At 43.5% G+C, this 144,179-nt stretch overlaps 1 protein-coding gene across 1 annotated transcript; it reads right to left on the reverse strand.

Annotated features, from left to right (window-relative positions):
• Nucleotides 1–1,812: 1,812 nt before the first annotated feature.
• LOC309548514 (arylsulfatase D-like) lies at nucleotides 1,813–53,184 on the reverse strand. Its single transcript, XM_082248471.1, has 10 exons — nucleotides 53,114–53,184; nucleotides 48,195–48,341; nucleotides 47,245–47,366; nucleotides 36,969–37,091; nucleotides 33,359–33,779; nucleotides 28,060–28,196; nucleotides 20,331–20,465; nucleotides 6,917–7,079; nucleotides 3,786–3,907; nucleotides 1,813–2,320 (listed from the first exon to the last, which is right to left on the reverse strand). Exons 2-10 carry the CDS (start codon nucleotides 48,332–48,334, stop codon nucleotides 1,971–1,973), a joined length of 1,713 nt encoding a protein of 570 aa, XP_082104597.1. The 5' UTR covers nucleotides 48,335–48,341; nucleotides 53,114–53,184; the 3' UTR covers nucleotides 1,813–1,970.
• Between the last annotated feature and the right edge of the window lie 90,995 nt (nucleotides 53,185–144,179).

Raw genomic sequence — 144,179 nt, forward strand, 5'->3', positions numbered from 1 at the left:
CAAATACTGTAGCTGCTGACTTTTAATGAATAGACACTTATCTGTCCAGGAAGCCCACAATGTTGGCACCCCAGCTTATTTTCGGATTGTCTGCCGGGTGCTACCACCGCCTTTCGTTGTAAGGGAAACCAGCAATGAAGCCTTTCGGCTTCACAGCCGGTTCTCTACTGTGCATGTGCGAAGCGCTCTGCGCTTTCTAATTGGTCCGGCGGCGGGGGAAGGAGGAGGTTGACCAAACTTCTGAGGGACGGCGCTGCGGCCCCGTCTTCAGAAGTGGGGAAGGGTACTTGTCAAAGACAGGTGGAACCGGAGGGGGGGGGGGGAGGAAGCAGATCAGCAGACGTTCCACTTTTGGGTGGAAATCTGCTTTTAAAAAGAAGCTTAGTGCCCTAGCTGGATAAAACCCATCACTTTATCATACAACTAGTAAAACAAAACAACATTGCTCATTATTGTTGCTACTCATTTTTTGACAATTTTTTTCAAGCAATGCCAAAACTGAAATGTCCCTTAAGTGGATCTTGCATTCGAATGCTAGGACCCCTTTGCTGACTGTCCTTCACCCCCCACGATAAAAATCAATTATTGACAGCTTAAAAAAAACAAACACTTTTTGAAAAAAATAAAATAAAAACCCTCTTACCTTGGACCTTAATTTCTAATTACTTCCCAGAGACATTGGTTGACATCCTATATGAATGCGTTCCAGCACAGTGTAGGAGAGCATTCTTGCAGAGTTTTAAATACCCAGCTTTCTCAGGTGGCAGTGGAGAGGCACAACTATGTGACATAAATAAATGAAGCAAACTTGTATCCAATAAACTCCAGAGTAGACCATAAAAATGCAAAATGTACTAAGGCCTCTTTCACACGGTCCGCCTCCGTAGGCGGATCCGTGTTGCTCAGCGGGGATCGATCCGCGATCCCCACTGAGGCGGCGGATGACAGCTCCGTCTCCGCTTGCAGAGCGGAGAGGGAGGTGTCTCAGCCCCCGCTGCCCTCTATGGGGGATCGGATGAGAGTGGCCTTTCCGCTCTCATCAGATCCGATCCGATTACTGAACGGATGGAAAAATAGGGTTTCCATCTGTCCAGATTTCACGGACAGGATCGGATACGGATGGCAGCGGGTGTCAGCGGAGGTGTCTCCGCTGACACCCGCTGCCCCATAGAGCTGCATGGAGGATCCGATCAGATCCGCCTAAAAAACTGACAGGCGGATCTGATCGGACCGCCCGTGTGAAAGAGCCCAAATAGTTTTGGAATGTTAGTGTTAACAAGTTTCTTGATGTGCAAAAAGTAAAGTTGCAATTCAGAGCTTACACAGGATGCTCTAATGGGTGAAGGCAAGTATAGGAGAGAATGCCCACTGGCCTAGAGGCAGGGTGTGTTTTAGAAAGGTTGATGAAGGAGAGGAATTCCCTGAAACACGCCAAACCCAGGGACACATGCAGAAGTAGGAGGTACTGTCTGAAGCGCAGCATGCACTGCACTCTGGACTGTTACTCCAGAACATCTCTGGATGCTAGTGTTTGGTTAGTGCCATATTATAACGCAAAACACATTTTAAACTAATTCTAAGAAATTTGTGAATGTGTGAAACACTGCCTAATTAGTATTTAAAAAATATTTTTGGAAGGCTAAAAATAAAGAAAAAAATTTAAATTTTATTTTCCCAAGTGGTAAACATTTTAATATAAAATTTAGTTTACAGTATTTAAACTTTTTATCACCAATTTGATAATAAATGGATCAATTTTTAAAAACGTTTTTGCTAGTGTGGTAAGACTACCATTTCTTGATGGGATTCTCCAGCACAGCAGAATTTGAAATAACAGCATGTGATAGTAAACAGAAAATACAAAAACAGGTACAGTATACATCAAAGTTTTGGTTATCAATATACAGGTTCTGAAACTTTCAAAGAGTAGATTATTGTCATAGCAGATAAAATAATGATTATTGCTAGATTTAGCTACTGCTTTCTTTGTTGCACCAACAGAGTGGAAAGGATCCACAGCATGGTTGAAGTCTGGGGTCCCACATGTTTTTTAGCCCATAGAGCTGTTGAGGCACTGGATGCAGTGTTGAGTTATGATGTGCTACAGCCAGTTGCGTTTTCTGAAGCACTTCTCTATAGAACACTGAGTCATTGGGCAGAGGATTCGCCTCAAAAGGATCATTGGAAAGGTTAAAAAGTAATGGGGAAATGTGGTATATAACATTTTGTCCAGTGCAAGAACAAAACTTTGAACCATAGCATGCGTTTGCTCCTTCTGGGAATCTTGGTGAAATATAATGGACTTTCCAAGTAGTATTACCTATTGACAAATACAAAGAAACATTAGATTGCACCATTAATCCAAAATCACCAAATTAGTTTTATTCTCTCTTAAAGCTTTCCAAGTTAAGAGTAGAGTTGGGTGAACAGTTTGAGCCAAGCAAAAGTTCGGCCCGAACATTGCCTGTTTGCTCGTTTGGCGAACGCCTAAATTTGCAGGGTGCTCGGTGGGATGTTTTCCCACCGAGCACTATACAATGCACTGCACTCTGCACAGTGCATTCTAAGCCCTGATTGGCTAAAGCTTTTCCCAATCAGGGCACAGTGAATAGCTGCTTAAGGAACAGGCCAGGAAGCCGACCGCTGCGTTCTTAACAAGGGACGAGTCATCAGCTGTCAATGGGCTTCCCCATTTCCTAGGGCAATGATGGCCAACCTTGGCACCCCAGATGTTTTGGAACTACATTTCCCATGATGTCTAACTACACTGCAGAAAGCTTGAGCATCATGGCAAATGTAGTTCCAAAACATCTGGGGTGCCAAGTTTCGCCATCACTGTCCTAGGGCAATAGATCATCTCCAAACAGTTACTACATTTGTTTAATAAACAGTTTTGATCTTGCTATTGACACCTATACCCTTTCCAGTGAACCTACTGACAGGCAGCACTCAATGGTCTGTTATTGAAATGTTTAGTCCTCCTCCCTAATAGGGACAGATTACTGCCTGGAATGAGGCCTTCAATACACATGCTTTCCATAATTGACCATTTCTCATACCATGCCCAAGTGCACACCTCATGAAAAAGAATTAGAGAATTTCATCTTGCCAGATGCGGAAATGTGATGTATTCCAGCTCCTTAAATCGGGAAGTTCCACTTCTTACATTCTTCCACACCATAATCCCCCCCACCAGCACCATTTGTAATAAAAAAAATTTTTTGGGGGGGGGGCGGTTACCTGGTTTTGAACGGTACCCGCTCCCACTTCTGGCCAGATTACTGCAGCGTATCCAACGAAGGTTCCCCCCTCGCCTACAACCTTTTGGGACAGATTACAGGTCCCAGAAGTTTGCGGTACCATTCACAAAGTGCAGCACGGCTTGTTCATGTGCAGTAGGAAGCAGGCTGTGACGCCAAAATGAGCCTCAGTTGGCTGCTTACAGTTAACATGTTGGCACTGGGAACCCGAAGCCCGCTGAAGAACCTGCTCGGGTGAGGACAGCTCTGAATCCTTGGGCAGGTGAGGGCCGATTTATTAAAATTCAGCAGCTACAGTTTTTGTAGCTGCCAACTTTTAATTTTAGCAGAATTGATTGACGCTACTAACTTTCAAAGCTGATCCTGCATGAATTTACACGACCTAATCATAGAGTGGATGGAGCTTTCAGCACCCTTTACCTGATATATAAGGAAGGGGCAAAAAGAAAAATCTTCAGTGTGTGAAGATGGATAAATAGAGACGATTTTCATTTTCTTGAAAATTATATATTGCATTTTACTTACTGCTTGTGTCGTGCCATCGTACTGCATGCAAGTACTCATCACAATAATGAAACATGAATTCATGTTCAGAATCAGGTACAGTTCCTTGCACAAGAGGCATTAGATCCTTTCCATCAATGATCCTAGAACCAAGGAAACAATAACCCACTACATAAACAAGAAAAGGATAAAACATTGCATGCCCTGCCATAAACGAGAGCATGCAAATCTTCACTGCATCTGAGCACCACAAACCAAAAACACCATTTAATTATTTTTTAATATTCTAAGCAAACTCCCCCATCCATCCATGTCTCCATACTTTATTTCAGTGAGAAATCACTTTGAAAAACAGCCCCTAGCATTTCTAGCCGTGTCCATCTTGAGTAAGAGCAAATGTTCATGTAGCATTTACTTCCTGCCCTTAGCTCAAGTATGCATGCAGGAGAGTGTGCTGAGCTGTAAAAACCCCCCCTCCCCTACTGAAGACTCATGGGATGTTGGACATCATTTGCCTAGGCCTGAAACCAGGAAGTAAGTGAAGAAATGTAAAGAAAAAGTTTAAAACATGTAAATAGGATATGCTTTCCTATGTATTTAGTAATAATAACAGGATGGGGATTAAAGGTTGATTGGTAAAGTGAAGTTCCACTTTAAATGCTTCTAAGGTAACAACAGTTGCAGAATTGCAGAAGCCTTGTGTTATCCACACACACCTGTGTTAAGTCTCCCAGCTAAAGCTGGCCATACGTTATACAATTTTCTGGTACAATTTCCCTTTAGATTTACTAAAAACCATATAATTTGATGTCAAATCAAAACACTTAATTTGTGTGCAATCATGCAGGCCCTTGCACTAAATAGTTGAAGGTAAATCTAAAGGAAATTGAATAAGAAAATTGTATATTGTATGGCCAGCCTAATCCATGTGTTTCTGTGGAACCTTTTAGGACAGGGATCCTCAAACTACGGCTCTCCAGCTGTTGCGGAACTACACATCCCATGCACTGGTGTATTTAGGTTTTGTGCTGCCCTAGGCCTGACTAAACTTGTGCACCCCCTAATTTAAATATAACCCACCCCTTCCTGTAAAGGCCACACCCCCTTCATGTTTATGACCCGCCCTGTCATCTGTAAACGACAGACCACAGCCACAGTCTATCAGTGCCCATCAGTGCAGCCTCATCAGTGCCCATCAGTACAGCATTTCAGTGATGCCTTATTAGTGATTTGCCTCCTGGACCCTGCCCTCCAGCCCAATTTGCCCCATAAGACTGGCACTATACTAAAAGTGTAGCTCAAGTCGGCGGGGACCCCTTTTGTGTGGGAGCTGGGAGTAGGCTGTTTTTTTTTTTCGTGCGGGGTGCAGCTTTTTTGCTGCCCCCTGCAAAGTGCCACCCTAGGCCTGGGCCTTGTAGGCCTAGGCCAAGATACAGCACTGATCCCATGAGGCATTGTAAAACTCTGACATTCACAGACATGGCTAGGCATGGTGGGAATTGTAGTTCCTTAACAACTGGAGGGCCATAGTTTGAAGAACCCTGATTTAGGATCTTAGGCTGAGGCTGCACACACAACCTCAACGTCTGTGTAAACTAAGAGTGTGCCTGCCCCCTCCAAGGCTAAACTTCACCTCATCAGTCACCTGAGTGAGCAGTACAGACTCTGAAATTTGACAGTTGAATGACAGGGATGAGGTATAGGGAGCTTTAAAAGGATAAAGGGATTTATTTAAAGAATAACATGGGTACTTGCACATTTTACAACATGCACTTGCACTTCAGCAGTATTTTCACCTTAGAAATATTTTTAGCAGGTCAGGTTCATTTTAATGATTTCTGGTGCAAACTAAATTTGTCTCTCTTTTAACAGGACTAATAGTTCAGCAGAGGAGCAATTTGTTTTTTAGGTCTGGTCAGGTATATCCCTAAATTTACGGATAGATATGTACTGCCTGCCTGGAAGAGCTTTCCAGAAATAGTGTAGGAAGATGAATATTTGGGCCCTGAATATTTATCTGACCTCAGTCAATCCTTGCTCCGAGGTTTTGGTTGGGGAGAAGATAAATGTTTGGTAAGGCCTGCTTAGAGCTCTCTTCTCCTGGGACCTCTGCCCTGGGAGGCAGCCTGTGCTATTGAAGATCAGTTACTGTTAGACCTCAGCATGTGCATAGCCAAGAGCCTGAATCTGCTGGAGGACACTACCTAAGGCAGCTGAGCTAGAGAAGGACCCCTTTCACTAAGAGTGTTGGAAGATGGTTGGGGAGCTGTCTGTGGACTATATGAGCAAGATCATTTTGCCTAGGGCTCTAGGTGTGCCTGGGGGATTGAATGCCAGAGGTTGCTGCCAGGACTGGGACTGCTCATACAGAGTCTCAGAGAAGCTGGCTGTTCCCTCTAGCTCCAGCATTACTTAAGGCTGCTACTGAAGGACTTTTCCTGATAATTTGTCTTCTAATGCCCGAATGTGTTTTGAAGTATCCTGCACCCCCATGCCTCTAGTCACCTGTGTTCAAGTACTGCAATAAATCTTCAAAAATACACTCCTAGACTGAGCCTGTGTTTGTCAGTGTACTTGGAACTGGTGTTGGGGCCTGGCAGCCTCTGAACAGGTAAGGGAAACCTGAGTAATTTCCAGTGGCCCCTCAGGGGGTAAGTGCTACATAATTATTATTAATTCAAGCATCACATGAACAGTCCTGCAACTGGATTGGATGAATATCTATAAAATCCATATAAATCTAAACAAATTTAAAAGAAAAAAGTGCAAGGTATTCTGAAAGTAACAACAGTTGATTAGAGATAGAAATCTTGATGTTTCAGCCCCTGTTCCAAGTGTTTATCAACTCATAAGTCCTGACTGGCTGCTGGACTGGTATGGTCCACAGTAACCAACCTGATTTGTAATCCACATTTACTTGTCTTAATGCTAGTTTCAGATGTTGCAGTGAAAGTGCAAAAAAAGTGCGCTACAAACAAAAGATTGTTCATCAAAATTGTAGCATTTTCCATCTTATCCAAACTGATCTTTGATATGTGTTACCACTTGGACAACGTATTTATTGTACACAATTTTTGAAAGCGTTCCAAACTAATTACATATGCATTAATCTTAGTGTAATAGCAGGAAAATAGTTTATTAAAATATCATACCTGTCTTGGGGCAGAATGCCTCCTCCAAGCTTAGTTACAGTGGTGAATATATCCATTAGACTTGTTGGTTTATCAACAGAGGTATTTGCAGGAAGAATACCTGGCCAGCGAAGTATTCCTGGTACTCGTATTCCACCTTCCAACCCACCCATACCTTTGCCACCTGAAATGTACAGGTCGGAACAACAAGTTTAAATTATACAGGGCCAATAAAAAATAGCTGTTAACAAAGTTATCTTGTAAAAAAAAATACTTAAGATGATTTGTAGCCGTACTACTGCACTTGCATCAAAAACAATTGAGCATTATCGGTGATACTTTTTTAGGGTGTACCTCCTTCTTCAAGGTCCAAGCAGTGCTAATATGAAAAATTTTAGCATAATATTAAAGTGGTTCTAAATATTTAAGGATTTTTATCTTAACCACGTACCGCCCGTGCACTGTAGTTTTACTGCTACAGTGCAGACTGGCTGCGCAGAATCACTTATATATACGTGATCTTATACAATGGATTCCCAGGGAGGAAATGCTTCTTGGCATGTGGCAAGTGTAAAGGTTGCTATTATGCAAGAAATAATGCTAGAAGACATACATAATTTCAGGCACCATCTACTGGTTGGGAATACGAAATAAATCACCTTATCACATGTGATACCATACATGTGGTGTATGCACTTTCATGCCCATGTGACTTTATGTACATTGGGCAGACCAAACTTACTTTGAAAAAGGGAGTTGGTGAGCACATATAGAATTTTATTAAAGAATACAAGGACCACAGTGTGTCAGAACATTTTAGACGTTATCATCATAGGGACTCTACATGCCTTCAATTTTGAGGAGTGGAAAGATTTTCTGCATCGTGGGAAGGGCTCCAACTGGGTTAGGGACCTCTCCAGATGTGAAACTAAATGGATTTATTTGCTACATACTTTGGAACTTGCAGGCTTAAACATCTTATTAGACTTACATTTTTTTTTTAGTGATTTTTAAAAAAAAAAAATTATTACAGTCTATTGGGGTCATTATCATGGTTTGATCTTGATTGATTCAAGTTTGTTAGTTAGGTTTTTGATTATACTTATGTCTATGAATACATTTTCCTCTGATAAGAATTGTAACCAATTTATAATATTTATATGTGTAGCACCCTCCTAGATAGGTGCTAGGAAGGAGAGTAGTTTGCTCAGCCTGCTTAACAGGGGAGTAGCAGGTAAAATATAGCCTGCTCCATCTGCTTAACAGGGGAGCCTGATCAATAGTTATGCCTGTTGCATGTGTCCATGTGTGATTTATCTGGGCTGAGGGAGTGTTCCCACTGTATCCAATAGGGGAACCTGTTGGACAGTGGATGAAACCCAGCCAGTGACACACAGGCTTTGTAACTATCCCAGTGGGTTGGCACAAACAGTGGTGCATCGTGGGATATGTTATAAAAGCCAAGGGCACATGTGACAGGGTATCTTTGGGCAGGAAGCCAGGTCCCAGGAGGAGGGTGATGGCTGTCTCTCCTCCTGTCTGTATGCCAGGTGTTCACAGGCGGTCAGCCTAGTGAGCCAGAAGTGTGATGCTGAGCCCGGAGGTCCAGTGGATGCTGACAAGTGGAGTTGGAGGCAGAGCAACCTTGGTAAAAACAGTGTCTGCGTACCAGGAAGCTTGCCAGGGGTCTGCCCAGGAAGGGGACCACTCCAGTGGAGAGTCAGTGGAAAAGGGCTAGCACGCACAGCATGTGAGAAAGTGGGTGCCAAGTTAGGACCGTGAAGAGAAACTATAACAGGATCATATTCTTTATCTTCACTTCAGTGATAAGGTGAAGCAGCAGCCTTGCCGCACACTACAGCTAGTTGTCCTCAAGATTTGTGCATAGCTCATAGTTGGAGTATTCCACTCATCCCTTCTCCTATCCCAGTTCCAAATAAAACACAAAAACCAAATCCCCTGGACTGTTCATTGTCTGAGCTAAGCATCTAAAGTGATAAGTTTCTACAGACTGTTGCTACAGGTAACCCAGGGGAATCCAGAAAGTGCAATTCTCACCAGTCCTCTAGGGGGCAGTGCTACATATGGGTTTTATCGCTTTGTATATTGCTTTTTACTAGTATTGTTTTAATATTTTAGTATTATTATTTATTAGCAATTGGGTACTGTTATTCTGTCATATAGGTTGACTGTAACCCTTACCAACGTTGTAGGACATTGACAGATCGCTGGTAGTTACTAGCCCCTGCATATGACTTTCTTTACACCTTTAGTCATACATTTTAGTTTTCTATCATGGATATATGGGGTTAATTGCACAAAGGGCATGCTGGTGTTTCTGTTGCATGTGTTGGTGTGTCCCTCCAGGAGGGGCACTGCACGGTGGATTGAGCACAGCACATCCTTAGAAATCGTTCATCTTGAAAAGGGTTAACAGTTTAGAGGCGGAGTAGTGATAAGCCAGGTTGCTGGGCGGCACAGTGTCCCCCTGTGACGAAGCCGGAAGTGACGAAACGTGTTGGGGGGGTGACTGTACGGCATCCGGAATAATCACATTAAGATTATGAGAGTGACTGGTCTCCCCGAATGGTCGTTAGCCAGAGTGGAGGTGGTGAGACTAATGGGGGATCGCCCTACAATGTTTGATACAAGCTTTTAACATGTGAGTGGATTGGAAATTGTTTTAAATAAACATGATTTGGTGAGTAGATGGGAGTGGGTCCGAAATGACACACAGCGGCGGTGGAGTTTTTTGGTGATCTATCTTAATTGGATATCACTGGGGTCTATCCTTTTCATTTGGAACTATTATTTCTCAAGAGAACAGCTATGGGTCTTCTGCTTTTTGTTTTTTCACTATATATTTTTTTTACTATTATTCACATATAGATCAGTGATTTCATTTGGTGATACCATTGTGCTACTGTGGAATCACATATGAGATTATTTTATATGTTTGTATCCCACTTATTTTGACATATATGTGATCTTGCATTTCCAGGTAGGGGTCGCGAGTGGGCGCATCTGCCCGGCTGTACTGCCACTTGCTCCAGCACATGCCGATTACCGATTCATAGCCAATGATTTTAATAACACAAAGCTCTCTGACAGCAGCGATGTGCCGTTTTTGTTTTCCTACAAAGCAGGAAATAAAAACCGACTCATCCTTTAGTTAAAGTACCACACAGTACACACAGTAAACATAGTTAGGTACACATTTAACCCTTGCCACAGATGTTAACCCCTTCCCAGCCAGTGTCATTAGTACAGTGTCAGTGTATATTTTTAGCACGGATCACTTTATTATTGTCACTGGTTCTCGCAAAGTCTCAGTGTCAGAATCTCTGCTGCAATATTGCAGTCCCGCTATAAGTCGCTGATCGCCGCTATTACTAGTGTTCTAAAAAAAAAGAAAAAGATAATAATAAAAATTCCATAAATATATCCCATAGTTTGTAGACTCTATAATGTTTGCGTAAACCAATCAATATACGCTTATTGGGATTTTTGTTTTTACCAAAAACATGAAGCAGAATACATATTGGCCTACATTTATGAAAAAAAAAATGTTTTTTTTCAATTTTTTTTTGTTTGTCACATTTCATGGTTGTTTGTGGTATATATCTATCAACCAAGCCACTTCTTTGAACACCTGCCTATTTGGGCACAAGACGGTGAGGCTGCTTTCTCCAGCTCTCTATAGGCACTGTCCTTCTGGCTGCATCCTGCTCTCTACACGCAATTTTAACTGTGAGTGTTCCTGGTTGGGCTTCCTTCCCATAGGGCTATTTGTGAACTGTCTCTGCATTATTTCAATACAAGTCTTTCATTGCATTGGGACTGAGTCAGGGCTTGAGTCCTGCAGGAACCTATGGGAACGCCGTTCCCATTAGCAGCCGCATCCTGCAGGCAGGGCCGCTGTCAAGGGGGACCACAATCCCCCGCTGTGCAGCTATTTTAAAAAAATGTCTCCGGGCCCCATGTTACATAGTTATTTAGGTTGAAAAAAGACACAAGCCATTTGGCTCAACCAAAAAAAAAAAACAAAAAAAAACACCAGTATTGAAAACCCAACCAGGGTATGTCTCTATGTCAAGAACAATATAAAGGTGATAGAAAGGAGTGACATTACGGATGGGATGAGCATGGAGTTAGAATCTGTGTGGGTTGAACTCCATAGGGAAGGAGAAAAGGGGAAAGTAATTGTGGGGGTTTGCTATAGGCCACCTAACCAAGGGGAGGAGGTAGAGCTGGAATCCTTAGCACTAATGAGTAAAGTGGCAAAATTGGGATCAGTCATCGTATTGGGGGACTTCAATTATCCTGACATTGACTGGGAAGAGGGGACTGCACACTCACAGAAGGCCCGTCTATTCACAGAAACCTTACTGGATAATTACATGTCACAGTTGGTGGATTCTCCGACTAGAGAAAATGCAGTCCTGGATCTATTGATCACTAATGACCCAGACATAATCTCGGAGGTAGTAGTTCAGGACAACCTGGGCTCTAGCGATCACAGGATGATCACATTTAGTATAAATAACAATATAACAAGGCAGGTGGGGAACATAAGAACCCTAAACTTCAGAAGGGCAAACTTTCCAAAATTGTACTCATTGATGGAAAGGGTAAACTGGGACCAAACCCTGGGATCCCTGACCACAGAGGAAAAATGGGAATGCTTTAGGAACATATTAGGCAAAGGCATCTTGCAGTGAATTCCTATGGGAAATAAATTTAGAAGAGACAAAGCCAAACCTGGCTGGCTAAACCGTAACGTTAAAAAACGTATTAGGGAAAAAAAAATGGCCTTCAAGAAATATAAATCAGAGGGCACTGTATTGGCTTTCGAGCAATACAAGGAGGCAAATAAGAAAAGTAAACACGAAATCAAAATGGCTAAAATCAACTTTGAGAGACAAATAGCGGAGGATAGTAAAAAAAACCCAAAGAAATTCTTTAAATATATCAACAGCAAAAAAACTAGGGCAGAGCATATTGCACACATAATTAGCGATGATGGGGGGATGGTTACAGAGGACACTGAAAAAGCAACCGTGCTGAATGCTTTTTTCTCGTCAGTCTTTACACAGGAAACGGAGGGGTACACTGACCATGACTGTATGGTTAGTAGTAATACACAGGATTTGCCACTATGGCTAACAGAGGGTGAAATCAGGGAAAGGCTGGATAAACTTAACACAAACAAATCACCAGGCCCGGATGGCGTACATCCGAGAGTACTCAAGGAACTCAGTAAGGTTATATCCAGACCACTGTTCCTGATCTTTGCTGACAGTATTAGGACAGGAGATGTACCAGGGGATTGGAAGAAAGCTAACGTGATTCCGATATTCAAAAAGGGCCAGAGGCATATCCCGGGAAATTATAGGCCTGTCAGTTTGACATCAATAGTATGTAAACTTCTGGAGGGGATGATAAGGGACTATATCGTAGAGTTTGCTAAAGACAACAACATCATCAGCAGTAATCAGCACGGGTTTACAAATGGGCGTTCTTGTCAAACCAATCTCTTAGCATTCTACGAGGAGGTAAGCTGTGAGCTAGATAGGGGGAGACCAGTGGATGTGGTGTACTTGGATTTCGCTAAGGCGTTTGATACAGTTCCCCACAAGCGCTTAATTTATAAAATAAGGTCTGCAGGTATCGAAAGCAGGGTTTGCTCTTGGATACGGAATTGGCTTAAAGGGCGTGTCCAAAGGGTGGTAATAAACAGCGCATACTCAGACTGGTCTGAGGTTGTAAGCGGGGTGCCCCAGGGCTCAGTCCTGGGACCAACCTTGTTCAATTTATTCATAAACAGCATTGAGGACGGGATCAGTAGTGCGTTATCAGTTTTTGCAGATGACACAAAATTGGCCAGGGCAATAACTGCACAGCATGAAGCAGATATCCTACAGAATGACCTGGACAAAATTACAGAGTGGGCAACGACATGGCAAATGAGGTTTAACGTGGAGAAGTGTAAGGTTTTGCACTTGGGGACTAAAAACATAAAAACACAATACACGTTAGGAGGGGAACCCTTGGGGGAATCAAAAATGGAGAAGGATCTGGGAGTCTTGGTTGATGATAGATTAGGCAACAGCATGCAATGTCAAGCGGCAGCTGCCAAAGCCAGCAGAATATTAGCATGCATAAAGAAAGGGATGTATTCCAGAGATAAGACTATAATCCTTCCACTTTATAAAACTCTGGTCCGACCGCATCTGGAGTATTCTGTCCAGTTCTGGTCGCCAGTCCTCAGGAGGGATGTGTTGGAGCTGGAGAGAGTCCAGAGAAGGGCAACTAAACTAATTAGGGGATTGGAGGACCTTGACTATGAAGAGCGTCTACAATCGCTTGATTTATTCTCCCTGGAGAAGAGACGTCTGAGGGGGGACATGATAGCAATTTATAAATATCTTAATGGGGATCCCAGCTTAGAAAAAAAGCTGTTCATTCGAAGGGATTGCATGAGGACTCGAGGGCATACAATGCGATTAGAGGAGAAGCGTTTTAACCACAGGCAACGTGGAGGGTTCTTTACTGTTAGGGCTACAAGATTGTGGAATTCTCTACCACAAGAGGTGGTTTCTGCGGGTAGTATGGTGGCTTTCAAAAGACTCTTAGACTTACATCTCAAGGATCAGAACATTCAGGGGTATGTGAGATGAGTACAGCCACACACACCTACACAGGTTGAACTGGATGGACTATTGTCTTTATTCAACCTCACCTACTATGTAACTATGTAACTATGTAACCATGCAATCCCATATACACAATCCTATACCCGCAGTTGATCCAGAGGAAGGCGAAAAAACACAGCAAAGCATGATCCAATTTGCTACAGCAGGGGAATAAAATTCCTTCCTGATCCCCAGAGAGGCAAATCGGATATTCCCTGGATCAACTTTACCTAAAAAAAAAAAAAATTTTAGTACCCACTTACTGTATATTAAGTACACCCTATTTGTTCGGTGGGAGCGCCCTCCGGCCCTAGCTGCCCAGGATGAAGGGAGAGGACCAGATGTACCAGCAGTGCTCAGCTGGTCTCTGGGCTCCCAGCTCCAGGAGGAACCACCTGCAGGACAAGCAATGCACCCAGGCCCCAAGTAGAAGACAGCGTCCAGACCAGGTACTGGGGGGACTAACAGTGCTGCATTTGAATTCTTGTCTTAGCGCCGGTTCATATATGTGCAATGACAGACATCGCATGTGATGCACAGTGTACTGCTCTGCAAATCACATGTGATGTCTGTGCGATGTGAATTCAGCCATAAAGATCGTATGCCTGAATTCACATCGCATTCGGACACAACTCGCACAGGACCCTTTTTTGGGTCTGCACCAAAATTGGATCGCATGGGTGTTCAAACCTATGCGATCCGATTCTTGTTGTAACTTCCAGTTCATACTGCGATATGCAAACTGATCTGGGGGTGTCATTAACTCTCTATTGACACCCCCAGCGATTCACATATGGCAGTGTGAACTGCCTGGCAGTTGAATGCAATGCGGGAATCCGCAGTGGATTTGCAGGGTTCCCGCATCGCATATGTGTGAACCGGGACTAATACCAAGCACGTTTGGAGTAACATCTGAGGGGCATTGCTGTAAATTAGAGTACACTAGTGTTGCCCTCTGAAGAGTTAACCACAATGGATCACTTTTCAGAGGGTGTTTGCCAGGCGGCAAGGAAGCATTACAATGCCTCTTCACCATCTAATTTAATCCCTTAAAAACCTATACCACCTCGCTGCAACTGCGTTTGTTGTACATGGTTGTGAGGCGTCCCCATTCAGTGAAGTGGGATGCATTTGGCCACTGAACATGATGGAGGGATATTTTTATATACCCTCATGTGTTGCCTTTGCCATTACCCCCTCCTAGCCACTGCATTCTGTACATTACATATCCTAGACCCCTGCATTCTATGCCTTACCCACTCCTAACCTCTGCACTCTGTATATTAAACACTCCTGACCCCTGCACTAAATACTTACCCCTGACTCCTGCAAACTATACAGTACATACTCCTAAAACTACACTATGTAAGTTATAGTCCTGACCCCTGCACTCTGTAAATTACATAGTCCTGACCCCTGCACTCTGTAAATTACATAGTCCTGACACCCGCATTTTGTAAACTTTATACATACGCCTGATACCTACCCTCCCACTGTTAGTGCAGTTTTCCCACATCCTTAGTTCTCCAAGGCACACATTCCATGCTGCCTCCTTTTTCTCTGTTTGCTGCCTGCAGGCTAGGTGGAGCGGTGATTGGGCTCAGGCCCCAGGCCGATTAGATTGGGGGGGGGTCCTGTCAAGCAGGCTGTACGGGGCCCCATGATTTCTAACAGCAGCCCTGCCTGTATCATGTCCACAGCCTCTGACCACCTCCTGTATCATGTCCAACAGCCTCTGACCATCTCCTGTACCATGTCCACAGCCTCTGACTACCTCCTGTACAATGTCCGCAGTCTCTAATCATCTCTTGTATCATGTCCATAATCTCAGACTCTGACCATCTCTTGTCTTTTATCATGTCTGCAGTCTCTGAGGTGGTGTCTGGAGAGGAGTCAAGAGTGGGAGCGCCGTCGGGATGGGGATCACAGGAGAAGTCAGACATATGTGGACTGTGGAGAGGAGACTATAGGACAAAACCAGAGCGTGGTGCACCTAAGGAGGAGGTCAGTGACAGTGCTGCCAGGCCAGTCTGGGGGGGGGGGAATCACTGATATAAGGGGGAGTGAATACAGTAATGTAAGAGGGCACTGATATAAAAGGTTCCGCCTTATATCAGGACCTCCCCTTCCTTAGTGCATTCACTCTGCGGAAGGTGGTCTCTGGTCACCAGAGTCCTCCCTACATCAGAGTTCCCGGCATTCCCCTTTACATCAGTTTGCAGGATTCCCCCTTACAGTGCAAGGGGGAACTCTGTGGAAGCTGATGTGAAGGGGAGCGCTGATGTAAAGGGCAAAGCTACAGACATGATCATGATCTGCAGAATTCCCCTTTTTGTCAGAGTTCCCTTGCACTGTAAGGAGGAATCCTGCAGACTCTGATGTAAGGAGGAACTCTTTGCTGGCTGGGTTATAATAACCTGACCTTTGTGTAAATGGAGAAATATGGTCTATGACTTTTGTTTAACGTAAACACATTACTAATAGCACTATCTACATGTTTATAGTTTAAATATTGATATTTGCACTGTTTAGGAACTTGGGTGAGTTCCCACACTTTTTTTCCAAAGACTTAAACCCCTGGACTGAGTGTGTTATTCCCGCTGTACCCCACCTACATATGGTTAGGAGTACCTGATGTTTAGCCGATCCTGAAAATGCCATCTACTATTTTTGATTATTGTTATGCTGATGCATTAAAAGAGTTCCACTCAAAAGTTTATTGCACTCAGACATGAAAGTATGGGCAACAGCACTACCAGCAAAGAAGTTAAGCTCTGAGAGATTTTGAGAGCAGTGTTTGGGGACAGTTTGTGCTGGCAGAAAATGGTGAAGTGTGGAAAAACCACATAACAGTGGCCACACGAAGAAAGGCTGATGCATCTTACTGCACCTGGTTCTGCCATGAGGTTACAGGGGTCTGAAGGGATTGAACTCCTAGGGAAAGGTGTGTATGATCTCCCAGATGGAGCCCTGAGACTGTGCAAGAAAATGGTAGGTTAATATAAAAGCGAGAAATAGAATAGCAACCAAAAAATCCAGAAAAACGCATTTAAAAAAAAGTTATAAAATGATTTGCATTTTAACCACTTAAGCCCCGGAGGATTTGGCTGCTAAAGGACCAGGGGTTTTTTTGCGATTTTTTTACTGCGTGACTTTAACGGACAATTGCGCGGTCGTGCGACGCTGTACCTAAATGAATTTGACGTCCTTTTTTTCCCACAAACAGAGCTTTCTTTTGGTGGTATTTGATCACCTGTGCGATTTTTTGATCACGCGCTATAAACAAAAAAAGAGCGTAAATTTTGCAAAAATAATAATATTTTTCACATTTTTTTATATGAAATTCCCCAAAAAAAAAGTAAAAATCAAAATTTTTTAACATTTTTCGGCCAATTTGTTTTATGCTACCTATGTTTGGTAAAAAAAATCGCAAAAAGCGTATTTTGATTGGTTTGCGCAAAAGTTATCGCGTTTACTAACAAAGGGAAAGGTTTTTGTCATTTTTGGTGTTTTTTTTTTAACGCGTAATGGCGGCGATCTGCGATTTTTTTTTCGGTACTGCGACATTGCGGCGGACAGATCGGACCCTTGACTGACATTTTTGACACTTTTGGGGGTACCAGTGACATTACTGCAGTAATCAGTGCTATACATATGCACTGTTACTGCAAAAATGACACTGGCAGGGAAGGGGTTAACTTTATTGGACAGGGAGGGGTTAAGTGTGTCCTAGGGGCGTGATTCTAACTGTGCAGGGACATTCCTATTGGTGTAAAAGCAAAGATCAACCGTTCTACATAGTAGAACGGACAGATCTCCACTTTTACACAGGGAGAACTGACAGGCAGCTTGTTTACACAAGCCGCTCTGTCTTTCTCCCTTCACAGGAGCGATCGCAGTGTGACTGGCGGACATCGAGTCCGCCGGTCACACGCACTGACTTGTCTGTGAACGAGCCGCGGCGGGCGCGCGCCTGCCCGCGATAGGCCCGCAAGTCAGTGACAGGCGAGTGACGTACCGATACGTCACTCTGCCTGGCCGGGGCTGACCGCCGCAGTATATAGTCGTGCGGCGGTCGGCAACCGGTTAATGAGTGAAATAAGTATTTGACCCCTTTGCAAAACATTACTTAGTACTAAACCCTTGTTGGCAATCACAGAGGTCAGACATTTCTTGTAGTTGGCCACCAGGTTTGCACACATCTCAGGAGGCATTTTGTCCCACTCCTCTTTGCAGATCCTCTCCAAGTCATTAGGGTTTAAAGGCTGACGTTTGGCAATTCGAACCTTCAGCTCCATCCACATATTTTCTATGGGATTAAGGTCTGGGGACTGGCTAGACCACTCCAGGATCTTAATGTGCTTGTTTTTGAGCCACTATTTTGTTGCCTTGGCTGTGCATTTTGGTTCATTGTCATGCTGGAATACCCATCCATAACCCATTTTCAATGCCCTGCCTGAGAGAAGGAGTTTCTGACCCAAGATTTGACGGTACATTCCTCCTCCAAACAAAATGAGTTGAGTTGATGCCAAAGAGCTTTTGGCTCTCATTTTGGTCTCATCTTAACACAACACTTTCACCCAGTTCTCCTCTGAAACATTCAGATGTTCATTACTTCCGACAGGGTCTGTACATCTGCTTTTTTGAGCAGGGGGACCTTGCAGGTGCCGCAGGTTTTCAGTCCTTCACAGCGTAGTGTGTTACCAATTGTTTTCTTGGAGACTATAGTCCCAGCTGCCTTGACATCATTGACAAGATTCTCCCTTGCAGTTCTGGGCTGATTCCTTACCATTCTCATGATCATTAAAACTCCACGAGGTGAGATTTTGCATGGAGCCCCAGACCGAGAGAGATTGACAGTTATTTTGTGGTTCTTCCATTTGTCAATAATCTTACTAACTGTTATCACCCTCTCACCAAGCTGCTTAGCGATGGTCTTGTAGGCTATTCCAGCCTTGTGTAGGTCTACAATCTTTTCCCTGACATCCCTGGAAGACTCTTTGATCTTGGCCTGATCAGAGCCGTGCAGAGATTGGAATCTGATTGATTGCTTCTGTGGACACTGGACAGGTATCTTTTATACAGGTAACAAGCTGAGATTAGGAGCACTTCCTTTAAGACCCGGTTCACACTGGGGCAACTTATCAAGCGACAAGCCGCGCTCCATTCAGTGCAATGGAACCGTTCTAATCGAAGCAACTCAAGTCGCTCCGAATAAACCACACAATAGTGTATTCAAAAGCACATATTAACCTGATAAGTGGAACTGATAGGCAATATGAATAGGAGGCACTGATGGGCAGCACTGATGGGCACTACTGATGAGCAAGCACTGAAAGGCATCACTGACTGGCATCACTAATGGGCATTGATTGGTGTCACTGATGGGCACTGATTGGTGTCACTAATGGATGTCGCTGATGGGCACTGCTGGGGCTGTTCTTTTCTGTAATCAGGGCACTGATGATCAGTGCCCCGATTTCCTGTACAGGTCTCCCCTGCAAGGAGATGCCGCTGATTGACCGAGGAGAGCAGATAAATGGCACTTTCTTGTTTACATGTGACCAGCTGTGATTGGACACAGTTGATCACATGGGTAAAGAGTCGCATCATCAGCTCTTCACCGAGCTCTTTAACGAGATTTGCTATGTGTCCTAGGAACACAGTGCGGCCACAATTGCCTTGCTGCACTCTCCCAAGAGCGTGCAAAAGCGGCAGTTTTGGGGTGTCATCATATGACGTCATCCCTGAACGAGAGTGCATCCCGTCCGCCATCATTTTACGATACAGAGGGTGGGAAGTGGTTAAAGAATAAGTTCCTCTTTTAAGAAAAAATAATAAATGCACATATTTTTGCAGAAAAAAATGTGCATTTATTATTTTTCCTGCAGGTGCTTGGAAAGCATTGCACCCATGATCAGTAAATCAGGGATGTGATGTCTGGCTTCTGCAGACAATTCCTGCATCTTTCAGCCCATTCCTCTGATATAAGCTGACTGTTTACAAGCTTGTGAATGAACTATGAGAGCGTTCATCAGTGCCCTTACAGTCCGTTCAAAACTACAAGCCATCAGCAGTGGTGGCTGACAATAGTTGTAGTCTATCCATTCACAGGAAATTGTCATAGCCATGTGAGTGAAGCCCTGTGTGGCCACGCTGTTTTTAAATTTGACATCGGGTGCGGGGAGAAGATCCCCCACCTGTTGTCACACTGAGGAAGGGAGAGGGGGTAGAGGCTGCAGAAGCTGGAACATGTTACATCCTCAACCCTAAATATGGGTAGAACATGTAACATGTTCCAAAAGGTGAACTTATACTTTAAAAATTTGTAACAAGTACCATGCCATGAACTATCAAACGTTTTATAATCTTTAAACAGGAACATAATACATTGTACAGTCCTCAAAGCATGTTTCAGTGAGGGAATATTACATTAACGTACAGTCTGTGCCCCATGAAAAGAGATCCACATCCCTCCATCTTCCTCTCCATGTGCTCTCCCAAAAGGCTTACCCAATAATATTTTGCAATAGGCAAACTTGATGACCTCATCACAAAGGACAAAGGGCACAGCGGCCATAATTGAAAAGGGCAAAACAAACACACTTTACAAGTCAATGAATACACATTTTAAATATAAGACAGGAATTATCACATCACTACAGTGGCTTCAGTACAGCGCATCTTTTCAATAAAAAGAGAATGAAAATAAGGATTTGTGATGGCAGATGAGTCATTACCTCTGTAAATTCCATTGTGGCCTTTCAGATGAGGACTTCCTTCCATTCCTTCCAAATATGCCCCATGGTCTGACGTAAAGTAGGTAAACGTATTATTCACTAAGCCTTCTTTATCAATGGCTTCTAGGATTTCCCCTAAATGACAAAAGTTAATGACATTTGTTTCAATATTTACCTATTAAAGCCGCAAAATTAAAATGCCATATAGCTTACCAGTCCTTACCAGATGTAGTGGCTGCATTAGGCTGGGTACAGACAGATTGACATTTGGCTGTCTCAGTGTGGACTTGACAAATCTCAATCTGTGTATAGCCCTCCCTGTTCAACAGAAATTGATAATCAGATCTACTTCTGTGGAACAAACATGTTGGAAAACTTTCACTGACCAATGGGCTGCAGCTGCTAATCAGTGCATACTGAAGGCAGAGAGTCTTACTATCAGAAAAAAATGTCCTGGTTGATGGGATTCCTCCATTCACCTTGCTTATGTTGGAGGAACCAACTGTCTATACCCAGCCTAAAGCCCCATACACACGTACTGATCGTCGGCCGAACGATCAGCCGTCTTTTGTCCAGGGCTGTCGTGTCTGCTGAAAACTGCAAAAGACTGCACACGGATTTTGTCAGCCAACAACAGCCGACTGCAGAAGTGATGTCATGTGATGGTTAACTTTCCTTGTCTATTTTATTTTCTGAGCATGCCCAGTCTTGCTAATCTGCTGTCTGTCGGCCGAAATCTGTACTGACTGGCGAACAATCGGCCGTTCTGGTGACGGCGAACAAAAATTTTAAAGTCTGCACGACAGATTCTGTTCGGCCGAAAATGCGCTGTCGGAAGCATCATACTAACAAGCCTACAATCGGCCGAACGGTCGTCGGCCGAATATTTACGGCCGACAATCGGTACGTGTGTACGGGGCTTTAGTTTCTAGCTTGTTCGCTTTATTTTCACCTAGTGATTCTGCCCCACTTTTTTTCTCAGGATTACAAAGCTTACTCATCGTACTGAAAGGAAACGTGTCAGGACTATAAGACACCTTAATTTCTCCATATCATAGGAAAAGGTGTTCTGCAGTCCACAGAGAGAACTGGAAACATTGCTAACAGTGCAGCAGATACAGAGTGTAGATGAAGTTATCAGCTAATTGGTTTTCTGGCAAGATCAATGGGCATTTTTTTTTTGCAGATTTTAGAAAAATTATTCTAATAGTTACATAGTTCACATTTAGCCAGGTTGAAAAAAGACACATGTCCATCTAGTTCAACCAATAAAAGGGGAAAAAATTATACAATCCCACAATCCTATACCCACAGTTGATCCAGAGGAAGACAAAAAACCCCCAGAAAATTATCCAATTTGCTCCAGTGGGGGAAAATTCCTTCCAGATCTCCCGAGAGGCAAACCGATATTCCCTGGACCAACTTTACCTATAAATGTTAATATTCGGTTATATTTTGTACATTTAGGAAATAATCCAGTCCTTTTTTAAAGCAATCTACTGAGCTGGCCAGAACCACCTCTGGAGGTAGACTATTCCACATTTTCACAGCTTTTACGGTGAAGAAACCTTTTCGTATTTGGAGATGAAATCTCTTTTCCTCTAGACATAAAGAGTGTCCTCTGTGTTGACCTTAAAGTGAATAACTCAACACCAAGTTCACTATACGGACCAATTATGAATTTATACATGTTGATAATATCTCCCCTTTTCAAGAGAGAATTCAGTTCCTCTAATATTTCCTCATAGCTGAGCTCCTCCATGCCTCTTATCAGTTTGGTTGCCCTTCTCTGCACTTTCTCCAGTTCACAGATATCCTTTTGTGAACTGGTGCCCAAAACGGAACTAAATATTTTAGATGAGGTCTTACTAATGATTTGTACAGGGGCAAAATTATATCTCTCTCTCTGCAGTCCATGCCTCTCTCAATACAAGAAAGGATATTGCTAGCTTTGGAAACCGCAGCCAGGCATTGCATGCTATTATTAAAGTGATTGTAAAGGCAGAATGTTTTTTTTATCTTAATGCTTTAAAATAAAAAGCCTTCTATGTACAGCAGCCCCCCTAATACTTACCTGAGGTCCCCTTTGATTCAGCAATGTTGCAGGAGTTTCCTGGCTGCCTGGGACTCCCCTCCTCATTGGCTGAGACAGCAGCGGGAGCCAATGGCTAAGTCAGTCAGCCAATGATGACAGAAAGGGGGCGGGGCCGGGCCGTAGCTCTGTGTCTGAATGGACACACAGAACAGTGGCTCCGCACAGGTGCCCCATAACAAGCGGCTTGCTGTGGGGTGACTCAACAGGAGGGAGGGGCCAGGATAACCAAAGAGGGACCCCAGAAGAGGAGGATCTTTGTGCCTCCAGGCAAAACCACTGCACAGGCAAAACCACTGCACAGAGCTGGTGTGTATAACATGTTTGTTATTTTAAACTATTTTTGTACTCCTCCTAGTATGTAAGATGCATGCATATTCTTAGCCCCCAATTGTGTATTTCAAATATCAAAAGTGAACAAAAAAGGGAAGTTCATTGTTAAGGTGTACACGTACAATAAAGGGTAACTCCACATACAAAAGAAAAAATATAGCAAATTAAAACAAAAATAATATAGCATATCTAATTGCAACACAAGCCATACTGTCATTTAAGTTATTAAATAGGATGTTGCCTTTTCAATCCTCAGTGCTGTAATTCTCTGTAAAATTCAATGCAATATGGCAACCTGCTGGAGGCATTCTGTACACATTTGGTGTACTGATTGCCCCCAGAAAAGCAAATTCCTGCTTGTGCGATTGGCTCACAGATTTTCCCTGAAGTCTGCAATAATTTTAGGCAGCCCTGTAACAAAAATGTCAGTTTTGGTCAGATGCTCCTATAGGGTTAATCACCGTAAGAAATGCAGACCCTACCACTCTCTTTATTAGAACACTGGAAGTGCACCAGCTGATTCGTAATAAAAAAAGTCACTCCTATTCAGAATCAGTATTAAAAGGACATATAAGTACAAACCAATATTTATTCAGAACAGAAACAGGTAGGTATGTTAAATATCCTGAAATGTACAGTTGTTCTCAAAAGTTTACATACCCTGGCAGAATTTATGATTTCTTGGCCATCTTTCTGAGAATATGAATGATAACACAAAAACTCTTTCACTCATGGTTAGTGTTTGGCTGAAGCCATTTGTTATCAACCAACTGTGTTTACTCTTTTTGAATCATAATGACAACAGAAAACTACCCAAATGACCCTGTTTAACCACTTAACGACTGCCCACCGCAGATTTACTGCAGCAGGCAGTCGCTCTTGGGCAAACCAACGTAGTACTTTGTCACTCGCTCAGGAGACTCTAGGGGGCGAGCGTGCGCCACTAGCGACGCGCTCCTGCCCCCGCTCGTCAGCCGGGGAGCCAGTGCTTGTGATCGGCGGCTCCGATGGCCGCAGGCCACTTGCGATCTCCCGCAGCTGAGAGAGAAGGACAGACGGCTGATGTAAACACAGCCGTCTGTCATTCTCCCTGAAGTGATCACAGAGGCTATGTGATCCTGCTATATAGGATCGCATGTCTCTGTGATGACTTCACTTCACTTCACAAGCCACGCCCCCAGTTAGAATCACGCCCCTAGGGACACATTTAACCCCTTTATCACCCATACTGTTAACCCCTTCCCTGCCAATGGCATTATTACAGTAACAGTGCATATTTTAGCACTGATTACTGTTGTAATGTCACTGGTTCCCCCAAAAGTGTCAAAAATGTCAGTTAGGGGTCCAATCTGTCCGCCACAGATGTCGAAATCCAGCAAAAAAAAAAAAATATTTGCAGATCGCCGCCATTACTAGAAAAAAAAAACAAAAAAAAAACACCCAACAATAAAAATGACATAAATCTTTGCCGTAGTTAGTAAACACAATAACTTTTGTGCAAACCAATCAAAATATGATTCCAGCGTGCCCCTACGTCGGTTTGTGCAGGAGAGCCACCCTGCCTCAGTAAATATGCGGCAGGTGGTCGGGAAGTGGTTAAAAGTTTACATACTCTGGTGATTTTGGCCTGGTAACATGCACACAAGTTGACACAAAGGGGTTTGAATGGCTATTAAAGGCAACCATCCTCACCTGTGATCTGTTTGCTTGTAATTCGCATGTGTATAAAAGGTCAATGAGTTTCTGGACTTCTGACAGACCCTTGCATCTTTCATCCAGTGCTGCACTGACATTTCTGGATTCTCAGTCATGGGGAAAGCAAAAGAATTGTCAAAGGCTCTGCGGGAAAAGGTAGTTGGACTGTATAAAACAGGAAAGGGATATAGAAAGATATCCTAGGAATGGAGAATGCCAATCAGCAGTGTTCAAACTCTAATCAAGAAGTGGAAATGAGGGGTTCTGTTGAAACCAAACCACGGTCAGGTAAACCAACTGAAATTTCAGACACAACTGCCAGGAAAATTGTTCTGGATGCAAAGAAAAACCCACAAATAACTTCAGGTGAAATACAGGACTCTCTGAAAACATGTGGTGTGGCTGTTTCAAGATGCACAATAAGGAGGCACGTGAGGAAAGATGGACCCCATGCTCGAGTCACCAGAAGAAAGCCATTACTACTAATGTCACAAAGTATCGCACTTACAATACGCCAAACAGCATAGAGACCAGCCTCAAACCATCTGGCACAAAGTCATTTGAAGTGATTAGACCAAAATTTAGCTTTTTTGCCACAACTATAAACGCTACATTTGGAGAGGAGTCAACAAGGCCTATGATGAAAAGGTTCCTACTGTGAAACACGGACAATAGACAATTTAACACTGCAAGAGTACACTGCCTAATTACTAGAGATCAGCATTAAAGGCTTTGCTCACATTCACATGTTTTAATGTCGTTGTTTTAACTAAGTAGTAGTGTAGTTATTTGCCTTGTGTCATTTGTTTGCCTTACCTGTAATTGACACACACATTGCAGCTTCAATTTGCAGTGTCAAGGCTGATCTTTTCCCCTTGACCAGGTATTCATTCACCTAGCTTGTCCCTCAATCATCACTGACTGTGGAAACTTCTCACTGTACCTCATGTAACTTGGATTCTGTGCCTCTCCACTCTTCCTCCAGACTCTGGTAGCTTGATTTCCAAATGAAATGCACAGTCAGTGATGATTTGGGGAGCCATATCATCTGCTGGTGTTGGTCCGCTATGTTTTATCAAGTACAAAGTCAGCACAGCCTTCTACCAGGAAATTCTAGAGCAAGGACTTCATGCTTCCCTCTGCTGACCAACTTTATGGAGATGCTGATTTCATTTATTTCAGCAGGACTTGGCACCTGCCCACACTGCCAAAAGTGCCAATACCTAGTTTAATGATCATGGTATCACTGTGCTTGATTGGCCAGCAAACTTGCCTGACCTAAGCCCCATAGAGAATCTGTGGGGTATTGTCAAGAGGAAGATGAGAGATATCAGACCTAACCATGCAGATGAGCTGAAAGTCACATTCAAAGCAACCTTTCAAAGCCCCCCCCCCGAACCATACCAGGCCACATGCCCTTAACATTTGGGGGGGGGGGGTGGATGCTTGGGAGCCACCCCAAAGCACCTTGCCCCATGTAACCACTGTCCTTAAGTGGTTAAGATTGAACTAGACAATATTGTCAGTACTAAAGGGGCAGCACTTTTTTTTCATAAATAATGGCATCCATACCTGACTGTATTCTGTGATTTTAGACAATCATTTATTATTGTACTATCTTTTATAGTTCATACTTTGGTGCTCTAGTGGGGGGAGGGGCTCCCCTGGAGGAGCAATAGAGATGAGCAGGCAGCGTCACACAGATGCTTCATGCCTTCATCTTGTATTCACGCTGCGCTGGAGCCTGTAGAAGATGGAGGGAGGAGGTGGGTGGACCTAACACTCACACTAGGCGTACGGCAGAGGAGGAATAAGGCTCTTCTCTGAATGCTGGGGCCTCACACTCCTTGGCTCAGATCGTCAGACGCTGTGATGTCACTGGTTGCTACCAGTTTAGCGAGAAGTAGAGGCCAGTGGCAAGGCGATACAACAACAACAGGGTCTCTCTCTGCGCCGCTGTTGGCCTGCTGCCGATTCTGGATATGGAAGAGACTCGGGAGTTGGAAATATTTGGGGAGGGGGGGGGGGAATTGCCCCGATGGATCCGCCCCTGCTCTGTGAATGGATATTGTGAGCAAGGATCTAAGCGTAGGTCCCACTAATGCTAGAATAGGTGTTGGAAAACTTATAGTACATGACTTGTGGCAGATTCAGGTCATGCTGGAAGGCTTTACAGAACAGGCCCTTATCGACCCCCTCCAGGTCTGGAGGTTTCATGGTAAATTCTAGAAGCTAGTGGGTGAGGGTATAGAGACAAGGATCTGAATATTTATGGCAGTCTGACCAATCTCGAGGCTGGAGGCTTGGCAGGGCGGTCAGACACACCCATAAATATTGTGGAGCCTGGCCAGTAGGGGAGTTGGGAGGAAGATGGATTGAGGAAGCTGTGTTGTGTAGCCCTAGAGGGGACCCTGGATAAGCCGGTCTGCCTTCAGGCTGCAAGCTGGAGGTTGGAAGAAGGATCTCCACTGCCCTAAAATCTACCAGGGAAGGACAGACTTTATATCCAGGAAAGAAACTAGCCCAGCGAAAGACCTTAAAGCAGTTTCACCTACAGCTGCAAGACCAGGACAGTGTGGTTACCTCTACACCCCTGGGGCCTACAAGGGAGAGGGCTGCTAGTTGCTATACCCAACCAGTTCTCCCTGGGACAGTGCTGCAAGTCTGTTCTGGAATCCCTTGCCTTGGGGTACTCTTCGAGACAGCCAGGTGGATGGGCAATTTCTAGCTGGGGTCTGAAGAGGTTCATTTATAGAGAATGAAGTGCTCCTTACAGAGACTGTTACTGATCTGTTAAGAGACAGAAGCCACTCCAGAGGGAGTGGAAAGTCCAGGATCCAATATGTGTGCTTTTTGTACAGAAATAGGAAGTTTTGACCTCCAAGTTGTGTTGTGTCAAGCTGGGCATCCCATATACCCCTAGACCCTATCCAAGACGTTTACCCTAAATGAAACAATAAAAAAAACATGCCCATTGACTGGTTCCTGACTTTGAAAGCAAGTTGGAAAATGTGTGTTGCCTGGTTGTACAGCTATGGGGACACAAAATCCAGTGGCTCTCAAGAGGGTAGCACTCCAAAAGAGCCCCCTTATCTTGTCTTCTGGGTTTAAGAGACTAAGGCCAGCCATACACGGGTTGCAGGAAAGAAATTCTCTCTCTTTTCCCCATCAACTCGGACAGCGTTTTATGATAAAAGAATCCCTTCTGCCAGGCCATTGTCTTTTCCCGGCAGGGTAGGGTAGGGGGGGGGGGGAGTCATCCTGGCTGGGAGAAGACTGATAATCACAAGAGAATGTGACAGGCTGGTTGTTCCCAAGTTGATCGATTGATGCACATGCTCCTGCTGAACCGGCAGTAACTGAACCATGTATGGTCGGCCTAAGAGCCACCAATCCAACTTATCTTATTAGTACTGTTCCTCCACTCTAGTCCATCTCCTGATTTCAGTTGATTTTTGTGCATTGTAAGATGGAACAGTAAAGCACCGCCAGTGCCAAAGCACAAATGTAGCAGAAACTGCATTTGTAAGGAGAAAATGTGACTACTCTCATGTACATATAAAAATTACAAATATACATTCCTTTTAAACAGGGAAGGAATTAACTTACCAACCATCCAGTCCATCTCCTCTATATTGTCTCCATACAAATCATGTTTACTTCTTCCTCTGAACCTCTTAGTGGTGTAATGAGGAGTGTGGATATGCAGGAAAGATACAAACAGCAGAAAGGGCCCATTTTTACTCCTACAAGGCAGACAATTAGTCTATTTTACTTTTTGGACTTAAAGTGCATATAAAGTCAATACTTTTTTTTTTTTTTTTTTTGGTTATAGTGAGTAAGGAGGGGTGGGCAGAGGCAAATGGGGGAAATTGAGGTGTAAAGGGGAGTGGAGGGGGGCATGTAAAAGTTAGTTAAAAAGGCAGGGTCGGGTACTGAAATGAGCAGCAGGGAGTTTTGAATGCAGACATTAGCAGGGGGGGGGGGGGGGATTTGGAATGCAAAGATGGTCTGAAAGGGGGTGGATATGGATATAGAGATAAGCAAAGAAGGGGAGGGGGGGTCATTGTAAATACCCCTGGTAAATCGCTGGTCAGTATAATGTGCCAGTTATATCAATGTAAATACCCCTGTTATGTCGGGGTTCATTGCAAATTTTCCCAGTATAAATGTCCATGTTAAATTGGTGATCCATGTAAATACTCCTGTTCCATTGGTGGCCAGTGTAGAATTCCCCCTTACATTGGTAAACTCCCCCCATTACATTGGTGGTTAGTGTAGCTTCCCCCTTATATTGGTGGTCAGGGTAGACATTTCCCTGCTGCATTGGTGGTCAGCGTAGAAATCTCCTTGTTACATTGATGGTCAGTGTAAATTCCCAGTTACATTGGTGGTCAGGTTAGTGTAGTAACCCCCCCCCCCTTTTCATTGGTTGGTCAGTATGAAATCCTATTACAGTGGTGGTCAGTGCTAATCCCCCTTACATTGAAGATCAGTGTAGAAATGTCCCCGTTACATTAGGGGTCAATATAAATTCCCTATTACCATGGTGGTCAGTTTGGAAATCCTTCCATACCCTGGTGGCCAGTGTAAAATTTCCCTTACATTGGTGGTCAGTATAGAAATCCTTGAATACATTTGTGATCAGTGTAAATTCCTTAGTACATTGGTGATCAGTGTAGGAATCCTCCCTTACAGTGGTGGTCAGTGTTACCCCCCACCTTCCCCCTTACATTGGTGGTCAGTGTGAAATCCTGTTACATTGTTGGTCACGTGTTAATCCCCCTTTCATTGAAGATCAGTATAGAAATGGCCCCGTTATATTGGTGGTCAATATAAATTCCCTATTACCATGGTGGCCAATTTAGAAATCATTCCTTAATCAGTGTAGCATTTTCCCTTTCAATGCTGGTCAGTGTAGAATTCCCATTACATTGTTCATCAGTGTACAATCTCCTGGACCGGAAGGATTTGCCCCCTTAATGACCAGGCCATTTTTTGTGATTTGACACTGCATTACTTTAACGGAAAATTGCACGGCCACGCGATGCTATACTTAAATAAAATTTATGTCCTTTTTTGGCCCACAAATAGAGCTTTCCTTTGGTGGTATTTGACCACCTGTGCAATTTTTATTTTTTGCGCCATAAACAAAAAAAGAGTGACAATTCTGAAATATATATATATATATTCCACTTTCTGCTATAGAACATTGCCCCTCAAAAAAAAATAATTTTAAAATCTATTTTTTTTCATCCTTGTAAGGCAAATTTGTACTCTGCTACATATTGTTTGCGCAAAAGTCATCGAGTCTACAAACTAAGATTTTTGTCATTTTTAATTTTTATTTATTTTTTTACTAATAATGTCGGCAATCTGCAATTTTTAGTGGGACTGCGATATTGCGGCAAACAGATCAAACCCCTAACTGACATTTTTGACACTTTTGGGGTAGACCAGTGACATTACTACAGTAATCAGTGCTAAAAATATACACTGTTACTGTAATAATGACACTGGCAGGGAAGGGGTTAACACAGTGGTGATCAAAGGGTTAAGTGTGAGCCTAGGGGAGTGTTTTCTAACTGTATAGGGAAGGGACTTGTGAAATGAACATAGAGACCTGTGATCCTATATAGGAGGATCACAGGCGCTCTGATCATTTCAGAGAGAACAACGGTCTGCTGTGTTTACAACAGCAGACTGTCGTTCTCTCTCAGCGGGTAGCGATCGTGGGTGCCCAGGAGCTCTCCCATGAACCGCCGTACAAGTACGGCAATTCACGCAGCCGAGCTAGCCTGCCACAGTATATAAGTGGCGGGCAGTCAGCAAGTGGTTAATGGTCATTGTACATCTCCCCTTACATTGATGGTCATTGTAAATCCCCTCTTACATTGGTGGTCAGTGTAGAATTCTCCGTTACATTGATTGTCAGTATAAATTCCCTATTACGTTAGTGGTTAGTATAGAAATCCCCTGTTACAATGGTGGTCAGTGTAGAAATTCCCCACTTCAAACATGCAAAAGTTTTCAAGGCTCTGTTCTATGCAATTCATTTTGTCATTTCAATGCCTCCCAACTAATTTTGTTACACAGGATTTTTGCAACCTACTGCTCAACTGTTGGGTTGCTGCACCTATTTGTTATTTATTACAGGTACTTATATAGCACTGTACATTTTTATGCAGCACTTTACATATATAGTATATTGTACATTCACACAAGTTCCTGCCCCCAAGGAGCTTACAATCTAAGGTCTCATTCTCTTCCACTCTCCCTCATGGAAGGAGGTGGATATGTATATCATATACCCTGTCTGAACTGACGAATTGGGAGTGAATCTATGGCATCTCGTGAAGGCAATTGCTGCACTCGACAGTCCAGGATACAAGTATACTTTTTGTCGCAATTTTTGGGGTCCCTTTAACCCCATACCCCATGGTCCTACTGGGATTAGGAGCTCATCCATCATACTTGGTGTGGATCGGCATTTGGCCTCTCCCTCCCCTCTCCCTGTTTGAGTCTACTACGGTATTTGGATTTTGATATTTCTTTGGAAGAAATCATGGATGAATCATGTTAAGACAAGAAGCCTGAAAGGGGATTACAACATACACACATCCCTGATGAAGATTTGAACCTAAAGTTTGCAAATTATTTCGAAACGCGTTGGATTCACTATCCTCCCCCCCTTGGGGGTCTTCTCCCTATGGTGGGAGTCATGTATTCCCCTTTTTTCTTTTTTGTCATTACCTTTTGATTCAATATTATATGTGGTTCTACCTGCTCATGGTCAACCGTGGTTTTCTCCAGTTTGACCATATGATCAGGACTAGGCAATGTGGTTATTCAATGCTTGTATCATTATCATTTTAACCAGTTCTTAATAAACTATTATATTTTATTAATTTTTGTTTTTTTCTTTTTCCTTTGATTGCCTTAAAAATCCCCCATTAAGAGGAGAACAACCAATGTGTATTTAAAACAATCTAAGGTCCCTAACTCACATTCATACATACACATACTAGGGCCAATTTAGACAGGAGCCAATTAACCTACCAGCATGTCTTTTTGGAGTGTGGGTGAAAACCGGACTACCCAGAGGAAATCCACGCAGGCACAGGATTGTACAGACTAAGGAAGGCCATAAATTATGCATTATTTTCCTTTAACCAGCAGGTTGAAGGAAAAAAAAATGTTTTGATTACCCCATCAATACACCCGGTGTTAATGGGGTATTCTCTCCCACAGAGCAATTGTACTCTGAGAGCAGGAAGAGTTCCCTGCTGTCACAAAAAAAAAAAAAAAAAGTTCAGTATTGCAGGCTCTAGCAGGTGACACTGATCAAGCAAAAAAAAAAAAAAACCAACAGGCTGGTTGTAGACATCAACTTCTGTACAACCAGCCTGCCCATAGATGGATCGAAATTCGGCTGGTTCAGCAGGGATTTTGATCCATCTATGGCCGACTTAAAGAGGAAGTAAACCCTCCTCTGTAACTTGTACCTATAGGTAAGCCTATGATAAGGCTTACCTATAGGTAGTGTAAATATCTCCTAAACATGTACCGTTTAGGAGATATTTACCTTACATGCAGCCAGTGACGTCACTGGCGCATGCGCTCTGAAGGAACGGCCGCTCGTGCCGTTCCTTCAGAGCTTCGTGCCGTGACAGTGCGCGGGATCCCGGAAGATGGGTGACTGGACATGTCGCCTGTCATAGAGGTAAGCGGGCGGCATGGCGGGGGCTCATTCTAAGGTAAGTATTTCATAATGAGCTAGTATGCGATGCATACTAGATCATTATGTGTTTCTCTTGCAGGTTGCAAAAGGAAAAAAAAAATTTTTGGGGGTTTACAACCTCTTTAAGACTACACATGTAAATTTCCCTTGTTCACACCCAAACAGTGACTGCATCTGATTGGATGCAGTCACTGTTTGGCCCATAATTTCCCATCTGGCTCCATCAATTTTAAAGCTGTTTTTTGTTGAACCAGGTGGTGCTGACATGGTCACCCATGACTTAGATTTCAGCTAATTCAGCAGGAGTTGTGTATGCCTAGTTTAAAAATTCTAGTTATCTAAACAAATTCATCCATTTTTTTTTTTTTTACTACTGAAACAATACCTTCTTAGTTAGATTTCTATATATATTATGATAAATCTTTCTGTATATACAATATTCTACAAATAAATTGTTCAGTAGGTTAATGATATGTGTCTTGCAGTACCAATCCCATTTAAATGGATGCCCTTGCCCTGTCCCTAATTAAAGTACATTAATCGCCTACAATGGCCTGCTGCATGTACAACAATAAAAAGAGTTCCTGGAAATGTTTTTCAAATGTTGGCAACTATGTTGATTCCTCTTCTTTTAATTGCAATCTTGCTCCATTCCCATAATTGTATGTTGCGGTGGGGGTTTTTAGAACTAAGGGGCTGTTACGGGCTCTCATCAAAAAGCTGAATTCTGTCCGCCCTGTCTGCCTAGCTGTCCCATTCATACAATTCATGTTACAGCTTCTATGAATGAAATAGGATGTTGGATGAAAGGGCCGTAGCAATCAATAATCTGCCTGTCTTCCATTCAGAGATTGTTTCATTGATAGAAGTTGTAGTACAGCTTCGAGATTGGCACAGCTACGTGGAAAAAGTGGGCATAGAGGAAGATTTGATCTAAAATAAGAGGAATCAGCACAAGGGATACATTCTACTAAATAAGTTATGCCCCTTGCTGTTTTTTCTGTTTTTAATTTTAGGTTAATTTTGGCTTTACAGGGCCACCATTATAGGGAAGCTGTTGCTTTGCCCTGCATGGAAAACGCACAGTTTCACTTTAGATATTCACATCTAAAACCTACAAACTTTTACTGATGCTATATTGAAAAAAAATAATATGTTTATTCTTACCTGGTAATAAATGTTTTGGCCTCCTCAACTATCTGACTAACTTTGAACTCCATATCCATTGGTTGTTCGACGATGTCAAAGTTTCTCATTAATATGCAGTTCCAGTGCGGTAGAAATGCAAGGGCTACATACCAATATAGGAAAAAAAATGAGCCAAAAAATGCAAAAATAAAAAGCTTCCAGGGAATAATGATTAGATGTAAAAGTTTGATAACTAGCAGTGTAAGCACAGTGATAACGAACATCTGTGCATAAAACTTCATTTTTTTCCTGAATATTAAATGCACTTCACTTGGTCTTGAGGCTTCACAATCGTTAAAAAGAGTAAAAGGAGTACCAAAAAAATAATCAAAGCCGTGGTTTAATGGATGGTGGCAAAAGTCAGTCCTTGATTCACAATTTACACCTAAGTGCCACTTTCCTGTTTAAAGCAAAAATAAAATATAAAAGGCATTTTCAATTTTATTTAGACACAATAAAATAAAAAGCTTATTAAAAATGAGAACAGAAGACAGAGATCTCAGATATCAGTGTGCCATAAAATACTGCTGTAAACGAACATTTCAAAACAATATTATTTCAGGTCATGTTAAAAGCAAGAGAATAGTATGTTGTGATTTGGAATGAGAAGTGTGATTTTGTTCAAACTTTTCACAACAACTTTTCACAACAAAATTAACAAATTTTTGCCATGGGTAACATTTTGTGGAAGTAAAAAACTGATTTTTTACTCAATGAGCTGCTTAGACTAAATATGCTTTGAAAAAAGAAGACCTGATTTTTGACACAACAGAACTGGGGTACTGGAAAGGAGCACCCATAACCCTCTGGAGTCATTTATTCTTTTCATTGCCACTGACGTAACTATTAGGGCTCATTGACACAGGCATTGCCCCAAAGAGTGATCAGCTGTACTTTTCAGAGAGCATTTGACTGGTGACAAGGAGGCGTTCTGTTGTCCCCCTCACTACCTGTTTTGACCTCAAAGTCCCCACTAACTTGAATGGGTCACAATAAGTAGGCAGTACTTCCTTCCAAACATAACAGAAGGGGGGGGGGGGAGGAGTGCCCACAGTATGTGTATACCCCATATGGCTGCCTTTGCAGTTGGGGGATAGTAAAAACGGGGCTCAAGTGACTGTTTTTGCTGCAAGTGTACACTGCTATCGCTGCTGGAAGTTTGTTTTTATTTTTCTCCCAGCTGTTCTTATGGACAGCTGCACTCATGCCCTTATATACTGCTGGTAAGGTGCCCTCCCACCTGACCCCCTCCATTTAACCGGGGCTTACCTGTCCCTCCTAGGTGTCCAAGATCTCCTTGGAAAATGTCAGGATGAAGAGCTGTGGGAGATCAGTGAACATCTATTTGCTGATCTCTCATGTAAAATATATCAATTTTAGAGTGGTTAAATCTCAGCAACTCTATGAATAGAGGAGCTGGATGGAAAGAACGGTCATAGTTGGGCTCTCTTGATGAGAGCCCATGACAGCCCCTTAGTTGTTTTAAAGTGGTTCTAAAGGCTAAAGGTTTTTTTACCTTTATGCATTCTATAGATGTAATTACCACTGCTTCTGAAACCACCACTTGCGGGAGCCCATTTAGGGTTCCGGTGACATTGACTTATGCTACTAAAGGACTACAAAAGGACTCAAAAAGACTTTCACTTGTTTAAGGTATGACTACCTTATGGGCCAGGGGCACCAGGAGAACATTTAATGGGCACAAAGAAGCCCTTCTGTGCTTTTAAATTTGTTGTATTTATCAAGTTTTAGTAAAGATTTTTTATTGCTATTTAACTTTAATTGATCTGAAGTCACCTGAGGACAATCCTAAAGGGGTGAATGCATAATTGGCATATCACAGAACTGGGTTCACACCTGGGGACATAAAGAGATAGAAAGGATGCAGTACATACTGGATGTCGAACATGCAGTAGAGCTATTTAAAGGAGGCTATATTGCCATTGTCAATGACAACAATAGTGTTGAATGCATTTGCAGCAAGCCAGTCAGGAAGTGGACATGACTTGGCATAGGTAATGGAAGGCCCCGTTAGTAAAGGAGCTTGTGGGCCTAGGCTCCTTCCCTAGTGAACGGTACCCAAATACTGGGTATGACTCGTGGCACAGGGCATCCTAGGGACCCAGCCCTAAAGTCTCAGAAGATGGAGTGAGGTCTTAGAGAGAATAAGCAGGGTTGATGTAGAGAATCAAACTTTGCAGTATTCAAGTGTAATATACGGATCAAAATCACTAGAGTGAGGCGACTGGTTACTGGGCTGGTGGGGACTGGTGCAAGCTCTGTGGCACTGGTTAAGAAATGCTGCACAAAAGTAAGAAAAGATCTATTAAGTGTAATGAGAAACCGTTGTCCATTATCTACAGTATAATGTAAAGAGTCACAGAAGTTGGGCCATGGATTACAAGGAGTTAGTTATATGTTTGTGAAGAAATGGTGGAGGGCTTTCCTAAATGCCATACTTGCATTATGTAATAGCCTCAGCCTGCCTCTGGAGTCACTAGCAAGTGCTCTCTTCTTGCCCCATGTACAAGCATCACCCACAACTCTGGGATTTTTTTTGTCATCTGTGTCCCATTGGTGAGATTTCTTTTCACTTTCTGTCCCTTAGCCAAAATAGAAAACATGAGAGAAAATCCCTCTAAAATGAGGGAATCCCTAAACATTTTTAGAAGCCCCCATGCACCCATGTATACTTACGTACGAAAGGAAACACATGTTGGGTGCGCACGCAAACGAAAATCAATGAAAAATAAATATTAGGTATTACCGTGCATACCGGAGTGAGAGCAATAATTCTAGGGTCGTCATTTATGGTTCACTCTAAAATGACGAGTTGTAATGGTTTTAGGACATCCCTGTTGGTCAATTTTGTGTACCATAGTTTTTCACCACGCACAGAATTTTGAGACTTTACATATTTGGTATCCATTTACTAAACCGTTTGGTAGATTTACCTTTACTTTCTTTGGGGACAGAAAGTAATGAGAAATCAACCCAGCAAGGACACAGACTGCACTAAAACATTTATTTTCAGTAAATTAGGGAAAGGATAGAAGAATCTCTGTCAGGGTATTAGAATTGGCTGTGTCTTCCTATCCCGGATACCACTGCTTTCCTCATTTGTCATCCTGCTGACACAGGGATAGTAAATGAGAAAACAGACAGCGATAAATACTTGAACAAATTCATTATTCTCCCATGTCTACCCAAATTCTTAAAAACGTTTTGGCCAGAGTTTAGGTTAAATAAGTCCTTGTTCTTATCTACTCATACAATCTGATAAGTACTCTCTGCAGTTTAACATGACAATTTTTTTTTATTTCTGCATTTAAAGGATTTTTTTAGGGTGAAACATGATTCTGGTGGAATGGTTCTCAAGCAAGGACCATGAGAAATATATAATATAAATCCAACCTGCTAACATATTAAGAACTAAAATTTTATTTTTATGTGGACTGACACTTTTGAAAAGGATGACAATGCCTTCACCCCAATATTTAATTTTATCCGCAAACAAAGGTTGAATTAAGCAAGGTGGACACTGAAATATTACATACGCCAAATATGGATACTTCTCTGCAATACTCACCAATAATTCCTGTGGAATAGCCTTGTTGCTTTAATATCTTTGCAAATGTTGTTTCATTACTGGGAAGACCACCAGATGCAGCATTCCACAACAAAACCTCATACCCACTGTGTCCTGTCATGCCTAAAGACAGGAAAATGGAACAAGGAAGAGAAGCATCAGTAGTTATACTACAATTAATATACAACTCTAATTTATTAAACAAATAGATAGAGGACAAAATAGAGAGATAGATAATATATTTTATGGGAATGCAATGCAACATCCATAGAGGAAAAAAAAATCTCCTGAATTAAAATTTCCTCTTTGTCATCAGAGAAGGAGTTAGGGAGAAAAGGTCTCAAAAACTATTCTAAAGAGCACTGTATTTTCTCAAAATACATGTAAAATGCTTTTATTTTAATAGCGTAATAATGCTATTCTAATAGATATTAATTGCAAATTCACAAAAACTAAGCTTTTTTTGGCATTCCGGACATGTCAGGAGCTGCACTTTAACAAGTTGACCACCATTGCATCCACAGCAAGGTCTTTAGTCACAATGTCCCAGGAGCTGTGTTCTACCCAGAATTCACAGGTAGATCCTCAGCGAGGAAGATAAAAGATCTCAAGACCAAGCCTCCAGACCAGTGCTTTCTAGAATATAATCCATTAGCAAATTACCCTAGGCCCTTAGCTCAGCTCCTGCTGAGGCCCAGACTGCATATAGCTCTGTCTCATTAGCTATCTCCAAGAGGCAGCAGCCCCAGAATACCTGGAACCCTCATAGGAACAAACGCTAGCAAGTAGGGTTGAGCGAACACGGACTGTATTATTCGTGTTCGTACCGAATAATTGGATTTTTGTTACCCGAACACGGACCCGAAAACTTTACTGTATGTTCGGGTAAAAATCCGTGTTCGGTCATTTTATTTCCGGGTTTTGTATGCATTGGCGCGCTTTTCATGGCGGGCTTTCAACAGCCAATCAACAAGCGTTTAACTGGTGTGCCTTAAGCCATCCCAGCCATGCCTACAAATGTATTAGTAGCTGTGATTGGCCATCTGAAGCATGTGACCAAGTCTTTATAAGTTCGAGACCCAGCGCCGCTGCGTCATCATGCTGTAGTTCAGGGACAGAGCACACATCGTGCTGGCTGCTGATTAGGGACAGACAGGCAAAAATCATTTGTGTCCGGATAGAATTGAGGGACAGGTCGGGGTGTTTTAGGCAGGGCGAGTTGTAGGGCATTTTAGGGCGAGGCTGCTGATTTTTAGGGTCAGTGTTCTACAATCGATTTTGCTGTGTGGGGGGGGTTTGCAGTGACCGATCTTATCAATCCTTTTAGGGAGAGGCTGGAGATAGGCAGGTGTCAGTGGTCCACATCGATTTTGCTGTGTGTGGGGTGCAGTGAACACAATCTTTTTGCCCACTGAGGAGGAGGGAGAAAAGTCTTTTCTATCAGTCACTGTGTGCAGCGTTTTTCCTTCAGTGCTGCTGTGCTGACTGTGATAATACACTGCTGTGTTCACATGTGCTATTATTGAGTGATTTCAAAAGTTATACACTTTTTTCTATTCCACTATTCAATATACACCCTTGGGTTAAAAAAATTTAAGTGTGGCATAGTCTGTACTAATCTAGTTAAAAATTACAAACTTAAAAAGGGGAATTTTTTTTCCCTCCATAGCCTGCAGCAGAGCTGGTCCACATCGATTTTGCTGTGTGTGGGGTGCAGTGAAAACAATCTTTTTTGCCCACTGAGGAGGAGGGAGAAAAGTATTTTTCATCAGTCACTGTGTGCAGCGTTTTTCCTTCAGTGCTGCTGTGCTGACTGTGATAATACACTGCTGTGTTCACATGTGCTATTATTGAGTCATTTCAAAAGTTATACACTTTTTTCTATTCCACTATTCAATATACACCCTTGGGTTGAAAAAATTAAATTGTGGCATAGTCTGTACTAATCTAGTTAAAAATTACAAACTTAAAAGGGGAATTTTTTTTTCCCTCTATAGCCTGCAGCAGAGCTGACTGATATAAGACACTGCTGTTCACATGTGCTATTGATAAATCACACCAATTTTATATCATATTTTCTATTCCGCTATTCAATAAAAACCTTTGGGTATAAACAATTAAATTGCGGGATAGTCTGTGTTGGTACGTGTGAGATACACCTTTCCAATTTTTGGGGTGCATTTCATACTTCCGAGGATTTGAGGGTGCTGCCTGTTCCGAAATCCTCCTACTCCTCATCCTGCCTTTGGGGGTACAAAAAATAGTAATTGGGGCCTAGTCTGGGTCTGTACGTGTGAGATACATACATCTTTTTTTTGATAATATTTTCTATTCCGCTATTCAATAAAAATCTTTGGGTATAAACAATTAAATTGCGGGATAGTCTGTGTTGGTACGTGTGAGATACACCTTTCCAATTTTTGGGGTGCATCTCATACTTCCGAGGATTTGAGGGTGCTGCCTGTTCCGAACTTCTCCTACTCCTCATCCTGCCTTTGGGGCTACAAAAAATAGTAATTGGGCCTAGTCTGGGTCTGTACGTGTGAGATACATACACCTTTTTTTTTTATAATATTTTCTATTCCGCTATTCGATAAAAACCTTTGGGTATAAACAATTAAATTGCGGGATAGTCTGTGTTGGTACGTGTGAGATACACCTTTCCAATTTTTGGGGTGCATCTCATACTTCCGAGGATTTGAGGGTGCTGCCTGTTCCGCACTCCTCCTACTCCTCATCCTGCCTTTGGGGGTACAAAAAATAGTAATTGGGGCCTAGTCTGGTTCTGTACGTGTGAGATACATACACCTTTTTTTTGATAATATTTTCTATTCCGCGATTCAATAAAAACCTTTGGGTATAAACAATTAAATTGCGGGATAGTCTGTGTCGGTACGTGTGAGATACACCTTTTTCCAATTTTTGGGGTGCATCTCATACTTCTGAGGATTTGAGGGTGCTGCCTGTTCCGAACTCCTCCTACTCCTCATCCTGCCTTTGGGGGTACAAAAAATAGTAATTGGGGCCTAGTCTGGTTCTGTACGTGTGAGATACATACATCTTTTTTTTTTATCATATTTTCTATTCCGCTATTCAATAAAAACCTTTGGGTATAAACAATTAAATTGCGGGATAGTCTGTGTCGGTACGTGTGAGATACACCTTTCCAATTTTTGGGGTGCATCTCATACTTCCGAGGATTTGAGGGTGGTGCCTGTTCCGAACTCCTCCTTCTCCTCATCCTGCCTTTAGGGGTACAAAAAATAGTAATTGGGGCCTAGTCTGGTTCTGTACGTGTGAGATACATACACCTTTTTTTTTATAATATTTTCTATTCCGCGATTCAATAAAAACCTTTGGGTATAAACAATTAAATTGCGGGATAGTCTGTGTCGGTACGTGTGAGATACACCTTTCCAATTTTTGGGGTGCATCTCATACTTCCGAGGATTTGAGGGTGCTGCCTGTTCCGAACTCCTCCTACTCCTCATTCTGCCTTTGGGGGTACAAAAAATAGTAATTGGGGCCTAGTCTGGTTCTGTACGTGTGAGATACATACACCTTTTTTTTGATATTTTCTATTCCGCTATTCAATAAAAACCTTTGGGTATAAACAATTAAATTGCGGGATAGTCTGTGTTGGTACGTGTGAGATACACCTTTCCAATTTTTGGGGTGCATCTCATACTTTCGAGGATTTGAGGGTGTTGCCTGTTCCGAACTCCTCCTACTCCTCATCCTGCCTTTGGGGGTACAAAAAATAGTAATTGGGGCCTAGTCTGGTTCTGTACGTGTGAGATACATACACCTTTTTTTTGATCATATTTTCTATTCCGCTATTCAATAAAAACCTTTGGGTATAAACAATTAAATTGCAGGATAGTCTGTGTTGGTACGTGTGAGATACACCTTTCCAATTTTTGGGGTGCATCTCATACTTCCGAGGATTTGAGGGTGCTGCCTGTTTCGAACTCCTCCTACTCCTCATCCTGCCTTTGGGGGTACAAAAAATAGTAATTGGGGCCTAGTCTGGTTCTGTACGTGTGAGATACATACACCTTTTTTTTGATAATATTTTCTATTCCGCTATTCAATAAAAAACCTTTGGGTATAAACAATTAAATTGCGGGATAGTCTGTGTCGGTACGTGTGAGATACACCTTTCCAATTTTTGGGGTGCATCTCATACTTCCGAGGATTTGAGGGTGCTGCCTGTTTCGAACTCCTCCTACTCCTCATCCTGCCTTTGGGGGTACAAAAAATAGTAATTGGGGCCTAGTCTGGTTCTGTACGTGTGAAATACATACACCTTTTTTTTTTATAATATTTTCTATTCCGCTATTCAATAAAAACCTTTGGGTATAAACAATTAAATTGCGGGATAGTCTGTGTCGGTACGTGTGAGATACACCTTTCCAATTTTTGGGGTTGATCTCATACTGCCGAGGATTTGAGGGTGCTTCAGTCTGCCTCCTGCCTTTTCCGAACTCCTCTTACTCCTCATCCTGCCTTTAGGGTACAAAAAATAGTAATCGGGGCCTAGTTTGTGTTTGTACGTGTAAGATACACCATTTTGTAAAATTTCTCCTATTCCGCTATTCAATATACACCCTGTTTGAGTGTAAAAAATTAAATTGCGGGATAGTCTGTATCGGTACATGTGAGATACACCTTTTTAAATTTGTTTGGCGCATCTCCTTCTACCGCCGAGGATTGCAGGGCGCTTCAGTTTGCCTCCTGTTCCCAACTCCTCCTACTCCTCTTCCTCATCCTGCCTTTAGGGTACAAAAAATAGTAATAGGGGCCTAGTTTGTGTTTGTACGTGTGAGATACACCATTTTGTAAAATTTCTCCTATTCCGCTATTCAATATACACCCTGTTTGAGTGTAAAAAATTAAATTGCGGGATAGTCTGTATCGGTACATGTGAGATACACCTTTTAAAATTTGTTTGGCGCATCTCCTTCTACCGCAGAGGATTGCAGGGCGCTTCAGTTTGCCTCCTGTTCCCAACTCCTCCTACTCCTCTTCCTCATCCTGCCTTTAGGGTACAAAAAATAGTAATCAGGGCCTAGTTTGTGTTTGTACGTGTGAGATACACCGTTTTGTAAAATTTCTCCTATTCCGCTATTCAATATACACCCTTTTGGAGTGTAAAAAATTAAATTACGGCATAGTCTGTATCGGTACATGTGAGATACACCTTTTAAATTCGTTTGGCGCATCTCCTTCCACCGCCAAGGATTGCAGGGCGCTTCAGTTTGCCTCCTGTTCCCAACTCCTCCTACTCCTCTTCCTCATCCTCCCTTTAGGGTACAAAATTTTTTAACAGGCCTAGTCTGTGTTTGTACGTGTGAGATGCACCGTTTTTTATCCTTTTTCCTATTCCGCTATTCAATATACACCCTTTTGGGGTAAAAAAACTTTAAATTGCGGCATAGTTTGCATATTTGACTGTGAGATACACCCGTGCGATACTGTTGTTGTTTTGTTCTGCTATTCAATAAACACCTTTCTAGGGCAAGATCATAAATTACAGAAATATGAGGAGACCGTCAAATAGGGGCCATGGCCTGGGTCGTGGTGCTGCTGGTAGAGCTCCTGTTGCAAGGAGAGGACGTGGTAGATCTGTGCCAGCTACACGCACAAGTGAAACACCTTCCTCAAGTGTGAGTAGGCGACAGGATCTGCATCAGTATTTGGTAGGGCATCATACGCCTCTAGAAGTGATGAGGCCAGAAGAAGTAGAGGCGATAGTAGATTGGTTTGCTGCTGACAGTGCCTCCAGTTCCTTCAAATTGTCTCCCACCCAGTCTACTGCAGAAACGTCAGAGTTGGCACCTGCAGCCGATGTCCAACCGTCTTTCACCTCACCCCCTTGCAAATCAGGCAAGCATTCTGAGCCCCAAGCCATACAGCAGTCTCTTCTTCTTTTTGAGGACTCTGTCAGCAGGGTTTTCCAGGGCCATCCACCTAGCCCTGCCCCAGAAGTGGAAGAGATTGAGTGCAGCGATGCCCAACCACTTATTTCTCAAGATGAGTACATGCAAGGACCATCGCAGCACGTCTCCGATGATGACGAAATGCAGGTGCCAACTGCTGCGGCGTTCAGAATTGTGGAGACCGACAAGGAGGGCAGGGGTAAAGACTGGGTGGAAGATGATGTCGAGGACGATGAGGTCCTCGACCCCACATGGAATGAAGGTCATGCAGGTGACCTGAGTAGTTTGGAGGAAGAGGCGGTGGTCGCACAGAGCCACCAGCACAGCAGAAAAGAGAGCAGGGTGCAGAAGCGGAGCGGCTGTGCTAGAGACACTACGCCTGCTACTGCCCAACGCAGCAAGGGAACGAGCGCAGCAAAGCCAGCTCAAAGGAGTTCTCTAGCGTGGAAGTTCTTTAGAAAATGTGCTGATGACAGGACACGAGTGGTTTGCACCCTGTGCAATCAGAGCCTGAGGCGAGGCATAAACCTTCTCAACCTGAGCACAACCTGCATGATCAGGCATCTAAGTGCAAAGCACGAGCTGCAGTGGAGTACACACCTTCAAAACCAAGAAACGTCTCTGGCTCACCCTGCTTCCTCTTCTGCTGCAGTCTCGGCCGCTCCATCCACATCTGTAGTGATACCAGCACCTGCCACCCCGCAAACAGACGATCTGTCAGCAACACCACCACCTGGGTCGCCAACCATCTCCACAATGTCACGTTGAAGCGTTCAGCTTTCCATCTCCCAAACACTTGAGAGGAAGAGGAAGTACCCCCCTACCCACCTGCGATCCCTGGCCCTGAATGCCAGCATTTCAAAATTCTTGGCCTTTGAAATGCTGTCATTCCGTCTGGTGGAGACGCACAGTTTTAAAAACCTTATGTCGGTGGCTGTCCCACAGTACGTCGTGCCCAGCCACCACTACTTTTCTAGGCAAGCCATCCCTTCCCTGCACAACCAAGTGGGGGAAAAAATCAGGTGTGCACTGCGCAACGCCATCTGTGGCAAGGTCCACCTAACTACCGATACGTGGACCAGTAAGCACGGTCAGGGGCGTTATATCCCCCTAACGGCACACTGGGTAAATGCAGTGGAGGATGGGCCTGAGGCGGATAGCAATTTGGCGCATGTCCTTCCACCACCGAGGATTGCAGGGCGCTTCAGTTTGCCTCTTGTTCCTAACTCCTCCTACTCCGCTTCCTCATCCTCTACCGCTTCCTTATCCGGTCAGTGTAACACCTTCACCACCAACTTCAGCACGGCCAGGGGTAAACGACAGCAGGCAGTTTTACAACTTGCCTGTTTGGGGGACAAACCACACACCGCGCAGGAGTTGTGGAGGAGCATGGAACAGCAGACAAATGAGTGGTTGCTGCCAGCGAGCCTCAAGCCCGGCCTGGTGGTGTGCGATAACGGGCAAAATCTCATAGCAGCTCTGGGCCTAGCCGGTTTGACGCACATCCCTTGCCTGGCGCATGTGCTGAATTTGGTGGTGCAGAGGTTCCTTAAAAATGATCCCGATATGTCAGAGTTGCTGCAGAAAGTGCGGGCCGTCTGTGCACACTTTCAGCGTTCTCACCCTGCTGCTGCTCGCCTGTCAGCGCTGCAGCGTAACTTCGGCCTTCCAGCTCACCGCCTCATATGTGACGTGCCCACAAGGTGGAACTCCACCTTGCACATGCTGGAAAGACTGTGCGAGCAGCAGCAGGCCATAGTGGAGTTTCAGCACCACTTCACCACCAATAACTGGGCCTCCATGCGAGACCTGTGTGCCTTGTTGTGTTGTTTTGAATACTCCACCAACATGGCCAGTGCCGATGACGCCGTTGTCAGCTTAACTATCCCACTTCTATGCCTCCTTGAAAAAACAATTCGGGCGATGATGGAAGAGGATGTGGCGCAGGATGAGGAGGAGGAGGAGGAGGAGGATGAAGAGGTAACATTTCCAAGGCTTTCAGGGCAGTCATTCGCAAGGGGCTCCGAGGGTGGGTTCCTGCACACACAAACGCCAGGGACACAATTTTCCAGCAGGGGCACAGTTCTGGAGGATGAGGAGGATGAGGAGGAGGAGATGGAGGAGGAGATGGAACCATGTTCACAGCAGGGTGGCACCCAGGCCAGCTCATGGCCATCACTGGCGCGTGGCTGGGGGGATACAGAGGACACAGACGATACACCTCCCACAGAGGACAGCCTTTCATTGCCTCTGGGCAGCCTGGCACACATGAGCGATTACATGCTGCAGTGTCTCCACAACGACCGCCGAGTTGCCCACATTCTAACTTGTGCTGATTACTGGGTGGCCACGCTGCTGGATCCCCATTACAAGGACAACGTACCATCCTTAATTCACTCACTGGAGCGTGAACGCAAGATGCGCGAGTACAAGCGCACACTGGTAGACGCTATGCTGCTGGCATTCCCACCTGACAGCGGGGCCACAGTGGAAGCACAAGGCCAAGGCAGAGGAGGAGGAAGAGGTCGCCAACGCAACCAGGGCACCCCCAGCACCTCAGAAGGCAGGGTTAGCATGGCCGAAATGTGGAAAAGCTTTGTCAGCACTCCACAACAAACAGCAGCACCAGCAGCTCATATGGAACGTCTTAGCAGGAGGCAGCATTTCACCAACATGGTGGAGCAGTATGTGTGCACACGCCTACATGTAGTGAATGACGGGTCTGCCCCCTTCAACTTCTGGGTCTCCAAATTAGGCACATGGCCTGAGCTTGCCCTTTACGCCTTGGAGGTGCTGGCATGACCTGCAGCCAGTGTATTATCTGAACGGGTATTTAGCACGGCTGGGGGCGTTATCACAGACAAGCGCAGCCGCCTGTCCAGAGACAATGTGGACAAGCTCACGTTCATTAAAATGAACCAGGCATGGATCCCACGGGACTGCAGAATAGCGATGGATACCGACCTTACCCAGCCATTGTTCTATTTTTGCTCTTTCTCACTCTTTTGGGGTGTACCCTCATTTAAAATTTCTGAAAAAAAGCAGTGTTGGCTACCTCGTCCTCCTCAGGGCCAGATTAACATAGGGGCTATTGGAGCTGCAGCTCCAGGCCCCTACCTTAATATAGGCCCCGGGTTGGCCATATTCACTGTTACCGCTCTTCTGTCACTTGTAAACACAGAAGTCTGGCTTCTATGCTCGCTTCCCCAGGCAGCTCCCTCAGAACCTCCCCACACAACACGAAGGCTGGACAAGGAGGGACAGTTGCCGATGCATGGATGTGTTTATGGGCTTCAGAGACAGCATCCCATGTTGAATTAGGCATGCATGGCTGCACCCTTTCTCCTCTGGGTGCATGCCAAGGCACGGCCCTTAAGGCCCTTCAAAATCCTCAGCACCAAGCCCATGATGCTCTTAATCCGGCCCTGGTCCTCCTCCACTGCCGCTTCCACCTACACCGCCCATAGGTGTGCGCAGCCTATTGCATTAGGGTGTGCACCCCAAAGTTTAAATACACATGCATGTGTTTGCCTACATGTACATGGCCCCTATACATTACTCTCCCTGCTGGCAAAGTGAAATAGAGCAGAGCAGGTCCGAGGGAGATCTTTCCCATCTCCTCACTGCCGGGTGTACCTGGGCACAGGGTGTGCCCAGGTACACCCGGCACACCCTGTGCGCACGCCTATGACACCGCCACATCCACCACCACCTCAACCTCCCTCCTACTCCATATGGGCCTCGTCCTTCAGAGATGAAGAACATTGTTTTATTTTTCTGTTTTTATTTTGGTTGTTTTAAGTTATTTCCCTATCCACATTTGTTTGCAGAGCACTTGCCATGCTCTTAATTAACTACGTTTTGCTGCCATTTGCAGCACTCTAGCCCTTTCCATTGGTGTTTTAGAGCCATTTTAGTGCCTGAAAGTTCAGGTCCCCATTGACTTCAATGGGGTTTGGTGTCCGGGAAAAGTTTGGCAAAAGTCCGGGACACGGACCCGGACTTTTTTTCAAGTTCAGCCGAACCCGGCGAACACGGACATCCAGGTGTCCGCTCAACTCTACTAGCAAGGCCTCACAAACCTTCATACTGGTCATTTGAATCTCCCTGCCCTTCATTCTGGAAGCTTTTTCCAGAAGCAGGTGAGAGAAACACTCAGCTTAGGAAACCCTGAACAGATAAAACCAATAAATTTTTTTCTCAACTCACTACAGTGAAGAGAAAAGCTAGATTTAGCCTAGAAGCCTAACTAGAGGAGGGCAATACATACATTTAATATACATTTACAAACCTTTCAAATGCCAAATATCCTGTTAAATTTACCAATAAATTACCTGTTCTTATAGGATATCGACCAGTTAGAAAGGCTGATCTACTTGGGGAGCATAAGGGAGCTGCAGAAATATGATGTGTAAGTTTCACACCTTCCTTCGCTAATCTGTCAATGTTAGGAGTCCTGAAAATGAAAAAAACTCTCAAGAGTTAGTAAACTGATACTTAAAAGAAACCACAAATAAATAAATAATAAACGTAAAATGAGTCTGTGCTGCCCCATGCAAATATGCAGCATCTGAAAGCAGAGTTAAAGCAGAGTCCAACCCAAAAGTGGAAATGTCTATTTCAAGTGCTCCTGACATGCCACATTTGACATGTCATTTTTTTTTTTTGGGGGGGGGGGGGGGGGACCTAGTTTTGACAGGTACCCACTCCCACTTCCGCTAGGAGGCTCGAGCAGAAGTTCTCCTCTCCCCCTCCCTGCAATCTTCTGGGACACGTCACAGGTCCCAGAAGATTGCCTGCCCACTAAGGGAGCGCAGTGCGTCTCGCGCATGCGCAGTGTGCATCCGACTGAAGCCACAAGCTGTCACAGCCAGGTGCTCACAATTGAGACGCCGCAGGGAGAGAACCGAGGCTCCAGCCAGCTGCATCGCTGGATTGTGGGACAGGTGAGTGTGTGGTTATTTAAAGTTGTCAGCTTCACTTTTTGTAGCTGCTGACTTTTACTAAACACAAAACAGCTGGAACTCTGCTTTAACCCTGACCAATTCCCGGCAGGCCACAACACTGAGATGGGTGTTCAACAGCATCAATTCTATATTTACATTTAATTTTCTGAGAGTTAAAACTGTGCATATACTCTAATAAATTTAAAAACATACCTAACACCTCAGACAAACCTCAGACAAAAGAACAGAAATTTGCTATTATGTACAGAAAAATAATATTCCTTTCACATAAGGCAAAACAACATCACAATCCTAATAAATGCCCAATTAACTGTTACCTTATTGTATTATTCCCAAAGCATCCTACGTCACCAATTCCAAGATCGTCGGCCATGATCAGTAAAATGTTTGGCTTGTGACCATTTGTTGGATTTGAACAAATAAGGAGAAAGTAAAGTAGAAATGGCAAAGTGTCCATGACATTGCTGAAAAAGAATACAAATTGCAAGTGTTACTGGGTTGCTTGAAGGGAAAGCCTGGTACACACAGGCCGAATGTCAGGCGGCATTGACCAGTTCAGTAGAAACTGTCTGACATTCAAACCGTGTGTATGGCACCCGTTTGGCCAGCTTCTGTTGAAGGGTCATGACCGGGAGGGATTGGTGTGTGTGTGGGGGGGGGGGGGAATCACAGCAGGGGAGATCACTGTACTAACATTGAATTGGGGTGAAAAAAAAAACAAAAAAACAACTAGTAGTGTGTACAAGGCTCAAAAGATGTATGGGAATTCTCGAATACTGAGAACTGAGCTATCTAACATCGCAGATTTCTTGGTTCTCACAGCTCCCTAAACTCTCAGTCACAGCTCTCTGCTCTGCCCCCCCCCCCCCTACCCCACATGGGGTCGAATCCCGATTTCATTGTCGCAGTCTTGCCCAAGCCTGGACCGGTCTTTGGAGTGCAGAGCGAACTGCACTCCAAAGACCAACAGGAGAAGTACAGACAAACGAGCTTTGGCTGTACTTTTCTTTTAAGTTTTGACCATCATTCAACCCAGAAGACTGAGGACTAGTGATGAGCTGAACATACCTGGGTTTAGTTCGAGCAGGGCTCAACAAACATAACTAAAATGTGGGTGCTGTATCAAAACCCTTGGAAATCAATAGAAACTGAATTAAAAAAATAAATAAATCAAACAATAGCCATTTTCTAGTCTAATAGGCAATAGATTATCAAAACAAACAGCATTGGTCCTGGGCACTGCCTTTGGGAACATGTACCAAAGAGAATTTTTTTTTTTTTTTTTTTTTAATGATTCTATTTGGCAAGGAGCAGTAATTACAAAAATCCTTAACATGAAACATTAGAAATGCAAAATTCTAATACATAACATGCCTGGGGAATGCCCTGACCCTGCCTGTGAAGCGATGCATCTGTGTGATATATACAACCTTAAAATACAAAAAAACAGTGTGAACATATAAAAACCAAAATATACAAAAGTCCAAATATATCTAGTATAATCGATAATAAAAAGTGTTCTTGTGCTCCAATCTTCTTGAAAGTGTTAAAGTGCTCCACATAAATTAATTCCATGACACACACCCCCTCGGTGTTCCTCCTTACCAAAATCAATGGGCCCCCAGCTTTTTAGTCTGGGAGTCAGACAGGCTTGGCTGTTATTAGACATGGGTCACAAGGAACAAATCAAGGACTCCCCAGTAAACCTCTTAGATATACCTCAAGTGCAGAACAAAGAGAAGGAGCCAATTGTGAAGTACCGTAGGGTTGCAGTTTAATTGCGCAGTAAAAACATACTTACAGGACAGAAGATAAAACGAGCCTGTAAAATGCAAGATGCTTCCGCGAACGCTGTTAACAATCATGCATTACATGACAGCCAGAAGTGACATTGTTAAAACTCGGAACCAGAAATTACGTTAATGTGTTTCGTCCTCCCACAGCAGAGGAGGACTGGGAAGGGGGCAGAGTGGCTATCGCCCCCCGGGCCACTCTGATGTCAGGTAAAAAGGCTGCACTCCAGGGCTGGATTAATGTAGGGGCCAGACACACTGTATACAGCTGCTAATCAGTGATACACAATGTTTTATTTGCAGAGCTGCAGCGGAGCGGTATAAGTGTGCAGAGTATGCTCAAGCACCCAGACGGCACAATACTAACACAGTCACTTCCCTGTCAGGCAGAGTGATTTCTGCTCAACAGGACCTTCCTAGGCCCCACCTGGTGTGATGTCATGTATTTTTGTTAAACCTCCGTTGTTGCTATTAACATTAAATTATGTTACCACATTGCATCATGTTTGTCTTGCTTCAAAACATCAATATCCATTATAAAACCAGGTGGGCATGGATGGTGAGCTGATTTGATGGTTCAATGGGCCACTTGACTGAACTTGCCCCCCTAGGCCTAAGGCTGCCAGCCCTCCCCTGTCCCACAGGGTGTTAACAAGGGCCTCCACATGTTTACAAGTGATTAAGCTGCTGCAGATCATTTTTCACGATCTCACTTTAATTTGATATTCACCATAGCGCAAATATTTATTGTATTATATTATGATATATAAAACCTACTGCAGCAAAATTGGCATTTACATAAAAAAAGTGTTTTTGAATTGCTCACCACATATTCAACTTTTTGGTAAAATACATTGTATTTAATAGGGGAACCAAAATAAGGTTTTTTTTTTTTAAAGTTTTAAAAGTCCATTTACATATTTACACATACTGTACTGTATATCATCATTAACCATATATGGTCAATGACACCACCCAGGAGACCCAACCCCTTTGTTTTCATCAGCTGTCATTCGCCAGAGCTGTAATTTAGTAGGAGTGAGCAGGACCAAACATGTGTTGGTGTTTTTTTCTTTCGGCAGGTCATCGGGCATCAGACATCATGATTTATGTAGCCCTGCATCACTGGACAGCATGATCAACAATTGGTTACTTGCTCTATTCTTTCTTTTTCAATTATTGGGTTTACTTCTTTGTGTACTTTGCTGGTTAAAACCAGAACTTTTTTGTCTTTCAATTGTTTATTTGGCTAGAGACTTTTCCTGCCCTTTTCTACCATTCTATTAAAGTAGTAGTCCAAACAAAACTTAATGCTAAACCTGCTCTGTCCCACATTCTAAAGCTAATCTAACTCTGTAAAGCAAAAAGCACTGTAGCCGTTCCGGTCTGGTCCCAGGATCAGCTGTCAGCGGCGACTTCGGCGTGGAGGTGAGTGCAGGAGAGGCACCCGACAAAAGAAGCCCCATAGTAAGTCTATGGGTGACGTCACTTCCCAGCCATTTCACAGCCATTGTCGGTCCTCTCCTGCACAGAAATTCCATTGCTGGAGGCCGGACTGGATCGGCTGCAGGATAGGTAAGTACAGCGATTTTTGCTTTACAGGGTTGGATAGATTAGGTTTAGAATGTGGCACAGAGCAGGTTTCAGGTTTAGGGTTAGTTAGGTTTTGCCTGGACTTATCCTTTAACCACTTCTGGACCGGAAGGATTTGCCCCCTTAATGACCAGGCCATATTTTGCGATTCGGCACTGCGTTACTTTAACGGACAATTGCGCGGTCGTGCAATGCTATTCCTAAATAAAATTGATGTCCTTTTTTTTCCTACAAATAGAGCTTTCTTTTGCTGGTATTTGATCACCTGTACGATTTTTATTTTTTGTGCCATTTTGATCTGTTTTCTGCTACATATTTTTGGTAAAAAGAATTAAAAATCTCAATAACTATATTTTAAATGATTTGCGCAAAAGTTATCGCGTCTACTAACTACAGGAAAGATTTATGTCATTTTTATTGTTTTTTTTTAATTTTTTACCCGTAATGGCGGCGATCTGCGATTTTTTTGCGGGACTGCGACATTGTGGCGGACAGATCGGACCCCTGACTGACATTTTTGACACTTTTTGGGGGACCAGTGACATTACTACAGTAATCAGTGCTAAAATATGCACTATTACTGTAATAATGACACTGGCAGGGTTAACACAGTAAGTGATCAAGGGGTTAAACGTGTACCTAGGGGCGTGTTTCTAACTGTGAGGGGGCATGGCTTGTGAAATTATCACCAAACCCTGTGTTCCTATATAGAAGGATCACAGGAGCTCTGTGATCGTTTCAGAGAGAAGAACGATCAGCTGTGTTTACAACAGCTGCCCGTCCTCTCTCAGCGGGGAGCGATCATGGGTATTAGGCGGCAATCAGAGCCACTGGCCCCATGCACCGGGATCCCTTCCTAGCTGCAGGCGCGCAACCTAAATATACCTACGGCGGTTCGCGCAGGAGTGGCTGCCTGCCGCAGTGTAACTGCGGCGGGCGGTCGTTAAGCGGTTAAGTAATAAATCAAAAGGGGAAGCGCTAAAATCTAAAAATTATTTCATAATAAATAAAATTAATATAAGAATACAATTCAGTTCATATAAAATAGTGCTAGTGGTAAAGTGCAATATAGTGCAAAACTGTGCAAATAAGGAAATAAAGCATATGGTTACCCATACACATTACAATCAAAATCAATGGTGGATCAACTGCTTGCCAACCGCAGAACTTAGTTATATGGCGGCAGAGTGACTCTCCTGCGCAGTATCCCATACTAGGTACTGCACAATGCAGTTTTAGTAGATAATCCCTATAGTGTTTTATCTTAAACCAATAAACAGGCAATACTGCACTGTGCAGACTATTAATCACAATAGGGTTGATTCACTAAGAGTTAAATAACGGCAAATAAAATGCGGTAAGATACCGCATGCGGTTAATCAGTTGTGAAAGTTCAATTCAATACTGCATTATTTAATTTGGGGGTGGGGGGGGGGGGGGTTCTTGCTCCTGACCTGCTAGGCTGCATGCTTGGATAAGGGTCTGGTATGGATATTAAGGGCAGACCCCATGCCGTTTTTTTGTTTTTTTTGTTAGATCTCTTTTACAAAAGAAAAATGATTTCCTCTTCTTTTCCTGTTGTGGAAACAAATTATTATTATTATTATTATTATTATTATTATTTTATTTCCCTTGGCTTCTAACTTTGAAAAGGGTCACTGAGACAAAGAGAAAGTTTGAATCTTCCCAGCAAGGATGCAGACAATACAAATCTAAACACTTCCACACTCTATTCATAACCAAAAATGTTTAGCCTTACATGCATTTTTTGACCCTGGAGGTTCTATATCTATGGGTGTCAGATTTATATGCAGCTCTAATCATAAAAATAAGTGGTGCATCATACTTACAAGGGGTCTGAAGACTGCCAGTCTGCTGTTCTCAGCTGTGTTTAGCCTGGGTGGAATTTCAGATAGAGGTAGCTCTACCATATATGTTAAGGGGCGCTCTATTGAAGAATGTAGTTCGTCCAATATCTAACCAGCAGAACTGGTTAGAATAGATGACTTTATAAAGGAGAAGCTCCCCTGGCATATAAATTGTTAGAAATTATTTAACTATAGTTGAACAAGACTGCTGTTCTGTGTGTGAAAGGGCACCTTTGAGCTGTACATATAGATATTAACTCACAGCCGAACACATAATCCACTGATCTTATATGATATCTGATATTGAGAAAAAAAAAAAAAAAAATATATATATATATATATATATATATATATATATATATATATATATACATATATATACATACATACAGTATATTCACCAACTGTCAAAAAAAAAAGAAGCAAAAAACATATATGAATATATTAGGCTCAATATACAAATTTTTAACACAAGGAAAAGATCTTTATATTAGCCATGTGACTGTAATGCTTAAAATCTCATTGAACTCGGCTGAAAATACTTTTTAAAAAAAAAATTAGGATCACTATCCTGGTATTTAAGCTGTGTAAGTTGACACACGTGTTCTATTCCCTTTAACGGTGTTGTGAAAGCATGAATACCACTTTTTATATTATATAGAATATTAAGCAGATGCAACATAGGCTGGAAAGCATGCTTTATAAATATGGTGAATCTTCCAACTGAATAACCAGCAGATTGATATATATTGCTTTATAAATATGCTTTTACATGTTGCACAACTAACAGAAGTGACAAATGCATATTTGACTATACTATAATTTTAAAAATCTTTTGAAGGGCTTGTTCACACGTGCAGCCAGAGGGCAGTTGAGATATGGTTTACTGCCCTCCAACCACCCACCTGAACACAGACATGCAGCCACTCAGGGCTGTACACATTACTGCAGTGGTGAGCTTGGCGGCTACATCAAAAATGTAGCAAACAGGACAATTAAAAATGTGTGTACTTGCGCGCTGCCATGTTGTGCTATTAGGTGCTATAAGACTACAAAACTTACTTAGCAGGCCGCTCACACCTATACACACTCTCTAAACGTATATCAATGTGCAAAATTATATTCAAAAGTGGTGCCATGCTCCCAAATGCTAATATCCCTTTAAATCTGCTTGCATAGCAATCTTCAAACTCAGCATATCATATCAAACCATATACAACATTAACAAAGCAAGAACAAACAATGTATCAGTCCATAAAGTGTCTTTTGGTATGAATTTGCTTGCATGTGCTCAATCTTTCATAAAAAAACAGGCTTGTGTTCACATATCCAAACTGGGATATCCCCCTGGGGAAGCCACGTGGCCCTGTGGCGTAACGCGTAGGAGAAGGGCCAGTCTGTCATCACGCTGAGGTGCACATTGTGAACCTACCATGGTAATACTGTCTGACGCACGCAAGCACGCACTAGCCGTGGCCATCTTTGTTGACATGTTTGTATCATCTGCCTACATGTGAGTAGTATTCCTTTGATTCTTTTAATAAAGTCTGTACATATTACACGATTGGAGTCCTTCTCTTTGCGAGGTTTACACCGGAGGGTTGATGACCCAGGAAACGCCAGAAGGGGCTATTATCCATGGTTATTGAATATACTGGAGACGTGGATGCGCTGAAGGAACGCTTCCTATATGCTGTCCTGCCACGAGAGTTACACTACATGCCTGTTTGACCGCTCATTTGTTTGAGACTCATTCTGGTAAGAGTGTATTTACACAGAGCACAGTGGTGGAATTTCATCTTGTGTTGGGAGTGGTACCTTTCTTCACCTTCTCTGCTTTTACATCAAGCTGTCGAAGGACTGTGTTTTGCCACGTTTGTGGCAGTCTTTTCCTTTATGTCCCCAGTACATGGACATGATTCATTAATGTGTTATTTTTTCATATATCTATAGCGCATTTACTGTCACCTTTAGGCACTGCACTTTTTGTATTTTTAATACTGTCTGATACCTGCAACGTGAGAACTGAATGCTTTTTACAGTTTGGTACACTCTAAGTGCCAGGAAAATGCGAGTGTTTTTATACTTAGGGTTTAATAAACTGGTTGTTTTAAAAGATAAAGCACTACAGTGCCTTGCAAAAGTATTCGGCCCCCTTGAACTTTTCGACCTTTTGCCACATTTCAGGCTTCAAACATAAAGATATAAAACTGTAATTTTTTGTGAAGAATCAACAACAAGTGGGACACAATCATGAAGGGGAACGAAATTTATTGGATATTTCAAACTTTGCTAACAAATAAAAAACTGAAAAATTGGGCGTGCAAAATTATTCAGCCCCTTTACTTTCAGTGCAGCAAACTCTCTCCAGAAGTTCAGTGAGGATCTCTGAATGATCCAATGTTGACCTAAATGACTAATGATGATAAATAGAATCCACCTGTGTGTAATCAAGTCTCTTTATGAATGCACCTGCACTGTGATAATCTCAGAGGTCCGTTTAAAGCGCAGAGAGCATCATGAAGAACAAGGAACACACCAGGCAGGTCTGAGATACTGTTGCGGAGAAGTTTAAAGCCGGATTTGGATACAAAAAGATTTCCCAAGCTTTAAACATCCCAAGGAGCACTGTGCAAGCAATAATATTGAAATGGAAGGAGTATCAGACCACTGCAAATCTACGAAGACCTGGCCGTCCCTCTAAACTTTCAGCTCATACAAGGAGAAGACTGATCAGTGATGCAGCCAAGAGGCCCATGATCACTCTTGATGAGCTGCAAAGATCTACAGCTGAGGTGGGAGACTCTGTCCATAGGACAACAATCAGTCGTATACTGCACAAATCTGGCCTTTATGGAAGACTGGCAAGAAGAAAGCCATTTCTTAAAGATATTCATAAAAAGTGTTGTATAAAGTTTGCCCCAGCCACCTGGGAGACACACCAAACATGTGGAAGAAGGCGCTCTGGTCAGATGAAACCAAAATCAAACTTTTTGGCAACAATGCAAAACGTTATGTTTGGCGTAAAAGCAACACAGCTCATCACCCTAAACACACCATCCCCACTGTCAAACATGGTGGTGGCAGCATCATGGTTTGGGCCTGCTTTTCTTCAGCAGGGACAGGGAAGATGGTTAAAATTGATGGGAAGATGGATGGAGCCAAATACAGGACCATTCTGGAAGAAAACCTGATGGAGTCTGCAAAAGACCTGAGACTGGGACGGAGATTTGTCTTCCAACAAGACAATGATCCAAAACATAAAGCAAAATCTACAATGGAAGGGTTCACAAATAAACATATCCAGGTGTTAGAATGGCCAAGTTAAAGTCCAGACCTGAATCCAATCGAGAATCTGTGGGAAGAACTGAAAACTGCTGTTCACAAACGCTCTCCATCCAACCTCACTGAGCTCGAGCTGTTTTGCAAGGAGGAATGGGCAAAAATGTCAGTCTCTCGATGTGCAAAACTGATAGAGACATACCCCAAGTGACAGGTCAAAAAGTTCAAGGGGGCTGAATACTTTCGCAAGGCACTGTATGTCCAGCTTTCTCGCTTTATGATTTGGGTGTATGGAGAGAAGTGTAAGAGAAGGAGGATTCAAATTCAAGATTGCCAGGAAAGGAGTAAAACAGCATAAAACAGATGCCCAGAGAGGAACAAAAGCGCATATAAACCATTGGTTGGTCTTATCCCCCAGATGAGGGTACATCGGATGAGGGGATTATCACTAATGTATGTGTATGATATGAGCACATCGTTTTGAGTACTATGGAAGGAAGCAGTCCTTTGGATATGTGAACGCAAGTCTGTTTTTATCAAAGATTGAGCATATGCATGCGACTTCATACCAAAGGACACTTTATTGACTGATGCATTGTTTGCTTTCTTTTGTTAATGTTGTATATGGTTTGATATGATATGCTGAGTTTGAAGATTGCTATGCAAGCAGATCTAAAGGAATACTAGTACATTAGCATAGGTTAAATCAGGAGGTGACTGCCTGCCAAACAGCTCTGATCACTTTTTAGAGGGAAGGCAAGGGCTGTTGCACATGTGAACAAGCCCTGATGGATACCTTTTATTGGCCAATGTAAGTTATTAAAGGTGCAAGCTTTCAGAATGCTTGGATCCCTTTTTTAAGTTTGATACAATTATTTCTGGTAAGAGTGTTTGTATTTGTAATTTTTTATTTAAAAACTTTTTTAATAAGCCATTTTATTTCTCTCAGTATAGGTTTTCTTTAAAGGAAAGTGGTTGTGTTCAAATTTTCTCTCTATTTATAAAGGTTGGGTAATATTATATGTTAATGTTTTTAATATATATTTTTTTTTTTTTTTAGCCAACAGGTGGAGCCATCAGCTCATTTTCTAGTTACAGCCTGCTAATTAAAGCTGTAGTAAACCGCAGCATTTAAAAAAAAAATAAAAAAATAATAATAATAATAAAAAATATGTAAAATAAAAGTGCGCTTATTCTGTGTGAGTGAGATTCACATACAAGTGAAATGTGCAGTGAATACAATGTGATGAAAACCACATATAAATGTTCCAAATAATTAGCTCTAAAGGGCCATACAGGATGATAAATGGTGCAAAAAACAAATGAACATATAATAGTGAATTTGGTTAAATCATATAACAGTTCATAACAAAGGAGACTCCTCTTGCTGAAGTGTAGGTGAGGAGATCAACCACAACCCGTGAAGTGGAAAAATCCTAATATGCAAAAAGGAAGATATGAAGAGAATTCAGGTGTCCCTCCACCAGGTGAAATTCCTCCTTACCCGACGGAAGAAGGTAAGTGCTATACAAGTGATCCAAATGTCCACAACGTTATATTCTTAACTTAAACCACCTTCAAACGTGAACAACCTCCAATGTAACACAAGCAAGCCCGGCCTCTTACCGGAATTCAACTGCAAACAGGCTCAACAATCACTATGATATGGCTGAAAAGCGATATTCTCTCCTCTCTCAAGACAGGCAGATGGCTTAACAGTTTCCACAGTGGGCTCCGATTAGCATAAAAAACATAAGGAGGCTAATAGTGTATTACCCTTGGTGTAATTTATTTAAATATACAGGTTGCACTTACATGGATGAAGTGAAAGACAAGCGGTACAGATCGTATAGCGGAGAATTTTCGTGTGAGACTCTCGTCCGGCTGCAGCACGGACCGCGAGTGACGTAATGACGGCACGCCTCCCCTGCTGACGCGTTTCCTCCAATAGGACTTCAACTGAGAAAGGGGCATTCTCAGTTGAAGTCCTATTGAAACTGTTAAGCCATCTGCCTGTCTTGAGAGAGGAGAGAATATCGCTTTTCAACCATATCATAGTGATTGTTGAGCCTGTTTGCAGTTGAATTCCGGTAAGAGGCCGGGCTTGCTTGTGTTACATTGGAGGTTGTTCACGTTTGAAGGTGGTTTAAGTTAAGAATATAACGTTGTGGACATTTGGATCACTTGTATAGCACTTACCTTCTTCCGTCGGGTAAGGAGGAATTTCACCTGGTGGAGGGACAACTGAATTCTCTTCACATCTTCCTTTTTGCATATTAGGATTTTTCCACTTCACGGGTTGTGGTTGATCTCCTCACCTACACTTCAGCAAGAGGAGTCTCCTTTGTTATGAACTGTTATATGATTTAACCAAATTCACTATTATATGTTCATTTGTTTTTTGCTCCATTTATCATCCTGTATGGCCCTTTAGAGCTAATTATTTGGAACATTTATATGTGGTTTTCATCACATTGTATTCACTGCACATTTCACTTGTATGTGAATCTCACTCACACAGAATAAGCGCACTTTTATTTTACACATTCAAATATATTTTTTCAGTTGCAGCTATTCATCTATCAGCGCACCCTTTTTCTTCTCTAAATAATAATAAAAAATACCCTGCAAGGCAATGGCATAATGCACCGCATACTAGCACAATATGAAATACTTTAGAACAAAGCCCTCCAGCAGTGCACAGTCAATGCTGACAGCGCTTTTATCTTCACCTGGTCTTCCTTCTGGGTTTGCGGGCTTTGGCTGTATGAGTGGCCAGAGCCGCTAAGACATCACTCCCGTGCATGCACAAGGGAGCCCTTTGACCTTCATAGCATATGTGCCAGTGACGTCATTGGCTGCATTCAGTGCGAATATCTTCTAAAGGCAAGTTGAGGAGATATTCACTGTACTTGTAGGCAAGCCTTATATAGGATTACCTGTAGGTACAAGTGCAAAAAACTACCGGTTTAAAGCTGCATAGCTCAAGCTGCATTTTACTCAGAATGAGTCAACTCAGAAACCTTTCTCATTGGACAGCTCTGTCTGAAATTTAAATTAAAAAAATGAAGTCTTCCAGCAGGCAGCTTGAACAATATAATAGCGCACACATACACACAAAAAAGGGTTGCTTTCAAATCTTGCAAGGCTACTTAAAAACACCTGCTCTTATTAGGTAAATATGGGGATTTAGTCACACCATATGGCCATATTGTGTTTAAGCCCACCACTACGCCCACCACTACTGATTCGTGGCACTGGTGGACACTGATTCGTGGCACTGATCCATGGAACTGATATGTGGCACTGGTGGACACTGATACGTGGCACTGATATGTGGCACTGGTGGACACTGATTTGTGGTTACAGCATTCGCAGGAGCATCTTGCATTTTACAGGATTGTTTTATCTTCTGTCCTGTAAGTATGTTTTTACTTCACAATTAAACTGCAGCCCTACGGTACTTCACAATTGGCTCCTTCTCTTTGTTCTGCACTTGAGGATTATCTGGGAGGTTTACTGGGGAGTCCTTGATTTGTTCCTTGTGACCCATCAGTCTAATAACAGCCAAGCCTGTCTGACTCCCAGACTAAAAAGATAGTGGTCCATCAATTTTGGGAAGGCTTCTGAAATGATCACAGAGACATGTGATCCTATATAGAAGGATCACATGAGCTCTATGATCATTTCAGGGAGAAGAGCGGTCGGCTGTGTTTAGAACAGCCGACTGTCCTTCTCTCTCAGCAGGGAGCGATTGCGGGTTGCTGCCTGACCTGTGCCTCCCCCCCCGCTGCCGAGTGGGGGCAGGAACACTCCCCCTAGCTTCCCATGCTCGACCAAAATAGACTTACGTGGGTTTGTGCAGGAGAGGCACCCTGCCACAGTAAATAGGCGGCAGGTGGTCGGGAAGTGGTTAATAAGAGCAGGTGTTTTTAAGTAGCCTTGCAAGATTTGAAAGCAACCCTTTTTTTTATGTGTGTGCTACTATATTGTTCAATTTGTATATTGGTCTTTTAGCAGCACCAACCTAAAGCCTCGTACACACGCAATGAATTTCCGCCGACCGGTCGTCCGTCTTTTGTCCAGAGTGGTGTCTGTTGGTTGGAATGTGCTCTTGACTGCACACGAATTTTCCCGCACGACAGAATTCTACTTCAGAAGTGATGTCATGTGTTGGATTGCTTTCTATGTGTTCTTTCGTCTCTGAGCATGCCTAGGCTTGCTCATAAGATTTTTCCCCATCGAAATCTGTACTAATGAGACGAAAATCGGACGTGTTTTGATGGTCGGCAAAAATTATATAGCCTGCACACCAGGATTTTTTCGGCCAAAAAGTCGGAGTCGGTTGTCGGAAGCACCATACTAACAAGCTGAAAATCAGCAGATCGGTCGTCGGACGAAAATTCCAGGCCGAATTTCTTCTCGTGTGTATGGGGCTTTAGAATTGTGTGTTTAGAGTGTGCCCCCCAATATCTTTTTGTTCCAGCAGGCAGCATATGTTGTACTATCGTGTTAGCTAACCATATCAAGTCAGTCATTGCCAACCATAGTGCTCTGTGAATCCTTTCATTTTTTGTTTTATACATATACTGTACTGTATACCTGTGTGTGTGTATATATATAAATATATATATATATATATATATATATATATATATATACACACACACATACATAATGTGTATATATATATATATAACAAAAAGTGTATGTCCAGTATTGAATAGCATGAGGAAGAGTTAGAACTCCTGTCTGGTCAGTACCTTGCACTCCCTCTGTAGCAAGGCAGGAATTTGAGAGGAAGAAGTTGCAGAAAAAGCCAAACAGTTCATGTGCTGGCAAGGAGCATGCCGACAGGTGGAGAAAGCAAAGTGACAGAGAGGTAAGCTTATCATTGTGCTGCTTCTTCTCTCTCTTTCCAATCACAGGCTCTGGCAAGTCCAGGAGAACCTGGGCTCAGGGGAAGTGGATTGGATGATGCTGGCCAGACACTGAACATTTACTGGCAGAAAAATGTACTACGGCAGAAATCTCTGGATTGAAGGTGTATATTGCAGCACATGCAGTTTTTGTTATTTTATTATTTAAAGAGGAAGTAAACCCTCCTCTACAACTTGTACCTATAGGCAAGCCTATGATAAGGCTTACCTATAGGTACTGTAAATATCTCCTAAACATGTACCGTTTAGGAGATATTTACCTTACATGTCGCCAGTGACGTCACTGGCGCATGCGCTCTGAAGGAACGGCCGATCGTGCCGTTCCTTCAGAGCCCCATGCCGTGACTGTCGGCTCCCGCGCGCGTGCGCGGGAGTGACGTCACCGCGGCTCCGGCCAATCAGATGGCCGGATGCCGCGATCCCGGAAGACGGGCGACTAGACATGTCGCCCGTCATAGAGGTGAGTGAGCGGCACGGCGGGGGCTCGTTCTGAGGTAAGTATTGCATAATGAGCTAATATGCGATGCATACTAGCTCATTATGTCTTTCTTTTGCAGGGTGTAAAAAAAAAAAAAAAAAAATCAAACGAGTTTACAACCTCTTTAATGAACAATTAAATTTCATCTTCGTAATTGTGTTTGGAATTTAAGCAAGTAAAGCAGGCCCATTGAAATCAATGATAAATGCACAAAGATTCATGCATTAATGCATCTGCACCATGGCAAAATCCCTGTTCTTAATACTTTTTGTTTTTCTAGCTTTCCTGAAAAACAAGCATAAAACACACAAACATGCAGAAATGGATAAACAACATTCATAACTGCAAATTAATAAGTGTAAAAGGAGTCTTATTGGTAGATTGCCCATGGAGTTTTAAGGAGAAGAGATTTTTCTTTTTCAGCCATTATTGATGGGGGAAATTTCAACACTGTCCACTACACTACACTGTCCATTACACACTACACTGTCCACTACACTGCCCACTACACTACACTGTCCACTACACTGCCCACTACCCTACACTACACTGCCCACTACACTACACTGTCCACTACACTGCCCACTACACTACATTAACCACTACACTGTCCACTACACTAACCACTACACTGTCCACTAAACTAACCACTACACTGTCTACTACACTAACCACTACACTGCCCACTACACTACACTACACTGCCCACTAAACTACACTACCCACTACACTACACTACACTGTCCACTACACTGCCCACTAAACTACACTACACTACCCACTACACTACACTACACTACACTGTTAACTACGCCTCTTCCCCAGACTGTGTCTTGTCCTGCAGCCAGCATAATGACTTACCTGTTTTCATGATTCATCCTCTCTGCCACATGGTGAAGACGGCAACTCGGATGGTGAGGCGGGCTCCAGAAGCAAGGCGGGGCTCTTCTACTGGCCAGCCCCGCTGCCGCACATGACAATGTTGGCCCAATCACAGGGCGCTGGCCGGCCATCATTTAGCCTGAAGATGGCAGCGGCTGGAGTGACACGCTAGGAAGAATTTTTAAAGTTTGCTAGAGTGACACTGGCGCGGGATGCGCCCCCCCCAAATGTAGCGCCGGTGCGGCCGCCCCCCCCCCAGTACCCCCCACGCTACGCCACTGGCCTAGGAGAGGGACCAACTTCAGAGAAGTCAGGGATCAAGAAGCTAGCTCACACAGGAAGTTTGACAGTAAAGGGGGTGCCGTGTAGTTGACCCTGAAGAATAGGAACAAATGGGGTGCCAGGAAGGTCCCTGAAGATTGTTGTGCAGTACAGTGCAGTTTACCTCAGGAAGTTCACTCAATTCTATTACACTACTTATGACAAGGTGAAGCAGCGGCCTAGCCGTGACTAACGTTATACAGTGCTACTCAGCGTTACTCAGCATTAATCAGCATTAATCAGTCGTCCCAGCTAATTGTGCATAGTCATACAAGTTGGAGTATCCCGCTCATTCCCTTCTCCAAGTTCTCAATAAAAGCACAAAAACCAAAGCTACTAGACTTTTTCCTGACTAAGCTAAAAACACTTGGGAAAATGTTGAACTGTCATGTTGTTGCTAATGGTAACCCAGGGGAACCCGTAACCAGCAGCTCCCAAGGGAGTAGTGCTACACATAATAGGGAAACTCCTTTTCTTTTTTTTTTGGGGGGGGGGGGGGTTTGGGGAGTAAAATAGCCACAGTTGCCTGGGCAGTTTAGTTACAGGGAGTGGGCACTGCTTTAAGAAGTGTTGGATTCTACAGTAAGTAAAATGCTCCTTGGTTGTCAGCCCAAATCTCTACCACAGCTCCTCCAGGTCGTGGAGTCTGACATTAGTGTACATGTCCTCCATTACCCGGATACCCCTAGACTCCCACGGAAGCATTGTTATGTGAGGTATGAGATGGTTCAAGGCTGCAATGGGAAAGTAAAGTTTTTACCAAGTAACTATAGACCTGTTTAACTTCTATAATTGGGAAGATACTGGAGAGTTTAATAAAAGACCAATAAAAGTTTAATAAAAGTTCTTGCTAGAAAAAAGGATTTTGGGCTGGGTTCACACAGATGCGGCCACAGATCACAGCAGGGAGTCTAGTATGTCCCTGTTCACTAGTTCAGGTGTGAATAAGGTCTGAATTTTTGCTTGAATTCACACCTGAAACAAAGCAAAAGATGAACAGGACCCTTTTCCAATTTGGACCACAGCCGCCCTGGGCATATGTAAATTGGCTCCATTGAGAGACAGTCACACTTTTCTGTCATGCGAATTGGATGCAGGGAAAACCTCCAATCTGCAGAAGTGCGAACCCAGTCTTTAGCAACATACAGCATGCATTCATGAAAGACAGAAATTGTCAGACAAATCTGATTTCTTTTTATGAGGAGGTAAGTAAAACCTTGGAAAGAGGGGTGGCTGTGGAATTTAAATTTTTAAAATTTTGCAAAAGCGTTTGACACAGATCCACACACACAACTAACGTGTAAGGTAAAGTCTATGGGCTTGGAAAGATCAGTTTGTAAATGGATAGAAAACTGGCTAAAAGACAGAATTCAGAGAGTAGTGGGTAATGATTCTTACTCTGACTGGTCTAAGGTTATCACTAGTGTACCCTAAGGTTCAGTGTTGGGATCAGTGGAGGCCCGTGCATTAGGGGGGCAGGGACGCCGCCCCCCCTATCTATGCGTCCTGCCCCCTAATCTACATGCAGGGCACCGGACGCATGGATTCCAATAGGGGATTTTTTTTTGAAGCATGTGATTAGAGCCAGAGGCTGTAACGGATCAACTGGTACCCCGACCGGGTACCTCCGTTGATGGATGCTCCTAGCGCTTCCCGAGGGCTCCAAGCACTCCACCAGACACTGTAACCACTTCAGACCCCACGAACCGCTGCAGCTTGGTTGGGGTCTCGCCGTCCCCTACCCACCCTGGACCTATGACAAGGCTCCAGGCTCCAGTGGGTGAACTTCTCTTTCCCCAGAGAGTGCAGCAGAAATAAGCTCTTACAAGAGCTTAATGATTATCCAAGGGAGTATGAACGACATAGCAATCCTTTGTAGCAACTACAATAGAGGGGGGCAAGTTGGACTTTAACGGTGCTAAATGATGGAGAAAAATCTGAATTCTCAAAAATTATACATTTTATTACACATAGAAAGTGAGGACAAGACAGTACATCAATATAAAATGATAAAATCAGGAAAATGCACTCGAAAATATCAACTCTACATGTTTCGCCATCTTCATAATAGCTTCTTCAGGAGTTTTCATAGACATTTCTCAAGAGTGAACATTTCTAGGTAACAAAGGGAAAAGACATAAAAAACATGACATGTGTATGTATATAGGGCTTATCTCAATGGTCCTAATATTGAGTGCCCAATTGATTTACATAATTATAAAGACAGTGATATCAATAAAGTACCTTAAGATGACCTGAGCCCTTTCTTATGCCGAAGGTGGAGGTAATAGAGGTGACGCCACCAAAGCAAGCACAGATGGGGAGGGGAGCAGAGACCCTCAGGCTCCTAGAGTTGACCCATAGAGAGGGTGACAGCCAGGCTAGAGATGATAGATAGAGATAATAAAACCAGAGCATAGAAATACATTTCAACCCAAAATATTTTTGCTATCTCTCCAATTGGTATGAGGCTAAATATCAGGTAAAGTTACCAGAATAGTCACCTGATTATGAATAAATGTGCAGTTGATTCCCTAGGTACCTCAATGTAACAAAGACAGGAAGGGAAAATGAAGTCCCCTTAATATCCCCCAAATGGGAGGTATCCCTTGAAACAAAAGGAAATGGAATTTGTTGAAGATAGTAATAAATATAATAAGGGTCTGTCAAATTTTGAGGGTATGAATACTTACCCAAAATTGACAAGATTCAGCGCCTAAATTGTCATGCAGTATTCAAAAGTTCACCGCCATTTCAATTCAACAAGTTTTCCAATAATACACAAAAATGGAGGAGACTGCACGGGAAGAAAGAGAAAAAGGTATGGAAGAACATCATCAGCGTTGAAATCCACCAAACATGTATGGAGAGAAGCAGGGTTTAAAAGATTTCATTTACCGCAAATGGTCTCAAAGATCATGTATCGTTCCCCGGTGGTCTAGTGTAATACTGACCATGTGGCGCCGGCATTTATACACCCCCTCCACTTCCTCGGCGTCTGACGTCACCGAGGGAGTGAGAGCGAGGTACGCCCAGTGGTCCAATGGAGGCCGAAAAGGAAGTGCGTCATTAAGACGCGACCACATCGCGTGATTCCGCCGGAACCGGAAGGTCGGGGATGACAACATCCGGTCAGGACATGAATGTAAGCAGAGGAGGTAATAGGTTGCCGAAAGGCAATCCAAAAAGGATCCAAAATGAAACTGACAGCATCGCCGAAGACCGGATTTCAAGGAAACACATCCGCAATGCCTATACAATGGGGAAAGAATCCAAAGACACAAAAGGGTCATAAAAAAGAGAAAATTACCCCATCTGATAAATAAATCAGTATAGTGATACAGATGACAATTAAATAGAAAAGAGATGTTAGTAAAAGCTCCATAAAAGGACAACTGGGCGTTTTAAAGCAGTGCTGCTACTAACCAGGTTGGACCATTTTTCCTGGAAAATAAATGTAGGGCACCGCGAGTGCCCATATGGGCAACCATAATAGAGGCTGAAAATAGACTCGAATCCAAAAAGTCCCCCAATGTGCCTGCCCCGGGGTGTGCCACCTACAATCGCATCCACATAACGGCGGGGGTCAGGAAAAAATATATGATGAACAATTCACAGAATATTCTTGTTCTTTAAACGGTAATTTAACCACATCCACAGAAATAAACACATGTAGGCAATTTTGCCAAAATGTATAGGATGTGCCAATAAAGGCACCTACAAGGAGAGGACTTTGTAGCAAAAGTACAAGATCCAAAATGCTGACCAGCTACAGAGATCCTGTGCTGAATCAGCAATAAATACAAATGACATTATTTAGCCTAGAAAGGGTTTGAAACTAATGGATTCATTTATACCTGGATACTGAGTGGCTGATAGGTTAAATATCCACTTGGTTTCACGTTGCAATAGGTTTCTGTCTACACTTCCACCTCTTTCATTCAGTGGGATGTGTTCCAAGGCAAAAAAAGTCATCATCCTATCATCAAAGCCATTATATTAATCCATAATCGACTAATGGGACTTACGAACTTTTTGTTTTGACAAGTTTGACATGGTCACGAATTCGATTAAAGAAAGGCCTTTTTGTTTTACCTATATAAAAGGCTTTACAACTACAATACATTATATAGACAATTCCTACTGTTTGACAATTCGCATAGAAATTCGGTCTATACAATTTGCCATTAGGAAGAATGATTTCACTTACATTAGGTAGATATCTTCAGAAATTACATTTTCTGCAGGAATATGTGCCTGTGAGTGTTTTTTTGGATTTGTTTGAAGGAGCATAGTGACTATGAACCAATTGGTCCCTTAACCACTTACCGCCCGCCCGCCGTCATATGACGGCGGGACGGTGCGGCTATTATCCTGGGCGGACGTCATATGACGTCCGCCCATTCAAGCACGGCAGGCGCGCGATCGCGGGCGCGCCGCCGTGCACTGCCGGTGTCGGTGTGTCCCCGGGACACAGGCGGTCACCGGCAGGGGGGAAACAGCCAATAGGCATGGCTGTTTCCCACGTGATCGGCTGTGTTCCAATGACACAGCCGATCACAATGGAGGCGGCCGGGAGATGACCGCGCATGCGCGATCGGGAGCGCGCAGCGCGGTCATGTCGGTGGCACTGTGTTCCGTAGGAACACAGCTGTCACCGGCGGTAGTAAACAGTCACTGACAGTGACTGTTTACTATGTGATCGGCTGTGAATCCATTCACAGCCGATCACAAAATGTAAACACAGAGCAGTAACTGACTGTTACTAGCTCTTCTCTCCTCATACAGTTTCCAGTATGAGGGGAGAAGAGCTAGAAATAGTGAGTTACTGCTCTGTACACATGTACAAAGTAAAATCACAGTAATAAAGGTCCCCCCACACAGTCCTCAGCCCCCCCCAATGTCACCTGTCACCCAACAGTCACCTCATCAGTGCCCAGAAATTGACACCCATAACGTTCACATGTGAGCGCAGCGATCGCGGGCAAAATCACCGCGATTCTGCCCGCGATCCGGAAATCATTGCAAATTGCGGGACGCCTGTGCGTTGCCCGTGATTTGCAATAGCACCCCAAACGCTGTGCGATGTTGCCGCCATTTCCGCCTGCCGAATCGCAGTAACATCGCGCAAACATCGCATGACGCCCAAAAAAGTACAAGAGTTTCTTTGGGGCGTCATGCGTTGTTTGCGTGATGTTACCGCGATTCGGCAGGCGGAAATCGCAGCAACATCGCACAGCGGGCAACGCACAGGCGTCCCGCCATTTGCAATGATTTCTGGATCGCGGGCAGAATCGCAGTGATTCTGCCCGTGATCGCTACGCTCACATGTGAATGTAGCCTAAAGTTCACCGGTCACCAGAGACTGCCATCAGTACCGCCGTGCACCATCGCCCGTCACCTGTCACCCATCAGTGACCATCGCCCCGTCACCTGTCACCCCATCAATCACCGTCACCTGTCACCCCATCAGTCATCGTCATCTGTCACCCCATCAGTCATCGTAACCTGTCACCCCATCAGTCATCGTCACCTGTCACCCCATCAGTCACCGTCATCTGTCACCCTATCAATCATCGTCACTTGACACCCCATCAGTGATCGTCACTTGTCACCCCATCAATCATCGTCACATGTCACCCGGTCAGTGATTGTCATCTGTCACCTCATCAATCATCGTCACCTGTCACCTCATCAATCATCATCACCTGTCACCCCATCAGTCATCATCACCTGTCACCCCATCCGTCATCGTCACCTGTCACCCCATCAGTCATCGTCACCTGTCACCCCATCAGTCATCGTCACCTGTTTGCCATATACATGCAATCACTTACTGACCGCCTAACGACTATATGCGTCGGCCATTAAAAGCTAAATACTGGGGTTATGGCAGAAGATAGCCCCCATAACCCCGGTATTTTTTGAAACGGCGGGCGGTCGGCTTTCAGATAAGGGTGGTCCCAGTGGCGGATTCGCCGCGGAATTACCCTTACGGTGCAGGGGAAGAGGTGCCCCCCCCCCTCCTGCCGCGTCCCAGACGTTTTCCCAGCTTACCGGACCCGCCGGCAGCGGGGAAAACTATCCGGTCCCGGATCCTCAGAGACAGGAAGTCGAGTGAGGGCAAGATGGCCCTCACTCAACTCTATGGTCTTGGAGGACCGGAGCTACGTCAAAAGACGTTGCCTAGCAACCGGTTTAAAGGGCCGCTTTTTTTTTTTGCTTTTTTTTTTTTCCTCTTTCAACAATTTTTTTTTTTTTTTTCTTTTTTAGTGTAGTTGTGAGGTGTGAGGTCTTTTTGACCCCAGATCTCACAATAAAGAGGACCTGTCATGCCTATTTCTATTACAAGGGATGTTTACATTCCTTGTAATAGGAATAAAAATTATCAAAACATTTTTTTTTTTTAAACTGTGTAAAAATAAAAAAATAATAAATAAAATAAATAGGAAAAAAAAAAAAAAAAAAAATTAAAGCGCCCTGTCCCCGTTAGCTCGCGCGCAGAAGCAAACGCATACGCAAGTCCCGCCCACATATGTAAACGGTGTTCAAACCATACATGTGAGGTATCGCCGCGATCGTTAGAGCGAGAGCAATAATTTAAGCCCTAGACCTCTTCTGTAACTCTAAGCTAGTAACCTGCAGAAATTTTTAAAATGTTGCCTATGGGGATTTTTAAGTACCAATGTTTGGCGCCATTCTGTGAGCATGCGCAATTTTGAAGCATGACATGTTGGGTATCTAATTACTCGGCGTAACATTATCGTTCACATTATGGAAAAAAAATTTGCTAAATTTACTGTTTTCTTATTTTTTAGATCAAAAAAGTGATTTTTTTTCAAAAAAATCGCATTTGGAAGACTGCTGCGCAAATATGGTGTGATAAAAAATATTGCAACGATCTCCATTTTATTCTCTAGGGTCTCTGCTAAAAAAAAATATATAATGTTTGGGGGTTCCAAGTAGTTTTCTAGCAAAAAAATGATTTTAGCTTGTAAACACCAAGTGTCAAAAATAGGCCCAGTCTTAAAGTGGATAAATGGACAACTTTGTGTAAAGCGCTACTTGGATGTTAGGCCTATGTATGTGGCCAGGCTGTGAAAAAGTGTTACATATGTGGTATCGCCATACTCAGGAGGAATAGCAGAATGTATTTTGGGGTGCAATTTTTGCTATGTACATGCTATGTGTTAGAAATATTGCATAAATGGACAGCTTTGTGTAAAAAAAAATGTGTTTTCATTTTCTTTCCACATTTTCCAAAAACTTGTGGAAAAAAATGACATATTCAAAAGACTCATTATGCCTCAAAAATTATACGTTGGGGTGTTTGCTTTCCAAAATGGGGTCATTTTATAGGGGTTTCCATTGTCCTGGTGCTCCAGGGCCTTCAAAAGTACGATAGGTTGTCAGGAAATTATATGTGAAATTTGTGCTCCTAGAATGCCGGACGGTGCTGGTTGGATGTTAGGCCTCTGTATGTGGCCAGGCTGTGAAAAAGTCTCACACATGTGGTATCGCCATACTCAGAAGGAGTAGTAGAATGTATTTTGGGGTGTAGTTGCAAGTATACATGTGCTGTGTGAGAGAAATAACCTGTTAATACGGCAATTTGTAAAAAAAAATAAAATAAAAAAAAAATCTTCATTTTGCAAAGCATTGTGGGAAAAAATTACAACTTCAAAAAACTCACCATGCCCCTTATTAAATACCTTGGAATGTCTACTTTCCAAAAAGGGGTCATTTGGGGGGTATTTGTACTTTCCTGACTTTTTAGTGTCTCAAGAAATGAGATAGGCCTTCAGTACATCAGGTGTGATCAAGTGTGATCAATTTTCAATGATTCGCACCATAGCTTGTGGACTCTATAACTTTCACAAAGACCAAATAATATACACTTACTTGGGTTATTTTTACCAAAGATAAGTAGCAGTATAAATTTTGGCCAAAATTTGTGAAGAAAAATTACTAATTTGCAAAATTTTATGACAGAAACAAAGAAAAATGCGTTTTTTCACAATATTTTCAGTCTTTTTTTATTTATAGCACAAAAAATAAAAAACCCAGTAGTGATTAAATACCATCAAAAGAAAGCTCTATTTGTGTGAAAAAAAGGACACAATTTTTGAATGGGTACAGTGTTGCATGACTGAGTAATTCTCAGTCAAAGTGTGAGAGCGCTGAAAGCTGAAAATCGGTCTGGGCAGGAAGGGGGTGAAAGTGCACTGTAGGTAAGTGGTTAAAGAACGAGACCTTTTAAACGTTATCTGGGGGCGGACATCAATAAATTTCGATACCTTTTCATCTGCCTCTAGGAGGTACCAAAATTTTTTAAGAATTGACCGTACCCAGTCATGTTGACCAGAATATCGTGTAATTAGACGTACCCCGTCGGAATTAGTTTTATTCTTCTTTTTGCCAAAAATCAAATCAGTCCTGTTCCATTTTTTCGCTCTATGGTAAGATTTTTTCAAACAGGCCCTACTGTAGCCTCTTCCCAAGAGTCTCCTCTGTAAGCTCTTAGCTTCTCTCTCGAAATCTTTAGATTTCGTACAATTACGTCATAATCTTAAATACTGGCTGTATGGTATACTGGATACTAAAGGTTGAGGGTGGGAGCTGTCTGCCCTCAATATAGTGTTACCTGCAGTGGTTTTGCGGAAGAGGGTGGAGCCCAGAATGCCATCTTCATCTACATAAATGGTAATATCCAAAAAGTCCAAAGACCTTTGGCTATAAGTTCACACAGATGCGGCCACAGATCACAGCAGGGAGTCTAGTATGTCCCTGTTCACTAGTTCAGGTGTGAATAAGGTCTGAATTTTTGCTTGAATTCACACCTGAAACAAAGCAAAAGATGAACAGGACCCTTTTCCAATTTGGACCACAGCCGCCCTGGACATATGTAAATTGGCTCCATTGAGAGACAGTCACACTTTTCTGTCATGCGAATTGGATGCAGGGAAAACCTCCAATCTGCAGAAGTGCGAACCCAGTCTTTAGCAACATACAGCATGCATTCATGAAAGACAGAAATTGTCAGACAAATCTGATTTCTTTTTATGAGGAGGTAAGTAAAACCTTGGAAAGAGGGGTGGCTGTGGAATTTAAATTTTTAAAATTTTGCAAAAGCGTTTGACACAGATCCACACACACAACTAACGTGTAAGGTAAAGTCTATGGGCTTGGAAAGATCAGTTTGTAAATGAATAGAAAACTGGCTAAAAGACAGAATTCAGAGAGTAGTGGGTAATGATTCTTACTCTGACTGGTCTAAGGTTATTACTAGTGTACCCTGAGGTTCAGTGTTGGGATCAGTGGAGGCCCGTGCATTGGGGGCGCAGGGATGCCGCCCCCCCTATCTATGCGTCCGGCCCCCTAATCTACATGCAGGGCACCGGACGCATGGATTCCAATAGGGGATTTTTTTTTGAAGCATGTGATTAGAGCCAGAGGCTGTAACGGATCAACTGGTACCCCGACCGGGTACCTCCGTTGATGGATGCTCCTAGCGCTTCCCGAGGGCTCCAAGCACTCCACCAGACACTGTAACCACTTCAGACCCCACGAACCGCTGCAGCTTGGTTGGGGTCTCGCCGTCCCCTACCCACCCTGGACCTATGACAAGGCTCCAGGCTCCAGTGGGTGAACTTCTCTTTCCCCAGAGAGTGCAGCAGAAATAAGCTCTTACAAGAGCTTAATGATTATCCAAGGGAGTATGAAAGACATAGCAATCCTTTGTAGCATATTCCCCCAATGAGAGACAGGACTCTAGATTGAGGGTGAAATAGAACTCAACTTTATTGAACAAGAAACATACTTTTATACAATTTTCCCCCACAAGGTTACCGCCCAGGTGGACACTGTTGAAAACAGGCCTTGACATTCAACAAATCTAATGAAAACAGAGTTTTACACTCCCATACAGTGTACACAAAGATATACACTGTGGAACAATCCCCCCTCCCCCTTAGCAGCCGATCCACATACACATATACATCCCATAATAAGCTTATCTTAAGGCAGACAGAACAATGTAAGGTCATTAACATTTACCAATGAGACAGGCATAATCCACATTCCCTTCCAATACACAAACAATAGGGAAGTCTCTCAGACAAGCACATGGAATACACTGTGTAAGGTGGTATTAAATCTTCATATTTCTATATGAAGATATGGTTGACAAATATTACTGTCCCACTTGAAGCAATCCAAGCCATTAATTATCTGTCTTACACTCATAGTTTGAGATGGCCTTGAGGTTCGCCCGGCGGTCGGTTCGCGGCGAATTTTGCTTGTTCGCAAAAATTGGACTTTTGCCGATGTTCGCGAATATGTCCGTGCCGCCATTTTCTTTTTCATTCAGTAGAACTTTGATCCATGACACAGCCATCAGGTGGAATGGGACAGCCAATTGAAACATTCCAGCACATGGACAGTCCCCCTACCATATAAATAGACCCGATCTAGCTGCCATTTCACATTCCGCTTTCTGCCAGTGTAGGGAGAGGTCTGCTGTGCTCATTAAGGAGAGTTTGCTAGACACATATAGTGCTGTGAAGATCCACAAAAGTCCTTTTCAGGGCTGCTATTTCGGTATAGGCCTTCTACAGTCTCTTTTCAGGTTAGGGACAGGTATCCAGTGATTGCTTTAGGGACAGTTAGAGATTGGCTGCATTCACAAATCGCTCTGTCAATGTCCACAAAAGTCCTTTCCAGGGCTGCTATAGGTCTAGTATCTTTTGAGCTTAGGGAGAGGTATCCTGTGGTTGCTGTAAGGGCAGTTAGAGATCGGCTGCAGTCGCACAGAAATCGCAAATTTTGATCTCACACAAATCGCTATGTCAATGTCCACAAAAGTCATTTAAGGTGCTCCAATATCGTTTTAGGGTCTATTAAAGTCTCTTTACTATAGGGCCAGGTATCCTGTGGTTGCTTTAGGGGCAGTTAGAGATCGGCTGCAGTGAAAAATCGCTCTGTCAATATCCACAAATGTCCTTTCCAGGGCTGGTATTTCGGTATAGGTCTAGTATCTTTTGAGCTTAGGGAGAGGTATCCTGTGGTTGCTGTAAGGGCAGTTAGAAATCGGCTGCAGTCGCACAGAAATCGCTTTGTCAATGTCCACAAAAGTCATTTAAAATGCTCCAATGTCGTTTTAGGGTCTATTACAGTCTCTTTAACATTAGGGCCAGGTATCCTGTGGTTGCTTTAGGGACAGTTAGAGATCGGCTGCAGTCACACACAAATTGCTAATTTTGATCTCACACAAATCACTATGTCAATGTCCACAAAAGTCATTTAAGGTGCTCCAATGTCGTTTTAGGGTCTATTACACTCTCTTTACTATAGGGGCCAGGTATCCTGTGGTTGCTTTAGGGGCAGTTAAAGATCGGCTGCAGTCACAAATCGCTCCGTCAATGTCCACAAAAGTCCTTTCCAGGGCTGGTATTTCGGTATAGGTCTAGTATCTTTTGAGCTAAGGGAGAGGTATCCTGTAGTTGCTGTAGGGGCAGTTAGAGATCGGCTGCAGTCACACACAAATCGCTAATTTTGATCTCACACAAATCGCTATGTCAATGTCCACAAAAGTCATTTAAGGTGCTCCAATATCGTTTTAGGGTCTAGTATAGTCTCTTTACTATAGGGGCCAGGTATCCTGTGGTTGCTTTAGGGGCAGTTAGAGATCGGCTGCAGTCACAAATCGCTCTGTCAATGTCCACAAAAAAGTCCTTTCCAAGGCTGGTATTTCGGTATAGGTCTAGTATCTTTTGAGCTTAGTAAGAGGTATCCTGTGGTTGCTGTAGGGGCAGTTAGAGATCGGCTGCAGTCACACACAAATCGCTAATTTTGATCTCACACAAATCGCTATGTCAATGTCCACAAAAGTCATTTAAGGTGCTCCAATGTCGTTTTAGGGTCTATTACAGTCTTTTTACTATAGGGGCAGGTATCCAGCGGTTGTCACAGATGTGTGAATGGCCCCTATATGTATTAGACAATGTATTTACCGGCTGCTGTCAGTTCTGGCTGATTTATGAAAAAAATATATATATATATTTTTTGCTGTAAAAAAAAACCAAAACATTTAGGGCAACTTTTTCAATTGCAATACTTCTGTTATGACATTGTCCATGTGCTGGGATTATTTGTGCACAGCTAGTATGTGTTTTGTGGCTGCAAATATGACCTAAAGGTTTTTAAAGTTCGCCTCCCATTAAAGTCAATGATGCCCGCCGCAAACTCACGGTTTGCGGACTTTTGAGAAAATTTGCGGCTGGTGTTCGCGAATAGCCCCGGCCGATGTTCGTCCATCACTACTCATAGTGACGGTTAGTACCGTCACAGAGGCTTTAATAGGTCCAAAAAAGGGTGGGCTCGGGGCGCAGAGCACTGCGCCCTGAGCCCACCCAGTTGTATGACAATAGCGAATGAATATTCGCTATTATCACACTGATTTTCCTCCCAACCAATCAGGAAGCGGGTCGTGAGCCCCCTTTCCTGATTGGCTGAAAAGAGAAGCGAGTTTACTGGCCATTGGCCAGGAAGAGGGAGGAGTCATACAGCCAGAGGAGACTCAAAGCCGCTCGGGGAAGGAGCAGGTAAGAATGCTGGCTGTCCGGCTGGGCAGCCAGCCATCCATTCCGGGAGGGGAGAGGAGGGAGGGGGTGGTCGATTTGATTGCCGGCTGGCCGTCCCACCGGGAAGGGGGGGTGCTGGTTCTGTCACCCCCCCAAAAAAAAATTTCACCAGCCGCTACTGGTTGGGACCCTTACTTTTTAATATATTTATAAATGACATAGGGTCTGGGATGAAGACTACATTTTCAGTCTTTGCAGATGACACCAAACGAACTCAATGCACTGTTTCATTGGGCAGCTATGTGGCAAATGAGGTTTCATGTTGATAAATGTAAAGTTATGCACTTGGGGGCTAAGCATATGCATGCATCACACATACTAGGGGGAGTACAACTAGGGAACCAATGGTGGAGAAGGATCTGGGTGTTTTGGTAAATGATAAGCTTAATAATAGCATGCAATGCCAAGCTGTGGTTTCCAAAGTGAGCAAAGTCCTTTCTTATATTAGGAGAGGCATAGACTGCAGAGAGAGAGAGAGAGATATTATTTTGCCCCTGTACAAATCATTAGTAAAACCTCATCTTGAATATGCAGTTCAGTTTTGAGCACCAGTTCATAAAAAGGATATTGGGGGAACTGGAGAAAGTCCAGAGAAGAGCAACCAAACTGATAAGAGGCATGGAAGAGCTCAGCTATGAGAAACGATTAGAGGAACTGAATGTATTCTCTCCTGAGAAGAGGAGATTAAGGGGGGATATCATCAACATGTATAAATACATAAGGAGTCCATATAATGAACTTGGTGTTGAGTTTTTCACAGGTCATCGAAGAGGACAAGGGGGCACTCTTTATGTCTAGAGGAAAAGAGATTTCATCTCCAAATACAGAAAGGTTTCTTCTCAGTAAGAGTTGTGAAATTGTGGTATAGACTCCCTCAAGAGCTGGTTCTGTCCTGGATTCTTTCCTAAATGTACATAATACACTGCCTGGCCAACAAAAAAGTCGCCACCTGGCATTAACTAAGCAACTAACGAAACAAGCATGCAGTAACTATCCTATTGGATAGTTACTGCATGTGCCCAAAGAATGAGGTCAGCTGACTACCTGAATATACTGAATGACCAGGTTATTCCATCAATGGATTTTTTTTTTCCCTGATGGCACGGCATTTTCCAAGATGACAATGACAGGATTCATCGGGCTCAAATTGTGAAAGAGTGGTTCAGGGAGCATGAGACACCATTTTCCCACATGGATTGGCCACCACAGAGTCCAGAACTTAACCTCATTGAGAATCTTTGGGATGTGCTGGAGAAGGCTTTGCACAGTGGTCCGACTCTCCCATCATCAATACAAGATTTTGGTGAAAAATGATTGCAACACTGGACGGAAATAAATCTTGTGACATTGCAGAAGCTTATCGAAACAATGCCACAGCGAATGAGTGCCGTAAACAAAGCTAAAGGCGGTCCAACGCTTGTGACCTTTTTGGTGGTGACTTTTTTTTGGCCAGGCAGTGTATAACTGGATACTAACATTTATGAGTGCAGTTGATCCAGGAAATATTCGATTGCCTCTCGGGGGATCAAGAAGGAATTTTTTCTCATGCTGGAGCAAATTAAGCAAATTCAAAATCATGCTTTTTACTTCCTCTGGATCAACTGTGGGTATAAGATTGTGTATATGGGATTGTATGATTTTTTTCCCCTTTTATTGGTTGAAGTAGATGGACTTGTGTCTTTTTCAACCTGGCTTACTATGTAACTATACAAAGCACCTAATGGTCCAGAAAAAGACCATAAAAGAAGCTCATTGTAAGGGCTTACGTATCCTTTAACCAGTTCCCGACCACCCGCCGCATTTTTACTGCGGCAGGGTGGCTCCTACAGGCAAAACGACGTAGACCTACGTCGCTCGCCTGAGAGGAACTATGGGGCGAGCACGCACCGCCGGCGGCACGCTCCCGCCCCCGATCGTCAGCGGGGAAGCCGATGCGTGTGTCAGATGGCTCCGATTGCTGCCTGACACTCTCGATCGTTCCCCGCTGAGAGAGAAGGATGGTCGGCTGTTGTAAACACAGCCGACCATCCTTCTTCCTGGGATGATCATAGAGCCCATGTGATCCTGCTATATAGGATCACATGTCTCTATGGTCATCTCAGAAGCCACGCCCCCCCACAGTTAGAATCACTCCCCTAGGGTCACATTTAACCCCTTGATCACCTATATTGTTAACCCCTTCCCTGCCAGTGTCATTATTACAGTAACACTGCATATTTTTAGCACTGATTAATGTAGTAATGTCACTGGTACCCCCAAAAGTGTCACAAATGTCAGTCAGGGGTCCGATCTGTCCGCTGCAATGTCGCAGTCCTGCAAAAAATCGCAGATCGCCGCCATTACTAGTAAAAAAAAAAAACAATTAAAATTACATAAATCTTTCCAGTAGTTAATAGACTTTTGCGCAAACCAATAAAAATAGGCTTTTTGCGATTTTTTTTTACCACAATTATGTAGCAGAAAACAAATTGGCCTAAAATATTAAAAATGTTTGATTTTTAAATTTTTTGGGGGGAATGTTATATAGCAGAAAGTGAAAAATATAGTTTTTTTTCCCAAAATCGTCGCTTTTTTTGTTTATAATGCAAAAAATAAAAATCGCACAGGGGATCAAATACCACCAAAAGAAAGCTCTATTTTTGGGGGGAAAAGGCTGTAAATTTTGTTTGGGTACAGCGTCGCACGACCACGCAATTGTCCGTTAAAGTAAAGCAGTGCCGAATCGAAAAATAGGGCCTGGTCATTAACCTCCCTGGCGGTATGATTATTTCTGGAATTACATACCAAAAGCGGTACAATTCTTTTCATGGAAATTTGGCGTTATGTATTATAGGCCTATAATTCTTAGTAATTACTGACTTAAACCTGACCAAAACAAGACTCTAGTAGACATCCCAGATGTGATAAATTTGAAACACAAACGCATGAATTATAATCGAATCAATAATATTATTTTATTATTTAATATATAATATATATAATAAAATTGTATTATTGATTAGATTATAATTCATGCATTATATATTATATATAGATATGTGTGTGTGTGTATATATATATATATATATATATATACACATATATATACATATATATATATATACACACACACATATATATATATATATATATATATATATATATATATATATACACACACACATATATATATATATATATATATATATACACACACATATATATATATATATATATATAATATATAACGCATGAATTATAATTGAATCAATAATATAATTTTATATATATATATATATATATGTGTGTGTGTGCATATTATATATATATATATATATATATATATATATATGCATATATGTATGTATATATATATATATATATAATATAATATAAAGTGTGTTTTGTGCAACGTTTTTTTTTTTTTTTTTTTTTTTTTTTAATTTCCCTCCCTAGTTCCGCTCCCATGCAGCATTGCTGCTGCAGGGAACGGAACTAGGAAGTGATCGTACCGACGGAGGGACGGAGGAGCGGCGGGACTCTCGGCTGGCGGTCGCAGCAATGAGAGATCATCGCTGGATCGCCAGGATAAGGTAAGAGAACACCGCTGCGCTCTCTGCAATCCACCCCGAGCGTGACTCGGGGTTACCGCTCCTGCAATGAAAAATCAACCCCGAGTCACGCTCGGGATTACCGCTAAAGTGGTTAAGGGGGCAAATCCTTCTGGTCCAGAAGTGGTTAACACCATATTATACACAGTAATATTGTTCCTGAAATATAAAAAGCCTGTTAGCTATAGCAGTTTAATACATATAAGAAAACAGCAACTATTTAAACACAATGGTAAATGATTAGGTCTTGTGCTAACATATGTATTTAACAATAGTTTACATATAAATATATTTTAAAATGTAGAGTTCAGTACAGTGAGTCCAAAGGTAAACTGCTGGACAAAGTAAAGAAGTTCAGATGTTGTGCAAGATTATGTACATTACCTTCATGAAAAAATTCGGACACAGACTAGCTCCAGAATGGGGTTATAAATACCTTGACATTAGGACTCCAGACAAAATACTGTGCAAAGGTCAACTAGATATAGGTTTACTTCTTTATTGGTCAAGTATATGTTCAGCCAGTCTTTTGACTTAAGCTTGGCACAGCTAGTAACATCAGTCAACATGTTTACTGCTTTCTTACCACTCACCTACTATTTGAATGGAAGTAATGGTGCTGATTCATTGCAGTGAGCAGGGCTAAGGTGGAGAGCTGACACAGAAACCTGCAATGCAGAAGAAGTTTAAAGCATTCATTACCCCAACATTTCATGTTCCTGATATGTGCCTGCTGTACCATGTACTTGTATGAAAAAGTATCTAGTTCTCTTTGCATTGCTTCCTTTGCATGAAATCCCTGGTGTTTATGCTAGTCCCTTTGCTTTCCTATTACAAACTGACCACACTAGGCACAAGAGCACAGTGTGGTTAGTTCAGTAGCTGTGCTGCTCTCCTCCAATGATCACACTTGTCCTGACAACCCCCCCCTCCACACAGCCTTTTACTGGGAAGGTCAGTGTACTGCTGTTTCTTCTCCTCAAGCTCTCAAGCTCTTATGCGGCTCAGAACAGAGGGAATGTGATCACTTATAAAAAAAGGGAAAAAAGGTATTTATAATGTTTTTATTTTAATTTTTTTATATCTATACACAATTGTGTTGCCTTTCATTTCTATTTTAAACTGAATGTTTTCTTTTTTTTTTTTTTTACAAGGTCATTCTTTACAATCACTTTAAGGGTTGTATTTATAAAAAAAAAAAAAAAAAATGCATTGGCTTTTTCCATCAAAACCGAATGTAAATGAATTTTGTACAAATGGAGAAAAAAAAAAAAATTCTCAGGCTTTATGCTCTGAAATTTGAATGTATGAAGGTGGAAGATACCATTATGGTCACTAAAGGGGGCTAAGAAGCATACTTATTTATTTTGATAGTCAGTGCCATGCAGTAACCGTAATGCAGTATGGCCAGTAGATGGCATCAATTATAGGTGTATGTTCCTTTCACTTAGCCCCTGGTTTAGAATACAGTACATGCGGGGATGCTGATGCACATTGCACTGACATGGTCCACTGTTGTCATGATCAGGAAGTCTGCCCAAAGCAATGGTGTAGGTGTAGCCAACCCTTGATTGAGTACATGAAAAAAGAAGTGACTGTAAAAGGCTGAAGAAGATAGCAGCACAGCGATGCAAACAAAGGATGAAGAAAATGAGCAAAAGTAGAGAGGAGTGTGATGTCATGCCTCTCCCCATCATCCAATCAGAGAATACTTTGCATTCATTCAGAAAATGAAAGCATTCTTAGAATAGCTCCTATGCCAAGTGGCCAACCTTCTGAATTGCAGGCCAGCTGCTCTGCATGAGATCTAGAAGCAAGTGTAGATCACTGAAGTAACGGTGTCTACTTCAGTGTTTTCCAACTTCCAGGCACATCAGCCAGCTATATTGTATACATAGTTATACTGATCCACGCTGGACCAATGTAACTATGTAAAACTATACCCTGTCTGGAATTCATCTTTAACCACTTGCCAACCGCCAGCAATACATATACTGCGGCAGGTCGGCGAAACAAAGTATGTCACTTCGCAGGACCGCTAGTGGGGATGCGCGTGTGCCAATTGGCCACAGGGGGGAGCCAATCAGCAGGTCTGATGGCCACGATTGCGGCCGGGCACTCACAATCTCTTCCCGTAGAGACAGAATGGCGGTCTGCTGTTGTAAACACAGCAGACTGCTGTTCTGTCAGTAATGTGTGTTATTTAGGAACACGGATCTCTGTGTTCATTCAGTGAATTCAGTGAATACAACCCCCACACAGTTAGAAAGCATTCCCTAGAAACACATTTAACCCTTTGATCGGCCCCGGTCTTAACCCCTTCCCTGCCAGTGTCATTAGTACACTAACAGTGCATATTTTTAGCACAGATTACTGTAGTAATGTCACCAGTCCCCCCAAAAGTGCCAAAAATGTCAGTTAGGTGTCCGATCTGTCTACCGCAATGTCGCAGTCCCGCTAAAAATCGCAGATCACCGCCATTACTAGTAAAAAACAAAAAATAAATAAAAATGACATACATCTTTCCCCTCGTTTGTAGACGCGATAACTTTTGTGCAATCCAATCATTATACACTTATTGGGATTTGTTTTTACCAAAAATATGCAGAATACATATTGGCCTAAAATGATGAAAAAAATAGATTTTTTTTTTTTTTAATTGGGAATGTTATATATATATATTTTTTTTTCAGAATTTTCGATCTTTTTATGTTTATAGCGCAAAAAATAAAAATCTCACAGGTGATCAAATAACACCAAAAGAAATCTCTGTTTGTGGGAAAAAAGGACATCAATTTTATTTAGGTACAGCGTCGCACGACTGCTCAATTGTGAGTTAAAGTAAAGCAGTGCCATGTCGCAAAAAATGGCCTGGTCAATAAGGGGGTAAATCCTTTCGGTCCAAAAGGGGTTAACATAAAGAAGAAAAAATGCAAACACAGGAGCTGGACAGTCAAACAGTAAGGCTAAGTTTAGACTTGTGGCAAACTTTTTCACCCTTTTGAAAAGTAAACCACTTTGGATCGCGTTGTATGCAGTTGCAGGGTAATTGCAGGCAACCCCATTCATTTGAACGGGTCAGGTTTGGCAGTGAAATGTATACAATCTGGTCTGGCTGCCCTTGCAGCTTAAGGGGGAGTGGTTGGAGGGTGGTAAAACCTCTGCTCAACCACCTATTTTTCCTGCCCTCCAACCACAAATGTAAATGAGCTCCAGGAAACTTACAACTTGCTTCAAGCTTTGTTGATGCGGGTAAAGAATTCAGAAAGCTTTAAAGTGGTTGTAAACAGCTTGGTTGATTTGTTTTATTTTTTTTTTAGACCTGCAATGTAAAGCCAAATTGTGCTAGCATGCATCGCCTACTAGCACATTATGTGAAACTTACCTGAAAACAAAGTATTCCAGCGATGCAATGTTTGCTGGAGGCCACTTCCATCTTCACCCATCTTCCTTCCGGGTCCGCGAATTTCGGATGTGTGACTGGCCAAAGCCACAATGACGTAATTCTTATGAATGCTCAGGGGAGCCGCCAGTCTGAAGAAACAGACTGGGTGGCCCTGCCTTCAAAGCGCATACGCCGATGATGTCACCAGGTGCATATATAGTAAATATCTCCTAAATTGTGCATGTTTAAGAGATATTTACAGTACCTAGAGGTAAGCCTTATTAGAGGATTACCTATAGGTACAAGTACAAGATTAAAGTTTACAAACGCTTTAACACAATATAAAGGATTAATATTATGGCCTCGTTCACATGGGTGATGAGGCCCATATAGTGTTAACTGTCTGCGTTTGGGACATTAACCTGCACCCCTGGCACATTAGGATGAGTGGCTGTGTCCATGCAGCTTAATGCCTGTGAACGAGGAACAAGATGATTTCAGACTGATATGGGAGCAAAGCAGTGGATGGTTTGGCCCAGGTTAGCTGTGCTTTCCCATAGAGTTCTATAAGGTCCTACAGCAAAACTGCTTGACCTAATTGAAGTCTATGGGAAAGCACAGCTAACCCACACAAAATCCACGGGTATGCTGTGCTGCTCCTGCGGGGTGGTCAAACCTCACCGCATCAGCCTGAAAGCAGTCTTAACCATTTGCCGACTGCCTAACGACGATTTATGTCGGCAGTCAGCCCCTCACAGGCAAAGCGACGTAGGTCTACCTCGCCGTCGGAGGTGCGCTCCCGCATGTCCGTTGCCATGTGTCCGTTACATGGCAGGTGGCTAATGTAAACAAAGCCGCCTGTCATTCTCCCCTGTGTAAGAATGGAGATCATACGGTTCTGCTATGTAGGACCGTTGATCTCTGTTCTTACACCTCAAGCCACATCCAATCACAGTAAGAAACACGCCCCTAGGGACACACTTAACCCCTCCCTCTCAAAAAAAGTTAACCCCTTCACTGCCAGTGTCATTTTTACAGTAACAGTGCATATGCATAGCACTGATTACTGTAGTAATGTCACTGGTACCCCCAAAAGTGTCAAAAATGTCAGTCAAGGGTCCGATCTGTCCGCCGCTATGTCGCAGTCCCGCAAAAAAAATTGCAGATCGCCACCATTACTCGTTAAAAAAAAAAAACAGCAAAAATGACAAAAATCTTTCCCTTAGTTAGTAAACGCAATAACTTTTGCGCAAACCAATCATGTTTTTATCAAACATATGTAGCAGAAAACAAATTGGCCTAAAATGTTAAAAAATTTAGATTTTTTAATTTTTTTTTGGGGGGGAATTTCATTTTAAAAATGTGAAAAATATTGTTATTTTTGCAAAATTGACGCTTTTTTTTGTTTATAGCGCATGATCAAAAAATCGCACAGGTGATCAAATACCACCAAAAGAAAGCTCTGTTTATGGGAAAAAAAAGGACTTCAAATTCGTTTAGGTACAGCGTCGCACAACCGCGCAATTGTCCGTTAAATTCAAGCAGGGCCGAATCGCAAAATAGGCCCTGGTCAGGAAGGGGGTAAAATCTTCCGGGGCTTAAGTGGTTAACCTCATCCAGATTTATGAAGTGTGAGATAAAAACAGGGCAAAAACTGGAAGGACATATACATTTCATACAAAATTAAAAACAAGTGCTGCAAGTAAAGAGCACAGGATTTAATTTGCTTTTGGAATCATAGCGAGGAGGTTGGTTGGTACAGCCTAGCACAGAGCAGGTGCATCTCCAAAAATTAGAAGAACACCAAAACGTTTATTTATTTTAGTAATTCAATTTAAAAGGTGAAACTCATATGTTTTATATTGATGTGTTACTCACAGATTGATATATTTTGAGCATTTTTTTTTTTTTTAATTTTGATGATTATGGCTTACAGCTAGTGGTCAGCAGAGGGAAGCAGGAAAGTGCTCTAGAATTTCCTGGTAGAGGGCTGTGCTGACTTTGGGCTTGATAAAACACAGTGGACCAACACCAGCTGAGGACACGGCTCTCCAAATCATCACTGACTGTGGAAACCTTACACTGGACCTCATGCAACTTGTTTTTTTTTTTTTTTTTTTTTGCCTCTCAACTCTTCCTCCAGACTCTGGGACCTTGATTTCCAAATGAAATGCAACATTTTCCACAGTCAGTGATGATTTGGGGAGCCATGTCATCTGCTGGTGTTGGTCCACTGTGTTTTATCAAGTCCAAAGTCAGCTCAGCCCTCTACCAGGAAATTCTTGCTTCATGCTTCCCTCTGCTGATCAGTTTTATGGAGATGCAGGACCTGGCCCTTGCCCACACTGCCAAAAGTACCAATACCTGGTTTAATGATCATGGTATCACTGTGCTTGATTGGCCAGCAAACTTGCCTAACCTATACCCCATAGATAATCTGTGGGGTATTGTCAAGACAAGACGAGAAACACAAGACCCAACAATGCAGATGAGCTGAAAGCCGTTATCAAAGCAACCTGGGCTTCCATAACACCTCAGCAGTGCCTCAGGCTGATCGCCTCCATGCCACGCCGCATTGATGCAGTAATTCATGCAAAAGTAGCCCCAACCAAGCATTAGTATAGTGCATACTATACCGTACTCAGACATACTTTTAAGTAAGCCAACATTTCTGTAACAAAATCCTTTTTTTATTGGTCTTATGTAATATTCTAATTTCCTGAGATACTGAATTTTGGGGTCTCACTAGCTGTAAGCCATATTTATCAAAATAAAAAAAAAGAAATGCCCAAAATATATCACTCTGTGTGTAACACATCTATATAAAATCAGAGTTTCACTTTTTGAATTTAATTATTGAAATAAATTAACTTTTTGGTGATATTCAAATTTTTTTAGATGCACCTGTATAATATGTTTGGCATTTTTTATTTTTAATTTGTACATTTAGTACCACTTTAAGGTCTTGTTGCAAGGAAAATTATACCATGAATTTCACAGTCTTTTACAATGAACACAAGGGGGAATTAAATAAAGCTTCTGCCCCACTTTTCTGGCGTTAATCCCTCTTGGTAATGTATTTTGCCAAATTCATGAAGCACCAACAAATTTGGTTCTGACAGTGACTCCTGCACCAAATTTAAGTGGTTCTAAAATGCGCCAAATTCAAAATAAAATACAGACAGTTTATATTTTACGAAGGTGGAAATAATTAAGAATAACTGGCACAGAGATTTAGCTAAAGCATCTCACGTGCATTCTAAAAGTGGCACAGTGTTCGTCAAATTTAAAAGTTAAGTTCACCCTAACACTAAAATCTCTGCATCTACAGACATCCACGTTCTAACACTAACCTATCTAGCCCTGTAAAGAAGAAATCAGTATACATACCTTTTTTGAAGCCGTTCCAATCCGGTCTCCAGTGGTGGAAGCTCTGCAGAGGACACAGCTGACAACGACTGGGAAATGAATATATAGACAGAGATGTATAGTAACTAAGTAGAACTACTTCACTACTGTACTTAACCTCCCTGGCGGTATTATTATGTCAGGAATTACATACCAAAAGCGGTACAATTGTTTTCATGGAAATTTGGCGTTATGTATTATAGGCCTACAATTCTTAGTAATTACTGACTTAAACCTGACCAAAACAAGACTCTAGTAGACATCCCAGATGTGATAAATTTGAAACACAAACACGTGAATTATAATCGAATCAATAATATTATTTTATTATTTAATATATAATATATATAATAAAATTATATTATTGATTAGATTATAATTCATGCATTATATATATTATAATAATATAATATATAACGCATGAATTATAATTGAATCAATAATATAATTTTATATATATATATATATATGTGTGTGTGTGCATATATATATATATATATATATATATATATATATATGCATATATATATATATATGCATATATGCATATATATATATATAATACAAAATGTGTTTTGTGTTTTGTGCAACGTTTTTTTTTTTTTTTTTTGAATTTCCCTCCCTAGTTCCGCTCCCATGCAGCATTTTTGATGCAGGGAACGGAACTAGGAAGTGATCAGACCGACGGAGGGACGGAGGAGCGGCGGGACTCTCGGCTGGCGATCTCAGCAATGAGAGATCATCGCTGGATCGCCAGGATAAGGTAAGAGAACACCGCTGCGCTCTCTGCAATCCACCCCGAGCGTGACTCGGGGTTACCGCTCCTGATATGAAAAACCAACCCCGAGTCACGCTCGGGATTACCGCCTAGGAGGTTAAGTACCGAAAGGCGGTATCTGTACTTTCCTAGAGTAGAATTTTTTTCTCCTACTTCCACTTTTACTTCACTAAATTTTTTCAATGATTTCAATACTTCTACTCCAATATTTTTTTTTTTTTGTGCTGCATAGTTACTAAAAATTACCACTGCCAGAACAGTAGATGGCAGGTTTCATGAAGCTCAAAACATGTGTATTATCAGCGCATATGAAAATAAAAGCTACTGTATGTATAAATAAAAGCTGCATTTGAAATAATAAAAACAATATGATGTTCACATTTTTGACTTCTTTCGACTTCTTACTTTAATAACTACATAACACAGTACTTGTACTTTTACTTTCAGTACTTGAGTAGCAATTTTTTTTCAAAACTACTGGTACTTTTACTTTCAGTACTTGAGTAGCAAAATTTTTAAAAAAACTACTTGCAATACTTAAGTACAAAAAATGTTGAATACTTTAGTACTTCTACTCAAGTCACTTTTTGATCGAGCACTTGTACTTCTACTTAAGTCACTTTTTGATCGAGCACTTGTACTTTTACTCAAGTATGGGTTTCGAGTACTTTATACAACTCTTCCCATAGAGTTACTATGGGGCTTTTGTTGTCGGATGTGTCCTCTGCACCCGCCTCCACAGCAAAGCCACCACTGACAGCTCAGCCTAGGATTGGTTTGGATTGGCCTCAAAAAAGGTAAGTATGCTGATTTCTTCTTTACAGGGATAGGTAGGTTAGTGTTAGATTGTGGATGTCTGTAGATGCAGGGATTTTAGTGTTAGGTTGGACTTCTAATTTAAATACAAGACAGGTACATGAATTTGGCTCATTCGGCATGACTTTTAGAACACATAAAAGACACTTTTGCAAACCCAGTCTGTGTGAATCTTTATGAACTCCAATGATTGTGCAAGCCGCATGCATGCTTCCTATCAAGCTTTTTATCATTGAAGACAGCGGTGCTGTAAATTACAATTCTGAAACAAGAAACATGAAAGAGCAATATTTCTGAGAAAGCAAAATGAACAAAAGGTCTCTTAGAAGAAGCTGCTAAACCCAAGGGAATCTAAAGGGGAAATACAAACAGAAAGGAACTTCCAGGTGGTAGCTTACAGTCTTTTAAGGGGATTTAAAAGTGATTGGAATTGACAGAACTTTAATATAGATTGAAAATGTCAAAGATCATATAAAGTCTGTCACTTCTTACCAGACTAAAGAACAAGCTAACACGGTGGGACAAGTGTTTCTTATCAGCCTTCACGTTCTAGGCTTCTGTGTGCTAGATTGTTAATTTTGGCATGCTGCCCCTTTACTAGTCCAGATTTTATTTTTTTAAAGATATACACATGAAAAAAATAATCAAAGCCCAACGTCAGTTTAATATAAACAGATATAGGCATATCTGCCTAAACAATGTGTATCAATGATTTATTTTTCAAAAGGTTTATACACGTATATGGATAAATCAGGAGATGGTAGCCCCATTGCATGTGACTGTTGTGTTTTAGGAACCCTCATTGTAGCACCCTCTAGTGTGCTAGAAGTGTAAATAGAGGTTTTGATGTAGTGTAGGTAAATTTCTGGCAGCCAAGCCTGTCTGTGTTTGTTTCCCTGGGTTGGGCAGAAATCCAGGGAGAGCTGGATGACTCACAGGTAGCATTACTAAGACCTCCCCCCTACTTCTTGAACTTACTTTAAACTTCCAGAAGGATGGGAGGGAGTAAGGTGGAGATGCCTGGAGTATTCTGAGGTCCCTGACCAATCCCCAACTTGAATTGGCAGGGGGTAGGCCCCCTCAAATACTCTGGGTCAGCCCAGCTGGGGAGTTGTTCGGACGGAAGCTGGAGATGGAGTGTTAGGCTGACAGTGGCCTTTGAGGGAGCTCCCAAATCTAGGGAGGGTGACCTTGGGCCTGAGCTCGAGTGGGGACGGGACCCTCTAAAGACACATGGAGGTGTCCTGGCCTGGAGTCACGGGAGCAAGGAGAGGACAATGGGAGAACCCTGCCAGACAAGTCTCCAGGAGGTACAAGGAACAGCCAAGAGGGCTGGTGAGTAATACACAGTCAGGAGGACTGGAAGGCAGGACTGAGAGGCCTGGGGAGGAGCACGATGAATAAATAATAATAAATTTAGGCCAATATGTAGTCTGCTACATGTTTTTGGTAAAAAAAAATATATCCTAATAAGTGTACATTGATTGGTTTACGTGAAAGTTGTAACATCTACAAACAATGGAATATATTTATGGGATATATATTTATGGAATTTTTATTTATTTATTTATTTATTTTTATACTAGTAATAGCAGCGATCACCAACTTATAGCGGGACTCTGATATTGCAGTGGACTATCTGACACTAGCTGACACTTTTGACACTTTGCAGGAACCAGTGACACTATTACAGTGATCAGTGCTAAAAATTTGGAGGGTTTGTTTGGTGCTTGTGCTGAGAGGTAGGTCCCCAGATTCAAAGATCTTGATGAGAGAAGGCAATTTAGGGCATAGACCGGACTTCTGAGGTGCACAATAGCACTGTGCTAACACCAAGGGCAGCTCCAACAGGTGAAGCGAGGTCCCACTGACAAACAGAAGAAAGAATAGGCACCACTGAGTGTAGCAAAGGTGACTTTATTGTACAACAATAGTATAAACTCACATGAAAGCCAGTGCGTGTCCTCCGAACTCTTGAATCACTTCCTGGTGTGTGGCGCTTCTGTCCTCTGGCTGGCCAGCAGCCGGGAGATGACGCTGCAGGAAAAAGCCAATGGAAGGAACAAGATCAAACCGAGGCAGCGGTGGACCGCAAGCCTCATGGACGAACCGCACGGACGGGATGACGGAACGTGTTTCGGAGCATGCGTACAATGCTCCTTTATCAGACGAATAGCGAATATATCCTAATATAATGTAATGTACATTGGCTGGTTTACGTGAATGTTGTAGCGTCTACAAACAATGGACTATATTTATGGGATATATTTATGGAATTTTTATTTATTTATTTATTTATTTTTTTATACTAGTAATAGCCGCGATCAGCAACTTATAGCGGGACTCTGATATTGCAGTGGACTATCTGACACTAGCTGACACTTTTGACACTTTGCAGGAACTAGTGACACTAATACAGTGATCAGTGCTAAACATTTGCACTGTCACTGTACAAATGAGAGTGGCTGGGAAGGGGTTAAGCATCTAGGGTGATGAAAGGGGTTAAATGTGTGCCTAGCCAGTGTTTGTGAGCTGCTTTCACTAGGGGAAGAGATCGATTCTGGTCCCTGCTTTGCAGGAAAACAGGATCAGTCCCTCCCCCCTGTCAGAACAGAAATAAGCTTTGTTTACATAGGCAGATCTCAGCTCTCTGTGTATATACGGTATGTACGGCATGTGTGATCCTGTGCACAGGTGCCGCCCTGTAGCAGTAAAAGGGCTGTAGGGTGGCCAGCAAGTGGTTAACATACTGTATGTCAATAAAAGCTTCTATTAAAACCATGTTTAAAGTGGAGTTCCACCCATTTTTGGAACTTTAGATCTTTGTAATCCCCTTTAAAATGGCTCTTACCAATGGAAACTTTTTTTTTTTTTTTTTGCTAGTAAATACCTTAATTTTGGCTTTATTCCTCCTCTCCTCACTTCCTGGTCCGATCGGCGATGACGTCATTCGGCGATCCGCAGTGTCTGCTGGGATGTATTCTACTTGCAGTAGCTGTATCTGTACTGAGCCGTGCCTGCCCCGCCTCCGCCCCGCCTCCTCTCATTGAATTGCATTGTATGAATGTATTAAGGCTGTTCTCTGCCCAGCCTCCGCACCGCCTCCTCTCATTGAATTGCATTGTATGAATGTATTAAGGCTGTTCTCTGCCCAGCCTCCGCCCCGCCTCCTCTCATTGAGTTGTATTGAGAGGAGGCGGGGCGGAGGCTGGGCAGAGAACAGCCTTAATACATTCATACAATGCAATTCAATGAGAGGAGGCGGGGCGGAGGCGGGGCAGGCACGGCTCAGTACAGATACAGCTACTGCAAGTAGAATACATCCCAGCAGACACTGCGGATCGCCGAATGACGTCATCGCCGATCGGACCAGGAAGTGAGGAGAGGAGGAATAAAGCCAAAATTAAGGTATTTACTAGCAAAAAAAAAAAAAAAAAGTTTCCATTGGTAAAAGCCATTTTAAAGGGGATTACAAAGATCTATGTATTCCAACCTATTAAAAATGGGTGGAACTCCGCTTTAATGGGGTGGCAGTACACTTCCTCAACACAGGGAAGAAGAAGAACTTAACTGTGCACTTTTCTTCAACCCCTTCAGTGGTTCACATTTGAGTATTGTGTTGTGATATAGCTCAGTTGCAACGTGCTGTAATGTACATATATATTCTTAATGGCACTGCAGTGCTTCACACATATAGCTGTTCTTTAACACATTTTTTTGATTGATATACTGTAAATCATGTGTAACACAACATAAATGTGTAAATGGTCCTTTAGGACAATGCATCACCAGGTGATCACTGTCAATTAAAAAAATAAGTCTCTTTTTCTTTGCATACTGTCCATGAGCTTGCTGATGTAGCACCCTCCAAGGTAGGTGCTAGAGAGAGAGTATAGTTTTGGATCTTTTCTGCTTACCAGAAAGATTGCCAGGTAAATCTATATTGTTCTCTAACTACCAGAGAGCAGGATCTGCTAGTGAGGTCTGCTCAGGTGCAGCTCAGTTTGTCTGAAGTGTTTTACACTGGTCCAATAGGGAGGCATATTAGACAGTGGGAGGAAACCTGACAAATGAGTGCACTGGCATATACTACAGCCCTGGTGATTGGCAGGGGAAAGTGACTCGGTGCATGTTGGGATACTGTATAAATGTAAATCAAATAAGCTGAGCTAATATGACCTAATAGTGCAAATAAATAACACAAATGTGATCAAATTGAATATTGACAATCATAAAGTGAGCAGTAAATAAAGAAAAAAAAATTATGAAGTGATAGGTAAATTAATATAAATAAATGTATATAGTCCACAAAAGTCCCAATCAAGGTAACAACGGTGCAAAGATTAAATTAAAAGTGCCCAGGCCAGTGCTCGATGCCGCCACCAATTGTGAATCTGCTTACCAGAAGCCAAATTATGGCAGACTTTTCAATCAGCAAGTTGGATCAGGGAGGCAAGGCTTGGAAGAATCGCCAGAGAATAAATACACCTGGATATCCACAGAAGCTTATGTATTGCCCACTGCCAGCTATACACCTCAGATTTGCGGATTGGTGACCACCTTATACAGCCCACTTCCTTTTTCTTGTCTTGTCAAAAGCCTAGGCTAATGACATTGTGCACATCTCTCTCTCTCTTTAGAGTTTGCCAGGTCTGGTGAGAGAGAGAGAGAGCCGTGCACGATGTCATTAGCTGCAGGTCTGGGCTCCATTTCTGAATGGACACAGGGCGCTGTGACTTGACTCGGGTGCCCCCATAGCAAGCTGCTTGCTGTGGGGGTACTGAATAGGAGGGAGGGGCCAGGATCACAGAAGAGGGTCCCAAGAAGAGGAGGATCTGGGCTACCCTGTACAAAACCACTGCACAGAGCATGTAGGTATAACATGTTTATTATTTTATAGGAAAAAAAAAGACTTTACAATCACTTTAAGGTAAAAAATGATTAGGCTTTAGAACCACTTTAAGTGATTAGGAATACCATGGCTGTGCATAGCACAGACAATTTTACTTTTCTGTGGACAACATTTATTCTCAATGCTCATAGATGTAACTACAGTATATCAGCATGTGAGTATGAATGAATGCTTTTTATCTGCAAAACAAATATGCTCTATTGTTTTTATATTTTTATGGCTGTAATTGAGCTTTTGAATTTACTCAAACTTCTTACTGTAAATACTTCTAAATAAGCGAATAGTTGCTGGGAATGAACAGACAAGCTCTGTAGGGTAGAGGCACAGATGTGCCTAGTGTATTTCCCCTTTCTGACCACAAGTTGGCTCTAGAGTAATGGAATAGAATAGGTTCAGGACCACTTTGATTGATAGGCAGTGTAAGTAGTGGGTACTGTAAGGACACCATAGGTAGGATGCCAGTGACAGGCAGGGGGCACCCAGAGTTACTGCTAGCCCTGTCCCTGCCAGCCTTGGGGAACCCTGGGAAGGAGGCTGTAATATAAATAGTTGTGGCGGGGAGCCACCAGGGTATGGTCTTGAAGGGATGTACTGGGGACCAACCACAGCAGGATGTACAGTAGGCTGAAAGAATCTATCCCAGAGCTTCCCTTTAAGGGGGAAGCAGTCAGGGAGAGAGACAGGACTTTATGGACTATGCACATCCAAGGCTAGGGATGCAACCTCTGTAAGGTATGGGCTACTCCTTCACTCATAAACTCTCTATATATATTTTGCAATTAAGAAATTATGCTGTGACCTGGGCAATCAGCAAGGGCAGTAAAATGTATTTTCCAAGTCATTCTCCAGGATGGTCAAATGAGATAGGCTCCGCCTAACTACAGGAAATACAAGCACAGGGAGTTTAAAAGCTCCTCAGCAGCTTCAGTCCCTCATCAGGTTGTAGGCCCTGTCCTCCTTTACACGAGCTTATTGTTGCTTGTTCCTTCAGGCTTTGATGGATTCTGGCTTATCAGTTTTTCACATGCCATTGTCAGGAGGCCACCCCTTTGCTACAACCCCAGCAAGAAGTTGCTTCTAGGAATAGATGTAGTTGTATATTGTGGAACATAGAATCTACTAGTATGGAAAAGTCTTCAGTTCTCTTCATACTATTTTGGGGGTTCCAACAAGATAAAACTTTGTTCTCAAGATAGGTCTAGTCTACAGTTACTGAAACCTATACCGTCTAAGTCCTGTAGTTTCCAGTTAGGATTTTATACTGTAGCTTTGACACTTCTTTCAGACATGGTAGTATTTAATTTCTATCTAGAGAGGTCATTGTTGTTTAACCACTTAAGCCCCGGAAGATTTTACCCCCTTCCTGACCAGGGCCTATTTTGAGATTCGGCACTGCATGACTTTAACGGACAATTGCGCGGTCGTGCGATGCTGTACCTAAACGAATTTGACGTCCTTTTTTTCCCACAAACAGAGCTTTCTTTTGGTGGTATTTGATCACCTGTGGTATTTTTACTTTTTGCGCTATAAACAAAAAAAGAGCGTAAATTTTGAAAAAATAACCATATTTTTCACATTTTTTTATATGAAATTCCCCCCCCAAAAAATGTAAAAATCAAAATGTTTTAACATTTTCAGCCAATTTGTTTTATGCTACATATGTTTGGAAAAAAAATCTCAAAAAGCGTATTTTGATTGGTTTGCGCAAAAGTTATCGCGTTTACTAACAAAGGGAAAGTAGTGCAATTTTGTTTTGCAGTTTGGTCCCTTTTCGAAGACACTAAAACTAAACTTGTGTCACAATTTAGCATACTTAAAGCGGAGTTCTGGCCTCAAATACCATTTTTAACTAAAAATACCCCTATAATACTAATCCATCGCCCTTTACAGAACCGCTATTCCCATACTTACAAGGTGTACAGTATTGGATTTTAGTCAAAATCTTAATTTTAAAAACGCTGTCTGAGCGCGGCCATCTTGGATGTGGGCATCTGAAGCCGCAGTGTAATCTGCTGTGTCCTCTTTCCTGATTCCAGGGAGTGTTCCTGATTCCAGCCTCCTGGGAGTGATGACAAACAGCTCCCAGGATGCAATGCAAAGACGGAAGTGATGTCGGTGGCCGTGGCCACAGAGGGGGGAGAAGGAGGAAGTACAGTCAAAAATGCCCTGAGGGACCCCCAAAAAAAATTTGAAAATGCCCAATTGTTGATCAGCATAGCGAGCACTCCAGGCATCACTAAAGTTGCAAAATAGGCCAGAACTCTACTTTATGATATTTTCAAATGAAAGAAAGGATTGTTTTCTTTTTTTTCAAATTTTGTGTATTTATCTTCATGTGGTTCTACAAAAACAAAATGGCCAAATACTATAAAATGTCATGCTTGTCCTTGCAAGCATTTTCAAACAGTAATTAACAAAGGAAGTACACATTTTTCTCTCAGCTTTACTTTAGTCTGTGAAATGCTAATCCTATATAAATCTTTTTAGCAGTTTTATACAGATTTTTTTTTTTTTTTAGATGTTTGTAAAACTATAGACAATTTGAAATATATTTTATCTCATTTACTGCTTAATTATTCAGATTATTACATTTGTCCATATAAAAATTCAAAATGATAATGAATAAAATAAATAAATAATAATTAAACTTGCACAAAATATACTTCTTATAAATAATTCAATTACAGAACATCTCTTAGCAAAGCAAGTCTGTAAGTCCCTTGTACATCTGTCTGATAATTGATACAAATCTGACACTACTGCGCTCACACATTTTCTATAGGAGAAAAAACATCCAGACTAAAGCATGTGTTTTATTACAAAGAGTGCAGAACAAAATATGTTAATTTTTCACTATATCGGGAAATATACCTGAAGCTGTGTTACTTATAACTACAAATTACCAGTGTAAAAAAAGGCACACAAAAAAGCTGTTGCAAGACCTGTCAGCGTCTCTTGTTTTTTTTTTTTTTTTTTTACTGGACTGATTTATAAAGGTGGTTGTCATATAATTGCAGTAGATATTTCTTAATACTAATTTGAAATAAAATGTACTGATATATTGTCACATTATTTTGCTTATTTTGCTTACAATCAGCAATGTTTGCAATAACATACATAATATACTATGACCACAAGATGGTGCAATAAGATAATATATAAAACTAAATGTACCTTAAAAGCAGTTATACCAAACCTGTGATTAGAAAAAAAAGGGACTACCATTGCCAACTGAGGCTAATTTCCGGGCTGTTATACTGACCCCCTGGCTTTGGTACTGAAGCAAAACTTTTATGCAGATTAGAAAAGTTAGAGAACAGTTGTATAGAAGTCTATTGGGTTGGTTTACTAAAACTCGAGAGTGCAAAATCTGGTGCAGCTCTGCATAGAAACCAATTAGCTTCCAGTTTTGTTTTCGTCAAAGCCCAATTAACCACTTCCATACAGGACAGTTACACCCCCTTCCTGCCCAGGCCAATTTTCAGCTTTTAGCGCTGTTGCATTTTGAATGACAATTGCGCAGCCATGCAACACTGTACCTAAACCAAATTTATGTCATTTTTTCCCCACAATAAGAGCTTTCTTTTTGATCACCGCAAGGTATTTTCTTTTTTGGTGCACAAATAAAAAAAGACTGAAAAGTTTGAAAAAAAAAAACGTTTTTTTGTTTATGTTATAAAATTTTGTAAATAGATACGTTTTTTCCTGCACTGATGAGCACTGATGAGGCCGCACTGACAGGCACTGATGAGGAGGCACTGATGGGGTGGCACTGATGGGGTGGCACTGATATGCAGCACTGATGAGCACTGATAGGTAGCACTGATATGCAGCATTGGTGGGCACTGATAGGAAGCGCTGATGGACACTGACAGGCAGCACTGATGGGCACTGATATGCAGCACTGATGGGCACTGATAGGTGGCACTGATGGGCACTGATAGGCGGCACTGATGGACAGCACTGATGGACAGCACTGGTGGGCAATAATGGGCACTGGTAGGCGGTACTGATAGATGGCAATAATGGGCACTGGTGGGCAGCACTGATAGATGGCACTGATAGGGAGGGCACCACTGGCAGGCTCACTGAGCCCTGATTGCCATCCCTGGTGGCCATGGTGGGCACCCCTGGTGGTCATGGGTGGGCATCCCTGGTGACTCTAGTGGCACCCCTCCCAGGGCTGCACTGGTAATCAATGTTCTGATTACCAGCACAGACTCCCCCTGTGATCAGTGAGTAATTAGCAAAAAAAATGCTTCAAACTCACTGATCCCCTGGCTACAGCACAGATCGTCTCTTCTTCTCCTCACTGACAGGATCTGTGTGAGGAGAAGAAGAGATCAAAGCCGTTACAACGGCTGTATTTACATTACATGACGGCTGTGATTGGACACAGCCGTCATGTGATCAGGAGGGCCAATCACAGGGCCCTACTGCCAAAACTTTTTGCTATGTGTCCGAGGGACACAGGCACATCAAGATTGCGCTGCTGCGCGTGCCTGCAGCGGCGCCATCTCGCTCCTTCTGCAGGATGTTTGGGAACGTCCGATCAAAAGGACGAGACTCCCACCCGGCCGTATATGTACAGTGGCTGGGTGGGAGGTGGTTAAACAAGCTGAAGTTAGAAACTGATTGGCTACCATGTACAGCTGCACCAGATTTTGCACTCTTCAGTTTTAGTAAATCAACCACTTTGTGCAATTACTATGAGTCCGTGATAGTATTCAAGCCAGGAGATAAGGATGTTGGCTGAATAACTAGCATTTTTTGGAAGAGCTTATGAATGGAACCTCATCCAATTTTTCTTATTTAGGTCATTCTCGTAGCACTGACATATTCCTACTTACAGACAACACTTTACTTCTAAAAACTTTCCTGGTCCTAAAGTAACTTGCAGTTTTATGCCCCAACCTCAAAACATGGTATTGTGTATGAAAGTGCATTTATCCTAATTCTGTTCTGGGTCTGTTAATGGAAACTGGAGGAACCAGAGGGAACAAAATAAGCTTGCAAACACCATGTAGGTAGCGTTAGTACTAGAGCTGCATGATTAATCGTTAAAAAATTGCAATCTCAATTCACCCCCCTTAACAGCATGTCCTCGATTCTTACAGAGCCATTCTCTGCTCACTCACAGCTGTCAAAAAAGAAAAAAAAAAAAAAAAGAGCCTCCGGGAAAGGTTTATCAACATTGTTAAGGCTGCTAGATAACTATAAACACAATGTTTTACAATGTATATTTTCATTCTTTTAGATCAAAGGAATGAACTTCCATCTGTAAGTGAGGGCATTTTAACCTCCTTAAAGGCTAAGCCTTTTTCTGACACTTGTGCATTACAAGTTAAATCAGTATTTTTTGCTAGTAAATTACTTAGAACCCCCAAACATTATATATATAATTTTTTTAAGAGAGACCCTGAGGGGCGGTTCACACATATGTGGTGTGGAAACCATGCGAACCCACTGCGGGTTCCCGCATAGCACTCAATTTACAGGCAGTTCACACTGCCGTATACGAATGGCTGGGGGTGTCAATACAAAGTTAATGACACCCACAGATCAGTTTGCATATCGCAGTGCAAACTGTCAGTTCGAAAATGAATCAGATCGCATAGGTCTGAACACCCACGCAATCCAATTCTGGTGCAGACCAAAAAAAGGGTCCTGTGTGACTTTGGTAAAAAATCATGATTCTCATTTTATCCAGAATTGTGCAGCTCTAGTTAGTACTAACCACTTAGGCAGCATGCTAAGTGGCTGCTTGATAGAACATTATTCTGTAACAGGGGTCCTCAAATGTTTAACCACATCCTTACCGGGCCAATTCTGAAGTTCCTCTCCTACATGTAAAAATCATAATTTTCTTGCTAGAAAATTACTCAGAACCCCCAAACATCCTCTCCCGCTGCCTGTAAAAGCAACCCAGTGACTAAACAGCGCTATGATGGCTTTTACGTTGCAAGGAATCGCCTGCTGAAAATTATGTCTGAATGATGCCTGCAGCTGTTGGCATCATGCAGATATCTCCTCTCAAAGTGAAGGACATGATATGACAGCCTACGGCTGGGAAGTGGTTAAATAAACTACCAGTTCACTGTCTGCCAGACTTTTTGGGGACCATTCTGTGGCCAGAGTATAAATATAAAAAATGGTCAGTGTAAGTAAAAATTCCCCCTACATTGATGGTATGTGGGGGTGAAAAATGCTCCTATGTTGGTGGCCTGCGGGAATGAAAAATGCTCTTACATTCATGACCTGTGGAATTGCAAAAATGCCAATACGTTGGAGGTCTGTAGAAATGAAAAATGTGCCTACATTGGTGGTCTGTGGGAGTGAAACATGCCCCTACGTTGGTGGTCTGTAGGAGTGAAAATGCCCCTATGTTGGTGGTCTGTAGGAGTGAAAATGCCCCTACGTTGGTGGTCTGTGGGAGTGAAAAATGCCCCTGGGTTAATGGTCTGAGGGAGTAAAACTTGCCCCTACCTTGGTGGTCTGTGGAAGTAAAAAAAATGCTGCTATGTTTGTGGTCTGTGGGAGTAAAAAATGCCTTTACAAATATGGTCTGTGGGAGTGAAAAAGGCCCCTATGTTGGTGGTCTATGAGAGTGAAAATGCTCCTATGTTGGTGGTCTGTGGGAGTGAAAAATGCCCTTAGGTTAATGGTCTGTGGTAATAAAAAATGCCCCTACGTTGGTGGCCGGTGGGAGTGAAAAAGGCCCCTACGCTGGTGGTCTGTGGGGGTGAAAATGCCCCTGGTCTTTGGCAGTGAAAATGCTCCTACATTGGTGGTCTGTGAGAGTGAAAAACGCTCTTACGTTGGTGGTCTGTGGGAGTAAAAAATGCTCTTACATTGGTGGCCTGTGGGAGTAAAAAATGCCCCTATGTTAATGGTCTGTGGGAGTAAAACTTGCCCCTACCTTGGTGGTCTGTGTAAGTAAAAAAAATGCTGCTATGTTTGTGGTCTGTGGGAGTAAAAAATGCCTTTACAAATATGGTCTGTAGGAGTGAAAAATGCCCCTAGTTTGATAGTCTGTGGTAATGAAAAATGCCCCTATGTTGGTGGTCTATGAGAGTGAAAATGCTCCTATTTTGGTGGTCTGTGGGAGTGAAAAATGCCCTTAGGTTAATGGTCTGTGGTAATAAAAAATGCCCCTACTTTGGTGGCCGGTGGGAGTGAAAAAGGCCCCTACTCTGGTGGTCTGTGGGAGTAAAAAATGCTCTTACATTGGTGGCCTGTGGGAGTAAAAAATGCCCCTACGTTAATGGTCTGTGGGAGTGAAAAATGCCCCTACGTTAATGGTCTGTGGGAGTGAAAAATGCCCTACCTTGTTCTGTGGGAGTGAAAAAGGCTCCTACGTTGGTGGTCTGTAGGAGTGAAAATGCTCCTACATCGGTGGTCAGTGGGAGTGAAAAATGCCCCTAAGATAGTGGTCTGTGGGGGTGAAAAAATGTCCCTCCAATGGTGGTCTGTGTGAGTGAAAATGCTCCTACCTTGGTGGTCAGAGGGAGTGAAAAATTACCCCACGTTGGTGGTCTTTGGGAGTGAAAAATGCCCCTACATTGACGGTCTGTAGGAAAGAAAAACGCCCCTGCGTTGGTCTGTGGGAGTGAAAAATGCTCCTATGTTGGTGATCTGTGGGAGTGAAAAATGCCCCTGTATTGGTGATCTGTGGGAATGAAAAATGCCCCTACTTTAGTGGTCTGTGGGAGTGAAAATGCTCCTACATTGGTGGTCTGGTGGAGTGAAATATGCCCCTGTGCCCATGGTCAGTGGGTGTAATTAAAACCCCTGCTTCAGTGGTCACCAGGAGTAAAATAAAAAATATATGCTCAGTGTCACTGGGAGCAAAAAATGCCCTGACATTGGTGGTCAGTAGAAGTAATACATTTCCCTATATTAGTGGAATGAATGATGCTCCATCTTCATTGTCCGCGTAAGGAATGGTTCCCCATCTTTGGTGTCCTTGGTTCCGTGGGAGGTATGGTACCTGGTGAGAGAAGTGGTCGATAAGAGAAGGAATGGAGGCTCAATATTGTCAGTGATATTTCAAAAGGAATTTGTGTTTGTCAGTGATATTTGAATTTGTCAGTAATAAACCACTTGCCGACTGCCCAATAGCACATTTACTGCTACAGGGCAGCAACACTGTGCAGCTATATATACGTGATCCTGCACTTCCATGTATCAGGTGCGAGGGCGCGCCGCTGGTAGCTCGCTCCTGCTGTTATATTACACAGTAGGAGCTGATCAGTAGGCCCCGGGGACCGGATGTCAGCCTGCACCCATTGATTGTTCGGTACACAGGCAGTCTGCCTATGTAAACTATACAAAATTTAACCCTGATGTTAACCCCTTTCATGCCCATGTCATTAGTATTTTTAGCACTGATCACTCTATTAGTGTCATTGGTTCCCAAAAAAGTGTCAGCTAGGTGTCTGATTTGTCCGCCGCAATACCACAGTCCCACTATAGGTAGCTGATCGCCGCCATTACTAGTAAAAAAATAATAAATAAATAAAAATTCCATAAATATATCCTATAGTTTGTAGACGCTATAACTTTTGCACAAACCAATCAATATACGCTTATTGGCATTTATTTTACCAAAAATATGTAGCAGAATAGAATTTGGCCTAAATTGTTGAAGAAATTTGATTTGGTACATTTTTTTATTGGATGTGTTTTAAAGCAGAAAGTAAAAAATATATATTTTTTTCAAAACTGTCAGTATATTTTGTTTATAGCGCAAAAAATAAAAACCACAGAGGTGATCAAATACCACCAAAAGAAAGCTGTACTTGTGGGAAAAAAAGGACATCAATTTTATTTGGGAGCAGTGTCGCACGACTGCACAATTGTCAGTTAAAGTAACGCAGTGCCGTATGGCAAAAAATAGCCTGGTCAAGATGAGGGGTAAACCTTCCAGAGGTCAAGTGGTTAATAAATCTGTGAAGCCTAACCAAAAAAACACCCTCTTGCGAAAAAGAAAAAAAAAAGTTTGCAGTATTGCTTGCCCTTTAAATGCTCCAACGCTGCATTTTACATCCTCCTTTACTTTCCTGGCCTTGTCATGAAGGGGGGTAAATCTTCTGGAGGTGAAGTGGTTAAGAAAGGAATTGGTGTCACTGAGATTAGGAAACCCCCCCCCGCATTGGTGTTCAGTGGCATTCATCATTGTATAGGCTGCATGTCCCGTGACTAGGGTTGAGCGAACACCTAGATGTCCGTGTTCGACGGGTTCGGCCGAACTTTAAAAAAAAGTCCGGGTCCGTGTCCCGGACTTTTACCGAACTTTTCCCGGACACCGAACCCCATTGAAGTCAATGGGGACCCGAACTTTAAGGCACTAAAATGGCTCTAAAACACCAAAGGAAAGGGCTAGAGTGCTGCAAATGGCAGCAAAACGTAATTAAGAGCATGGCAAGTGCTCTGCAAACAAATGTGGATAGGGAAATAACTTAAAACAACAAAAAAAAACAGAAAAATAAAACAATGTTCTTCTTCATCTCTGAAGGACGAGGCCCATATGGAGTAGGAGGGAGGTTAAGGTGGTGGTGGATGTGGCGGTGACATAGGCGTGCGCACAGGGTGTGCTGGGTGTGCCTGGGCACACCCTAATCACCTAGGGCACATAGCATTGCCAGTGAGGAGATGGGAAAGATCTCCCTGGGACCTGCTCTGCTCTATTTCTCCTTGCCTACAGGTACATGGCCCCGATACATTACTCTCCCTGCTGGCAAACACATGCATGTGTATTTCAACTTTGGGGTGCACACCTTAATGCAATAGGCTGCGCACACCTATGGGCGGTGTAGGTGGAAGCGGCGGTGGAGGAGGACCAGGGCCGGATTAACAGCATCATGGGCTTGGTGCTGAGGATTTTGAAGGGCCTTAGGGCCGTGCCTTGCCATGCACCCAGAGGAGGAAGGGTGCAGCCATGCATGCCTAATTCAACATGGGATGCTGTCTCTGAAGCCCATAAACACATCCATGCATCGCCAACTGTCCCTCCTTGTCCGGCCTTCACGCTGTGTGGGGAGGTTCTGAGGGTGCTGCCTGGGGAAGCGAGCATAGAAGCCAGACTTCTGTGTTTACAAGTGACAGAAGAGCGGTAACAGTGAATATGGCCAACCCGGGGCCTATATAAAAGGTAGGGGCCTGGAGCTGCAGCTCCAATAGCCCCTACATTAATCTGGCCCTGAGGAGGAGGACGAGGTAGCCAACACTGCTTCTTTTCACAAATTTTAAATGAGGGTACACCCCAAAAGAGTGAGAAAGAGCAAAAATGGAACAATGGGTGGGTAAGGTCGGTATCCATTGCTATTCTGCATAAGGTACGGAAAAGTCCCGTGGGATCCATGCCTGGTTCATTTTAATGAACGTGAGCTTGTCCACATTGTCTCTGGACAGGCGGCTGCGCTTGTCTGTTATAACGCCCCCAGCCGTGCTAAATACCCGTTCAGATAATACACTGGCTGCAGGGCACGCCAGCACCTCCAAGGCGTAAAGGGCAAGCTCAGGCCATGTGCCCAATTTGGAGACCCAGAAGTTGAAGGGGGCAGACCCGTCATTCACTACATGTAGGCGTGTGCACACATACTGCTCCACCATGTTGGTAAAATGCTGCCTCCTGCTAAGACGTTCCATCTGAGCTGCTGGTGCTGCTGTTTGTTGTGGCGTGCTGACAAAGCTTTTCCACATTTCGGCCATGCTAACCCTGCCTTCTGAGGTGCTGGCGGTGCCCTGGTTGCGTTGGCGACCTCCTCCTCCTCCTCCTCTGCCTTGTGCTTCCACTGTGGCCCCGCTGTCAGATGGGAATGCCAGCAGCATGGCGTCTACCAGCGTGCGCTTGTACTCGCGCATCTTGCGATCGCGCTCCAGTGAGTGAATTAAGGACGGTACGTTGTCCTTGTAACGGGGATCCAGCAGCGTGGCCACCCAGTAATCAGCACAAGTTAGAATGTGGGCAACTCGGCGGTCGTTGTGGAGACACTGCAGCATGTAATCGCTCATGTGTGCCAGGCTGCCCAGAGGCAACGAAAGGCTGTCCTCTGTGGGAGGTGTATGGTCCGTGTCCTCTGTATCCCCCCAGCCACGCACCAGTGATGGCCATGAGCTGGCCTGGGTGCCACCCTGCTGTGAACATGGTTCCATCTCCTCCTCCAGCTCCTCCTCCTCCTCATCCTCCTCATCCTCCAGAACTGTGCCCCTGCTGGACAATTGCGTCCCTGGCGTTTGCGTGTGCAGGAACCCACCCTCGGAGCCCCTTGCGAATGACTGCCCTGAAAGCCTTGGAAATGTTACCTCTTCATCCTCCTCCTCCTCCTCATCCTGTGCCACATCCTCTTCCATCATCGCCCGAATTGTTTTTTCAAGGAGGCATAGAAGTGGGATAGTTAAGCTGAGAACGGCGTCATTGCCACTGGCCATGTTGGTGGAGTACTCAAAACAGCGCAACAAGGCACACAGGTCTCGCATGGAGGCCCAGTTATTGGTGGTGAAGTGGTGCTGTTCCGCAGAGCGACTCACGCGTGCGTGCTGCAGCTGAAACTCCACTATGGCCTGCTGCTGCTCGCACAGTCTTTCCAGCATGTGCAAGGTGGAGTTCCACCTTGTGGGCACGTCACATATGAGGCGGTGAGCGGGAAGGCCGAAGTTACGCTGCAGCACTGCCAGGCGAGCAGCAGCAGGGTGAGAACGCCGAAAGTGCGCACAAACGGCCCGCACTTTCTGCAGCAGCTCTGACATATCGGGGTAGTTTTTAAGGAACCTCTGCACCACCAAATTCAGCACATGCGCCAGGCAAGGGATGTGCGTCAAACCGGCTAGGCCCAGAGCTGCTATGAGATTTCGCCCGTTATCGCACACCACCAGGCCGGGCTTGAGGCTCGCTGGCAGCAACCACTCATTTGTCTGCTGTTCCATGCTCCTCCACAACTCCTGCGCGGTGTGTGGTTTGTCCCCCAAACAGGCAAGTTGTAAAACTGCCTGCTGTCGTTTACCCCTGGCCGTGCTGAAGTTGGTGGTGAAGGTGTTACGCTGTCCGGATGAGGAGGCGGTAGAGGATGAGGAAGCGGAGTAGGAGGAGTTAGGAACAGGAGGCAAACTGAAGCGCCCTGCAATCCTCGGTGGTGGAAGGACATGCGCCAAATTGCTATCCGCCTCAGGCCCATCCGCCACTGCATTTACCCAGTGTGCCGTTAGGGAGATATAACGCCCCTGACCGTGCTTACTGGTCCACGTATCCGTAGTTAGGTGGACCTTGGCACAGATGGCGTTGCGCAGTGCACACCTGATTTTTTCCCCCACTTGGTTGTGCAGGGAAGGGATGGCTTGCCTGGAAAAGTAGTGGCGGCTGGGCACGACGTACTGTGGGACAGCCACCGACATAAGGTTTTTAAAACTGTGCGTCTCCACCAGACGGAATGACAGCATTTCAAAGGCCAATAATTTTGAAATGCTGGCATTCAGGGCCAGGGATCGCGGGTGGGTAGGGGGGTACTTCCTCTTCCTCTCAAGTGTTTGGGAGATGGAAAGCTGAACGCTTCCACGGGACATTGTGGAGATGGTTGTTGGTGACCCAGGTGGTGGTGTTGCTGACAGATCGTCTGTTTGCGGGGTGGCAGGTGCCGGTATCACTACAGATGTGGCTGGAGCGGCCGAGACTGCAGCAGAAGAGGAAGCAGGATGAGCCAGAGACGTTTCTTGGTTTTGAAGGTGTGTACTCCACTGCAGCTCGTGCTTTGCACTTAGATGCCTGATCATGCAGGTTGTGCTCAGGTTGAGAAGGTTCATGCCTCGCTTCAAGCTCTGATTGCACAGGGTGCAAACCACTCGTGTCCTGTCATCAGCACATTTTCTAAAGAACTTCCACGCTAGAGAACTCCTTTGAGCTGACTTTGGTGCGCTCGTTCCCTTGCTGCGTTGGGCAGTAGCGGGCGTAGTGTCTAGGGCACGGCCGCTCCGCTTCTGCACCCTGCTCCCTCTTCTGCTGTGCTGGTGGCTCTGTGCGACCACCGCCTCTTCCTCCAAACTACTCAGTTCACCTGCATGACGTTCATTCCATGTGGGGTCGAGGACCTCATCGTCCTCCACATCATCTTCCACCCAGTCTTCACCCCTGCCCTCCTTGTCGGTCTCCACAATGCTGAACGCCGCAGCAGTTGGCACCTGCGTTTCGTCATCATCGGAGACGTGCTGCGATGATCCTTGCATGTACTCATCTTGAGAAATAAGTGGTTGGGCATCGCTGCACTCAATCTCTTCCACTTCTGGGGCAGGGCTAGGTGGATGGCCCTGGGAAACCCTGCTGACAGAGTCCTCAAAAAGAATAAGAGACTGCTGTATGGCTTGGGGCTCAGACTGCTGGCCTGATTTGCAAGGGGGTGAGGTGAAAGACGGTTGGACATTGGCTGCAGGTGCCAACTCTGACCTTTCTGCAGTAGACTGGGTGGGAGACAATGTGAAGGAACTGGAGGCACTGTCAGCAGCAAACCAATCTACTATCGCCTCAACTTGTTCTGGCCTCATCACTTCTAGGGGCGTTTGATGCCCTACCAAATACTGATGCAGGTTCTGTCGCCTACTCACACTTGAGGAAGGTGTTTCACTTGTGCGTGTAGCTGGCACAGATCGACCATGTCCTCTCCTTGCAACAGGAGCTCTACCAGCAGCACCACGACCCAGGCCACGGCCCTTATTTGACGGTCTCCTCATATTTCTGTAATTTAAGATCTTGCCCTAGAAAGGTTTTTATTGAATAGCGGAATAGAAAATATGATCCAAAAAAAGTGTATGTATATCACACGTACACAACCACACTAGGCCCCAATTACTATTGTTTGTACCCCTAAAAGGCTAGATGAGGAGTAGGGGGAGTATGGAACAGGCAGCACCCTCAAACCTTCAGAAGTATGAGATGAACCCCAACAACTTGGAAAGGTGGATCTCTCTCACACGTACCGACACAGACTATCCCGCAATTCAATTGATCCTCAAAGGTTTTTATTGAATAGCGGAATAGGAAATATGATCAAAAAAAGTGTATGTATCTCGCACGTACACAACCACACTAGGCCCCAATTACTATTGTTTGTACCCCTAAAAGGCTAGATGAGGAGTAGGGGGGGTATGGAACAGGCAGCACCCTCAAACCTTCAGAAGTATGAGATGAACCCCAACAACTTGGAAAGGTGGATCTCTCTCACACGTACCGACACAGACTATCCCGCAATTCAATTGATCCTCAAAGGTTTTTATTGAATAGCGGAATAGGAAATATGATCAAAAAAAGTGTATGTATCTCGCACGTACACAACCACACTAGGCCCCAATTACTATTGTTTGTACCCCTAAAAGGCTAGATGAGGAGTAGGGGGGGTATGGAACAGGCAGCACCCTCAAACCTTCAGAAGTATGAGATGAACCCCAACAACTTGGAAAGGTGGATCTCTCTCACACGTACCGACACAGACTATCCCGCAATTCAATTGATCCTCAAAGGTTTTTATTGAATAGCGGAATAGGAAATATGATCAAAAAAAGTGTATGTATCTCGCACGTACACAACCACACTAGGCCCCAATTACTATTGTTTGTACCCCTAAAAGGCTAGATGAGGAGTAGGGGGGGTATGGAACAGGCAGCACCCTCAAACCTTCAGAAGTATGAGATGAACCCCAACAACTTGGAAAGGTGGATCTCTCTCACACGTACCGACACAGACTATCCCGCAATTCAATTGATCCTCAAAGGTTTTTATTGAATAGCGGAATAGGAAATATGATCAAAAAAAGTGTATGTATATCACACGTACACAACCACACTAGGCCCCAATTACTATTGTTTGTACCCCTAAAAGGCTAGGAGTAGGGGGAGTATGGAACAGGCAGCACCCTCAAACCTTCAGAAGTATGAGATGAACCTCAACAACTTGGAAAGGTGGATCTCTCTCACACGTACCAACACAGACTATCCCCCAATTTAACTGATCCCCAAAGGTTTTTGATTAGTGTTGAGCGAACACGGACTGTATTATTCGTGTTCGTACCGAATAATTGGATTTTTTGTACCCGAACACGGACACGGACACTTTACTGTATGTTCGGGTAAAAATCCGTGTTCGGTCGTTTTATTTCCGGGTTTTGCATGCTTTGGCGCTCTTTTCATGGCGGGCTTTCAACAGCCAATCAACAATCGTTTAACTGGTGTGCCTTAAGCCATCCCAGCCATGCCTGCAAATGTCTCAGTAGCTGTGATTGGCCGTCTGAAGCATGTGACCAAGTCTTTATAAGTTCGAGGCAGCCGCAGCGGCGTCATTATGCTGCTTAGATTCAGGGACAGAGCACACATCAACGTGCTGGCTGCTGATTAGGGAAAGATAGGCAGGAAAAAACCATTTGTGTCCGGATAGAATTGAGGGACAGGTCGGAGTGTTTAGGCAGGGCGAGTTGTAGGCATTTTAGGGATAGAGTCTGCTGAATTATATAGGGTCAGTGTCTTCTACAAACTACAATCGATATTGCTGTGTGGGGGGTGGGGTCTGCACTCAATCCTGATCTACGATCTCTTCTCAATCCTGTTAGGGACAGAGTCTGCTGAATTTTAGGGAAACTGTGTTCTACAAACTACAATCGATATTGCTGTGTGGTGTGGGATTGGAGATAGGCAGGTGTCAGTGATCCACATCCATTTTTCTGTGTGTGAGCTGCAGTGAACACAATCTTTTTGGGCTGCAGTGAACACAATCTTTTTGGGCTGCAGTGAACACAATCTTTTTGGGCTGCAGTGAACACAATCTTTTTGGGCTGCAGTGAACACAATCTTTTTGGGCTGCAGTGAACACAATCTTTTTGGGGTGCAGTGAACAAAATCTTTTTGGGGTGCAGTGAACACAATCCTTTTTGGTGTGCAGTGAACACAATCTTTGTGGGGTGCAGTGAACAAAATCCTTTGTGGGGTGCAGTGAACACAATCTTTTTGGGGTGCAGTGAACAAAATCCTTTTTGGGGTGCAGTGAACAACATCCTTTTTGGGGTGCAGTGAACACAATCTTTTTGGGGTGCAGTGAACAAAATCCTTTGTGGGGTGCAGTGAACACAATCTTTTTGGGGTGCAGTGAACACAATCTTTTTGGGGTGGAGTGAACAACATCCTTTTTGGGGTGCAGTGAACAAAATCCTTTTTGGGGTGCAGTGAACAAAATCATTTTTGGGGTGCAGTGAACACAATCTTTTTGGGGTGCAGTGAACACAATCTTTGTGGGGTGCAGTGAACACAATCTTTTTGGGGTGGAGTGAACAACATCCTTTTTGGGGTGCAGTGAACAACATCCTTTTTGGGGTGCAGTGAACACAATCTTTTTGGGGTGCAGTGAACACAATCTTTGTGGGGTACAGTGAACAGAATCTTTGTGGGGTGCAGTGAACACAATCTTTGGGGGGTACAGTGAACACAATCTTTGTGAGGTGCAGTGAACACAATCTTTGTGGGGTGCAGTGAACACAATCATTGTGGGGTGCAGTGAACTCAATCTTTGTGGGGTACAGTGAACACAATCTCATACTGAAGGTTTGAGGGTGCTGCCTGTTCCATACTCCCCCTACTCCTCATCTAGCCTTTTAGGGGTACAAACAATAGTAATTGGGGCCTAGTGTGGTTGTGTACGTGTGATATACATACACTTTTTTGGGATCATATTTTCTATTCCGCTATTTAATCAAAAACCTTTGGGGATCAGTTAAATTGGGGGATAGTCTGTGTTGGTACGTGTGAGAGAGATCCACCTTTCCAAGTTGTTGGGGTTCATCTCATACTTCTGAAGGTTTGAGGGTGCTGCCTGTTCCATACTCCCCCTACTCCTAGCCTTTTAGGGGTACAAACAATAGTAATTGGGGCCTAGTGTGGTTGTGTACGTGTGATATACATACACTTTTTTGGGATCATATTTTCTATTCCGCTATTTAATCAAAAACCTTTGGGGATCAGTTAAATTGGGGGATAGTCTGTGTTGGTACGTGTGAGAGAGATCCACCTTTCCAAGTTGTTGGGGTTCATCTCATACTTCTGAAGGTTTGAGGGTGCTGCCTGTTCCATACTCCCCCTACTCCTAGCCTTTTAGGGGTACAAACAATAGTAATTGGGGCCTAGTGTGGTTGTGTACGTGTGATATACATACACTTTTTTGGGATCATATTTTCTATTCCGCTATTTAATCAAAAACCTTTGGGGATCAGTTAAATTGGGGGATAGTCTGTGTTGGTACGTGTGAGAGAGATCCACCTTTCCAAGTTGTTGAGGTTCATCTCATACTTCTGAAGGTTTGAGGGTGCTGCCTGTTCCATACTCCCCCTACTCCTAGCCTTTTAGGGGTACAAACAATAGTAATTGGGGCCTAGTGTGGTTGTGTACGTGTGATATACATACACTTTTTTGGGATCATATTTTCTATTCCGCTATTTAATCAAAAACCTTTGGGGATCAGTTAAATTGGGGGATAGTCTGTGTTGGTACGTGTGAGAGAGATCCACCTTTCCAAGTTGTTGGGGTTCATCTCATACTTCTGAAGGTTTGAGGGTGCTGCCTGTTCCATACTCCCCCTACTCCTAGCCTTTTAGGGGTACAAACAATAGTAATTGGGGCCTAGTGTGGTTGTGTACGTGTGATATACATACACTTTTTTGGGATCATATTTTCTATTCCGCTATTTAATCAAAAACCTTTGGGGATCAGTTAAATTGGGGGATAGTCTGTGTTGGTACGTGTGAGAGAGATCCACCTTTCCAAGTTGTTGAGGTTCATCTCATACTTCTGAAGGTTTGAGGGTGCTGCCTGTTCCATACTCCCCCTACTCCTAGCCTTTTAGGGGTACAAACAATAGTAATTGGGGCCTAGTGTGGTTGTGTACGTGTGATATACATACACTTTTTTGGGATCATATTTTCTATTCCGCTATTTAATCAAAAACCTTTGGGGATCAGTTAAATTGGGGGATAGTCTGTGTTGGTACGTGTGAGAGAGATCCACCTTTCCAAGTTGTTGGGGTTCATCTCATACTTCTGAAGGTTTGAGGGTGCTGCCTGTTCCATACTCCCCCTACTCCTAGCCTTTTAGGGGTACAAACAATAGTAATTGGGGCCTAGTGTGGTTGTGTACGTGTGATATACATACACTTTTTTGGGATCATATTTTCTATTCCGCTATTTAATCAAAAACCTTTGGGGATCAGTTAAATTGGGGGATAGTCTGTGTTGGTACGTGTGAGAGAGATCCACCTTTCCAAGTTGTTGGGGTTCATCTCATACTTCTGAAGGTTTGAGGGTGCTGCCTGTTCCATACTCCCCCTACTCCTAGCCTTTTAGGGGTACAAACAATAGTAATTGGGGCCTAGTGTGGTTGTGTACGTGTGATATACATACACTTTTTTGGGATCATATTTTCTATTCCGCTATTTAATCAAAAACCTTTGGGGATCAGTTAAATTGGGGGATAGTCTGTGTTGGTACGTGTGAGAGAGATCCACCTTTCCAAGTTGTTGGGGTTCATCTCATACTTCTGAAGGTTTGAGGGTGCTGCCTGTTCCATACCCCCCCTACTCCTAGCCTTTTAGGGGTACAAACAATAGTAATTGGGGCCTAGTGTGGTTGTGTACGTGTGATATACATACACTTTTTTGGGATCATATTTTCTATTCCGCTATTTAATCAAAAACCTTTGGGGATCAGTTAAATTGGGGGATAGTCTGTGTTGGTACGTGTGAGAGAGATCCACCTTTCCAAGTTGTTGAGGTTCATCTCATACTTCTGAAGGTTTGAGGGTGCTGCCTGTTCCATACTCCCCCTACTCCTAGCCTTTTAGGGGTACAAACAATAGTAATTGGGGCCTAGTGTGGTTGTGTACGTGTGATATACATACACTTTTTTGGGATCATATTTTCTATTCCGCTATTTAATCAAAAACCTTTGGGGATCAGTTAAATTGGGGGATAGTCTGTGTTGGTACGTGTGAGAGAGATCCACCTTTCCAAGTTGTTGGGGTTCATCTCATACTTCTGAAGGTTTGAGGGTGCTGCCTGTTCCATACTCCCCCTACTCCTAGCCTTTTAGGGGTACAAACAATAGTAATTGGGGCCTAGTGTGGTTGTGTACGTGTGATATACATACACTTTTTTGGGATCATATTTTCTATTCCGCTATTTAATCAAAAACCTTTGGGGATCAGTTAAATTGGGGGATAGTCTGTGTTGGTACGTGTGAGAGAGATCCACCTTTCCAAGTTGTTGGGGTTCATCTCATACTTCTGAAGGTTTGAGGGTGCTGCCTGTTCCATACTCCCCCTACTCCTAGCCTTTTAGGGGTACAAACAATAGTAATTGGGGCCTAGTGTGGTTGTGTACGTGTGATATACATACACTTTTTTGGGATCATATTTTCTATTCCGCTATTTAATCAAAAACCTTTGGGGATCAGTTAAATTGGGGGATAGTCTGTGTTGGTACGTGTGAGAGAGATCCACCTTTCCAAGTTGTTGGGGTTCATCTCATACTTCTGAAGGTTTGAGGGTGCTGCCTGTTCCATACTCCCCCTACTCCTAGCCTTTTAGGGGTACAAACAATAGTAATTGGGGCCTAGTGTGGTTGTGTACGTGTGATATACATACACTTTTTTGGGATCATATTTTCTATTCCGCTATTTAATCAAAAACCTTTGGGGATCAGTTAAATTGGGGGATAGTCTGTGTTGGTACGTGTGAGAGAGATCCACCTTTCCAAGTTGTTGGGGTTCATCTCATACTTCTGAAGGTTTGAGGGTGCTGCCTGTTCCATACTCCCCCTACTCCTAGCCTTTTAGGGGTACAAACAATAGTAATTGGGGCCTAGTGTGGTTGTGTACGTGTGATATACATACACTTTTTTGGGATCATATTTTCTATTCCGCTATTTAATCAAAAACCTTTGGGGATCAGTTAAATTGGGGGATAGTCTGTGTTGGTACGTGTGAGAGAGATCCACCTTTCCAAGTTGTTGGGGTTCATCTCATACTTCTGAAGGTTTGAGGGTGCTGCCTGTTCCATACTCCCCCTACTCCTAGCCTTTTAGGGGTACAAACAATAGTAATTGGGGCCTAGTGTGGTTGTGTACGTGTGATATACATACACTTTTTTGGGATCATATTTTCTATTCCGCTATTTAATCAAAAACCTTTGGGGATCAGTTAAATTGGGGGATAGTCTGTGTTGGTACGTGTGAGAGAGATCCACCTTTCCAAGTTGTTGAGGTTCATCTCATACTTCTGAAGGTTTGAGGGTGCTGCCTGTTCCATACTCCCCCTACTCCTAGCCTTTTAGGGGTACAAACAATAGTAATTGGGGCCTAGTGTGGTTGTGTACGTGTGATATACATACACTTTTTTTGATCATATTTCCTATTCCGCTATTCAATAAAAACCTTTGAGGATCAATTGAATTGCGGGATAGTCTGTGTCGGTACGTGTGAGAGAGATCCACCTTTCCAAGTTGTTGGGGTTCATCTCATACTTCTGAAGGTTTGAGGGTGCTGCCTGTTCCATACCCCCCCTACTCCTCATCTAGCCTTTTAGGGGTACAAACAATAGTAATTGGGGCCTAGTGTGGTTGTGTACGTGCGAGATACATACACTTTTTTTGATCATATTTCCTATTCCGCTATTCAATAAAAACCTTTGAGGATCAATTGAATTGCGGGATAGTCTGTGTCGGTACGTGTGAGAGAGATCCACCTTTCCAAGTTGTTGGGGTTCATCTCATACTTCTGAAGGTTTGAGGGTGCTGCCTGTTCCATACCCCCCCTACTCCTCATCTAGCCTTTTAGGGGTACAAACAATAGTAATTGGGGCCTAGTGTGGTTGTGTACGTGCGAGATACATACACTTTTTTTGATCATATTTCCTATTCCGCTATTCAATAAAAACCTTTGAGGATCAATTGAATTGCGGGATAGTCTGTGTCGGTACGTGTGAGAGAGATCCACCTTTCCAAGTTGTTGGGGTTCATCTCATACTTCTGAAGGTTTGAGGGTGCTGCCTGTTCCATACCCCCCCTACTCCTCATCTAGCCTTTTAGGGGTACAAACAATAGTAATTGGGGCCTAGTGTGGTTGTGTACGTGCGAGATACATACACTTTTTTTGATCATATTTCCTATTCCGCTATTCAATAAAAACCTTTGAGGATCAATTGAATTGCGGGATAGTCTGTGTCGGTACGTGTGAGAGAGATCCACCTTTCCAAGTTGTTGGGGTTCATCTCATACTTCTGAAGGTTTGAGGGTGCTGCCTGTTCCATACTCCCCCTACTCCTCATCTAGCCTTTTAGGGGTACAAACAATAGTAATTGGGGCCTAGTGTGGTTGTGTACGTGTGATATACATACACTTTTTTTGGATCATATTTTCTATTCCGCTATTCAATAAAAACCTTTCTAGGGCAAGATCTTAAATTACAGAAATATGAGGAGACCGTCAAATAAGGGCCGTGGCCTGGGTCGTGGTGCTGCTGGTAGAGCTCCTGTTGCAAGGAGAGGACATGGTCGATCTGTGCCAGCTACACGCACAAGTGAAACACCTTCCTCAAGTGTGAGTAGGCGACAGAACCTGCATCAGTATTTGGTAGGGCATCAAACGCCCCTAGAAGTGATGAGGCCAGAACAAGTTGAGGCGATAGTAGATTGGTTTGCTGCTGACAGTGCCTCCAGTTCCTTCACATTGTCTCCCACCCAGTCTACTGCAGAAAGGTCAGAGTTGGCACCTGCAGCCAATGTCCAACCGTCTTTCACCTCACCCCCTCGCAAATCAGGCCAGCAGTCTGAGCCCCAAGCCATACAGCAGTCTCTTATTCTTTTTGAGGACTCTGTCAGCAGGGTTTCCCAGGGCCATCCACCTAGCCCTGCCCCAGAAGTGGAAGAGATTGAGTGCAGCGATGCCCAACCACTTATTTCTCAAGATGAGTACATGCAAGGATCATCGCAGCACGTCTCCGATGATGACGAAACGCAGGTGCCAACTGCTGCGGCGTTCAGCATTGTGGAGACCGACAAGGAGGGCAGGGGTGAAGACTGGGTGGAAGATGATGTGGAGGACGATGAGGTCCTCGACCCCACATGGAATGAACGTCATGCAGGTGAACTGAGTAGTTTGGAGGAAGAGGCGGTGGTCGCACAGAGCCACCAGCACAGCAGAAGAGGGAGCAGGGTGCAGAAGCGGAGCGGCCGTGCCCTAGACACTACGCCCGCTACTGCCCAACGCAGCAAGGGAACGAGCGCACCAAAGTCAGCTCAAAGGAGTTCTCTAGCGTGGAAGTTCTTTAGAAAATGTGCTGATGACAGGACACGAGTGGTTTGCACCCTGTGCAATCAGAGCTTGAAGCGAGGCATGAACCTTCTCAACCTGAGCACAACCTGCATGATCAGGCATCTAAGTGCAAAGCACGAGCTGCAGTGGAGTACACACCTTCAAAACCAAGAAACGTCTCTGGCTCATCCTGCTTCCTCTTCTGCTGCAGTCTCGGCCGCTCCAGCCACATCTGTAGTGATACCGGCACCTGCCACCCCGCAAACAGACGATCTGTCAGCAACACCACCACCTGGGTCACCAACAACCATCTCCACAATGTCCCGTGGAAGCGTTCAGCTTTCCATCTCCCAAACACTTGAGAGGAAGAGGAAGTACCCCCCTACCCACCCGCGATCCCTGGCCCTGAATGCCAGCATTTCAAAATTATTGGCCTTTGAAATGCTGTCATTCCGTCTGGTGGAGACGCACAGTTTTAAAAACCTTATGTCGGTGGCTGTCCCACAGTACGTCGTGCCCAGCCGCCACTACTTTTCCAGGCAAGCCATCCCTTCCCTGCACAACCAAGTGGGGGAAAAAATCAGGTGTGCACTGCGCAACGCCATCTGTGCCAAGGTCCACCTAACTACGGATACGTGGACCAGTAAGCACGGTCAGGGGCGTTATATCTCCCTAACGGCACACTGGGTAAATGCAGTGGCGGATGGGCCTGAGGCGGATAGCAATTTGGCGCATGTCCTTCCACCACCGAGGATTGCAGGGCGCTTCAGTTTGCCTCCTGTTCCTAACTCCTCCTACTCCGCTTCCTCATCCTCTACCGCCTCCTCATCCGGACAGCGTAACACCTTCACCACCAACTTCAGCACGGCCAGGGGTAAACGACAGCAGGCAGTTTTACAACTTGCCTGTTTGGGGGACAAACCACACACCGCGCAGGAGTTGTGGAGGAGCATGGAACAGCAGACAAATGAGTGGTTGCTGCCAGCGAGCCTCAAGCCCGGCCTGGTGGTGTGCGATAACGGGCGAAATCTCATAGCAGCTCTGGGCCTAGCCGGTTTGACGCACATCCCTTGCCTGGCGCATGTGCTGAATTTGGTGGTGCAGAGGTTCCTTAAAAACTACCCCGATATGTCAGAGCTGCTGCAGAAAGTGCGGGCCGTTTGTGCGCACTTTCGGCGTTCTCACCCTGCTGCTGCTCGCCTGGCAGCGCTGCAGCGTAACTTCGGCCTTCCCGCTCACCGCCTCATATGTGACGTGCCCACAAGGTGGAACTCCACCTTGCACATGCTGGAAAGACTGTGCGAGCAGCAGCAGGCCATAGTGGAGTTTCAGCTGCAGCACGCACGCGTGAGTCGCTCTGCGGAACAGCACCACTTCACCACCAATAACTGGGCCTCCATGCGAGACCTGTGTGCCTTGTTGCGCTGTTTTGAGTACTCCACCAACATGGCCAGTGGCAATGACGCCGTTCTCAGCTTAACTATCCCACTTCTATGCCTCCTTGAAAAAACAATTCGGGCGATGATGGAAGAGGATGTGGCACAGGATGAGGAGGAGGAGGAGGATGAAGAGGTAACATTTCCAAGGCTTTCAGGGCAGTCATTCGCAAGGGGCTCCGAGGGTGGGTTCCTGCACACGCAAACGCCAGGGACGCAATTGTCCAGCAGGGGCACAGTTCTGGAGGATGAGGAGGATGAGGAGGAGGAGGAGCTGGAGGAGGAGATGGAACCATGTTCACAGCAGGGTGGCACCCAGGCCAGCTCATGGCCATCACTGGTGCGTGGCTGGGGGGATACAGAGGACACGGACCATACACCTCCCACAGAGGACAGCCTTTCGTTGCCTCTGGGCAGCCTGGCACACATGAGCGATTACATGCTGCAGTGTCTCCACAACGACCGCCGAGTTGCCCACATTCTAACTTGTGCTGATTACTGGGTGGCCACGCTGCTGGATCCCCGTTACAAGGACAACGTACCGTCCTTAATTCACTCACTGGAGCGCGATCGCAAGATGCGCGAGTACAAGCGCACGCTGGTAGACGCCATGCTGCTGGCATTCCCATCTGACAGCGGGGCCACAGTGGAAGCACAAGGCAGAGGAGGAGGAGGAGGAGGTCGCCAACGCAACCAGGGCACCGCCAGCACCTCAGAAGGCAGGGTTAGCATGGCCGAAATGTGGAAAAGCTTTGTCAGCACGCCACAACAAACAGCAGCACCAGCAGCTCAGATGGAACGTCTTAGCAGGAGGCAGCATTTTACCAACATGGTGGAGCAGTATGTGTGCACACGCCTACATGTAGTGAATGACGGGTCTGCCCCCTTCAACTTCTGGGTCTCCAAATTGGGCACATGGCCTGAGCTTGCCCTTTACGCCTTGGAGGTGCTGGCGTGCCCTGCAGCCAGTGTATTATCTGAACGGGTATTTAGCACGGCTGGGGGCGTTATAACAGACAAGCGCAGCCGCCTGTCCAGAGACAATGTGGACAAGCTCACGTTCATTAAAATGAACCAGGCATGGATCCCACGGGACTTTTCCGTACCTTATGCAGAATAGCAATGGATACCGACCTTACCCACCCATTGTTCCATTTTTGCTCTTTCTCACTCTTTTGGGGTGTACCCTCATTTAAAATTTGTGAAAAGAAGCAGTGTTGGCTACCTCGTCCTCCTCCTCAGGGCCAGATTAATGTAGGGGCTATTGGAGCTGCAGCTCCAGGCCCCTACCTTTTATATAGGCCCCGGGTTGGCCATATTCACTGTTACCGCTCTTCTGTCACTTGTAAACACAGAAGTCTGGCTTCTATGCTCGCTTCCCCAGGCAGCACCCTCAGAACCTCCCCACACAGCGTGAAGGCCGGACAAGGAGGGACAGTTGGCGATGCATGGATGTGTTTATGGGCTTCAGAGACAGCATCCCATGTTGAATTAGGCATGCATGGCTGCACCCTTCCTCCTCTGGGTGCATGGCAAGGCACGGCCCTAAGGCCCTTCAAAATCCTCAGCACCAAGCCCATGATGCTGTTAATCCGGCCCTGGTCCTCCTCCACCGCCGCTTCCACCTACACCGCCCATAGGTGTGCGCAGCCTATTGCATTAAGGTGTGCACCCCAAAGTTGAAATACACATGCATGTGTTTGCCAGCAGGGAGAGTAATGTATCGGGGCCATGTACCTGTAGGCAAGGAGAAATAGAGCAGAGCAGGTCCCAGGGAGATCTTTCCCATCTCCTCACTGGCAATGCTATGTGCCCTAGGTGATTAGGGTGTGCCCAGGCACACCCAGCACACCCTGTGCGCACGCCTATGTCACCGCCACATCCACCACCACCTTAACCTCCCTCCTACTCCATATGGGCCTCGTCCTTCAGAGATGAAGAAGAACATTGTTTTATTTTTCTGTTTTTTTTTGTTGTTTTAAGTTATTTCCCTATCCACATTTGTTTGCAGAGCACTTGCCATGCTCTTAATTACGTTTTGCTGCCATTTGCAGCACTCTAGCCCTTTCCTTTGGTGTTTTAGAGCCATTTTAGTGCCTTAAAGTTCGGGTCCCCATTGACTTCAATGGGGTTCGGTGTCCGGGAAAAGTTCGGTAAAAGTCCGGGACACGGACCCGGACTTTTTTTTAAAGTTCGGCCGAACCCGTCGAACACGGACATCTAGGTGTTCGCTCAACCCTATTTTTGATTAAATAGCGGAATAGAAAATATGATCCCAAAAAAGTGTATGTATATCACACGTACACAACCACACTAGGCCCCAATTACTATTGTTTGTACCCCTAAAAGGCTAGGAGTAGGGGGGGTATGGAACAGGCAGCACCCTCAAACCTTCAGAAGTATGAGATGAACCCCAACAACTTGGAAAGGTGGATCTCTCTCACACGTACCAACACAGACTATCCCCCAATTTAACTGATCCCCAAAGGTTTTTGATTAAATAGCGGAATAGAAAATATGATCCCAAAAAAGTGTATGTATATCACACGTACACAACCACACTAGGCCCCAATTACTATTGTTTGTACCCCTAAAAGGCTAGGAGTAGGGGGAGTATGGAACAGGCAGCACCCTCAAACCTTCAGAAGTATGAGATGAACCCCAACAACTTGGAAAGGTGGATCTCTCTCACACGTACCAACACAGACTATCCCCCAATTTAACTGATCCCCAAAGGTTTTTGATTAAATAGCGGAATAGAAAATATGATCCCAAAAAAGTGTATGTATATCACACGTACACAACCACGCTAGGCCCCAATTACTATTGTTTGTACCCCTAAAAGGCTAGGAGTAGGGGGAGTATGGAACAGGCAGCACCCTCAAACCTTCAGAAGTATGAGATGAACCCCAACAACTTGGAAAGGTGGATCTCTCTCACACGTACCAACACAGACTATCCCCCAATTTAACTGATCCCCAAAGGTTTTTGATTAAATAGCGGAATAGAAAATATGATCCCAAAAAAGTGTATGTATATCACACGTACACAACCACACTAGGCCCCAATTACTATTGTTTGTACCCCTAAAAGGCTAGGAGTAGGGGGAGTATGGAACAGGCAGCACCCTCAAACCTTCAGAAGTATGAGATGAACCCCAACAACTTGGAAAGGTGGATCTCTCTCACACGTACCAACACAGACTATCCCCCAATTTAACTGATCCCCAAAGGTTTTTGATTAAATAGCGGAATAGAAAATATGATCCCAAAAAAGTGTATGTATATCACACGTACACAACCACACTAGGCCCCAATTACTATTGTTTGTACCCCTAAAAGGCTAGGAGTAGGGGGAGTATGGAACAGGCAGCACCCTCAAACCTTCAGAAGTATGAGATGAACCCCAACAACTTGGAAAGGTGGATCTCTCTCACACGTACCAACACAGACTATCCCCCAATTTAACTGATCCCCAAAGGTTTTTGATTAAATAGCGGAATAGAAAATATGATCCCAAAAAAGTGTATGTATATCACACGTACACAACCACACTAGGCCCCAATTACTATTGTTTGTACCCCTAAAAGGCTAGGAGTAGGGGGAGTATGGAACAGGCAGCACCCTCAAACCTTCAGAAGTATGAGATGAACCCCAACAACTGGGAAAGGTGGATCTCTCTCACACGTACCAACACAGACTATCCCCCAATTTAACTGATCCCCAAAGGTTTTTGATTAAATAGCGGAATAGAAAATATGATCCCAAAAAAGTGTATGTATATCACACGTACACAACCACACTAGGCCCCAATTACTATTGTTTGTACCCCTAAAAGGCTAGGAGTAGGGGGAGTATGGAACAGGCAGCACCCTCAAACCTTCAGAAGTATGAGATGAACCCCAACAACTTGGAAAGGTGGATCTCTCTCACACGTACCAACACAGACTATCCCCCAATTTAACTGATCCCCAAAGGTTTTTGATTAAATAGCGGAATAGAAAATATGATCCCAAAAAAGTGTATGTATATCACACGTACACAACCACACTAGGCCCCAATTACTATTGTTTGTACCCCTAAAAGGCTAGGAGTAGGGGGAGTATGGAACAGGCAGCACCCTCAAACCTTCAGAAGTATGAGATGAACCTCAACAACTTGGAAAGGTGGATCTCTCTCACACGTACCAACACAGACTATCCCCCAATTTAACTGATCCCCAAAGGTTTTTGATTAAATAGCGGAATAGAAAATATGATCCCAAAAAAGTGTATGTATATCACACGTACACAACCACACTAGGCCCCAATTACTATTGTTTGTACCCCTAAAAGGCTAGGAGTAGGGGGGGTATGGAACAGGCAGCACCCTCAAACCTTCAGAAGTATGAGATGAACCCCAACAACTTGGAAAGGTGGATCTCTCTCACACGTACCAACACAGACTATCCCCCAATTTAACTGATCCCCAAAGGTTTTTGATTAAATAGCGGAATAGAAAATATGATCCCAAAAAAGTGTATGTATATCACACGTACACAACCACACTAGGCCCCAATTACTATTGTTTGTACCCCTAAAAGGCTAGGAGTAGGGGGAGTATGGAACAGGCAGCACCCTCAAACCTTCAGAAGTATGAGATGAACCCCAACAACTTGGAAAGGTGGATCTCTCTCACACGTACCAACACAGACTATCCCCCAATTTAACTGATCCCCAAAGGTTTTTGATTAAATAGCGGAATAGAAAATATGATCCCAAAAAAGTGTATGTATATCACACGTACACAACCACACTAGGCCCCAATTACTATTGTTTGTACCCCTAAAAGGCTAGGAGTAGGGGGAGTATGGAACAGGCAGCACCCTCAAACCTTCAGAAGTATGAGATGAACCCCAACAACTTGGAAAGGTGGATCTCTCTCACACGTACCAACACAGACTATCCCCCAATTTAACTGATCCCCAAAGGTTTTTGATTAAATAGCGGAATAGAAAATATGATCCCAAAAAAGTGTATGTATATCACACGTACACAACCACACTAGGCCCCAATTACTATTGTTTGTACCCCTAAAAGGCTAGGAGTAGGGGGAGTATGGAACAGGCAGCACCCTCAAACCTTCAGAAGTATGAGATGAACCTCAACAACTTGGAAAGGTGGATCTCTCTCACACGTACCAACACAGACTATCCCCCAATTTAACTGATCCCCAAAGGTTTTTGATTAAATAGCGGAATAGAAAATATGATCCCAAAAAAGTGTATGTATATCACACGTACACAACCACACTAGGCCCCAATTACTATTGTTTGTACCCCTAAAAGGCTAGGAGTAGGGGGAGTATGGAACAGGCAGCACCCTCAAACCTTCAGAAGTATGAGATGAACCCCAACAACTTGGAAAGGTGGATCTCTCTCACACGTACCAACACAGACTATCCCCCAATTTAACTGATCCCCAAAGGTTTTTGATTAAATAGCGGAATAGAAAATATGATCCCAAAAAAGTGTATGTATATCACACGTACACAACCACACTAGGCCCCAATTACTATTGTTTGTACCCCTAAAAGGCTAGGAGTAGGGGGAGTATGGAACAGGCAGCACCCTCAAACCTTCAGAAGTATGAGATGAACCTCAACAACTTGGAAAGGTGGATCTCTCTCACACGTACCAACACAGACTATCCCCCAATTTAACTGATCCCCAAAGGTTTTTGATTAAATAGCGGAATAGAAAATATGATCCCAAAAAAGTGTATGTATATCACACGTACACAACCACACTAGGCCCCAATTACTATTGTTTGTACCCCTAAAAGGCTAGGAGTAGGGGGAGTATGGAACAGGCAGCACCCTCAAACCTTCAGAAGTATGAGATGAACCCCAACAACTTGGAAAGGTGGATCTCTCTCACACGTACCAACACAGACTATCCCCCAATTTAACTGATCCCCAAAGGTTTTTGATTAAATAGCGGAATAGAAAATATGATCCCAAAAAAGTGTATGTATATCACACGTACACAACCACACTAGGCCCCAATTACTATTGTTTGTACCCCTAAAAGGCTAGGAGTAGGGGGAGTATGGAACAGGCAGCACCCTCAAACCTTCAGAAGTATGAGATGAACCCCAACAACTTGGAAAGGTGGATCTCTCTCACACGTACCAACACAGACTATCCCCCAATTTAACTGATCCCCAAAGGTTTTTGATTAAATAGCGGAATAGAAAATATGATCCCAAAAAAGTGTATGTATATCACACGTACACAACCACACTAGGCCCCAATTACTATTGTTTGTACCCCTAAAAGGCTAGATGAGGAGTAGGGGGAGTATGGAACAGGCAGCACCCTCAAACCTTCAGTATGAGATTGTGTTCACTGTACCCCACAAAGATTGAGTTCACTGCACCCCACAATGATTGTGTTCACTGCACCCCACAAAGATTGTGTTCACTGCACCTCACAAAGATTGTGTTCACTGTACCCCCCAAAGATTGTGTTCACTGCACCCCACAAAGATTCTGTTCACTGTACCCCACAAAGATTGTGTTCACTGCACCCCAAAAAGATTGTGTTCACTGCACCCCAAAAAGGATGTTGTTCACTGCACCCCAAAAAGGATGTTGTTCACTCCACCCCAAAAAGATTGTGTTCACTGCACCCCACAAAGATTGTGTTCACTGCACCCCAAAAAGATTGTGTTCACTGCACCCCAAAAATGATTTTGTTCACTGCACCCCAAAAAGGATTTTGTTCACTGCACCCCAAAAAGGATGTTGTTCACTCCACCCCAAAAAGATTGTGTTCACTGCACCCCAAAAAGATTGTGTTCACTGCACCCCACAAAGGATTTTGTTCACTGCACCCCAAAAAGATTGTGTTCACTGCACCCCAAAAAGGATGTTGTTCACTGCACCCCAAAAAGGATTTTGTTCACTGCACCCCAAAAAGATTGTGTTCACTGCACCCCACAAAGGATTTTGTTCACTGCACCCCACAAAGATTGTGTTCACTGCACACCAAAAAGGATTGTGTTCACTGCACCCCAAAAAGATTTTGTTCACTGCACCCCAAAAAGATTGTGTTCACTGCAGCCCAAAAAGATTGTGTTCACTGCAGCCCAAAAAGATTGTGTTCACTGCAGCCCAAAAAGATTGTGTTCACTGCAGCCCAAAAAGATTGTGTTCACTGCAGCCCAAAAAGATTGTGTTCACTGCAGCTCACACACAGAAAAATGGATGTGGATCACTGACACCTGCCTATCTCCAATCCCACACCACACAGCAATATCGATTGTAGTTTGTAGAACACAGTTTCCCTAAAATTCAGCAGACTCTGTCCCTAACAGGATTGAGAAGAGATCGTAGATCAGGATTGAGTGCAGACCCCACCCCCCACACAGCAATATCGATTGTAGTTTGTAGAAGACACTGACCCTATATAATTCAGCAGACTCTATCCCTAAAATGCCTACAACTCGCCCTGCCTAAACACTCCGACCTGTCCCTCAATTCTATCCGGACACAAATGGTTTTTTCCTGCCTATCTTTCCCTAATCAGCAGCCAGCACGTTGATGTGTGCTCTGTCCCTGAATCTAAGCAGCATAATGACGCCGCTGCGGCTGCCTCGAACTTATAAAGACTTGGTCACATGCTTCAGACGGCCAATCACAGCTACTGAGACATTTGCAGGCATGGCTGGGATGGCTTAAGGCACACCAGTTAAACGATTGTTGATTGGCTGTTGAAAGCCCGCCATGAAAAGAGCGCCAAAGCATGCAAAACCCGGAAATAAAACGACCGAACACGGATTTTTACCCGAACATACAGTAAAGTGTCCGTGTCCGTGTTCGGGTACAAAAAATCCAATTATTCGGTACGAACACGAATAATACAGTCCGTGTTCGCTCAACACTACCCGTGACCCAAATTGTGATGATGTCACATTCAACATTACTCCATTCTGCAGTTCCTCAGGTACATTTTTTGTGTCATCCGTGTGTACATTTGTTTTCAGCTTGCAATGAGAAAGCTCTGAATGCGGGGCCTTCTCATTAAAGCGGCTGTTTTAAGAAAATCATCTATCATTTGGGGTTCGCTGTTTTATAATCTAGCAAAAATCACTCTGAACTAAATCTATTCTAATATTTTTCAGATGATATAAAAAAACAGATGCATCTCAAAAAATTATAATATCATCAAAAAGTTCATTTATTTGAGTAATTCAATTCAAAAAGTGAAACTCATATATTATATAGGTTCATTACACACAGAGTGATATATTTCAAGCATTTTTTTATTTTTAATTTTGATGATTATGGCTTACAGCTAGTGAAAACCCAGAGAATATTACATTAGACCAACAACAAAAAGGATTTTTAATACAGAAATGTTGGCTTACTGAAAAGTATGTCCATGTACAGTTTAGTATGCACCCAATAATTGGTCGGGGCTTCTTTTGCATGAATTACTGCATCAATGTGGTGTGGCATGGAGGCGATCAGCCTGTGCCACTGCTATGTTACAATGTTATGGAAGTCCTAGTTGCTTTGGTAGCGGCCTTCAGCTTGTCTGCATTGTTGGGTCTGGTGTCTCTCATCATCCTCTTGACAATATCCCACAGATTCTCTATGGGGTTTAGGTCAGGTGAGTTTGCTAGCCAATCAAGCAAAGTGATACCATGATCATTAAACCAAGTATTTGGTACTTTTGGTAGTGTGGGCAGGTGCCAAGTCCTTCTGGAAAATGAAATTAGCATCTCCATAAAGCTGGTCTGCTGAGGGAAGCAAGAAAACTACCAGAATTTCCTAGTAGAGGGCTGCACTGACTTTTTACTTGATAAAACACAGTGGACTAACACCAGCAGAGACATGGCTCCCCAAATAATCACTGACTGTTGAAACTTCACACTGGACATCATGCAAGTTGGATTCTTTGCCTCTCCGCCAGACTCTGGGACCTTGATTTCCAGTTGAAATTCAAAGTTGACTTTCATCCGAAAAGAGGAATTTGGACCACTGAGCAACAGTCCAGTCCCTTTTCTCCTTAGCTTAGGTAAGACGCTTCTGACATTCGGGAGTGTCTTGAAACAAGGAATGCGACAGTCGTGGCCCATGTCCTGGATATTTCTATGTGTGGTGGCACTTGAAGCACTGACCCCAGCTTGGGTAATGGCTGGAGGGTCTCCTCACCACTGCAGATATTCTCTTCAGGTCTCTGACACAAAGACAGATGCTGCATCATCCTCAGGGGCATCTGCAATGTGACTTTGCTGCAACATACTGTACATCTGGAGGTATCTTTTAACCACTTTCCGTCTGCTCACATTGCTGCTACTGCAGCAATGTGGCTCGTTATCGTCCAGCGACGTAGCACTACGTCGCTGGACTCCTCCCCTTGTGGGCGGCGCACGTGCGCCGCCGGAGGCTCGCTCCCGCTGTGTTCAGTCACAGTGGGAGTCGGGCCAGGGGTGGAGTGGCGGAGATCGCCGCTGCTCTTCCCCGATCGTCAGGGGATCGAGTGTGGAGATACGCCCGCTTGTGTAAACAGAGCGGGCGGATCTCCTAAGTGACAGGCAGTGACAGATTGCAGGGTTCAGCATAGCTGAACATGCGATCTGTCCCTGTGTCACTCAGTCACCTCCCCCCACACATGTCAGTAAGCACCAGGCATACATTAACCCCTCCCTCTCCAATAAAATTAACCCCTTCCCTGCCAGTGTCATTTTTACAGTAACAGTGCATATTTATAGCACTGATTACTGTAGTAATGTCACTGGTACCCCCAAAAGTGTCAAAAATGTCAGTCAAGGGTCCGATCTGTCCGCCGCAATATCGCAGTCCCGCAAAAAAAAATCGCAGATCGCCGCCATTACTCGTTAAAAAGAAAACACCAAAAATGACAGAAATCTTTCCCTTAGTTAGTAAACGCAATAACTTTTGCGCAAACCAATCAAAATACACTTATTTGCGAGTTGTCAAATGAAAAGTTATAATAAAATATTCACACAAATGTGAGGGGTGTACTCACTTTTGTGAGGTACTGTATATGCACAATTCCACCAGGACTCCTATTGGGCCCTTTGCTGATAATATTTATTTATACATTAAATGTGTGTACTATTAATCACTTCTTTTAAAGCTTTTATTATTTGGTTAAAGTGTTACTTAACCTAGGACCCTGCGTTCGCTATATCTGGTCTCCCACAGTACACAGAATATGGAAATGCAATTATTTTAGATAATATATACTGCTAAATACCTTTTTTCCTCAGCAGTATATAGCAGTCTTATGACTTCTGTCAGTGTCTTTACTGGATAAAGCTTGTAGGAATTTTCATTTCTCCTCTGACTGTCCTATGAGGCGGCAAGACCCCTGACCCTCTGTCTGGGCAGTGCTCATTGGCCCTGTGCTGATCACATGCATTCTCCCAAAAAAAAAAAAAAAACCCTCTAGCAGTACACACCAAACTGAGCATGTGCAGATTGTGTCCAAGGCTCTGTACTATCAGCAGAGGCGGATCAGAGAACACAGGATCAAATTGCCTTTTTACACAATGTGGGGGATTAACCCCTAAAGTTCCACAGTGAGTATGACAAGCATGCTTTACTGTATATACAGACTGATTTTACTGTTGTAAGTTTAGTAACACTTTATTGTTATAGGCTGGTCACACTCTTCTGTTTCCAATTACTTTGATTAGAACTACTGGTTATTTTCCCAGGAAGGGAATCCCTCTGTTCACAGAGGCCCTGTCCTGAGTGGAGGCACTGCCAACTTTATTATCATTCCCATTGTCCCACTTTGCAAAGGATCTGGTTTTCATATTTACCTCCATGTTTTGTGCAATATTCTACTTGGGCGGGGGGGCATTTCTCATAACTCCCCCAAAAGCGAGCTACATATAAAAACCAATAACCCGATCTTACTGCAGTACTAACCTTATCCTTAGCACTGTCTCCTGCATCCAACCCAGTTTCTGGGAGAACAGGCTGTCGTGCCAGGGGGGGGGGGGGGGGGGGAAGTTGTCACACAGTTGAGGCTCACAGAACTATTGGGAACTCACCCTTTATCATGCTTGATTTGCTTAGATATATTCAATCTTTTTAGACAAAGTTCTTATTATTTAAAGGTGAAGTTTGGGTATAGCGATTTGTACATAGTTACAATGGTCTAGCTTGGACCAATGTAAATAGATTATGTGCCATATGTGTGGGATCCCTGTTGAAGTTGGAAGACTTCACTGTAGTAGGGACAGTGTTCTGTGAATGGTGACTGTGCCAAGTGGGCAACTTCCTGCATTCAGTAAACAACAAGGGCGCCAGGAATCAAAAGCTAGTGGCAATCACTGTAGTAGTAGTAGTGGCTACTACAGTGATTTCCAGCTTCCATGTGAATCATCTAGGTACATACATACTTAGAATGGTCTAGGCCAGTGATGGTGAACCTTGGCACCCCAGATGTTTCGGAACTACATTTCCCATGATGCTCAACTACACTGCAGAGTGCATGAGCATCATGGGAAATGTAGTTCCAAAACATCTGGGGTGCCAAGGTTCACCATCACTGGTCTAGGCTGAACAAATGTAACTAACAGTAAATCCAATAATTGACATACCTAAATAAGTGGCAGCACAAACATTAAAAATATGATTTTTTCCTTTTTCTTGTTTGACCTTCACTGGACAGATGTGTCTAAATTTAGTAGAAGAACTGGGGGCAGGCAATATGGGAACTGCATGGCAGAAACTCAGGGAGTTTTACTCAGTAAGTTAGTCAGTTACCACTTTGTCTCAATAAGCTCTATGGTATTATACCAGTGTACTACTGTACCTTTAATCACAAATATTATTTTTATTATAATATTACTTTTATCATCATCTAGACCAGGGGTCTTCAAACTATGGCCCTCCTGCTGTTGCAGAACTACACATCCCATGAGGCATTGTAAAACAGACATGACTCGGCATGATGGGAATTGTAGTTCCTGAACAACTGGAGGGCCATAGTTTAACCACTTGCCGACCAGTCACGTTGACTGTACTGTGGCAAAGTGGCTCGATTCCGTCGCTGGACTCCTCCCCTTGTGGGCGGCGCTCGCGCGCCACCGGAGGCTCGCTCCCGCTGTTTTCAGTCACAGCGGGAGTCGGGCCAGGGGAGGAGCAGCGGTGATCGCCGCCGCTCTTCCCCGAACGCCGGGGAATCGAGTCTGGAGATCCGCCCGCTTGTGTAAACAAAGCGGGCGGATCTCCTAAGTGACAAACAGTGTCAGATTGCAGGGTTCAGCATAGCACCAGGCATACATTAACCCCTCCCTCTCAGATAAAATTAACCCCTTCCCTGCCAGTGTCATTTTTACAGTAACAGTGCACATTTATAGCACTGATTACTGTAGTAATGTCACTGGTACCCCCAAGTGTGTCAAAAATGTCAGTCAAGGGTCCGATCTGTCCCCTGCAATGTCGCAGTCCCGCAAAAAAAAAATCGCAGATCGCCGCCATTACTCGTTTTAAAAAAAACACCAAAAATTACAGAAATCTTTCCCTTAATTAGTAAACGCAATAACTTTTGCGCAAACCAATCAAAATACGCTTATTGTGATTTTTTTTACCAAACATAGGTAGCAGAAAACAAATTGGCCAAAAATGTAAAAAAATGTTGATCTTTACATTTTTTTGGGGGGAATTTCATATAAAAAAATGTGAAAAATATTGTTATTTTTTCAAAATTTATGCTCTTTTTTTGTTTATAGCGCAAAAAGTAAAAATCGCACAGGTGATCAAATACCACCAAAAGAAAGCTCTGTTTGTGGGAAAAAAAGAACGTAAATTTCGTTTGGGTGCGGCATCGCACGACCGCGCAATTGTCAGTTAAAGTTGCACAGTGCCGAATCGCAAAAAGTGGCCTGGACGTAAGACAGCAAAATCCTCCGCTGGTAAATTGGTTAAAGACCCCTGATCTAGACAAAGAAATTAACATGATCATCTGGTAAAAAGTTCCTAAACAGTTGTCACCTTCAGTGAAATGTCAAAACAACCAACCTATGCAGTTATCCAGGTAGCCTAAGTTTGGGGCAAATCAAAGCATTAGCTGTCAAATTTGAGCTTGGCCCCACCACCACCACTGCCTCCCTGTTGGTCTTTTAATGTTTCATTGACCAATAGGGAGGCCCAGTTGGCGTGTAAAAAGAAGGGGCAAGTTATCTTTTACTGGAGAAGTCAAGATTTGCACATCATTTCTACTGCATCTCTGTTTCTTTTGGTTAATTCAATTTCTTTTTTTTTTTTTTTTTTAATAATGGCAACTTCTGCTTCTGAAATTATAACTTATATGCTTGGATTGAAATTCTCAAATGAATTTTAAATCAAAATTAGAAATATGCAGGAAAATATGGCAGCAAAAGCTTAACAACCTCAACAGTATTTTCGTCATTCAGGTTATAGGGAAACTAAAGCTTCCTTTTTGCTTTGGAATTCCTAACAATAATCTGGAAGCAATCTTCTCACTGTACATGTGCACTAAATAAATTCTGGGAAGTTCAGATGATGAAAAAGCTCCCTGGTCTTGTTAACAATAAGTCTAATATAGCTATGGCACTGGAAAATCCGTGCTGTTTTCTTAAGAGAAGAGAAGCAGCCTGAGTTTGTCTGGAGTACTATATATATATATATATATATATATATATATATATAGTTGGAAAAAAAAAAGTGGTACAGAGAATGCTGGAAAATGTACCTGAAGCCTACTCATAAGGCCTCATTCACACAAGCAATGACATACATGCAAGTATATGCATTTACACCACAATTCTAAATGCATATAAATCCATGTAATGATTTTCAGGCTTAATGCACAAGGGCGTTTATCAGCTCACAAGTCCTTAAGCGTAAATTCCCCTGGGGCGCTGCATGTGTTGTATACACCCCCCCCCCCCCCCCCCCCACTACTAGTGAATAGTAGTATGTGTTCATACTTGTTTAAAAGCTGATTGCTTCTGCAATGGTGTTAACCCATGCAATTGCGTATGACAACATTTCCCCAAAACACTCCTTTTGTGTTGGGGAAATATGCTGTTTGTGCATTCATGGGCAAATGTAGATGCAGGAGTGATTGGCGTTTACACAAACCAGGTATAACCATTCACTTGTATTGGTGGTTGTATATGGTAGGTGATGTTCCCCCAGTGTGAGAAAGCAACGGGATTTTACAGATATACATGGTTCAAGCGCATTCAGTGTAATTGGATTTAGAAAATAAAATCTGTGTGTCCAGGGGCAGATTGGATACTCTGAATGTGTGTAAACACATGCAAATGTATGAAAAGTTTGTATGTAACCCCTACCCAGATAGCAAGCAATTGTGCTATGTTTGAAAATGACTTGCTAAGCTATTGCTAGACTTGCCAGGCTTTATACGTTTGTTGCATAATTACAGCTAATCCGCATTGCATGACTCCAGATAAACTTTGTTTGCAAACATTCTACAAGTTGTGGTTGAGTTAAGTTGTGCAATAGTCATCCCACCACAGGGGTCACTGTGGCTGAATTTTCATGCTTTAGACTTGCAGAGCTCTTGTTGTAGACTAACAATTGCTAGACTTGCCATGCAGTCGTAGTCAGGGGCGGACTACCGTTACCTGATGCTGCAGACTTGTTCACTGTTTCTTAAGCCTCGTACACACGCAACGTATTTCCACCGACCGGTCATCCGTCTTTTGTCCAGAGTGGTGTCTGTTGGTTGGAATGTGCCTAGACTGCACACAAATTTTCCCGCACGACAGAATTCTACTTCAGAAGTGATGTCATGTGTTGGATTGCTTTCTATGTGTTCTTTCATCTCTGAGCATGCCTAGTCTTGCTCATAAGATTTTTCCCCATCGAAATCTGTACTAATGAGACCAAAATCGGCCGTGTTTTGATGATTGTCAAAAATGATATAGCCTACACACCAGGATTTTTTCGTCCGAAAAGTCGGAGTCGGTTGTCGGAAGCACCATACTAACAAGCCGAAAATCGGCAGATCGGTGGTCGGACGAAATTTCCCGGCCAAATTTCTTCTCGTGTGTACGGGGCTTTAGACTTTCTCTATACTCCCCTAGTGTTGGTCTCAGCGGACACACAGAGCTGGTCCTAGAGCAAGCCCAAATGAGTGCCCCCATAGCAAGCTGGGAGGAGGGGGAACCATTGCACGGAGTATTACCTAATAACATGTTTGTTATTTTTTTTTTTTTTTTTTACAAAACATGGATTTACCAACACTTTAAATTTGAATTTTGATAGTAATAGCTGTAAATAAAAAAGTTTATCAACAACGAAAAGATAAAAAAAATCAGCACAAGGGAAATAACTTACAGTACCTTCAACGTGATGTGTCCAAAGTGCTGCTGTGATCTATAATTGGAGGGGAAGGAACAATCATCTGCCCATCCTCCATTCATAGATCCTGTTTGGTGCATGGAAACTAGTAACAAGGTCTATAAATGAAGCAGCTGGGAAGGACGGAGTGGGCATAGCTGGTCTTGTCACCGCCCCATAGTTCTAATAATCCCCACTTCATTGCAAGATTATGGCATGGGGGGGGGGGGGGTGGCGTTATCAGAGGAGGAAGATTTCACTGATGGTAAGTAATGTCTCTTGTGCTGATTTTTTATTTTTTGTGTTAGGTAAACCTAGGCTTTAGCTAACTTTTACCGCTGATAACTACTCATCACATCAAGGAAAGATGGTATTGGAAAGAAAACATGTCTGCTTCATCAGCAATCACTTAATATTTTTTTCTGATTTTGTCAAGTGTACATTTCAATTCATTTTAACTAACAGGCTTTTATCTTTATTACGTAGAAATGAAATAAAAAAAGGAAGCTACACGCATGCTGCAAAACCATTGAGAATTAATAATAAATGTAGAGTCTATGTGGTTGCTTCCTTTTTTGTCATAGAAATGATATGGTAATGTATTCATAAATGACCAGGCAGCTTTTGTAAAGACATTTTAGGATTATCAGAGCATTGAAAAAATAATGTGTGGGGATTTTAAAATTCTGCCAGGATTGCTTTGCAGGTAATCAGTCCATACCCATTTATATAAAAAAAAAATATCACACGTTAAAAAATGTGTTTATTTTTTTCTTTCGATTTCTCACCAGAATGATCTATGTAATTGCTTGTAAAATGAAATTCAAAATAAAACATACAGTATCTAACCCCCCCCCCCCCAAAATGTAATGTATTGCAGTTCACCAGTCCTTAAATGCAATGGTTGCATTCATTTTTCTTTTACTAGTAATCCTCCAAAATAAAAGACTTGCTGTCCTTTAAGGGTGTCTCTACTCTCTCCTCCACTGTTTCTATTTAGGAAGTCGTGCTTGTCACTCTTTCAAGCACGACTTAGCCAGCTATGTGGCTCTATTACTAATGCCGTATGTTTTAAAACAGCGAGTCTATGGTCTTGTATTTATGGAGCACTGTTTTAAAAACAATGCTCATTTAACTACTTGTGTGTACAACTAGACAGCAAAGATCACAGCCAATCATAATTGCTATGTGCCCTGTGATCGTTGTGATTGGCAACCACAGCAATCACACATGTAAATACAGCCTGTGTATATACGCTATATTACCAAAGGTATTGGGACGCCTGCCGTTACCTGCACATGAACTTCAATGGCATCCCAGTCTTAGTCCGTAGGGTTCAATATTGAAGGGCCCACCCTTGGCAGCTATAACCGCTTCAACCCTTCTAGAAAGGTGGTCCACAAGGTTTAGGAGTGTGTTTGATCATTTTTCCAGAAGCGCATTTGTGAGGTCAGGCACTGATGTGGACGAGAAGGCCTGACTCACAGTTTCCCCTCTAATTCATCCCAAAGGCTTTCTATCGGGTAGAGGTCAGGACTCTGTGCAGGCCAGTCAAGTTCCTCCACCCCAAACTCTCTCATCCATGATTTTATGGACCTTGTTTTGTGCACTGGTCCAAATCCTTTGGTGGAGGGTTGTTTTTCAGGGGTTGGGCTTGGCCCCAGCCCCTTCATTTCAGTGAAGGGAACTCCTAAGACATCAGCATACCAGGAAATTTTGGACAATTTCATGCTTCTAACTTTGTGGGAATAGTCTAGGGAAGGACCCTTCCTGTTCCAACATGACTGCACACCAGTGCACAAACAAGGTCCATAAAGTCATGGATGAGCAATCTATGGAGGGGGGTATTATATTTTATTGTGGTATTATTTTTAACCCTTTCACTCCTCATCCTCTTCTTCTTCACCTTCGTTATCCTCACATTAAACCACTCATCTCCATCCTCCCACTATATGTGACCTGTGCATCAAGCCCTTCACCTCCGTCACCCTCCATATATGACCTGTACATTATTGATGCCCAGTATCTAGTGCACTGTTAATAGGCTCCATGTTTGACCCACCTTAATACCAGCATGTTTCTTTATTTCCAAAAATTGGGGGAAAAATTTAGATTACTTTGATATGTCTGCTTTAAAAAAGAGGGTACTATTGGGGGTGTTTGTACTGTCCTGCAGTTTTTATTTGATACTGTATGTTTTATAACAGAAAGTAAGGAGAATATTTTTATGCCTGTAGCCCCCTCCTAGGTAGGTGCTAGAGTGAGTGTATATAGTTTTTGGTTTCTATGCCTAACAGGGAGACAGCAAGGCAAATGTATATCCTGTCTGATTAACACAAATTGTGATTGTTTAGCAGAGGCTGCTCAGTGTGCTCTGGTGTTCATGCTGTCTTGATGATTCACACTGGTCTGGCAGCTAAGAGAGGTGCTAGACAGTGGGTGGAAACCATGCATATGAGAGCATGAATATCTATACAGCCCTAACCAATTAGAAGGGGAGGTGCCCCAAGGCATGCTTGGTGACTGTATTTATTTTTTATGAGCACATGGGCTCAGGGTCTTCCTCTACAGAGAAAGGTCCAGGTAGGGAGGGGCCTGCTGCCTCTCCCCAGCACAGGCTGCCATGTGGCCTCAGGTGGGTGACCTGAGGGTCTGAAACACTGAAGCTGAAACCCATGGTTCCCTTGCAAGCTGACTGAGGGAGAATGTCCTCGGATCCTGCCTGGTATCACAAAGGAAGGTGACCTGCAGCCAGGGTCTTGTGAGTACAGACCTCCTAAAAGCATCCTAGAGACTGTTGTTGCTAAAACCCCCTCTTGAGGCTAGGAGTCAGCATGCTGGGTGCAAGCTAAAAGGAACAATGGCTAGTGTTTTGAAGAAGCAACTTCCACTAAATTCCATCTGCTACAAAGGGACTTGATTTGTTCTGTACAGCCTGCTGCATAGTTCTACTGACAGTCTCATACACAGTTCTATTGAAGAAGTTGTCCTCGCTTGTGAATAGTTAATTTGGAGGAGGTTGGAGTATCCTACTAATTCCCCTCTCCTATCCAAGGTCTCCAAATAAAAATGCAAAAACACATTCCCTAAACTGGTTATTGGAGACAACGAGTGGAAGAGTGTGTGCACCTGGCTGTGTGAAAATACCCTGTGACTGGCTGTGGGTTATTCAGTGGGAGACCTGGGCACCAATATTCAAACTGCTCCTGCGGGGGTAGCGCTAAATTTTCAAAATATGGGGACTTATTTTACTTTATGTATTAAAAGATAAAAACCCACCAAAAGAAAGCTCTATTGGTCTGAGCAAATTTGTATTAGGTTAGAGTTCGACAATACTGTTTGTTTATGGTATATCTTGCAGGTTAAGGGTCTGGGCAAACCTTTGCCGGAATTTGTTTGGCCAAGTTCTTTGCAATGATAATACACTACGTGGCCTTTGAACTGTTACAGGCTTAGAAGCGCCTGCAAAGGGGCTCTTGTATACCTTAGCCCTATTACTATAAAACTGGGGAGTAAGGGGGCACTGAGCAGCCACAGTGTCAGTGTTTTGGAAGCTCCTGTTAGGAAGGATTAGGCCAGTTGCACATGGGCGTCATAATTTACTAATGTTTACTCAGGAACATGTGATGCCCATGTGCAAGGGGCCAAAAACTGTATGTAAAGACCTGAGTAATATTGACTATAGGTGAGTAAAGGTGTGCAAGCAAATAGACGAGTAAAGTTCTTCTTCATTGCTAATATTGTAATACATTCACTTATACACAAAAATAGTGTGCACCTAAACCACCTCACATTATAGCACTTTCATTCAACCACCCCGCCTGCCCACCCCATCATCTCTACTAAGGAGTGCTAAACTGAAATACTGTATGTTACATTTTTGTTGTTGGGCTTAGTCAACCTTTGAGGTCACAACCCAACTCAAACAAGGGCAAAAAAAAATAAATGATCAAACATTCAGCAAATCCAGAGATGTATGTAGATAAAGTGGGAAGGTTTTGAAGCTCTGTAAGGTTGGTAAATGTTCTGATCCCAAAAACATAACAAAAATAATGAAAATCCCACTATAATTAGATGAAATGTTATTAGAACAACTCTTTCCATTTGATGTTTTCCCCCTTTTTTCAGCAACATTTTAGATTCTACATTCATTTCTGGTTTATTACTTTCTTAAACGGGAACTAAAGGCAAAACTTTTTCTATTTTTTTTTTTTTTAAGTTTTGGTGAAGTTTTAATTGTTGTACCCATTAGGGAGATTCACTGAACAGGAATAGAGGGGAAACCTTCCAATGGGGATGCTAATTCTGGTGACACCCCTGGATTCCTTCACTTTAGAGGGGTTTCCTCCTTCCTGTTTTGGCTATGCTTCATTTGAAAGACCACATTTTTCTCCTTCTCACCTGTTTATGTAACTAGCTATTTTCTTTCACTATTAGGGTACTCAGCTTGATTGCCTGGTGGACAAGGTTTCATAGAGCTGGAATGGGGAAGTCCATTTTCCATACTCTGCTTTCATCTGGTCACAGAACTCTCAGCATATTGCTCTACCCTTTACACTCTGTGAATACTACAGTTCAATGCTTCAACAGATAACTAAGACTGACAGCAGGTTATACAGTATATTGATCATCTTTGTTGTACAAAGTTTGCTTGCAACTTTGTACGCATAAAGGTAAAAAACGTTCTGTGTGCAACAGCCCCCTCAATAATTCTTTCCTGAGAACCCTCTTGATCCAGTGATGTTAACAAGAGCCTTTCCTCTCCGGGGGCTTGCACTCCTGCTTGGCTTTTGGCGGAGGGCGGAGCTGAGCCACAGCTTCGTTTGTGAATGAACACGCAGAGCTGCAGGTCGGGAGCACGCATGCATGGGTGCCCCCACAGCAAGCTACTTGCTGTGGGGGCACCGGGCAGGAGGGAGGAGCCAGGAGCACCGGCGAGGGACCTGAGAAGAGGAGGATCTGGGCTGCTCTGTGCAAAACTACTACACAGAGCAGGTAAGTATAACATGTTTGTTTAAAGTAATATTAAAGCCTTGTTTTTTTTTTTAATGTCCAATCCTCTAGTTTACCGTGTGCAGCTCCCTTTGTGGTTCTGGTCATCGGGAGTGCACTCAACAAATAAATCAAAATCACATGGTAAATGTACTTAAGACTACATCCCATCACTGCAAAAATGACACACAGGGGGCGCAAATGCCTACTGCATTACCCAAGTTTTATTAAAGGAAACCAAACAGCCAAATTTATACTCCCAAACAACAGATGTAATACGCATGACATTACCTGATGGTCATCCAATGTGGCAAAGGTTGATAGGCAATGTCGGCAGGCTGAGGCATTCTGGGGACATATCCCCTTCTTTAGAGCTCTTAATTTGGCTGTTTGGTTTCCTTTATTAAAACTTAGGTAATGCACTAGACGTTTGTCCCCCCTGTGTGTTCTTTTTGCAGTTGTGATTTGGATTCCCCTGTCTGTGGAGGGCAGCACCGCTGAAGCATTGTCCATGAGATTGCATAGCCCGTGCGTCTATCCCTGGCTAGTGTCTGTCCTTTTGAGCACTGGATAAATCCTTTGTTTTGGGTTGTTACATGTCTCATCAGTCATAAGGCCATTGCGCATACATACCCTGTTAGCTGCCTCATTATCCACTGTCAAACACGTCCCTGATGACGCCCCCCTGATGAAGTTTGTGTAAAACGAAACATGTAGGTGGAGCTTGGCTAGCATGGTGCTTGTTGCTGTGGAGGATCCGGCGGCCATCTTTTTGGAGTCCAGAGCTACTGATCTGCATACATATCGTTCCATGCTGTGTTTTACTGGATAATGTGTAAGTGGCCAATTTTACTTTCAATAAAACCTTAGTCTGATGTACTATACCATGAGGAGTCTCCCTTTATATCTCTGATCTGAGGTCTGTCATTCACTGAGACTGGGCTGCCTGACTTGGAAGATTTTTGGATCTGGGATCGGCTCCACATGAGTGATTGTTTATTGGGCACCCTTGACTGATCTCTGTAATGAGGGTCTGTCAGATCCGGTAAGAGGCTTGGACATCTGGTGTTTTCTGGTGGTGGCTTCTGGATTCACAACTTACAGCTTTTACTCTGTCTGTTCCTGGGATTCCCCATTCATTCATATGTCTGTCATTCACTGAGACTGGGCTGCCTCACTTGGAAGATTTTTGGATCTGGGATCGGCTCCACATGAGTGATTGTTTATTGGGCACGCTTGCCTGATCTCTGTAATGGGGGTCTGTCAGATCCGGTAAGAGGCTTGGACACCTGGTGTTTACTGGTGGTGGCTTCTAGATTCACAACTTACAGCTTTTACTCTGTCTGTTCCTGGGATTCCCCTTTCAATCATATGTGTGGGGACTTCTTATGAACTTTTACTCCCCAATTGATTTTTTTGGGGCTCTATAGGGCCCTGGATCCACCTTCACAGTGGAAGTCAGGGACAGTGAGAAAAGGTGGCTTTCAATCCTTTGCATCCCGGTGTGTTTATGCGCTGCCATTTTCATGTACTTGTATCTGTGTCAGCACCCTTCCTATGCTTGTTGGCTGGCATCATAACAAATGCTGGGGAGCCTCACAGGCTTGCTTTTACCCTCCACCATACAGGCACCCCAGGAGTGCCTGAAATGTGTTTTATTGCTTAGAAAAGATGGAATAGAATGCCTAAACTTTAGAAGAAGCTGAAGACAATGTATGTACAGCCATCAACATCATAAATAGCAATATCATTTTTTTTTTTTTTAAATAGAAGAATCATATGTATTTTTATTTGAATGTTGCTGTGCTTTGTGTATTTTTTCCATATCTGTGAAATAATCCAACTTAATACATTTGCTTCTGTGCAGGAACTTCCTGTAATAAAGACCAGTCTCTCCTTGTGCAGGATGACTGGTCTTGCATCCTCCCCTTCCTGTAGCTTTTTATGCAGGCAGCCTGTAGTGGATGGAGACTGTTTGGCCCCTCCCACAGCTCTATTCTCTTTACAGGCTATGTACAGCACAGTGATGATCTCAATGCTATTCACACAAAGTAATATCTGTTTTTGCAAATGTATCTGTGCTCACAAAGTGCATTTATATCCTTTGTAGCTATTGAGGAATATATATATATATATATATATATATATATATATATATATATACCGTATATACTCGAGTATAAGCCAACCCGAGTATAAGCCGAGGCCCCTCCTTATACCACAAAAAGATGGGAAAAATCATTGACTCGAGTATAAGCCTAGGGTGAGAATGCAGGGCGGCGGGCATGGTACGGGAGAATGCAGGGTACTAGCATGGTGCAGGAGAATGCAGGGTACTGGCATGGTACAGGAGAATGCAGGGTACTGGCATGGTGCAGGAGAATGCAGGGTACTGGCATGGTGCAGGAGAATGCAGGGTACTGGCATGGTGCAGGAGAATGTAGGGTACTGGCATAGTGCAGGAGAATGCAGGGTACTGGCATGGTACAGGAGAATGCAGGGTACTGGCATGGTGCAGGAGAATGCAGGGTACTGGCATGGTACAGGAGAATGCAGGGTACTGGCATGGTGCAGGAGAATTCAGGGTACTGGCATGGTGCAGGAGAATGCAGGGTACTGGCATGGTACAGGAGAATGCAGGGTACTGGCATGGTACAAGAGGATCCGGGGTTGTGGGCATACTACAGGAGATGCAGTGCTGTGGGCATGGTACAGGTGGACCATGCCCGCAGCACTGCATCCCTTGTAGTGTGCCCGCAGCCCTGCATAATGGCAGGTAGTGAAGCTGTTTCACTTACCTGTTCCAGAGGCGCCTTCATTTTAAAAATGGCGCCGCACGGCGCCGACACGTCATTGCCGCTCGTATAATTTCGGCTATTCCCAGCCTCTCCCGAGCGTCGGCGGCGCGTGCGCGGTGACATGTATGCGACGGGCGTCGCCATTTTTAAAGCTGAAGCCCGTCGGAGCGGCCAGGGACTTTTTATTTTTTTCGTTTGACTCGAGTATAAGCCGAGGGGGAAGTTTTCAGCACAAAAAAATGTGCTGAAAAACTCGGCTTATACTCGAGTATATGCGGTATATGTCTGTGTGTGTGTATATATATATATATATATATACACACACACATATATATATATATATATATATATATATATATATATATATATACAGTGCCTTGTGAAAGTATTCAGCCCCCTTGAACTTTTCGACCCTTTGCCACATTTCAGGCTTCAAACATAAAGATAAAAAACTGTAATTTTTTGTGAAGAATCAACAACAAGTGGGACACAATCATGAAGTGGAACACAATTTATTGGATATTTCAAACTTTGTTAACAAATAAAAAACTGAAAAATTGGGCGTGCAAAATTATTCAGCCCCTTTACTTTCAGTGCAGCAAACTCTCTCCAGAAGTTCAGTGAGGATCTCTGAATGATCCAATGTTGACCTAAATGACTAATGGTGATAAATAGAATCCACGTGTGTAATCAAGTCTCCGTATAAATGCACCTGCACTGTGATAGTCTCAGAGGTCCGTTTAAAGCGCAGAGAGCATCATGAAGAACAAGGAACACACCAGGCAGGTCCGAGATACTGTTGTTGAGAAGTTTAAAGCCGGATTTGGATACAAATAGATTTCCCAAGCTTTAAACATCCCAAGGAGCACTGTGCAAGCGATAATATTGAAATGGAAGGAGTATCAGACCACTGCAAATCTACGAAGACCTGGCGTCCATCTAAACTTTCAGCTCATACAAGGAGAAGACTGATCAGAGATGCAGCCAAGAGGCCCATGATCACTCTGGATGAACTGCAGAGATCTACAGCTGAGGTGGGAGACTCTGTCCATAGGACAACAATCAGTCGTATACTGCACAAATCTGGCCTTTATGGAAGAGTGGCAAGAAGAAAGCCATTTCTTAAAGATATCCATAAAAAGTGTTGTTTAAAGTTTGCCACAAGCCACCTGGGAGAAACACCAAACATGTGGAAGAAGGTGCTCTGGTCAGATGAAACCAAAATCCAACTATTTGGCAACAATGCAAAACGTTATGTTTGGCGTAAAAGCAACACAGCTCATCATCCTGAACACACCATCCCCACTGTCAAACATGGTGGTGGCAGCATCATGGTTTGGGCCTGCTTTTCTTCAGCAGGGACAGGGAAGATGGTTAAAATTGATGGGAAGATGGATGGAGCCAAATACAGGACCATTCTGGAAGAAAACCTGATGGAGTCTGCAAAAGACCTGAGACTGGGACGGAGATTTGTCTTCCAACAAGACAATGATCCAGAACATAAAGCAAAATCTACAATGGAATGGTTCACAAATAAACATATCCAGGTGTTAGAATGGCCAAGTCAAAGTCCAGACCTGAATCCAATCGAGAATCTGTAGAAAGAACTGAAAACTGCTGTTCACAAACGCTATCCATCCAACCTCACTGAGCTTGAGCTGTTTTGCAAGGAGGAATGGGCAAAAATTTAAGTCTCTCAATGTGCAAAACTGATAGAGACATACCCCAAGCGACTTACAGCTGTAATCGCAGCAAAAGGTGGCGCTACAAAGTATTAACTTAAGGGGGCTGAATAATTTTGCACGGTCAATTTTTCAGTTTTTTATTTGTTAATAAAGTTTGAAATATCCAATAAATTTCGTTCCACTTCATGATTGTGTCCCACTTGTTGTTGATTCTTCACAAAAAATTACAGTTTTATATCTTTATGTTTGAAGCCTGAAATGTGGCAAAAGGTCGAAAAGTTCAAGGGGGCCGAATACGTTCGCAAGGCACTGTATATATGTTTTGCCCAGAATTTTAAGCTTTAAAATCACTCTACGTGAATAATTTGTTATGGGTTGGCTCAAATACACGCGTTTTGGATCTTTCTGTATGTCTGTGGAATAAACAGAGACAACATGGACTTTATTTACACTTGTTTTCCCCGTACACAGAATATTTGGTGAACTTTGGATGGACATGAGCTAGTTCTGAACTTAAGCTGAGCTGACACATGAGAAAATGCAGGTGTTTGTAGTTACTACAGGAAGCAACTATAAGGGGGAAATAACAAAAATCACATTTACTTAGAGAAAACTGCTTTTACCCATGAGATAATGCTAGTATGAGTCACCCCACTGTGTTGCCTCTATGGTTTTTAGGTGAAATAAATCACATTCTATTGATTCCATGATACAAGTTAACATGTTGTTTAGTTTAGCAACAATTATGTTATTGGTACAGCGCAGTTTGAGTTTTTGTTTGCTAACAGCTATATTATTTGATTGTGGCCTGGACTGACTACTGATGTGATTGGGGTCAAATATTTCAACTATGATATAAACAATATTTGTGTTAATGGTGGAGATTAAATATTTCCATTGGACGGGACTGTACAGATGTATGAGGCCCATAGGTTATAATAAAACCCTGGAACAAAGTTAAGATCTGCATCTGTTAAATTGGTACTCCAGGCAATAAAAAATACATAGCTGAAGTACATACTGTATATAGTAAACTGTAGCTGCCAAAGCAATTGTGATTCTGTCCAGTCAGCCATGTGATTTGCACAATTTTGCTTTAGTTCAATTTTGAACTTTAGTTCAATCTGATTTTATTAAGAAAAAGGAGTTTTACAGAGTATGGGTGAAAGCTAAGGAGCGAGGAGCAAACAGAAAAAATTCACAGCCATGTCACATAATGAATTTCAAGTAAGTGCCTATTACAAACAATATTAATTAGTGTTGGAACGAATTAGAAACTACCAAGTCCATTGGAGTACGATCGTATCACCACTTAACAAACAGCAGCTTGGTGTAACATGGGTCAACATAAACAAGAGAGATGACAAATAAAGGATAACACTGGTAGAGACACCGCAACATCTGGTGTCGCATTAGAAAATGGTGTAAAGTGTGGAAAGCACTAGTAAATACTCAGGTTTTACGCTGAGAAGCACCCAAAAACAACAAGGGAGCGCAAAAAGGATAGCCGTATGGTGCCGGTGGTATAGCCAAAGAGATAGAGAGAAGGGAGGTGGGGTAGAGCAGGAGAGCGAAAACAGAGAGAAGCCAAGAGGATGAGGAAGACAGAGAAGATCAAGAGGGACTGCCTACGTCCCACTACTGTTCCCCATCACCCGGCATTACAGGCGATTCGATCCAGGACTGAAAGGCATCCGAACACCGAAACATGTCCCAAGACATCCATGCAGCAGAGAACCGTTGCTCTTTGCCCCCTTCTCGTGCCAGCAGGTTTTCCATGTCCCTAAGCCTGTCTAGTTCCAAAGCCCACTCAAGTTTAGAAGGCACGTGCTGGGTCCTCCAGTGTCTGGGTATTACCGTCCGTACAGCCGCCAAGAAAAAACGCAGAACGTCTCTCTTGATCGACCGGAAGGAGCCAGGCAACAAGGACAACAAGGCCAACTGCAGTGTCACAGAGACTGTAGTTGCCTGGAGCCTGCAGTAAAGAGCAATAATTCCAGTCCGTAATGCATGGATCTGCGGACATTCCCACCAAATATGAAGGAGCGTCCCCCTAGATGACGTGCATCGCCAGCATTGGTCCGACTGAAGTGGATCAATATAGGTAATCGAGGAAGGGCACCTGTACCATCTGCTCAGGAGTTTGAACCCCTTCTCCTGAACTTGCGTAGCAGGAGACAGCGAGTGAGTCAGCGCGAAGCACTTGTACCAGTCGGTAGATGAAAGGGCTCGCCCCAGGTCCCTGTCCCAGGCAGCAGTATAGGTCGGCAGGTCAGGGCGAAGGGCACGTAAGAGTAATGAATATAAGAGAGATACCGTGTGCGTGGGGGGAACATCCTGGAGTAGGATAGAGTCAAACTCCGAAGGGTCTCCCCTAATATCAGTCAGTGAGGGCAAGGTGCGTATATAGGAGAGAGCCTGGCCGCGCTGCAGCAAGCTCACAAGAGCACCGTTGGATGTGGTGGAAGTAGGAGTCGTCAACAAGGACGAGTCAGTTCGGAGAATTTGGGAAACACGTTGATGATCCGTCGCAGTCCAGGGTCCAAATCTAGAACACAAGGCTGCCGGGGGGAACGCCGGGGTGCCAAAGAAGGGCGTCATGGGGCCCTGAGGACCTGAGAGACGGCCAGATTTATTCAGGCAATCCCAAATCCGCAGGGTCTGGCCTGTTAAAGTGTTGTAAGAGGAAACGTGACCACGAAGATGCACTGGAGTCCAGGGAAGTGCCCTGAGATCAAAGGGGGCAAGAAGACGTTCAAGTTGCACCCACAGTTTAGTGGGGGCATTGTGAAACCAATCCACCAAGCGCGTCAGGGTCGCCGCGCGGTGGTAGAGAGCGAAGTCCGGGATACCGGTCCCCCCTCTAGACTTCGGAAGGGTGAGAGTCGCATACTTTAGGCGGGGTCGGCTATGAAGCCATACAAATCTCGAAAGCGCTCTACGCAGCTTGTCAAAGAAGGAGGCAGGTATGTGAACAGGAAGTGCTTGGAAGAGGTACAAAAAGCGAGGTAGAACGTCCA

The sequence above is a fragment of the Pelophylax lessonae genome, assembly GCF_965119305.1.
Source record: "Pelophylax lessonae genome assembly, chromosome: 2".
NCBI lineage: Eukaryota > Metazoa > Chordata > Amphibia > Anura > Ranidae > Pelophylax > Pelophylax lessonae.

Bases quoted from the DNA above. Each gene is read 5' to 3' on its own strand.
- LOC309548514 (XM_082248471.1), bottom strand. From the start codon at position 48,334: ATGGACACTTTGCCATTTCTACTTTACTTTCTCCTTATTTGTTCAAAT. The intron at 37,092-47,244 runs GTAATTTATTGG...TCCTGTCTTTAG, and splicing joins TCGATATCCTATAAGAACAG to GCATGACAGGACACAGTGGG. The intron at 20,466-28,059 runs GTAAGTTAATTC...TTTGTCATTTAG, and splicing joins GGAGATGGACTGGATGGTTG to GGGAAATCCTAGAAGCCATT.